We start from the raw sequence: 144,179 nt of genomic DNA, 5'->3' as shown, positions 1-144,179 counted from the left end.
CACAGCATGGTGAACGTATTATTGCAGACAAGATAGACACAAAGTCCACATCGAACTCAGCAGCACAAGTTTATGTGCTAACTAGCTCTGCAGATGAGGAGGAGATTGTGAAAATGTATGATGAGATAAAAGAAAGTACTCAGGTAGTTAAGGGAGATGAAAATTTAATAGTCATGGGGGACTGAAATTCGACAGTAGGAAAAGGAAGAGAAGGAAAAGTAATAGATGAATATGGACTGGGGGAAAGAAATGAAAGAGGAAGCCACCTGGTAGAATTTTGCACAGATCATAACTTAATCATCGCTAACACTTGGTTTAAGAATCATGAAAGAAGGTTGTAAGTGTGAGAGAGACCTGGAGATAACGGAAGGTGTCAGATTGATTATAAATGGTAAGACAGAGATTTAGGAACCAGGCTTTAAATTGTAAGACATTTCCAGGGGCAGATGTGGACTCTGACCACAATTTATTGGTTATGAACTGTAGATTAAAACTGAAGAAACTCCAAAAAAGGGAGGGATTTAAGGAGTGGGCCCTGGATAAGGTGAAAGAACCAAAGGTTCTAGAGAGTTTCAGAGTGAGCATTAGGGAACAATTGACACGAACAGGTGAAAGGAACACAGTAGAAGAAGAATGTGTAGCTCTGAGAGATGAAATAGTGAAGGCGGCAGACGATCAAGTAGGTAAAAAGATGAGGTCTAGTAGAAATCCTTGGGTAACACAAGTGATATTGAGTTTAACTGATAAAAGGAGTAAATACGGTATAAAAATGCAGTTAATGAAGCAGGTGAAAAGGAATACAAATGTCTCAAAAATGAGATCAACAAGAAGTGCGAAATGGCTAAGTGGAAATAACTAGAGGACAAATGTAAGGAAGTAGAAGCATATGTCACTAGGGCGTAAGATAGATAACTGTCTACAGGAAAATTAAAGACCTTTGGAGAAAAGAGAAGCACCTGAATGAATATCAAGAGTTCAGATGGAAAACCAGTCCTAAGCAGAAAAGGGATAGCAGGAAGATGGAAGGAATATATAGAGGGTCTATACAAGGGTGATGTACGAGGGTATTTCGGAAAGTAAAGATACACAGTACACCAGAGGAACAGAAGAGTTTTGGCGAGCAAGTTGGCAACACTGGAGTTAACCTTGAACCGTTAGCTTTCTCCTCGCAGTCATTCGGCAGTTGAACGTTGCTTCTGGTTGTAGTAGGTTGTGTTTAAAATGGCTGCGCTGATTCAGAATCCCGCCAAATGCGAAGTGCGCTCCATCATACGTTTTCTTCATGCAAAAGGTCAGCGACCAGCAGATATTCACAAAGAAATTGTTTCTGTTTATGGGAACATTATGAATCGACAGAATGCTATGAAATGGTGTCGTCATTTCTCTGAAGGTAGGACTGATGTTCATGAGGAACAAAGAACAGGTCGCCCATCTGTGATCTATGATACCCTTCTTCGGAGAATGAAGGAAGCAATTCATGCGAATAGATGTGTCACATTGAAAGAATTGCATCAGATGATACCGGACATGACAACTCTTTATGACGTTGTGACTGTCAAGTTAGGGTACAGGAAATTGTGTGTGCATTGGGTTCCAAATACTCTTAACGGAAGAACACAAAAAGAAAAGGATGGGCTTTGCACTCGACTTCCTCACACGCTATGCTGAAGCAGGTGATGAGTTCCTTGATCACATTGTGGCAGGTGACGAGACGTGGGTTTATCACCATACACCTGAATCCAAGCAACAATCAATGCAATGGCGCCATTCGAATTCACCAAAAGCCAAGAAATGCAAAATGTTGATTTCAGCAAAAAAAATCGTGGCTTTTGGTTTTTGGAACAGACAAGGCATTCTTCTGTTGGAATTTATGCCGCCTGGAACAACAATTAATGCTTTTCCATATTTCCATACTTTAAAACGTCTTCGAAGGGCAATTCATAACAATCACAAGAGAATGCTGACAAGTGGAGTCCGCTTGCTTCATGACAATGCTCGGCCTCACACAGCACTCGTAACCAAAGCACTACTCAAACAACTGAAATGGGACGTATTGGACCATCCGCCATACAGCCCGGACCTTGCGCCCACCGACTTCCATGTCTTCTGTTACCTGAAGTCACATCTTGGTGGAAAATAATTCCACAACGATGAAGAGATCAAAGATGAAGTTGGAATGTGGTTCCAACAACAGGCGGCTACTTCTATGACTGTGGGATACAAAAGCTTGTGCACCGACTTAACAAATGTTTGGATAACGGGGGTGATTATGTCGAAAAATAACAAGTAATCCAGTTAATAAGATGTAACTGATGTTTTCTAAATAAATGTTCTATTTAAGGATGCAAGCCATTGTATCTTTACTTTTCGAAATGCCCTTGTACTTCAGGGCAACATTATGGAAATGGAAAAGGATGTAGATGGAGATGAGATGAGATGGGAGATATAATACTGTGTGAAGAATTTGATAGAATACTGAAATATCTAAGTCAAAACAAGGCCCCGGGAGTAGACAACATTCCGTTAGAACTACTGATAGCCTTGGGAGAGCCAGCCATGACAAAACTCTTCCACCTGGTGAGCAAGAGAGCAAGATGTATGAGAGAGGAAAAATACCCCCGAACTTCGAGAAGAATATAATATTTCCAAATTCCGAAAAAAGAAGGTGCTGATAGGTGTGAAAATTACTGAACTATCAGCTTAAGAAGTCACTGTTACAAAATACTAACACACATCCTTTACAGAGGAATGGAAAAACTGGTTGAAGCTGACCTTGGGGAAGATCAATTTGGATTCCACAGAAATGTAGTAACATGCAAGGCAATACTGACCTTACGACTTATCTTAGAGGTTAGGTTAGGGAAAGGCAAATGTACATTTCTAGCATTTGTAGACTAAGAGAAAGCTTTTGACAATGTTGACTGCAATACTCTCTTTCAAATTATGAAGGTGGCAGGTGTAAAATACAGGGAACGAAAGGCTACTTACAGTTTGTACAGAAACCAGAAGGCAGTTAGGCACAAAAGGTAAATAGTAGTTGAGAAGAGAGTGAGACAGGGTTGTAGTCTATTCCTGATGTTATTCAATCTGTATATTGCGCAAGCAGTAAAAGAAACAAAAGAAAAATTTGGTGCAGGAATTAAAATCCAGGGAAAAGAAATAAAAACCTTGCAGTTTGCCGATGACATTGTAATTCTGTCAGAGACAGCAAAGGACTTGGAAGAACAGTTGAACAATATGGACAGTGTCTTGAAAGGAGGATACAAGATGAACATCAACAAAAGCAAAATGAGGATAATGGAATGTAGTAGAATTAAATCAGGTGACGCTGAAGAAATTAGATTAGGAAATGAGACACTTTAAGTAGTGGATAAGTTTTGCTATTTCGGCAGCAAAATAACTGATGATAGTAGAAGTAGGAGGATATAAAATTTAGCCTGGTGATGGCAGGGAAAGTGTTTCTGAAGAGAAATTTGTTAACATCGAGTATAGATTTAAAGGTCAGGAAGTCTTTTCTGAAAGTATTTGTATGGAGTGTAGTATGGAAATGAAACATAGACAATAAACAGTTTAAACAAGAAGAGAAAAGAAGCCTTCAAAATGTAGTGCTACAGAAGAATGCTGAAGATTAGATGGGTAGATCACGTAATTAATGAGGAGGTACTGAATATAACTGGGAGAACAGGAATTTGTGGCACAACTTGACTAGGAGGAGGATTCTGAGGCATCAAGGGATCACCAGCTTTGTATTGGTGGAAAGCGTGGAGTGTAAAAATGATAGAGGGAGACAAAGAGATGAATACACTAAGTAGATTCAGAAGGATGTAGGTTGCTGAAGTTACTAGGAGATGAAGAGGCTTGCACAGGACAGAGCTGCATCAAACCAGTCTCTGGACTGAAGACAACAACAACATCATCATCATCATCATCATCATCATCATCATCATCATCATCAACAACAACAACAACAACAACAACAACTGTGGAATACTACTGGTGTGTTATGGGCAATATCAGCAAAATTGTGAAGCCGCTACATTAATTATTAAAGAAAGAAGTGCCTTACACCTGGGGTGTCAAGCAAGAAAACGCTTTTCAGGATTTGGAAGAGGGGATGATCAGTCTGCCTATACTACAGTAGCCAGACTTTGGAAAGGACCTCATAATTACCACGGATGCTGACAATTCAACTATTGGAGTAGTTTAAGTCACGAAAAAATCAGAAGTAACTAACATATCGTATATATCTTGGGGATGCTGAACAAGCCAGAAAGAGGGTACAGTGGGACTGATAGGGAGATGTTGGGCAATGAAATATTTTAGATGACATGTATTTGGAAGAAAGTTCCTGATATATACTGATCATAAACCTATAACATGGGTTGGTATAATATCAGATCAGTCATCTAAATTGATGAAATTTAGGTTTAAGTTGGAGGAACATGACAATCAGCTTGCATACAAGAGTGGCAAATGAAATCTAGTTGCCAACACATTCTCACAAGCGAGAAAGGTCAGGATGGCTGGCTTGTGTATGATCAGCAGATGACAGTAGCCTAGGTCAAGACACAGCATAAACTGAAGTCATGACACAGGTCAGGGACCCACCAGCAGGCAACGACTGTGGGGCTTTTGGCACATGCAAGCAGGCAGCAGGCAGCAGGCAGCAGGTGTGGCTGACAGGGACACAGAACACAAAACAGTTGATTTTAGAACAGGAAAAGATACTACTCAGGAAGGCGAAAAATGTATCAAGGATATAGAAAGGGATAATCAGAAACAAGAGATGGCTGAGTCGGGAAAGGCGGAAGAAATAAGTGTGACTGAAAAAGCCGCAATATTAAAAGTTTCACAATTCTGCCACTGGAGGACATCAAGGCACAGGAAGAACCTATGAGCAAGTAAAAAAGTACTGAGTATGGAAAGGTGTGAAGAAAGATATAGAAGAATATATCCGGATATGCAAAAGTTGTCAAAAGAATAAACTCGCTAGGAAACACAAAAAGATAGATGCCTCTGGAGATCACAAAAATGCTTGAGCACATTTTTGAAAGATGTGACATTGACATAGTAGGTCCATTCAACCATACGGACAAAGGAACAAGTATATCCTTACATTTCAGGATGCCCTGATGAAGTTTATGGTAGCTGAATCCATTGAAGGAAAGATGCTGACACAGTAGTGAGGGTGCTAGTTGAGAACATTATACTGAGGTATGGAATACCATCAATATTGTTAAAAGACATGAGTAAGACTACGAAAAGGGTATGTAAATTATTGCATATTGAGAACATACATACAACAAGTTAGCATCTTCAAACAAACAGACTGTTAGAGAGGTCACATCAAACATTAATGGAGATGTTGCAACACTATGTAAATAGAACACAAACAAATTGGGACACTTGGGTTACATTTGTGGTTTTTGTGTGTAATACAACACTGCATAGCATGACAGGTTATATGCCACATGAACTATTCTTTTGAGGAACATGTAACATTTCATGGATGTTTCCAAAAGATTCAGCTGCAGTGAGGTATAATTTTGATGAGTGCATGTAAGAAATGCACAGAAGTGCAAGAACATGGAAAGCACAGTGTAAGATAAAAAAACAAGGACTATTATGATAGGAACCAGAATCTGAAGGAATTCCATAGAAGGGATACGGTTCTGTTGTTTCATGAGAGCTTATGACAAGGCAGGTCACTAAGTTAGATACATAGTAGCGAGGTCAGTACTCAGTGATATGAACAAAGGAGCCCAATGTTGTACTCTGTCTGAAATGAAATAAATATCTCACAGGTAATGCAAACAGACTGAAGGAACTGCTCTAATTCCAGATGTCGGTGTCATACTGCTTCATCAGTGTTATCCTAGTGTTCATTGAGGTTAAGCACACCAGACAAGAACTGTACACACAAGTAATGAAGTACTGTACTATGACAATGAGGATTGAGCGATGATTTACACCATAATGTGGAAAATTGTGAGTTACTTTAATTTAATAGAACTGAGAGAGAAATTTGAGCACTCTGCGGTTCTTGCCATATGAGCAATTGGATATTGTAAAAACAGGTTGGTGTTACAGAATGTGAGCATAACAGTGCGGAACTTGTGTTAAAATGGCATGCAGGAAAAATAGAAAAGTCACTTGGGTAATTGGCATGGCATGAATCCTGTATAAAGAAACGAGGAATCTTACACTTCATAGGCGAGGTCGGTAAGATTCTGTTTGGAACACTATATGAAGATGATGCCATGTACTACAAGGTGAAGACAGATATTTTAGGAGGGGGCACAGAAACAGCTGCTGCAACTTTCAAAGGAGCAAGTGACAATAGTCACAGCAGCTCGTCAAACAGTAAGCTCCATAGGAAAGAATGAAGAATTTATAATGCGTGGAATGAAGCAATTAAGCTGGCATATAGTAGAATTTGAGAACAGTACTGACAAACATTGCCGAGAACCGTACTTTTGATCACCACCCAACTAACAGCTGATAAAACTGAGAGGCATTTTCAATGAGCTAGAATGAGAATTTGATATGCTAATATCAATAATTCTCAACACTCAGAAAGGTATTCTGGAGCCACACCTGATCAATCTGGGTCAGATCATAAAGTATCTACAACTCATAAAAGCTAACATCAAAGACAAAAGGTTTCCTGTTGACCTTACAGTATAGAGACATACCAATTAATCAGAATCATTGATCTGGGTGTTTTCATTGCTGGAGACATCATAAGTTGTGTATTAAATGCCCCATTAGTGGAGAATGATGTGTATAATGTCTACAAAATACTACCTTTACTGTTTGAAGTGAACAGAACAAGACATTTATTTACATATATTGTCCCAGAGAAAGAGGTGTGCTAATTCATGAAGCGAAACATCAGTATACAAAGTTAAATAACAAGCAATTCCAGTGTAAGATGGTAGATCAGAGCCTCAGAATATGTAAGTAGATATTTATACTTTTGTTCACATGTTGTTGTGGTCTTCAGTCCTGAGACTGGTTTGATGCAGCTCTCCTTGCTACTCTATCCTGGGCAAGCTTCTTCATCTCCCAGTACCTACTGCAGCCTACATCCTTCTGAATCTGCTTAGTGTATTCATCTCTTGGTCTCCCTCTACGATTTTTACCCTCCACGCTGCCCTCCAGTACTAAATTGGTGATCCCTTGATGCCTCAGAACATGTCCTAAAAACCGATCCCTTCTTCTGGTCAAGTTGTGCCACAAACTCCTCTTCTCCCCAATTCTGTTCAATACCTCCTCATTAGTTATGTGATCTACCCATCTAACCTTCAGCATTCTTCTGTAGCACCACATTTCGAAAGCTTCTATTCTCTTCTCGTCTAAACTATTTATCAGCCATGTTTCACTTCCATACGTGGCTACACTCCATACAAATACTTTCAGAAATGAATTCCTGACACTTAAATCTATACTCGATGTTAACAAATTTCTCTTCTTCAGAAACGCTTTCCTTGCCATTGCCAGTCTACATTTTATATCCTCTCTACTTTGACCTGCAGTGAACGACCATTGCAGGTAGCAAGAGGAGAACCGCACCGGAAATGACCGCGGAGAAGCCCTCGGATGTTGGCACGACAGGTACATATAGTCTGCGGCTGCGAGCTCGGCTCCAGTTTACCACCGGCAATGGAGGGAGAAGCTTTGACAATGCCAGCCACTCGTGCTGGTGAAACGTCAGAAAATCATTAGATGAACGTCGGCTGAAGAACCCGAGACACAAGCCAATAGACAGTTTGTCAACAAGTAGCCACGAAAGCCTTAACAATTTCGTATTACATTCTTCTTGAAGTCTGAGGGGATTTCACCTGTCTCATACATCTTGCTCACCAGATGGTAGGGTTTTGTCAGGACTGACTCTCCCAAGGCTGTCAGTAGTTCTAATGGGATGTTGTCTACTCCTGGGGCCTTGTTTCGACTTAGGTCTTTCAGTGCTCTGTCAAACTCTTCACGCAGTATCATATCTCCCATTTCATCTTCATCTACATCCTCTTCCATTTTCATAATATTGTTCTCAAGAACATCGCCCCTATATAGACCCTCTATATACTCCTTCCACTTTTCTGCTTTCCCTTCTTTGCTTAGAACTGGGATTCCATTTGAGCTCTTGATATTCATACAAGTGGTTCTCTTTTCTCCAAAGGTCTCTCTAATTTTCCTGTAGGGAGTATCTATCTTACCCCTTGTGAGATAAGCCTCTACATCCTTACATTTGTCCTCTAGGCATTCCTGCTTAGCCATTTTGCACCTCCTGTCAATCTCATTTTTGAGACGTTTGTATTCCTTTTTGCCTGCTTCACTTATGCATTTTTGTATTTTATCCTTTCATCAATTAAATTTAGTATCTCTTTTGTTACCCAAGGATTTCTACTAGCCCTCGTCTTTTTACCTACTTGATCCTCTGCTGCCTTCACTACTTCATCTCTCAAAGCTACCCATTCTTCTCCTACTGTATTCCCCCCCCCCCCCCCCATTTCTGTCAATTGTTCCCTTATGCTCTCTCTGAAACTCTGTACAACCTCTGGTTCTTTCAGTTTATCCAGGTCCCATCTCCTTAAATTCCCACCTTTTTGCAGTTTCTTCACTTTTAATCTACAGTTCATAACCAATAGATTGTGGTCAGAGTCCACGTCTGCCCCTGGAAATGTCTTACAACATAAAATCTGGTTCCTAAATCTCTGGCTTACCATTATATAATCTATCTGAAACCTGTCAGTATCTCCAGGGATCTTTCATGTACACAACCTTCTTTCATGATTCTTGAACCAAGTGTTAGCTATAATTAAGTTATGCTCTGTGCAAAATTCTACCATGCGGCTTCCTCTTGCACTTCTTAGCCCCAATCCATATTCACCTACTACATTTCCTTCTCTTCCTTTTCTACTGTTGAATTCTAGTCACCCATGACTATTAAATTTTCATCTCCCTTCACTACCTGAATAATTTCTTTTATCTCATCATACATTTCATCAATTTCTTCATCATCTGGAGAGCTAGTTGGCATATAAACTTGTACTACTGTAGTAGGCGTGGGCTTCATATCTATCTTGGCCACAATAATGCGTTCACTATGCTCTTTGTAGTAGCTTACCTGCACTACTATTTTTTTTATTCATTATTAAACCTACTCCTGCTTTACCCCTATCTGATTTTGTATTTATAGCCCTGTATTTGCCTGACCAAAACTCTTGTTCCTCCTGCCACCGAACTTCACTAATTCCCACTAGAACTAACTTTAACCTATCCATTTCCCTTTTTAAATTTTCTAACCTACCTGCCCAATTAAGGGATCTGACATTCCACGCTCCAATCCGTAGAACGCCAGTTTTCTTTCTCCTGATAACGACATCCTCTTGAGTAGTCCCCGCCCAGAGATCCAAATGGGGGACTATTTTACCTCCGGAATATTTTACCCAAGAGGACGCCATCATCATTTAATCATACAGTAAAGCTGCATGCCCTCGGGAAAAATTATGGCTGTAGTTTCCCCTTGCTTTCAGCCATTTGCAGTACCAGCACAGCAAGGCCGTTTTGGTTAGTGTTACAAGGCCAGGTCAGTCAATCATCCAGACTGCTGCCCCTGCAACTACTGAAAAGGCTGCTGCCCCTCTTCAGGAACTACACGTTTGTCTGGCCTCTCAACAGATACCCCTCCGTTGTGGTTGCACCTAGGGTCGGCTATCTGTATCATTGAGGCACGCAAGCCTCCCCACCAATGGCAAGGTCCATGGTTCATGTGGGGGTTGTTCATATATGATCATGAGAAGTGTGAGGCTCAAATGCTGCGACCAGTGCAAGAAATTCCAAAGGATTGTGTGTAGAAGTTAATAGAGTTAAACAAAAGGATGTGGACACCATCAGATAATAATAATAATAATAATGACAATAATAATAATAATAATAATAATAATGATAATAATAAAAATAAGCAGAAACAGACACATACAAGAGGATACCACAAATGCCTGAAGTGATAATTTTGCAACATGAAGTCACCCAAGCAATTAATTCTACCCACAATTGGAAAGCCCCTGGAAAAGATAAAATACCAAATTTATGGCTAAAGAAGTTCACCTCAACACATTCACATCTAACTAAATTATTTAACAGTTACATTGCAGACCCACACACATTCCCTGATACACTTACACATGGAATAACTTATTTGAAACCTAAAGATCAAGCAGACACAGCAAACCCAACTAAATATCGCCCCATAACATGCCTACCAACAATATACAAAATATTAACCTCCGTCATTACACAAAAATTAATGACACATACAACACAGAACAAAATTATAAATGAAGAACAAAAAGGCTGTTGCAAAGGAGCACGAGGATGTAAAGAGCAACTGATAATAGATGCAGAGGTGACATATCAAGCTAAAACTAAACAAAGGTCGCTACACTACGCATACACTGATTACCAAAAAGCTTTTGATAGTGTACTCCACTCATGGTTACTACAAATATTGGAAATATACAAGGTAGATCCTAAATTGATACAGTTCCTAAACATAGTAACGAAAAATTGGAAAACTACACTTAATATCCAAACAAATTCAAATAATATCACATCACAGCCAATACAGATTCAGCGTGGAATATACCAAGGAGACTCATTAAATCCTTTCTGGTTCTGCCTTGCTCTGAACCCACTATCCAACATGCTAAAGAATACAAATTATGGATACAATATTACTGGAACATACCCACACAAAATCACACATTTGCTATACACGGATGATCTAAAACTACTGGCAGCAACAAATCAACAACTCAACCAATTACTACAGATGACAGAAGTATTCACCAATGATATAAATATGGCTTTTGGAACAGACAAATGTATGAAAAATAGCATAGTCAAGGGAAAACACACTAAACAGGAAGATTACATATTGAACAACCACAGCGACTGCATAGAAGTGATGGAAAAAACAGATGCCTATAAATATCTAGGATACAGACAAAAAATAGGAATAAATAATACAAATATTAAAGAAGAACTAAAAGAAAAATATAGACAAAAACTAACAAAAATACTGAAAACAGAATTGACAGCAAGAAACAAGACAAAAGCTATAAATACTTATGCTATACCAATATTGACCTATTCATTTGGTGTAGTGAAATGGAGTAACACAGACCTAGAAGCACTCAATACACTTACATGATCACAATGCCACAAATATAGAATACATCACATACATTCAGCAACAGAAAGATTCACATTAAGCAGAAAGGAAGGAGGAAGGTGATTTGTCGACATAAAAAACCTACATTATGAACACGTAGATGATTTAAGAAAATTCTTTCTAGAACGAGCAGAAACTAGCAAAATACACAAAGCAATCACTCATATGAATACATCAGCTACACCACTGCAATTTCATAACCCCTTCTACAACCCTTTAGATCACATAACATCAACAGATACGAAGAAAGTAAATTGGAAAAAGAAAACACTACATGGCAAGCACACGTATCATCTAACACAGCCACACATCAATCAAGACGCATCCAACGTATGGCTAAGAAAAAGCAATATATACAGTGAGATGGAAGGATTCATGATTGCAATACAGGATCAAACAATAAACACCAGATATTACAGCAAGCATATTATTAAAGATCCCAATACCACAACAGATAAAAGCAGACTTTGCAAACAACAAACAGAAACAGTAGATCACATCACAAGCGGATGTACAACACTAGCAAATACAGAATACCCCAGAAGACATGACAATGTAGCAAAAATAATAAATCAACAGCTTGCCATACAACATAAACTAATAAAACAACACATTCCCACATACAAGTACGCACCACAAAATGTGCTGGAGAATGATGAATACAAATTATACTGGAACAGAACCATTATAACAGATAAAACAACACCACATAACAAACCTGACACCATACTCACCAATAAAAAGAAGAAATTAACACAACTAATCAAAATATTCATACCCAATACAACAAATATACAGAAGAAAACAGGAGAAAAAATTGAAAAATACATCCAACTGGCTGAGGAAGTCAAGGACATGTGGCATCAGGATAAAGTTGACATTGTACCAATCATACTATCAACTACAGGAGTCATACCACACAATATCCACCAGTACATCAACGCAAAACGGCTACATCGAAACATATATATATATACAACTACAGAAATCTGTAATTATTGATACATGTTCAATTACCCGAAAGTTCCTAAATGCAACATAACATATACCGCACAGTTAAAAGGAAGTGACGCTTGATCAAGGTCCACGTCACTTTCCATTTTTAACCAGACATAACGTCTGAGAAAGGAAAGAAATAATAATAATAATAATAAGTAATACTGAATAATAAGTTTGTTGCCACGGTAGACAAAGGCATTATCGTCATCTATCATGACAGAAGTCCCACAGATATCAAGCTCAGAGGCACAAGGAAGATAAAATTTTTACGTAAATGTCATGGGTATATGGCTAAGATAGCAATATAGTCTGAACATATAATACAAACTAATGTCCCCAACTAGTTACATTGCACCAAACTTAAGCCATGGAAACAGATTGCTGTATAGTGAATAATGAGAGGAAGACTATAAGTGAATTTAAGTTGGAACTGCCAATACAACCTGCAATTAGGCTGATAGATGACCTAACAACTTGTGATGGATATTATTTTGGTTTACCCATAAAGCATACGTCATTTAATAAGTACTGGAACATTTAGCAGGGCAAAGATGTAAAATAAACTTGATCACACCAAAAGCCGAGAAATATGAAACGAAAAATGAACATATTTCTCTATTCTTGTGTTTCTTTAAGCTAATGTTACATTTTTTACTCTTCAGTTATCTGTCTTTTCCTGTCTGTGATTCTGGGTGTAAGTGTTGCCTGTGTGAGCTATGTGTACTTGTGTAAAAGTTTTCTTTAACAATATAACTTCTGGAAAGGTAGGCAGTTTCTTTCATTTCTAAATTATTCATCCTAAAAATGATACCTGGAAGGTCAGCGCCTGCAGTCTTTGAGTACATTGGTGACCTCAATTGTGATTGTATCATATTACATTCTTTATCGCAACAAAAGAAGAGGTAAATATCATTCTGCTAAAAGGAGGATTAATATATTAATCAGTTACACTGTTTTGGTGGTAATTGTAGCGATAGACTGTGGAGGTGTGAACTTAAGACGGTGAACTGTTCCTGATAAGAGTATCCACCAACCACGCACCTCATAATAATCTACATTATTTGTACCTCCAGTCACAAGTGTAACTGGTGACAATGTAAAGGGTTGTCCCAGGTATAGATATTTGAAGTAATTAAAATATATAAAACATGTTGTAAAATTTTTCCATTGTATTATTTTTTGTTTTCTTTGGAGCATGAAATGCGTAATATTGCCAAGAGAAAGAGTGGAACGATCACAAAAGGAGGATATGCACGGATGGAGGATAAAATTTACATGTAACCTACCAGAGAAAGAAATTGTGAAACCCATTGAGAAGGTAGGAAAATTTAACTTACAGCTTGCATGGCTGTGCTTGGCAGCACCTCACTCATATTTGATAGTAGTAGTAGTAGTAGTAGAATCATCTCTCCCCTCCCATCCTAAAAACTGGAGCATTTTAAATTGTGGTAAAACAGTACATTTATTGAAAATGATTTTTTAGCTGGGAATCTTGAATGAGTCTAAATGCAGCAACAATGAGTTGCAGCATACCAAGTTTTCTCAGAGTAATTAAGAAAAGGACATTTACTTTAAAAGTCTGCAATTAGTAAATCATGAGGACAGAAAAGGATACAGCAAATAAAACAATTGCTGACAATTTGGTAATTAATGTACAAGCACAAAACATCACCACAACTAGCATAACGACAAATCACGGTGAGAGTGAAAATATCGGTGAGTCAGACAACAACCGCGGGTATTATTTAAGCCCAACTATGATTGAGAATAACAATGTTGTGATTAATGACACAGCTTTACTTATGGTAGACAAAATAAATTGAGGAATATCACCGGTGTATTGAATCATATTTTTCTTTCTTTTCTTTTCTTATATATAAGCAAAATGTAAACTGAATGAGCTATAAACCAAAGGCACCACCAAAAGTAAATTAACAAGCTGCTTTGTGGCAAGGATAATGTTTTGCTACATCATTAAATATCTTTTTGAAACAAAGTAAGAAATACGCTCTTCAATTTATTAATTCATGTATATTCATCCTATTGTTTCGGGAAGTGGTAGCGTATGGATGTACGTTTGCATCCGTTGTACCAGCATTGTTAAAAATGTGTATTTTAACCATTCATTAAAATTATTATAAAAAGTAATTAAAAAAGGAATATTTATTGGCATGGTTATAAGTTCAACTCCTATCTGTCCATCATTTCACTTGCTGCCGAGATCCTGCATCAAGAGGTTCGGTGGAGACAAAAATAATTAACGCCATACCTGGAGGAGCGTTCCTGCATTGACGTTGTCACACTCAAGACTAAACACAATGGAATTATTGTGAAGGTAATGACTCAGACTTGAGAGGCACCTATTGAACTTGATTTACTTATACTAAAAATATTGTGCTTCGTGTGTTTAAGAACTTATAGACAGATTGACAATTTCAGTGGTTATGGTGATTATTTGGTACCACACACTGCTGAAAGCAGTAGTGCGTAAAGCAACTTATGTTTATTGACCTTGAATGCAATGATGTTCTAGGTCTGTTGATATTGGTGTCAGTTAAAAAGTTCACCCAAGATTGTGCACAGATTCATAAATTACCTTCAAAATTTTCTCAACTATTCTTTCCAATCAATTTTTCCAATTATTCAAACAATTATTAGTCCATTTCCACATACCTATTGAATGGTGACTGATTAAAGGATGGCACTGAGCAAAATATGAACAGACCTTTCAATTGTTAAGATAAAAATTTTGAGATATATGATTCATGTTACTGTTACAAGGAACTAATGAAACTTTCATTGTATTTGTTACATGTCCATGAGATTAGGTATGATAAAACCATTGAAGTAGCAAATTAAAATTAAATTCTGCCCACAAATGAGATGAGCCAGGAATACTGATTTCAGCGGTAAAGGCAGGAAGCTGCTATGCTTTATGTTTATATTGACCCACTTGGCGCCATCCCTCTGGCAGCAGATAACCTCTTTTCCTTCCAATTAATATGCTTTATGGAAAATGCATTTCTACAGAAAAGACAAAAATTCGTACAAAGACATCGTTAAAGTGCAAGATAAGTAATTTAAATTTTATAAGACTGTGTCACATAATAACCAGGTTCATTTGTGAAAATCCAGCTAAACTTACTTTAATTGAAAAGTATCGATACAGACAAAATTTCATTTTTGAAAAACGAAATTCATAATTTTGTTACAAATTATTCACAATGAAGTCAAAGGAAATCAATGAAGTCAAAGGAAATGGCCACTGTTGGAAATTCATTACAAAATGCAATATGCCAAGATGTTGGAAATCCGTTCTTGGCAACAGCTGAAGATAACGTGCCAACTCGCGAACTGGCTGATGGCAACCTAAACAATGAGGTTGGCGTCCCGCTGTCAATAAATGATGACACTGGTACTATCACTAATCATGATGTCATTTTTATGATGCTCAATGAGACAATTTCTCAGTTCTCACCGGGAACTTTTTTTTTCAAATAAAGAAACTGAAGCAGGTCACAGCTGGATGTGTTGGACTGCCCAAAGAAAAAAAAAAGAACACCTGATGAGCTACAGCCTGCACTAGCATTTGCAAAGCCTATTGAATAAACAGAGATGTAGAAAAATGAGAGTGTGTCTATGCTACAACTATGACTATCTACAAAATACACAAATTTTTATGCACATTTGTTACTTATGTAAACATTCTTTTATGCTCATTGTGTATTGATGATACAACTCTGTAAACCACAGCACATGAAATGGTTATCCTTTACTTTTATCTCATCATACAGTGTGTAAACTGTTCTCTTATATTTTCCTGATGTTTTGTGAACTGCTGTGTCATACCCTTAAGCTGTTGTGTTTCCTGAAATTCCTGTTGTTTTGTAAACTGTTGTGTTGTTTGTTGCATGAGTTGTGTCCAATTTTGTGTCCACCAGTATTTACATTGTTTTTACAAACGGTTTCCTGTTCTTGTGTTTGTGATGTCATAAGCAAGTAATCACAGGAATTTTCACCCAAGGTGAAGTGTTATATTTAGAGTATCGGCATCTCCAGATACATAAAAGTAAAATTCTTCCTTCTTACAACCACGCATATTATCATTTACACATTTGACAAAGCAAAAATACAGACAAAAGTTTTCATTAACAACTAACAACATAAATTCTGGAATGTGACTTTTCAGCAGCTTAAATCTACTATTATTATACATATACAGGGTGTTACAAAAAGGTACGGCCAAACTTTCAGGAAACATTCCTCACACACAAATAAAGAAAAGATGTTATGTGGACATGTGTCCGGAAACGCTTAATTTCCATGTTAGAGCTCATTTTAGTTTCGTCAGTGTGTACTTGTTGGAGCATATTCATCAATTCGAAAAGAATCAAAGAAGTAAACAATAGTCACTACAATATAACATTCATACAATAATAGATTCTGTTTTCATGTATGGCATGCTTTGACATACATTTCATTTCAATTTACAATGACTTCATGTTGGATAGTGGGTTCAGAGCAAGGCAGAACCAGAAAGGACTTAACGAGTCTCCTTGGTATATTCCACGCTTAATCTGTATTGGCTGTGATGTGATATTATTTGAATTTGTTTGTATACTAAGTGTGGTTTTCCAATTTTTCATTACTATGTTTAGGATTATCAAACCTCAAAAAGGGAAATAAGATCAACCATTGTGCACTTCCGTGTGACGTCAGTGCACAGTGGGAGGCAAGTGTATTGACTCATATTATTTTTCTTTCATTTCTTTTCTTATATATAAGCTATATGTAAACTGAAATGAGCTGTAAACCAAAGACGCTGCCAAAAGTAAATTAACGAGATTTTTTGTGGCAATGATAATGGTTTGGTACATCATTAAATATCTGTATGAAACAAAGTAAGGAATGAGCTCTTCAAATTATTAACTCATGTAACTTCACCCTTTTGTTTCGGGAAGTGGTAGCATATGAATGTATGCTTGGATCCAAAAAATGGCTCTGAGCACTATGGGACTTCTGAGGTCATCAGTCCCCTAGAACTAAGCACTACTTAAACCTAACTAACCTAAGGACATCACAAACATCCATGCCCGAGGCAGGATTCGAACCCTCGACCGTAGCGCTCACGCGGTTCCAGACTGTAGCGCCTAGAACCGCTCGGCCACCTCGGCTGGCACTTGGATCCATCGTATCAGCATTGTTAAAAATGTTTATTTTAACTGTTCATTAAAAGTATTATAAAAAATTATAACAAAAGTAATATTTATTCATAAAACAAAGATGATGTGACTTACCAAACGAAAGCGCTGGCAGGTCGATAGACACACAAACAAACAAAAACATACACACAAAATTCAAGCTTTCGCAACAAACTGTTGCCTCATCAGGAAAGAGGGAAGGAGAGGGAAAGACGAAAGGATGTGGGTTTTAAGGGAGAGGGTAAGGAGTCATTCCAATCCCGGGAGCGGAAAGACTTATCTTAGGGGGAAAAAAGGACAGGTATTCACTCGCGCACACACACACACACATATCCATCCACACATATACAGACACAAGCAAACATACTTAAATATGTCTGCTTAAAACCCACATCCTTTCGTCTTTCCCTCTCCTTCCCTCTTTCCTGATGAGGCAACAGTTCGTTGCGAAAGCTTGAATTTTGTGTGTATGTTTGTGTTTGTTTGTGTGTCTATCGACCTGCCAGCGCTTTCGTTTGGTAAATCACATCATCATTGTTTTTAAATATATTTTTCCCACGTGCAATATTTCCCTCTATTATAGTAATATTTATTCACACGGTTATAAGTTCAACTCCTATCTGTTCACCATTTCACTCATTACTGAGATCTTGCTTCAAGAGGTTCAGTGCAGACAAGAATAATTAACGCCGTACCTGGAGGAGCGTTCCTGTAGTCACATTCAAGACTAAACACAATTGAACTATTGTGAAGGTAATGACTCAGACTTAATAGGCACCTATTGAACTTGGTTTACTTATACTAAAAATATTGTGATCCATGTGTTTAAGAACATATAGACAGATCTACAATTTCAATGGTTGCGGTTGTTATTTGGTACTGCACACAACTGGAAGAAGCAAGTGTATACAAATTATGTTTATTGATCTTGAATGCAATGATATTCTAGGTCTGTTGATATTGGTGTCAGTTAAAAGTTCACCCAAGATCATGCACAGATTCATAAATTACCTTCAAAATTTTCTCAACTATTCTTTCCGATCAATTTTTCCAATTATTCAAGCAATAATTAATCCACGGATTTGCCACCGGATCATGTTGTACAAATTCCACAATATTTCCTTGGAGCAACTGTTCGACATCTTCAGGTGGTTCAATCTGACTGGTGGTACCTGCACATCAACACCCCATTTCTAGAACACACGTGCAAAGAATGTGCAGGTTCGGAAATTACACATGTGCAATGATTTGCAGCTACTTGGTGCCATACTCAAACACTCTCTGCCAAAAATCGCAGAGCGGCTCTCAAGAGCATGCGCTGAACACTGTGTTTACTAACAGTGAGGCCAGGTATTACTCACTAAAAACCATACTAGACAAATGTTATAATGGGTCTATTATTGAAAAATCTTGATTTTCGTGTTGTGATTTAACAGCAGCCAGTGCAGGGTTCCAGGCTAGGCTCAGTTGAAATCCTGCATCCCTGTTGATGAGATTATCAGGCCCAAGTGAGTTCAGTCTGTCGAGCAGAATGAAGATATGAAGACACCCACCACATTGGCCTTTTTGCCATATTTTGGTGCCATGTCGTCAAGAATTGGAAGAATCCTCAGAAGATTTGTCATAAGTGTGTTTTTCAGCCACCTGCGAAACTGAGAAACATGTTGGTTTCAGTTAATGATGATATTGGCCTGAGGAAACGTGGAGTGTACAAGATTCCTGGTGAATGTGGGGTAGCATATATAGGCCAGACATGTCGCAGAGTACAAGAACGCTGCAATGAACATCAGTGTCATACACGTCTTCATCAACCAGAAAAGTCGGGAATTGCGAAACACTGTCTGAATACAGGACATTGCATGGTTTATGAAAAGATGCAAATTTTATCCCTGGCATCATCTTTCTGGGATTATGTCATTAAGGAACCAATTCATATCCATACAGCCGATAACCTCACGAACAGGGAAGCAGGATTTCAACGGAGCGCAGCCTGGCACTCTGCATTTGCTGCTATTAAATCATGACGCAAAAATCAAGATTTTTTTGATAACAGATCCATTCATAACATTGGTCTAGTAAGGTTTTTAGTGGCCACACTGTTAGTAAATACAGAGTACAGTGCATGCGTAGGAGGGGGCCGCTCTACGATTTTCAGCAGAGGGTGTTTGAGTATGGCACCATCTAACTGCAAATCATTACGCATGCATGATTTCCACACCTGCACATTTTTTGCATACATGTTCTAGAAATGGGGCATCGATGTGCAGATACCGTCAGTTGTACCTTGCCACCAGCAAGGTTGAGCCACCTGAAGATGTCGGAAAGTTGCTCCAAGGAAATATTGTGGAATTTGCACAACGTGATATGGCAGCAGACCCATGAAGACTATTTACAACATATCTACCAGGTAAGCTTGAAGAGTCACGATTATTAATCCATTTCCACATACCTATTCACCGAGAAGCATTTATTCATGAGAGGCTAGTGTAAAGCACAGTAGTCCAGATTACAGTAGATCTAAAATTTATGCATCAAGTGAAACAGATCTGAATGTAATCAGATACGACTCAGTAGGTGTTCACAATGATGCCCCAACATTGATACAAACTATGTAAGGGACAATGAAAACTCTTAATGATTTTAAGAAAGAACAAACACAAAATTTTAATGAACAAACACAAAAGTTTAAAGATCTAACTCAAAAACTTAATAATTTAATACAAAAAGTTGAAGATTTTTCAAAACAACAACACAAACACTTAATGATTTTAGGAATCATGCGACACAAAAATTTGAGGAACTTTCAAATGAACAGATGCACAAATCTGATGACCTAAGTAAAAGGTTATGTACTGGCCTGTAAGTTGTCTGAAAAGGGAAAAGAACTAAAAGTGGAGCTATTCACAGATCTGTCTTAGGAAATACATGATTAGGTAAAAAGGTGTTGGATGTTGACAAGGCACAAAAGGAAATGGCAGGTGGGCTGAAAAAAATGTTCAAATGTGTGTGAAATCTTATGGGACTTAATTGCTGAGGTCATCAGTCCCTAAGCTTCCACACTACCTAACCTAAATTATCCTAAGGACAAACACACACATCCATGCCCGAGGGAGGACTCGAACCTCCGCCGGGGCCAGCTGCACAGCCCATGAGTGGGCTGAAAAACGTGAGCGACACACAGATTAAAATGCAAGGGACTCAATCAGAAATTAATAAAAGTGTAAAACTATTACCGAGTTGCAAACTGTATGTAAAGATTTGTCTGAGGAAATGCAGGAACTTTCTGTGGAAATGGATAATTTAAAATTTAACAGTAAGTTTGTAAGGAAAACCCAAGAAACAATTGATACAGACGTAAAGAACTTAACAGAGAATAGTGCAAGAGCATAAGACTTATGTAGAAGGGTTTGAAGAGGTAGTCAAGGTAAAGGAAAATGAAGTAATTGCCAGGATTGAATCATGTTTAATGGCAGCAGAAGGAAAATTGTCGAACAGTTTAACTAGTGGCACTAATATCACAAAGGAGCCACTAATCACTAGCAATCAGGTCCAGTCTGGCAGAATAGTGAGTTGCAATACATATCCACCATTTACCACTAGTCCATCAGGTGGAGAAGAAGGGGAGTACAAAATACAACAGACACTGCCAATGTCAATACCAGTTGCACCAGCATACAAAGAGTATACTTGTATCCAGCCGAACAATGCAACAGCAGCAGCAGATGGCACATCCTGTCAGTCTACCGTATTCTTCTAGCTGACGAAGTGTTACTACAGCACAGGCAGTTTATCACACAAATGGACTGAGGCACGGAAGGTCAGGTTCGCCATGGGGTACACCCAAGGCAATGCTTTATTATGGGCAACTGATATGGCTGAGCAGTGCCAACTTATGAACAGTTTGAGAGTGCCTTCTTGGACATTCTGGACTACAGCAGCCCAAGAGAGGCTACGGCAAGAGGTATTTAACCCAGCAGCATTCAACAGTAAATATTGGGGACTACAGAAGTATTTTGAAAAATACCTAAACAAAACAAGATATTGGACAAATCCAATCTCTCACGCAGATGTACTAAAAGTTATCAAAAGTCGCTTACCAGCACAAATCAAGGAAAAATTAATCAAAATGCCTAAGAACGATGTAGAATACTTTTATCCATTCTGAATTTGAGTGACCTGGCTTTTTAACAATAATCACACTAGAGGTAATTATGGTAACCAAGAAAACCAAACACAAACAAGTTTTTTTTTTTTTTTTTAAGGAAACCACAACCCTAATTACAATGGACCAACATATACCAAACAGAGATGTTTTGGACAACATATTCCAAATGTAACCCAAGTGGGAAGTAATAACCAATATAATAATTGGCAAGGGCTGGTCTTTGGTAGATGGCCAGGAAGCTCTCTTCCTGGTAGTTACAACCAGCGGAACAACAATTACGTACAAGGTGGAGGTGGAGATCAAAGAGATTAATTCACGGGTGTTGCAAGATACAAATTGGTGAAGTCAAGACCACACTGTGCACACAGTGGAGCTAACCCAAAGGAATGAAGAGATTACGACGACACCCATGCCCCCCCCCCCCCCCCCCCCCAATTAGAAAAACTAAAACAGGCCACAGTAAGCCAACATTCGCCCCCATGTTAGAAAATCAGACATTTTCCCCCCTCTCAGAACAAAAAACAACTCAAGCGTATCTGGGCTTAGCGTCTTTCTTTAGGACATTTATTCCTGAGCAGTTACTGAATAGCAACGCTCTGTTGAACTTGTTATGGAAGAATAACCTGTGGATATGGACCAAGCAATGTCAAACCAACTATTAAAACATAAAAGAAGCTCCACTCAGTGCAAGTATATTGCATCACCAATTCACATCACAAGAGTTTTGTTTAACTACTGATGCATCTTTGCGTGGTCTGGCGGCATGCCTATGCCAAATCACCAAAACAGATGGACAACAATCACCCATGATAATTAGTTCTGCAGGCAGAACTCTTACTGAATGTGAGGCAATCATATTCAGTAACGGAGCTCAAACCACTCTCTATAGTGCAGCTTTTCTCTTGACATGCAGATTTCTGCACTGAAGAATAGCCAGTTGGTGTCTTTACTGGCAAGAATTCAGTTTTGGGGTAGTGTACATCAAAGGTAAACAAAATATAATTGCTGATGCCTTGTCGAGGCTACCTCAAGGGTTAAACGAATGTTTAGAATTCACTGAACAGAAGTGCAAACTCCGCATCCTACTTATGTGAGACCAAACACTCCAACAATATTGTGTAAAAATGTACAATTGCAATTGCAAGAAGACCCTTGGTGGAAGAAGGTAGGACTAAAACTGTCTGAAGAAAATGGTGATAACAACTTAAAATTTATTTATAGTATTTACAAAGGTATACTGCTTCAGTGACATTCACCTAATTGAGAACAGTGGTGCCTATGTTTATGTGAAAAGTTTGTAGATGAGTTCATTCTTCACACTCACAACATATAGGGTCACTGTGGTGTTCCTAAATGCATCGATAAGATAAACACATACTGCTACTTCCCAAACATGCGACACCAAATTCTCCAAGTAATTCAAAAAAGTATTACTGTACTTATCAGAAGTCAAAACACTCTGACAAATCAAAATTAATTGAACTGCACCCCCAAATGTTCCCATAAAATCTTTAGGTTCAGTATCATTCGATGCTGCTGGTCCTTATCCAAAAAGAACAGGGGGTGTTAAGAACGTAATTGCCTTATACGATTTTTTTCTAGGTATGTTAAGTTTATGCAGTGCTGGTTCTATTATTATAAGAATTACACATGACTCTCTCCTAAGAGTAGGGAAGTCGCAGATAATGTTAGCTGATAATGCATCGTACTTCACAGGTAACAAGTGGAAGGAGTTCGTGACCACAAATAAAATAAAACACAATCTGATATCACAGTTCCACCCTGAAGCAAGCCCCATAGAAAAGGTGTTTAAGGAATTAAACAGATTTATACATTGATACACACCACAGAAACAAACAAAATGGATCGAGTTCATCTTGTCATTTCAGCAAATCACTAATAACTTGCCATATACTTCAACAGGCCATATAATTCAACAGATTTTACACCAACTGGATTAACTCTTTTAGGGTGGGTGGTACAATGGGTGTACCAACATTCCCCCCTTGCTTAAGTGCATGGTGGTGCAAGAAACATATGACTTAACTGGAAAGTCCTGACTCACCCAGCATGGAGATAAGTTTATCAAACCACCCTTAGTACGTTATGTGATAGTTGCCACTACGACCAACAGGGGTCAGAAGTAGCATTGCTCCATATAATCTTTCTGTGGCAGACGTTATTGTCTGTGCAGTGTTGCTGGTTTTCCCCACTGCAACTGAGTGTGTAATTGTTTTCGTGTTATGTGGCATATTCCTGATGCAGGTTTTTATGACAGGTGAGATGATGACTTATACTCATCCAGAATCACCACTGACTTCAGGGATATTAGAAAGATTGTCTTCTACAGAAGATGACTCTTTCATAAATAACTCAGAGTTCAATTTTTGCCATAATATTGTATGGAAGGATAAATGAACTTCATTTGAGCCATTATTTTCAATTTCAGTCTGTAATGAATCGCTGTAGGGAAGTATTAAAAGATGTGACAATGGCAGTACTCCATTCTCAAATACTTCGAAATCAGTATTCATTAGATGAAGATGCAGATTGTATGGATGATGACATAAATTAAAAGCCATCTGCATAACAAAGCAGGGTGTGAAGAGTTATGATAAGTTGTACAAATTACGAAAATTTTTGTCTATGGTGAGTGATAATTTAAGAAGTACCTATCATCGACGTGGATGTTTTTTGTACCAGGTACCTCTCAGCTTAGGAAGAAACAAGTCTGGCTCCCAAGAATACAACACTGCTTGAAGTGTTACACATGGCTGGTTTCTCTTTTTATGCAAGAATAAATCTTGCATCCAATACTGGCACATAACTTGAGGAGTGGTGGGACACACACTGTAGCAGTACTGTTTCGAAAAACTGTTCTGAAGAACAAGATTAGGTCACACTGTAAAATTCCATATAGGACAAGAAGTTTGCCAAATATGGAAAACTAAACTGCAAATGGAAACTCTTATATACGGGCTCATTTGTAATTACACAAGCACCCATCCAAGATCATATAGACTAGCATACCCTGTAAGTGGAAAGGAAAAGACAAAAGTCTTTGTCCACACAAGGTTCTAAAGGAATTTTTATGGTGAATGGGTCTGACAAAAGGTTACAACAACTCATGAAGTTGTTATGCTTAAGAGTAGTGAAAATATTTCACTATAAATTATGAAAGATGTTCACTTAGTTTTAGGATAAGTTTATCTCATTATTTATATGTTTGAAAATAGAAATAAGGAAAGTCAGTAGTTATTTAAGATTTTGTTCGCTAACAAAAAGATGATGTGAAAATCAGTCCTAAGCTGAATATGATCATCGTGATGTGAATTCACAACTAAAATACATACACCACTCAACCACAAATTGATAAATGTGGTGGGGACAAATAAATGATGTAGCATTGTCACAAAACGCACTGCGCAAGCACAATAGAAATTTGCATCACAGGACAGTGACCACGGGGCATGCACGAAGCAAAAACAATTCCAACACACTGATTAACATGGCAGACACTCATCTAATATTAATATTTGTACACCAAGTAGAATATACCCAAAAGATTTTGAATATAAATTGATTACTAAAATAAACACAGTGGTCTACACTACAAGAATAAAATTAATATAAGGATATACTTACAAGGAAGGAAAGAAAATGAACTAACTGCAGGAAGATGTCAACACATTAGGTTACTATTTATAATATATACACAAAAATCTACATTATGGCTATATACAAAGTAAAATAAGCACTATGGTATAGGATATCTGTATATATGAAGGAATGAATAATTCTTGGGATATGCTCAAATTCCGAAAGCTATGAGATGGGTAATGAAACTGTACCTGCCCTAGGAAAGTACCTGTTAGTTTCATGGCACGAATATGGAAGAGATGGAAAACGTAATTCGAAGTCATAGACATGCTGTTAACATTTGTCCTCTCACAAAAAAAGGATTGAATTCTGAGAATCAGTTAGAAAAATAATGAACTAAAAACATTTGCATACTAAATGAAAATAAGTGTGATACAAGTGTGAATGATGTGTTGGCTGGCCTTGGAGCAACTACATACCTAGTAGGGAATGATGCAAGGCCATATTCCAGTAATGAAAAGAAAGAGAATTTAGGTAGTTGACATCAAAAGAAATGGACCACACCATGATATGAGTAATTATTTATATAAAAATATGTGTATAAATGTGATAATGTGAATGTTATGAGTGAATATAAAGAAGTTATAGTGCATAAAATGTTGCGAAGTAAAGTCTAGGTCCTATACTACCACAGGATAAAAATAAGGGTTCGGACCATGCCTTGAAGAATGCAAGATACGAATGCTGAATACAAGTGTTCAAGACACAATTACTTCTGATGTTGATGTCTTACCACGAACATTTCTCTTCACACAATCACTGTAGCAAGGTACCCCCACAGAGAAAAGTATAAATTAAGTACACTGAAGCACAAACATTACAGGTACATTTAAGCAAATGATATTAATAAACATGTGTGACACAATGATGTTAGAATTTTACCTATAGTGATGCAAATACTGAGTAAATAGTCTGTTGCAAAATACAAAGAAGCATTCAAAGAGAATTTGCTCAGTTATTGTGAGATGTGTAAATGATGGATTTTGGCATGAGATGATAAGTGCTTCTTTCCATTCCTTATCATAGCTCCCTGTAGATTTATAGACCACCGCCTGGTAGAATTGAGAGATGCATTGCTAAACATAGTTATGCCTCCTTGTAACTGAAACACAGTAGTGAAGTTCTCTATTTCTTTCATTAACAATCTGGAATTACAAACTCTTGAGTTAAATGAGTTGATAGTAGTAGTTCATGCATATCATCAAATTGCATATATGTATATTGTTTTTTCAGTCCTAACATGTAATATGTCTTGCCAATTACTCATCTAAACAAAGATTACATAATGAGTTAAAATTTAAAGGGAGTACTGGCCCATCTTAAAAGTTGCAAACATAAATGATTTATTAATGATGGAAATAGGAAATAACTTGTCACTGAAATGCTGCCTTATGAATTTTGACGATGAAAACGACTTCTTAAGTGTTATTTACTTGTATTAAAATATTTTTTTGATAACATAAAAAATGATGTGACAAATTCACGTCCAAACTTTTATATAAGTGCTGTGTTTATGGCTTGCATGTCAGCTAATATTAAAATGACATATAGAACAAATTTATGTCATGCTTTAATTTCTTTATGTAATTCATGTACAATTTTACACATTTGTACAAATACTTGTAGGGAAAATTTTATCTGAAAAGGGTGTTTAACATAAGTGAAATGAAAAGCAACTTCAAGAAAAACTGTCCACATATCGTATATTTAGCCAATGTCAAATAAGGAATACATGCTCATGTGAAGCAGCAATCAAACTAGTGGCTGTCTACAATGAAGAAAACATTTTAAGTACCCTCTGTAGTGGCATCAGATGCTGAAATTTACTACGAAGAAGGAATTAAAGGAAGTAATTTATGGACATACCTGGAATATGGTGAGCCCTCGACGTGGTGTCGATGATACGGGAGGGCCTTTTGAACACTTAAATATGTGATAGATGACTTGGTCTATATAACAGTGGTTGGAACTATAGGACTTCATCTTCACGGAATCAAACTTTTTAACCAAACACTCATCAATGTGCACTTATCCTACAGAGCTACCATCTGGACACTATAACAAACAATGCGTGGAGATATGGCTGCACAAACTATGGGTGGCAGTTATTACACAATGATGGAGCAAAGGACTCTAATTCAAACATGCCTTTTGTCGAGTCATGGGCTCTAATAAACTGAACCTTTGTAAATTTCATTTAAATTAATAGTAATATAAAGAAAACTGTCATGTGCAGAGGATAAATAAGATAACAACTTCACCACAAATAAGGGGATTTCATACCCAGTCACACCAAAAAGTAGTTTTAGTGGTACATTCATATAAAATTTGATTATTTATGTTACATAAGCTTGTAAAAAGTACCACTACTGTATGCTACCATCCAGTTATCATGGACACTGCCAGTATACTGCAGGGGGCACAGTTGCGATAGATCTTACTTTGGTTTACCCATAAAGCATATGTCACTTAATAAATATCAGAACACTGTGTGAGGCAAAAACAGAAATGCACAAAAGGAAAGATGAACATATACCTCTATTCTTATGTTTAAGCTGGTATTAAATTTTTCAGTCTTTGACTATCTATCTCTTCCTGTCCCTTATTCTGGGTGGACATGTTGCGGGTGTGAGCTGTGTATATTTGTGTAAAAGCTTTTTACAACATGTCTTCTGGAATGGGAGGCAGTTTCTTTCATTTCTAAATTATTCATCCTGAAAATGATACCAGGAAGCACAGCACCTGTAATCTTTGAGTATATCAGTGACCTCAGTTGTGATTGTAACATACGTATTCTTTATCACAGCAATAGAAGATGTTCCCATTTTTTCCCAAAAAAGAAGAGGTTCATATCATTCTGTTAAAAGGAGAATTAATATATTAATCAATTAGACTGTTTCATTGGTAATCATAATAATAGACTGTGGAAGAGCAAAATCAGATGCATGAATTGTTCCTGGTGAATGTATCCGCCAGCCACACACCTTGAAATAATCTATATTATTTGCACCTCCTTACATCGTCAGCACTTAAATAACCAATATAAGCTGCAGGACATAAGTTGGATGAGCTATAAAGTGAGACTGAATGCCAGGAGAGAAGTGCCTTCAGCCACTTCTCGTTAAGTCATTTCTCTTTCTGGAGTTTCATGGGGTTGGTGTAGTAATTCGAGTAATATTAGGTTGTCTATGGAGCTATTGTAAATGCTGTTGAGGCTGTTTTAAATTTGTGCACAAAACAATGGGTAATGATTGTTGTATAAAAATGTCTGCTAAAAACAGTATTGTAAATCAGTGCCCAGAGAGGGATATAGTCAGGTATCATCCTCAAGAAGCACATCTAGAGACAGTTAAGAGATAATTTCTGACAGATCTCTAGTGCCTGGTAGATACATTAGAAATGGTGTTTATCAAGGTGTTAAGACAAAAACAAATGCTGAAGAAGGATAATACTGGTAGAAAGTGTGAAAAACTAGTACTAAAATTGTAATTATGTTACAAAGTGTACAGCAGTGTATCAAGTGTAATTCACTGTAAAGTTGATTGTAAAATAGTATCCTACCAGAAAAGAGAATTGATAGGATAATAAGTAATGTCTCATATTGTAAAATAAAATGTACCTTTAGTCCAGGTATTAGGACATGTAACAATAATATTAATTGTGAAATGTAGAAATGTACATGTTCCTCTTACAGGAAAAGATGATTTATATGTATTTCTGTTGTGGAAAGTTTTAAGGAAGTTGTGTGCATCTTTTGGACATTATTGTAAAGCAAATGTGTATGTTTCTCCATTAACAGAACAAAACCTGTGAGAAATCTTCTCTAAAAATTTGTGGTCACTGAGGACAGCACCTACAAATTTTCCCCCAAATGGAGGGAAGTACTGCATATTTAGAAAAAGCAATGAACAGAAGTCAGAAAGAATAAGTTTTTCCAGAAAGTACATGGAGCACAAAGGCGACGCCACTGGAAGGACAGTGGCTTGGGTGTTGGCTGACAATCTTATGTGGATGGTTCAAATGGCTCTGAGCACTATGGGACTTAACATCTGAGGTCATCAGTCCCTTAGAGCTAATTAATTTAACTAACCTAAGGACATCACACACATCCACGCCCGAGGCAGGATTCGAACCTGCAACCGTAGCAGTCGCGCGGTTCTGGACTGAAGCGCCGAGAACTGCTCGGCCACCGCGGCCGGTAATCTTATGTAGACTCATGATGTATCCCGACCTCATGTGGAGAACCCACAAGGTATGGGTGGGGACCACATATGGTCGCATATGAGGCACCAAAGGGCAGTGGCCGGAAGTGCCAACGTGGAAGGGGCAATGCAGACTGCTGCCCAGATAAAAGGTGGGGGCAGCAAAGGGAATTCAGGACAGACAGTAATCCAGGAGGGACATCTACGTAGGTCAGGCCTGGAGCATTGACTTGTAGTATTCACTCTGGCTATGTTCATGCTCATACTTAGCTGCATACCTCCCTCCACGGGATTTTGCAATCAGGAGTAGCATGCAAGTCATTATCCAGCTCTTGCTCACATGAGCAACTGAAGATTCTCATTATTCATGTCTTGTATTTGTTCGATTATTTCCCGACCAAGTTCCATAACTTTTTCAAACATCCAGTCAGCCATCTTCACATTAGCTGACTGGAAGGACCTTTTCCATTCTCCAGCATCATATAAAGAAAATGAAGCACCCAGAAGGTATGTGATATTTCTCAGTGACTACAAAATCAAGTCAAATGCAGAAAGAACCTGACAGTATGAGTCCACTTATCAGAATGATGTTGCATGCCCTCTAGCCTGGAAGCATGCACCGATTCAGTCTGAAAAGGTGTCATAAAGCTGCTGTATGCTCTCTTGATACAAGCTAGACCACAACTGTTCTAAATGAACCTTATTATCCTGAATAATGGCACCGGGGCGGAACTAATACCCAAACTAACCAAGCATATGTACTATCAGGGGCAGATCTGGGAATCTCAGGGGTCACAGGATCACCTCAACATCACACAGATAGTTCTTAGACACACATGCCATGTGTGAATGAACAATGTCCTGTTGAAAAAGGCACTATGACACCGTTGCATGAGTGGTAACTCACAAGGATGCAGGCTGTCCATGACATACCACTGTGCCATCAGAGTTCCCTGCTCTGACCTAAAGTCAATCCCGATGGCTTCCACACCATGATGACAGGACTAGTACCATGATGCCTCTCCAACTCATTGGAAGAAAGGACCTCTCCCCAGGTCATCATCAAATCACAGATGGTGGTCACCCGGCAGTGAGGAACTGCTATTCATCGATGATCACAATGCAAGACCATTCATTTGCAGTCCATGCTTCCTGGTCATGGCACAACTCAAAATGCAGTGTCTTGTTGTGGTGTTAACAGCAACCAATGCTTGGGATGGTGATCCCCTACTACAGTGTCTACCAGTCTATGAGTAATAGTATGGAATGATACAGAATGTTGCAGGGAGTCAGTTATTTGTTCTTGAATGGGAGGTGAAGGGGTTATGATATGCCTGGTGCACACTTCAGCAATCCTTCCTTGTGATGGTAGATGTAGTCAACCAGAACCTTGATGATGATTAAGCCTGCCCTCACATTCCCTTGCAGTCCAACATCTGGCCTCTGTCACATCTGAATGCCCCACACATCTGGATACTGTATGGTTCAACTAGCTGGCTGAATTGAGACCCCACAATGAGGCACATTTCAAACTCTGTCAAGTGCTAATAAAGCTCTATCACATGAGTACATAGCATCTACATGTCATTCACTGTCATCACTCAACATGACGCTGTTTCTGCCCTTTATGTACCCTACCAGGCCTGGTGACAACACTAAATATGAACAACACTAATGCTCTCAGCGGCCATTCTGCCAGTCAGAGAGAATTACAACTCCAGTTATTTATATACCTGCCGATGGTGTATGAAGTTTCAGTGCCATTCTTCCATATTTTCTGGGTGCTTCACTTCCTTCTCAGAGAGAGAGAGAGAGAGAGAGAGAGAGAGAGAGAGACTGTGTAATATCTGTCAATACTGTAGTAATGTGTTCTGTAGTGAAGTAAGGCAATTTCACAGGAAGTTATCAATCTCTTTTCTCAGCGAGGCTAAGTGTCTCATGGTCTCAAGGACCCTTTGAAAAACTGAATAGTTGGTGAATGTAGCCAGAGTACAAGTGTCCTCATACATCGTGTGATTCCATACTCTCAACTCTGGTTAGAGTCAAGGCAGTGAGTACACCTAAAAACATAATCATAACACCCGAAGAAGAAGACTGGGTCAGTTGTGGAAATAATTCAGCTGAATATCTGTAAGCACACCATTAAGCAATCATTTTTATTTGCTTCTGCATTTTTCCACTTTACCATTTTAATGTCTTGCTTCGGTTCAATGGTACTCGGTTCCTGTCTTGTTCAGTTACAAGTCTATGGGCTTTTCTATTGTGTAGTATTCTCCCATTTGGTTTATTCTAGGATGTTCTTAGCATCTGTTTGGTTTACATGTTTTATTGCGTTTATGAAGCTCTGGTGACTGTTCTGTTCACTGAAATTACAAAGCATTTGTTGCATGCAGCACTAGACTGTCATACACAAATAGTATTTTGCACTTAGTCACTCATACAAGCACTGAGGCCAGGATATACACATTATGGTGTTAGGGTAGGACTCACCATTTAAATAAAAACAAACTTTTGTTCACCTTTTTTGGTTTTGTAATGTCATTGAATCATAGTAAGCTGCTGTCAATTGCCATCCAGCATGCTGGAAGTGAGCACACTGTTCTGTTTTCTGGGCATAACTTACTTTATTGCAGGACATACTGCGTGTGAGATTAGGAGTGAGGCAGTGCTGCCTAAATTTAGTACAGCTGAAAGATCTGGATAACTGTTGCTATTGGTTCTATTCATTTCTAATTTCCCACTACATTTGTACACTGCAGTTTTCTCTTATATGCAGTGTTTAATTAAAGTAGGTACTACAAACCATTTGTATAGCTTGCTCAAAAACTGTTGTTATGAAAGACATAGAACAACGTGTTGGAACAAGTAAAACACAAAATCACAGTTTGCAGATTGACACTTCACAAATTACATGGAAGCGTAACAACACACACAGTTAGGAAATAGGTGAAATGAACGCAGCAAGAAAGAATAACACTCGATTAAAAGATGATATACTATATTTAAAAATAAACTTTTGTTAACACTATCAAAAAGTTACTGACCTATGCACAAATAAGTACACTACAATCCAAAATATGACTGTTTTACATGGTGCTGTTTGATATTGGTTTACCACAGTCTGACATTAAGTCACCATTTAACAAATAAGTATTATACACAATGAAAATATCACAAGATGAAGATCAGTGGTACTTTTATATGAGATAAATACATTGGCACTGTGAACAATACTAAAAGCATGTTTAAACTATTTTAAAATAATGTGCTCATATAACTTTTTAAAATATAAGAGTCACAATAAGCAACAGCAGATGAGTCATTCTATGAAAAATATGGCTTCATAGCAAATCCAGTATATACATTTGAAAGTCAGCTTCACACATTACCAAATACCAGCAACTAGTTACAAATGTATAAAGTAGTGACTTTTAAACATCAAAAATGTGTCACTGTGCCCATTCCAAGTTGTACTTAAATACAACTGCTGAAACCTATTACATGAAATTTGGCAGTTGTGCATGGTAAAAATGCCTAATAGTGTTAAAGAGGGATAATAAAGGTGTTGGGTGGTGATGTTTTGCCACTTAAATAATTCTACACTTTGGTCAAGCCTTCAAAAGTATACTTGTAGTAATTTTAGAGATGTAAATCTACGGAAGTAACAAAGGGAGATAATAGATCAATTGGAGCTCAGTGATTTTTTGACATTGGGTCATTACAGGTGACATGCAGTGGGATCACTTGGTCTGTACATGCTCAAGTAACCATAGCTGTTATGAAACAGTGCTTAAAATACACATTATCTGCTTATATCAGTACTTCTTTGTCTATGCTGTTCAAAATTTAAAAAGATGATTAATGATTTATTGAATAATTAAAATCATTGGAAACTGGACATACACAGAAATCTGAACTACAGAATCATCAGTACCACAGAGACAAAATGTATCACTTAACTTGTCACCCATGAAGGCCATAATTATTTTTGATTATTTTGACACATGAGAGCTGTTACAAGTTTGAGTGGTGTTCTGTTTAAGATGTCATCCCGTCAATACCCACAAACACAAATAATTTCTGCATCACAAACTGTGCCTTATACTTTGAATTCAACATGTTCTATATAAACCAAGGGCCTCCACACCATGAGTTTAAGGAACAATGTGTTTGAATTCCTAAGGGACCAAACTGCTGAGGTCATCGGTCGCTATTTAAGCAACAAGTAATGCATCTAATCTGCTGAAGAAACAATAAGCACTGGTGGGCACCAAAAAATATTACACAATAATACTTGCAGCCCACTCAGCAATCCTGTCAACAATCTCCTACAGCAGCAGTGGTGTTGATGGTAAATAATACAGAATAATTTTTCTAAAGTTATAGCTAACAGTTTCATCAGAAAATGTCACATCTTAGGTGCCATGATTAATGCAACAGTCTTTTTAAAATAAGTTTAAGAGATAAGGGATCAGTTTTTGATTGTGCTTAACTGGTATCCAGAACAATAACTGCCATATTTAAACAAAATAGCAACCTGTGAAATACCCCAAAGTGTACCCATCAACAAAATCTTAAGACGAATTGGAAAACTACTATGAATGAAACATTACCATCAAATGTCATTTTAAAGTTTGAAGCCTGTAATGCAAAATGCAGGACCAGTATAAACTTGATAAACCAACTGCAAATTAATAGCCACCATATTGGGAAGGAGGTGACGATATATTGCAGTTTTGTTGTAAATAATTTTCCTTCAATGTGAAGCACATGAAATAACATAATGTTCACATGAATTTATAGGATCTTGTTTGCTGAATAAAATGATTTTTTTATAGACAGTATGGGGCGGGGCAACTTTGGACTGCCAAATGGCTTCATTAACTGTTAATCAAAAAAATACATTAATTGTATGTGTAATGAAAAAAATGTACATTTTATGTAAGAGACAACAAGTAAAACCAATAATAATACTGTAAAAAGAAAGAAATGACATCAAATAAAAATACAGCAGGTGTATCACAGCCAATGCCTGAAAGGAAAATCATCATTGCAGTTTGAGAATATAGAAATGGTACACTTACGGACAACTTACCTCCTAAAAATTTTGAGGCTTTGATTGGCAATGACAGAATGTGTCGTTTACTATTCTGAAGAAGATTCTAAAATGGTGAACCTCCACTGGCACCTCTACACCAAGCTTTAAGAAAAACTAATAAGATTTGAGTATTGAACTGGATATAAACTTCAGCATTATCTGACCATAACAAGAATGGCAAATGTCGCTTTTTACACTGTACTGGGTTTCCCTTTTGATTTTTCACTAGTAACATTGAATGTTTCTAATGATTATACATTCAACTACCAATAAAGTTGAAAGTTGGTGACAAACAGCTAGGCTTTACAGCATGCTGCCAAGTATTATTAGTTTAAGCTGTGGCATGTATTATAGGTCTTCTTCCATCACTCTGTTCACATATCTGACTACTTATCTTTAAGTACACAATTTGCCTACATAAGTTTCAAGGAGACACTTCCTTTGAACAAATCTTATAATACAGAACAACAAATATAGTTTTAAATGTTTAACATTAACTAAAAGTGCTTAATACTATTTGTGGCACAGATCAAGACAACAGAATATGTACTTCACATACATCAATCCATTGATTTAAAAAAAAAAAAAAAAATCATCTATTGGTGCTAGTATAACTGATAATTACTCATATTAGGAGTGAGCATTTTTCATAGTGTCTTACATGCAAAAAGAAAAAAATGCAGATGTGATGTTGGGACTGTGTTAGAAAAGAAAAAATGAAGACTACAACAGAAACATGTTCTCTTATGGGATTGCATTATTTCAACTTTAGTTGTTTCTCTTCACTTTTTGTTAATGAGGTGCATCTAGATTAGAACATTAGTGACAAGCCAAGACTAAGACATACCAGTACTCAAAAGAAGATATTTGTCTTCTGTTACTCTTGCCTGTTTCCCTACTCCTCCAGACTATACATATGATGAGAAACGTTTATGGCAAAGTTAGTCCTCATCTCCACAGCAGACAATTTGTATCAATGCATGAGATCCATTTGTATATTATAAGAATGGCTGTTAATGAGAATTTTGAGAGTTTCTGCTGTAGTTTGGTGCAAAATCATTATATGTCAATGGATCACACAAACTGCTGCCAAATCCTTTGTGAAACAAATACAGCTTACAGTGTCTACAAACTGATAAGACAGTGAGCAAACTGACTGACTTAACTATAATTTATCACTAATAGGCAATTTGGAATAATTTATTTGTTCATATTATTGTCACTCAAATGAAAACATAACACTTGAAAAGTGTACACAGAAATAATTCAACTTCCTTCACGATGCATCCACATTATTGAAGCAGTCTAGTAATTTGATGAAAGTAAAATCATTGCTTTGGATATTGCTACATCACTCATATTTCAGTCTACACCAGAAGTTCAGAGAGACTAGCCATGTTGATTTTTTCATCTTTTACAGCAGATGCAATAAATATATACTGACTTTGGGAAAATAGTAAAATTCTACATAACATTGTTAGCTAGACCATGTAAGACTGATTTATCCCTGACACATCAGTAGTGTGAGTAGCTGTCACAGTGAAACACTAACAGTGAACATTCTTGCTGTATCTTTAACTACAAATTCTTGTTTGTAACTGTAATTTAATAATGAATATATACTTCATACACACTTTCTCAATTACTAATTTTACTGTGTTGACATTTCTCAATGTTTTCACTGATGCAGAACTAAAGAACAAATAATATGGTGACAACACAGTATGGTGATGTATGAGAAGTACATGGAACACATTTAGGAACATTTTACTTCTGCTTCGAGACCATACCTTACTTGTTTATTTATTTTCTATCACTTGAACCAACAGCTGGTAAAACAACAATACAACCAAAAAATAATGAGATGCTATCACAGACAACTTACTTTGATTGAAGTTTATGCATCTTCTCATACAATATTACAGTGGTAAGTATTATAGATAATTTCTCACAGCAGTAAAGGAAGGGCAAACTTATCATCCTGTGTATGTAACAAAAAGTGATATATTAGACAGTAACCAGTAAAATGCAAATGGTCAATCTGTCGTTAGAACCTTATTCTGAAGCCTTTGTTTGTTCAACAAACATTTACACAATTAAAAACATAACACAATAACTAGAACTGTGGTATCTAGGTAAAAGGTGCTGAGTACTTACAACAACATGAAGGCACAAATAAAATTGCCTCAAAAAGTGTTAATTACAAATTGTGTGACCAGTTACACCTTTTTCCTTTGTGTATTTACAGGCTAATACTTACATGTAAGATGGTAACAAGTTTTCAGGTATGATTTGGATACTTCCAAATGCAAATAGTCTCACTCTAAAATATTTTTAAAAATATGCAGTATATGCTGCAAACAACAATAAATAAATAATAAATTAAGTTATTATGTACATCTTTTTTATATCAGTAAATCTCATCTGTGGTCTTTCAGCCACCTAGTCTGCTAAATGTGCCTGCACATATTGCACAAAAGAATATATGCAAACAATCAAATTCATTCCAGCAAACACAGATGGCACTACAATTGACTATTCCTCCTAAGTGAGGTATGATATTCGGAACTGTAGTGTAATGAGGCACATGTGACTATCTATGCCTTTCCCACTGCTCCCAATATTCTCTGGTTTGCATCTCAGACAGTCGAGAAACTGTGCGTTCAAAGGCAAATACTTCTTCCTCACCAGTGAATATGTTAGCAGAAGCATTTTCCTAAAAAGAAATGAATAAAAAACACATTCAACATAAGTATAACTCATGTTTAGTTACAATTGAGGCACACTGGAATTGTACATGAAAGAAATCCTACTTTATTATTTGTCTTTCCAAACATTTGGCATGACTATTCACATGCATTATATCCTGATCTGCACTTTCTCTATACAGCAAAAAATTGTTTTCCCTTATACTAATGCGTATTTTTTAATGAGGATATGAGGCATATCCACACACATTCACACATTTTAGATACAACAACAAGACACTGTAGAAAACGGTGACTAGAATATTTAAATACACTGTTCCTCCCCCCGCCCCCCTCCTCCCATGACATACAAAAAGAGGGAGAATTAATTAACTACAGAACTGGTTGTGTGGGTTTACTGCAAGTACTATGAAGTAATTAGAAAATACTTACAATCATGTTTGAAAGGACAGACACTGTTGAAAATCCTCAGCTGTACAAAATATTTTTGTAATTAATTTGCTGATGATAAACATCTGTTATATTAGGCATAGATCTATTACCCAACAGAGATGAAAATTTGTGTTGGACTGGGACTCGAATCCAGATTTTCTGTGTATTGCGAGCAATCAGCTTAACTTCTTTGGACCGACCCAACCTTCCATATCTAATACTGCCTATGTGCTTATTTTGTAGTCCACTAAATTCATCAGCTATAGCTCGTAACATTACTAGTATTCTCATGACAGGGACAATGAGGAATGGACACCAATGCCACTACTGGGTAGCTGATCTATACCTAATGTAGACGATGTCAATGAACTTGCAGCTGCGGATCGACAACAGTGTCTGTTCTTTCAGACATGCATTAAGTATTATAAAGCCTAGGTGGGCACATGGCAATAACAACATTGGTCTGTATTTCTCATTGTCTCATTCTCCCTGTTGTGGAAATCCAAGAAATGCTGCAAGCATTAGGTGATGAATTTAGTGGACTATGATATAAGGATGTAGACTGTGTGACATGTGATTTGGCTGGTCTGGGGGGTGTGCACAGAGAGCCAAAAAAGTCAAGGTGACCACTCACAATAAGCAAGAAATCCGAATTTGAATGCTGGTCAGGCACAAATTTTCATGTCACTATTGGTTAATAGATCTATCCCTAATAAAGCATCAAGTAATTTACAGTCAGTAAAATAATTTTGAATACAATTAGAAAATGTCAACACTGCATTGCAACAGATTCATAAATCTTTTGTAAAATTTTTGACTTGCAAGATGCAGCATTATTTGTAAATGACAATGTATGTCTTTCCACACGTTTTCAAAGGGGGGAAAAATGATATGGACCTCTAAAAGGTGATTCTGTATTTTGCTTGTAAGTTTGCTTTGTTCTTCTGAAATTCAATATTCCTTCTCTCTCATTCTTTGATGACAAGAAACCATTGTCTTTTATTATTTTTTATTTATTTATTTTAGTGACAACATTGAAAATCTATAGCTCAGTGAAATATACTTGTAGGTGGTGAATATGAATGAAACAAGAATTGTAAGAGATGATATAACCAAGCATTGTCCATGTGTCTGTACTTGTTTACAAGGATATATTACATTTACACAAGTATACAATGACCCTGAATACAAGATGACCCCTCTTTTTTTTAGGAGGGTTCTTGAGAAAAAAAATCCATTAACTTAAAATTAGCGTTGTATTGTCCAGATGAAGCAGTTGTGAACTTTGAACATGTAGAGCCAAGCTGTAATTTGCACCAGTTAATGATTGCTACTATTTACACATCTCATAGCACTGACAATACAAGCAAACTCAATGACAACAATATGTTGTTCTCTGCCCCCCCCCCCCCCCCAATGCAAGATATTATGCTCTGTTCTCCCTACTAAGAAATCCTCAGCCCAGTCACAAATTTAGTCAGGCACTTACATTTTATAGTTTCATTAATAAGTATTGATGTTATCCTAGGTAAAAAAAAGTTTTTAGAAGTCAAGAAATATTGCATCCACCTGTTTGCCTCCTATATCCACATAAACATGATTAGCCCAACTGCAGTATAGATGCAGACTTTTAAGCAGTTATTCCTCCAGTGCTCCATACAGAAATTGATGGGAAGAAACCCTGAGACATTTTATTACAGGAAGTACCATCTGCCATATGGTTCAAAGTGGTTCAATGAGTCTGGACGTAGATGAAGATCTATGGCTTTCAGTATGTCACATGAGTAAAGCTGAGTCTTACATGACCTACGTTTTTGAAATCCTTGCTCGTTGACATGGAGGAGATCATTTTTTTCAAGATTCCACATCATGTTTTAGTTCAATATATGTTCCAGTATTCTGCAACAGGCAGATGTAACAGATATTAGACAGAACTTCTGGCGATTACTTATGCTGCCTTTCTCGTAGAGAGGTGAGACTTGCGATTTTTCCATTCCACTGTGCACAGATATCTACTTTGTAATATGGTTGACTGAAAGGCTAAGTCAACTGTTAAAGTCCGTATACAGTCTGGTAGAGATCCCATACTGTTCTGAAGCCTTGTTCAAATCAGAGTTTTCAGATGTTTTTCAACATTACTGACAGTACACCATCTGTACAGCAGTGCAAGAAGTAGATTGGGAAAGTACTCCTGCATCTTTCTTTGTAAAGAAATATTTAAAAATAGAGTTCAATATTTCTGACAGTGCTCAGTTAACCCTCAGTTTCAGTTGTGTGTTATCTGCAAGTATTGTATGTGGGTGCTAATGCTGCTCCCTTAAAATATGACCAGAGAGCTCTTTTGGTAAGAGAAAACAATTGGTTGAACATCAAAGAGAAGCTGTGCATGTCACAAATATAGTGCTGCTTGACTAATGGACATCTGGCTGTCTGAGAGGTAACAGGAGAGATTTATTTTCCAGTTCTCTCGGAATATATAGGTACAGGTCGTTTAGGGTTTTCATGGGAATTTTTATACCACTGTTCCTGCAAAATAGTGGCAACTTCAGTTAATGATGATTGTGGTGGTGGAAAGCAATCACACACCCTTCTCTCCAAAGTAAACCACAAACGCTAAATAATATTGAGACCTAGTGATTATGAAGGCCAGGGGAGCTGCAGAAATTCATCCTTATGCTAACAAAAGCAACACTGCATAAAGCGATCCTGGTGACCAGGGATCCTGCCACCTTGGACAGCATCAGCACTAGAGAACACAAAATGTATAGTTGGATGGACTTGATCAGCCAAAACGGTCATGTAATCGTTGGCAGTAATATGATCTGCAGAAGTACCCATGTGGCCCATAGAATACCACGATACAGCTGCCCAAATCATCACTGAACCCCATCATGTTTTACTCTTGAACTGTAAACTCAGTCAGAAGTTGAAAACAGTGTGAAATAACAGTCACCTGAGCAAATGATATTCCTCTATTGCTCCATAGTCTGGGTTTTACAACTTCAGCATCACGTTTTCCAGTTACAGACAACTGCATCACACTGATGAGTGGTTTTGTACTTAAAGACTGTCCTGCAATTCCCTGCTTATGAAGGCGTCTCTGTGTTGTTTTGGTGCTGATGAGGATTTGCAAGTTCCACATTCAGTTTTGCAGTGACTTTTTCAGCTGTTATCCCCTTTATTTTTCCCCAGAATCCTCTTCAATGACTATTCATTGCAATCACTCAATACACTCTTTTGTCCACATTGTGACTTAGTGGACTATGTTTTTCCATTTTTCCTGTGCATGGTATAAATCATCAATATGGTGCCTCTTGAAACACCACATATTTTGGTTACCATGGTCCAGGCATCCATCATCATCCAACAATACACAGGGGTTCGAATTTACTTAGCTTTAACATAATGCACTCAACTACACAGAACACTGCTCTGACCACAACTGACCCTTGCAACGTGTCAAGAGCATCCCATAGGTGCTCTTCATGTTAACCTACAACAGCAAAACCTGCTGACTTGGCTAGCATCTGCATTTTTGTTTAAGCATGCATTTCTTGTGGTGTTTCCATATTTTTGTCCGAAACCTGTAGGTAACATTATTATGCTAATCATCTTAGTTATGGGGCAGGTGAAGTCTAAGCATACCAAAGTAACACAATAAGAAATCCTTTTGGAGTATTATAATGTATGTCAGTCTATTGTTAAAATTAAGTAAGTTTCTTGACCGTACAAAAAGTCATGCAATGTGAGAACGTGTAATCTGCTACAATACACAACAAAAATAAAAAAATGTTCCTTGAATTATTTTTTTTGGAATATCAGGGTATGCTTTTTTGTGTAGTTAGATTTAATATCATGAAAGGAATTGCTAAACAGTGTAGAGAGAGGGAGTAGTGATAGTGGGGGTTGCCAGTCAGGAGTTATAACTGCCTACAACAACAACAACCTGGCACCTTTTGAGGCGTCCGTTGGTACTGAAACCATACAAGTGACAGCATTACAGGCTCTACGTCATGACAACAAATGCAAATGTGTGGCATTTTCTGATGAGCTGCAGAATGCTATTGACAATAACAACACATTCGCATAATGCATTATGCTTAGTGATGAAGCGACTTTCCCGTGGTGAAAGTAAACAAACAGAGTTGAATTTGCGGCATACAGAACCCACCTGCATACACTGAACATTTAAGAGATTTACCGAAAATCAGTGTGTTTGTGTGGTATTCCACTCATCTGTTTAAGGCCCATTCTTCTCCGATGGTCACAGTTAACAGTCCGCAATATCTTCTTATATTACAAAACTGGTTGTTTCCAAGGATGAACGAGGACAACTTCCTTTTTGGACAAGATGGGGCACCCCCTCACTGGAGTCACCAAGTGTGTAAATATCTGAATGAGACTCTACTGACCCATTTGATTGGTTGCCAAACAGCTGGCAAATTAGCACTTCTTAGCTAGCCTCCATGGTCACCAGATTTGACGCCCTACGACTTCTTCATGTGGGGCTTCATTAACAACATTTATGCAATAAGACTACCGCACAACCTAGAAGAACTGAAGAACTGCCTTAACGTCAGTGATGACACACATACCTATCCGCATACAATAGGAATCCGAGTATCAGTGTCATATGGGTTGTGTCACTGGTGGAGGATAAATGGAAGATCTGTACTCGACACTTGAGAGATAGGTAAATGTGTGCCCCAAGTTTCATAGTTGTCTGTCTTACAGAGTGTTTGTTTGTTTGTGTGTGTGTGTGTGTGTGTGTGTGTGTGTGTGTGTGTGTGTGAGAGAGAGAGAGAGAGAGAGAGAGAGAGAGAGAGAGAGAGCATGCGAAAAATTTGCAGTACCACTTTCTGCATTTACTACAACTTAAAAATAAAGATTGAACCTTCCATCATTACACTTGGCAAGAGTTTATTTAAGGCAACAAGTTTTCATTACACATTTCAGCGAAGCACAGTATTAAGTCTGAGCCAGTTTTGATCTGGGACATATAAAACAAGAGCTCAGTCACCATTTTTCATCACAATGGGTACAATGAACAATAGACTGTATTTTGTGTGCATTTCAATCTGTACATGTGAATGATCACATGAGCCCCACTGAAATAGATGACATTAAACGATTGGTCATCTCAAACCTGTATGTACGTCTCCACATCTACTCTACATGACACTGTACAGTGCACGGCAGAGAGTACTACATACTATCACCGATTTTCTGTTCTGTTCCACTCGAGTATTGAGTGAAAAAAAAAAAAAAAAAAAAAAAAAAAAAAAAAAAAAAAAAAAAAAAAAAAAAAGAGAACATGTACATGCCTCTGTACATTCTCTAATCTCTCTTATCATATTCTCATAGTCCCTGCAAAAGATATACATTGATGGCAGTATAATAGTCAAACAATCTTCTTTGAATACAGGTTCTCTAAATCTAACCAAAAGGTGTTAGGAAAAGTATATAGTCTTCATTCCACGGATTCTCATTTAAGCTCCCTGCGCATTTCAGTTACACTTTTGTTTGGACAATACCAACCTGTTATCATCTTAGCAGCATACCTCAGAATTCGTTTGATGTCTATAATAATGACTACTTGATAAGGGCTCCAACTACTGGAACAATGCTCTACAAGGAGATGCACTAGTGTCTTGTGTGTTATTTCCTTTGCATTTTCTTAGCGCCCTTGCAACATGATTGTCCTATTTTATATTGTTTCTTAGTGTTAACTCTAAATATTTGTAAGTTGTAATACATTCAAGATATTTGCCACTATTTAGATATTGTTGGGTTCTCTCTCCTTGCATTTAACCACACTTAACACTTTTGCTGCCATGCAGGCTTATGCGACTGTTGTCTTTCCAGGCAAAAAAATTTGCCTGTAATCATGTACTGAATATGTTCTAATGTTATGAAGTGCACCCCAAATGTATGAAAGCTCAAAATGCTTCAAAAGAGGGCTTAAACTGCGAGGTAGCTGGTGTCCTCATAGCCCAGAAATGTAACCAGCTTCACAGAGGTTATTATTGCGAGCCGTGAGGACACTGGCTACCTCGCTTTCTTACAGGGCGTGATACAGAAACAGGGTGTAAATTATAAGAAAATGCATCCAATTGGCTGTTAGTTATTAGGTGTATGTGATAACCAGTACACAAAAATAGGAACAAAAATAGTTTTTCTTACAATTTGTGTGTTTTTGAAAAACAGGAAATGCAAACAAATTCATGACTTTCCTTACAGATTGTGGTTGTTTTTGTTACAAGTTTCTGTGCTTCTTTTATCTCTTGAAATCTTCAAGTAGCAACTACTACACATCTTTCAGATTTTTCTATTTCGCTTGTCTCTCTGTATGCTCTCTACTATGGTATGGCTCCTGAAACTTATAGAAAGTTGATTGGGAGTTGGTGTATCGATGTTGTTCTCTAAGAGGCTCATGGTTATTTCCTCCCTAAAATTCTTTATAGGAATATTTGTCTTGGTAAATATTTTGTACAAAAAGTGAGCATTTAGTACTGCTGTGTTCAACATAATTTCAAATGCCACTTTATAGTACTATCTTATTGTTTTCCTCAGTGGTGAAAATTAACTTGACATCTGTCCTGACACACTGATTCCATGCACTGCCGCATTATAATCCAAAATGGCAGCAGGCTTTAATATTTCCTCACGGGTTTTTCTTGCTTTTCTTCCCAGTGGTTCGCATTTTGATGCCATGCTTCGTAGTGAGAGACATCACAATTCTTTTATCTCGCCATTTTGCTACTACAATTCCATCAGACTCTCTTCCAATGAGTTTGCGTTTTCTTATTTGTGACGTTGTGATGGTGGGGGGCAAATGCTTACTATTTTATCTCAGAGTACCTACAATGTTGTTATTTCTATCCAGCAAATGCCTAGCTAATGACATGCTTGTGTAATAACTCTCAGTAACAACAGTGCATCCCTTATCTATTTATTTTGCAATTAAGTCTAAAACTACTTTTTCTGCAAGATTTTTACTGACATTGTACAGCCATCCTGAGTAAAGAATCATTCTCAGCATATACCCAATTTGGTTACAAAGTTTGAATATCTTGATTCCATACCTATGGGTCTTGCTGGGATGAAATAAAAGTCATCCGCGAAAGGGCATCATTGACTCATCCACTGCTAGTATCTCTCCCAGTTCATATTGCAAGCAAAATTTACTCTGCATAGTATCAAGGAGTTTTCAGATCTTGAATATACAATCACTTTTACCAACAGTTGTGCTGTCCTCAAAATGGACGAACCTCAACAGCAGTTGAAATCAGTTACAGGACATAGTTCTAGCGACTGGGTTGTCCCTGTAAAGAACACTTGTACACCCTGTAAAGAACACTCGTTAATGTGTGGGTAGTGAAGTTGCCCCATGGAACTTGTGCATCTCATCAGTGTTTGTCTCCTTCCAAGTTGTAGCCCTTGCTTTACTGTGGGTCTGAGCAGTAGACAAGAACTGTACAGCATTTCTGCTTGTTTCAGTAATAATATAGTCACCGATGATAGTTCTGAAGACTTGTATAGGTTTCAGATCTTTCCGATTCTTGGGGTAATGTGGGTCTTTAGATTCAAAGGTTTCCATACTTTTGAACTGGTCACTTTGGACCCGTTTTCATTTTCACTTCCTTCTAGAAATTGAGGAGAAATAGATAGTGTAATGGATGGCTCATTACTTTCTTCCAGTTCCTTGTCACTTTCATTCTCAGGCACCAATTGTTGCTTGGGTGAGGATGTTTCATTGAGTGCGTTGTCTTCATTGTCACTCAAATCACAAACATTAGATAACTCACCATAATGAGCATTGAGAATTTTTAACAGCTCTTCCTCTGTCAAGATATCAGACTTATCTTTCCATCTCTATTTACCAGTAGAGGGACCAGGGCTTGTATCTCCACCACACTTCGTCCGTGGCCTACCATTAGGCTGTGCCATTTACTGTACAACAGAAAGCAAAGTAATAGAGTCAAAATGTTTTTGGTGTTAAGCAAGTGATTACAGAAAAAGTCATAATGTGCCAAATAGCTACCTAAGATATTCTTCAGTTTCTTATTCCAACACTTACAATCACTCTACCACATGGTTACGTAAGACTATTTCTGAACAATTAAAACTAAACTAGGAAAACAACGTATGAAAACAATATCACGTGAAGGGCATGGTTTCACAAATAAATTAATCTGCGATCTAGCAGCCACTGCACATGCTATTACAATGTTACTCCCTTAAGACCATAGAAAAGGCAGTTGTGGGTTTCCTGCAGGGCCAGCCTGTCCCAGAATTGATTGAATGCATCTGCAGCTGAGAGAGCCGATGACCTTGTGGTCTGTGAGAAACCCACTTCTGAGGCTACCAGCGCCCTCATGGCAGCAAAACTGTTAATGGAAGCTGCCACGCTTTGCCAACTGCAGATTTTATCCAAGTATTTCTGCATTTCCTTGTAATTATCCAAAAACAATTCTTTCCACCAGACAACAGCTATATCAGTGAATAATCTTTTATTGACTCTGATCCTATAAGAGAAACCACTTTATCTATATACAGAAGATTAGAAGCTCCATCACGCTTTTGTGGGCCACGTCCAATATTACTTTCGTTTCTGTACAACTTTTACATAACATACTGGGTCCTTTTGTCTGATATTCATCAAGCCAATTGTATCACTCCGAAAACACTCTGTAAAACTATATAATGGTTAGTACTCGACGATGTGGTACAGTGTGAAAAGCACTTGGAAAACTAGGAAGACAGAATCTACCCATTCACCTGAATTTGTCTGAAAGATGCCGTGAGTGTGTAAAGCAAGTGCATTTTTCTTTCTTTTTGTTTTTTTCCTGCATCAGTGCTGATTATTTGAGGGTAGCTTGTTTTTCTCCAGAAACATCATAATGTTTGAGCTCAGAATATGTGCAAGTGTTTCATTCAAGGTTTGTGAGATCTTTAAAAATCACTTAATTTTAATTTTCTGTTTGCCAATTTTCATTGCCAGTACCTGCCTGTGTTCTTTTGATGACAGTTTGGGTGTCAGACTGTGGAAATCAAAGGATGCTGAACATCACTACAAATGTAAATAGTCTTCACAGGCCGCCAGATCACGTTGTGAAAATTCCACAATATTTCCACGAGCAACTGTCCGACATCTTCAGGTGGTTCGACCTTGCTGGTGGCTACTGAAGAGTCATATCACTACAAATGTTTACACAAATCTGACCTGATATGTTTGCCTGGGCATGTATGCCTCTGCAGTTGAATTGGAGCTTGCGGATGATGAAACTGAACAGGTGTATTTACAAGTACTTTAGCAGGTGATCACAGCAAATACTTACTTAAACAGGCACAGTGTATGTGTAAGTTTTTCAGGTAAATCACAGTTACGTACTTATCTAAAAAAATGGGATACTATTACAAAGCCAAAAAAGTGCATACAAGGTTTATTGAACTTTATCACAGCAAGATCTGTTTGCAGAAAGTTAATCACAAAGGTCATCATAAAGAACACAAGAAAAAAGCAGCACCCTCCAAACTAGTAGAAAAATGACAAAAATTGGCATATTCAAAATGAATGCACAAATGTATTGTTGGTGTTTCTGGTGATGTACAGGTGCTCAAGCGCACTGACAAATGCAGGTACTAGTGCTGACACTAGCAACCTCAGATTGCGTAGAAGTGTTGTCTGTCTAAGTAAGCTTTTTAAGGACTGAAACAAAAGATGTAGTGAATGTGGGAGGCTGCATGAAATTGTAGATCTTCCTGACCTCACCATAAGGGATGTTTTAATTTCCTGTATCTTCCTTTCTTCAAGAAAGACACTTCAGTCCCTGCTCCAGACAGAGTGATCTCCAGAGCAATTTATACACTTCAAAGGAAAGGAGCAACCAAATCTGTCACGAGCAGCCATGCCACATGTGGCTTCACCCTTACATTAAGGTGGTGTGCCCACAGCACTGGCATCAAAACAGCACACTGGTTTGGGGACATAGGGCCACAGACATAGGAAAAGGAAACTTGCCTTGATATGCTCTAAAGTTTTGTGCTGTTGAAGGTAAGGATGAAGGAGTCAGATTTTATCAGATCCTCATTCATCCTTTTCAATATTCTTTGCACATTAATGATCCCTTCTTGAGCACACTCATCTTTCAATTCCTATTTGGGAATGTCGACTGGAGCTCTACATGACACAACATCTTTGCTGTAACACAAGGTGTTGTGGAGCTCTGTTACTGTGGCATATTCCCCAGGGCATTTAGCTTTCCAGAGGTTTGTCTCTTCTTGGGTACTAGCAGTTTCAACCAACACTGTTCCATTACACAACTATTTGACTGATTTCAATGTACCTGTGATGCGCTGTAAACCCTTTTCAATATAAGAAGCTGAAACCTTCTTAAAGCTGTCCTCCTTGTGTTTGACCATCAAGAATACATTCTGACCAGCAGCATGCATTCTGTTACTAATGAATGAAGCACTCTGTGTAAGTCCCGAGGTTGATCACTAACAACTGTTCCCTTTCAACACCTATGTTTCTCAGTGTTGCGCAACACATCTTGAGACTGAGCTTTTTTTTAAAGAGGTCACACATCTGGACAGTCAAGACAAGATCCCCAGTCACTGGGACACACAACGTTCTACCACTGCATCCCATTGTGGTCGCTGAAGCATGCACGGCACTTATGGTGACTGACAGAACTGCCGGTGCTTACAGCTCAGGAACTCCTGGACTGCCAAGCCCACACCCAGCAAACAAATGCTGAGCCTCTGATGGTGCACAAATGTAGTAAATAGAAACTGCTGCCAAACAAAGAAACTGTAGTTTCCAAAATAAAAATTATTAGAAACAATTACCAAACAGAACCAAAACAAGTGAAGGGATCCTGGAAATCAGGAGGCAGTTCACTTGAAATACACAAAAAACAGACATGGCACTTCAGGCTGTTGAGTTTCTTGGATGATTCAGATGTTTCACAGGACTCATAATATTGTATGTATGTTGTTATGATAATAATGACAATGCTGTAGACTTCACTATGTGTTATTAACTTGAAGGGCTTCACACACTGTCAATCTTTCTGCTATACTTGAAATTTAATGTGACTTCTTATCAACACTAGTCAGTCCTAGGGCTGCTTTATAGATTTGCTGAATGAATCACCTTCAGTTCACAAGAACCAAAGGCAAACCATTTCTATAAGAACTGTAACTAGCAAAGCACTGAAATGTTCAATCCAGCCTTCCCATCTTCTGCTTTAGCTTTCTTTTGTTTTAAAATGTTAATATGAATTGTGATGTTACAAACACTATGAATTCAAGTCAATAACACAGTTCATGTATGTATACAAAAGTATCTAATAATATTACAAAATTATGATTTTGGACATTTTAAACTTACTGATCCAACTTGTATGTTGAGATCATCCATCAGTGCACGATTCTCATCCAACATCTGATCAACGGACTGCTCAGTCAAGAACAATTGTCGATGAGGTACATCTGAAGAAACCACTACACGCACCTGAAACACATTAGAAATAATAAATTTAACTTTTTTTTAACAACTATGCTAAGATACAATGGTTGCAAGGTACAGTTTACAAATAAAGAGTATTTGCAGCTGTGAATATTTAAGTAACTCCTGTCACATATTTACGCTGCATGTGTGCAGAAATTCCTGCAACTGAGTAAGGAGTCAATTGAGTTGTTGAATAAGGCTCAACTGTATCAACAGAATGTAATGCAAACCATTACATCATATTATCTTACCTACAGGACAATATTATGAAAAAGCAAATTATATATAAAGGAGTAGAATTTGACAAGCTTCTGCCCATGTACAGGGCTGCTCATACATGGGGAACTATCCTTCTAAAACAAAAACAGGTGGATAAATAGAAATTTAAAGTCAATGATGAATGAAAAATTGTGTGGGGCTGTGTTACCAACATGGTAACCATTTTGGAAGATCCATCTCGTAATTTTCAAATGGAAAGAGGACCAGGTGATTTAAAAGTTGTTGGCGTTACCACAAGCCATACATACTGAGATTGCTGTGATAACACGAGAGAGAAGCACTCATTTTTGCAGAGGATTTCAACCAACCCCAGAGAGATCACCCATTACCCCAAGTGTCGTGGTGAAACTTCTCTCGAAATTACATGAAACTGGTGGTGGTTATTGGGATGTTTAAGGGGGACTAAACAGCGAAGGTCATCAGTCCCCCATTCCAAAAACAGGTGAGACATAAATTCACGAAGCAGGTAAAACCCCAAGGGGAAGGAGACTCCCCCCAGGCCCTAAAAGAACACAAATGCGGCAACGAACACTACAGACACGAAGAGTACAGATGAACACCAGACAGAAAGAAACAGAAGAAAGGAAGAAGGCCGGAGACTGGTTGACTGACCATGAGAGCAAAAAAAGGGAAAGGGTCAACCATCCGACGACACACCAAAACAGCAACAAACATTGAGAGACGCGAGGACAAAAGACACAGAAAGGGAAAGGTACAGGACTTCCCTAAATGGAACCATAAAAAGGACTACCACGGATAAAATTTAAAACGTCATCAGCCATGGAGGCATCGTCACATAAAATCAAAGGCAAAGTGCCCGGGAGATGAAAAGACTGCCGGAGGGTGCGCAGTCAGGGACACTCCAACAAAATGTAGGCGACCGTCAGCCGGGACCCACACCGACACAGGGGGAGATCCTCCTGACGCAAAAGATGACCATGCGTCAGGTAGGTATGGCCGATGCGCAGCCGACACAGGATGACAGAGTCCCTGCGAGAAGCCCGCAGGGAGGAGCGCCACACATCGGTCGTCTCCTTGACAGCCCGCAGTTTATTCGGGGATGTCATGCCACGCCACTCAGCAGTCCACATCCCAAGTACCTTACGGCGCAACACCAGCTGCTGATCGCGAGCCGTGAGGCCGATCTCCAAAGCTGGGGCGTCGATCGCCCCTTTGGCCAGCCTGTCAACACGTTCGTTCCCCGGGATGCCAACGTGACCTGGCGTCCAAACAAAGACCACCGAACGACCAGAACGGGTAATGGCGGAAACAGACTCCTGAATAGAGGACACCAGAGGAGAAGAGGTGTAGCAGCGGACGATGGCCTGGAGGCTGCTCAGGGAGTCACTGCAGATGACGATGGACGTACCTGAGCAGAAACGCATATGCTCAAGAGCGCGCAATATGGCCACCAGCTCTACAGTAAAAACACTGCAGCCAGCCGGCAAGGAGCACTGCTCAACATGGGCAGCGTGAGCAAAAGCGTAGGCAGTGCGACCATCAACCAGGGAACCATCAGTGTAGACAGTCTCACAGCCCGAAAATGAGGCGAGGAGCGCAAGAAAACGGCGACGGAGGGCCACAGGCGGAACCGAGTCCTTGGGTCCCTGTGCCAAGTCCAGACGAACGGACGGCCGGGGCAAACACCAGGGAGGCGTAGGTGCACGGACACGGAAAGGAGGCAGAAGAGGGAATGACCCCAGTTCCGACAGCAGGGACTGGACGCGGACAGCTATGGAAAGCCCAGACCTAGGTCGCCGTTCGGGCAGATGGAGGGACCATGGCAGGGAATAGCAGGCGACGATTGGGATGGCCCGGCGAGCAATGCACGTGGACAGCATAGTCGGCGAGCAGGCGATGGCGGCGAATCCGCAGTGGGGGTACCCCGGCCTCCACCAGCAGACTATCCACGGGGCTCATACGAAAAGCACCAGTTGCAAGCCGTACCCCACAGTGGTGTATGGGGTCTAACAACTTCAACACTGAGGGTGATGCAGACCCACAGGCCAGGCTCCCATAATCAAGCCTGGACTGCACAAGGGCTCTGTATAATCGCAACAGCGTGCAGCGATCCGCACCCCAAGATGTGTGGCTCAGGCAGCGGAGTGCGTTGAGGTGCCGCCAGCACTTTTGCTTCAGCTGAGTAATATGAGGAACCCATGTGAGCCGGGCATCAAAGACGACTCCTAAGAAGCGGCAAGTGTCCACCACTTCAAGCAGGTGGCCGTCGAGGTAAAGTTCAGGATGAGGGTGGACCGTCCGACGCCTGCAGAAGTGCATAACTCGAGTCTTGGCTGCAGAGAACCGAAAACCACGAGTCAGAGCCCATGATGCCGCCTTGCAAACGGCTACTTGCAGCCTGCGTTCGGCGACTCCCGTAGTCGTGGAGCTAAATGAGATGCAGAAGTCGTTGGCATACAAAGAAGAAGACACCGACGACCCCACGGTTGCAGCCAGACCATTAATGGCCACTAGAAATAAGGAGACGCTCAACACCGAGCCCTGCGGGACCCCATTTTCCTGTATATAAGATGAACTAGAGGCGGCACCCACTTGCACCCAGAAAGAGCGGCGCAATAAAAAGGTTTGAAGAAAAGCCGGAAACTGACCACGAAGACCCCACTCACGCAACGTAGCAAGGATGTGATGCCTCCATTTGGTGTCATACGCCTTCCGCAGATCAAAAAAGACAGCAACGAGATGCTGATGTCGGGCAAAGGCCGTACGGATAGCAGATTCTAGCCGCACCAAATTGTCCGCTGCAGACCAGCCCCGACGGAAGCCACCCTGGGATGGAGCGAGGAGACCGCGCGACTCAAGGACCCAACACAAACGCCGCCCAACCATACGTTCAAGCAATTTGCACAAAACGTTGGTGAGGGTACATGAAACTGACAGTCACGGAAATACAGAAAGCTTGAAGATAAAAAACACCTAAGAAGGGAGCAACATCAACTGCTGCTCTAGCATCATTCTATAAGGGGCCACAGTGCAGTAATCACATCATCTTGCAGAAAACCGGGATCAGCTGCACATCAGTCATGAAATTCTGACCATGTAATGCACACCCTTACAAAACGAAAATATTATAACATTTCACTAAGGGTGTTCGTGATTGGCAGCTGTTTGCAGAATGAGCGACACACAAGCTGGATGAAAACATTCATTGCCTCTACAGTATACTCTTTGCAGATAAAGCTAATCTCTATGTGTACAGAGAGATAAATAAACAGATTCACATATACTGGTCAAATGTCAGTCCTCAATGGATGCATCCACCAAAGCTAGTTGCACATCAAAAGTGATTTTTTGGGGTGAACTACAGGGCACTTATATTATAGAGGCCTTCTTCATTCAGGCTATACTAACAGCAGCTCATTATTTGTAGTTGTTAAAGATGTGCTACCATTGTTGCTGTCTGAGGATGAGACATTTTCAACTCACTTTCAGCAAGATGGTGCCCAACCTCTTTACACGCGGGTTGAATGGGTATACACAGATACCCATTTTTCCCAGAGATGGATAGGTTATAGAAGACCTGTGGAGTGGTTGCTACATTCCACAGATGTAAGTGATTAGATTTCTATCTGTGGTGACATTTGTCAGCAATCGTGTATGCAGTGGAAATCAGAAATCTTGTACATCTCAAGGAGCTGACTGTTGGTGTTTGCACTTGTGCTTGTACCATTATTGGCATTAAGTCCATGAGGAATGGGTGGCATTCATTTGAAGCTGTGTGAAAGTAGTAAAGTACTTAAATAGCACTTGGTATCTGTAGTTCTAAGTGACTGTTTTCATTGAAAAATATCAGTGTTGTCAAGTAAATACACACATTAAAAAAAGATTAGCATCGTCCCGGTTCACAGAACTCCTGAAGATGGACGTTGATTGTGGGTATTGTATCACAAACACAGTCCTTTGACTTTTCAGAGATGTCACTAAACCCACCAAAGATGCAAACAACCATGCATGAGCAGCGCCTATTAGACGGAGGGGGTCCAACAGCCAATAACTTCCAGTCATTCCACCAAGAGCTACTATTGAAGTGGATGACCGCTACCTATGGATTATGGCTCAGAGGAATCCTGACAGCAACACCACCATGTTGAATAATAAATACTTTTTGTGCAGCTACAGGACATTGTGTTATGAGTCAAACTGTGTGCAATAGGCTGCATGATACGCAATTGCACTCCTGACATCCATGGCGAGGTCCATCTTCGCAATCACAACACCATGCAGCGCGGTACAGATTGGCCCAACAACATGCCGAATGGGCCGCTCAGGATTGGCATAACATTCTCTTCACCGATGAGCATTGCATATTCTTTCAACCACACAATCATCGGAGATGTGTTTGGAGGCACCTGGTCAGGCTGAATGCCTTAGACACGCACATTGTCCAGTGAGTGCAGCAAGGTGGAGGTTCCCTGTTGTTTTGGGGTGGCATTATGTGGGGCTGAAGTACGCCGCTGCTAGCCATGGAAGGCGCTGTAATGGCTGTATGATACGTAAATGGCATCCTCTGACTGATAGTGCAACCATATCGGCAGCATACTGATAGGCATTCGTTTTCATGGAAGACAATTCGTCAATTCGTGCCCCTATCATGCACATCTTGTGAATGACTTCCTTCAGAATAACAACATCGCTCGACTAGAGTGGCCAGCATGTTCTCCAGACATGAACCCTATCAAACATGCCTGGGATAGACTGAAAAGAGATGTTTATGGATGACGTGACCCACCAACCACTCTGAGGCATCTACGCCGAATCACATGTGAGGAGTGGGACAATATGGACCAACAGTGCCTTGATGAACTTACGAATAGTATGCCACAACGAATACTGGTATGCATCAATGCAAGAGGACATGCTACTGGGTATTAGAGGTACTGGTGTGTACAGCAATTTGGACCACTACCTCTGAAGGTCTCCCTGTATGGTGGTACAACATGCCATGTGTGGTTTATATGAGCAATAAAAAGGGCAGAAATGATGTTTTGTTGATCTCTATTCCAATTTTTTGTACAGGTTACGGCACTCTCAGAACCGAGGTGACGCAAAACATTTTTTGACGTGTGTATTAGGCTTCAAACAGGAGACAAACTATTTAGCACAAATAAGGAGGCAACAACTTTTCCAAAGTAGTAGGTGCCTTTCTAATTTACTTGATTAAATTTAGTTGCCATAAACATGAATAGTGTCAAGCAATATAGTACAAATTTTTCTTAATACAATATGTGTATTAAATTTCTATGAACTGCTTGTCTTGTGTTAATATTTACCTTGACTCTTTCCACATTCCTTAAGGTTCTTTTCCTTTTTTTTGGATGCACAGAACATAATGGGCAAATGAAAGACTAACTTAATTTATGCAGTTGTTGATCTTAGTACCTGACAGCAATACGAAGTAAAACATGTCAATGCATTTGCTTTTAAGGAATTCAATTACTTAATTAACTTTTGTCAGTTCTGGTTTAAGTAACATAGCATATTTTTACAAACTAAGCATTAAACAAAGGTTTGATTTACAACATTAAATACAAGACAATTTAGAAATTAAAACCTATTTTCAATTAAATTCCTAACATGTCCATTTTCAATTAAATTTCAAACATGCCAATTTTCAAACAGGTTTTGTTAAAATGCTAACAGAATAAGTGACAAGTAATTCAGAAATGATTCTTTCCATATTACGGTATATTGATAATTTTTACTTATGGACCGTCTGACAGCAACTGAATAAAACACAATTTTAGTGCCAGTCAGACGGTCCATAAGTAAAAATTATCAATATACCGTAATATTACACGCAACTGAGGAAGACAGGACTACAAAAGTTGAAGATGTCAATACAGCTATGTCAAGCATTCCCTGTCAACGTGTACAACAGGTTCAAGAAAATACATCTGAGACTCCATAAGACGATACAGCATATAAAATTCAACAGAACATGCAAAAAGAACGATTTAATTCCAAGTTACATTAATGTAAAGGTTAAAAACAGTTCTACAGTGGCACAAAAGTCGAAATCATTTGCAGAACGATATTGGTTACTACATGAAATTAAGATGCTCTATTCGAAAAAACAGCACCTAAACATGATGCTCTATGAGACTCATCTAGAATTGGCAAAAAACGTAGGAAATGCCGCAGTTTTCATGGCACTAGTAGAAAAAACTGAGATCAACACATACATAGCAATGAAACATTTACAAAACAAACATAAACACAAGATAATGAAACTAACAGTAAAAAAGACCCAAAAATACATTTACATTTTAAATGTGAAACCACATGAACACCAACACACATTCCATCCACGCTTAGTTAACCTAACAGAGACAGAACTACACGAAAACGAAAAAATGCTCTTGGAAAAAGGTTTGAAACACTGCACCAATAGCAAAGTGAACAATCAATACATAGAAAATCTCATAGTAGAAACCGAACACATCCTTACATGTGAAGAACAACAAAATAATTGTGAAATAAACAAAGGACTGACAAGAGAACTAGTAAAAGAAGAAATAAAAGGCATAATAAAACAAACAAACAGACAGACACACAATAAGAACAACCAAACAGAAGCAGCTACTATGAAAAGGTTAAAACAAAAGTTAACAAACAACAACGTATTAATAACAAGAGCAGACAAGGGAAATGTAACAGTACTCATGGATAAAGAGCAATAAATCACAAAAACCAAGGAATACATAAACACCAACGCAATACAAAAACTGAAGTCAGATCCAACTACACGATTCCAGGCAAATGTGAAACGAACACTGAAAAACATTGAACACACACTCACAGACAAACAGAAATACTACTTAACACAGAAAAACCCACAAGCACCAACACTCCACAGTCCACCGAAAGTACATAAAGACGGAATGCCAATGAGACCTGTTATCAACTTCAAGAAAGCCCCAACATACCGCATAGCCAAACACCTCCAAAAGTTAGTTACAAAACACTATAAAGTAGAAAACAACAGAACAGTGATAAACACAGGAAACCTAATAGAAAACATACAGAACATACAGGTACCACACACAGCATCACTGTTTTCATTCGATATAGAAAATATGTATACCTCCATCCCTATCACAGAAACAATAGAAATCATAGAACAAAATCTCTCATCCCACAGCAACCTCAACACAGACGCAATAAAAGAAATAACAGATAGGCTCAGACTGACAACTGAACTAAACTACTTTCAGTTTGAGGAAGAATATTATCTACAAACTGATGGACTGCCCATGGGATCCCCAATATCAGGAACACTAGCAAACATTTTCATCAGTCACCTTGAAAATCAGATATTTGATAAGATAACCACAAATGAAAGTTTCAAAATCATATATTGGTACAGATACGTGGATGACATTATTTGTCTGGTAGACGAGCCAAGTGAAAAAATAGATGAACTCCATTCAGAAACAAACAAAGCTCATAAGAACATAAAATTCACACTCGAAAAAGAACAAGAAAATCAAATAAATTTTCTTGACATTACAATTAAAAAAGAAAATGGAAAACATACATTTAACATCTTTAGAAAACCAACAGCCATGGACACAATAATACATTCCACATCCAACCACCCCCACAGCCAGAAACTTGCAGCACTAAGACACATGTTACATAGATTACACAGAATCCCACTCAGCAAGAGAAACTATGAACAAGAAATGAACACGATCATACAAATAGCTAGGAACAACGGGTATGACACATATGTGGTACACAAGCTCAATCAAAAAATAAAAACACAAATAAAAAACAAACACAACATTTCCACAATACAAAAGAACTCACAAGCAGAAAACTTACAAACACACTCAACAAACACACACAATGACAACACCACACAGAAAAGAACCAGATGGTACACCATGACCTACACACACAAACTAACACACAGATTTGCAAACATCCTAAAGAGACAGGGCTTCAAAATAGCATACAAGCCTGGGCAAACCCTTCAATCACACCTAAGCCAGCCAGCTACCAAGAGGGACAAATTCCAACAATCAGGAATATATAAACTTGAATGTCAAAGTTGTGATGCAGTATACATAGGCATGACATGCAGGAATTTTGAAACAAGATACAAAGAACATATCAGATGTTGGAAGTATGAAACAAACCATTCCACATTTGCAGAGCATTTAAAACACTACAACCATCATCCTACAAACATGGAACAAGAAATGAAAATAATGAGAATAAGCAACCATGACAAACATCTTATACAAATGCAAGAAAACTTCCACATCCAGAAAGCCATAGCAGAAAACAAACATGTGATAAATGAACAAACACACATCAGCACAGGCTCCCTACTACACTTAATAAAGGAAATGATAACATAAAAAAAAATTAAAAAAAATAAATATATATAACACCAAAATACAGACACACACACACACACACACACACACACACACACACACACACACACACATACAGCCCTCCCCCCCCCCCCCCCCAAAAAAAAAAAAAAAAATAATAATAAAATTACATAACACCAAAATACAGACAGACACACACACACAGCACAAAAAAATATATATCACACCAAAACACACACACACACACACACACACATACACAGGACAAAAACAAAAATAAATAAATAAATACAATAAAATAAAATAAAATTAATACCACACCAAAAAACACTCATACACACACACACACACACACACACACACGCACACACAAACGCATACATGAACAGACCACAGATACTTCAATAGTTACACTCATAAGTTTGGCAGTAATATTCGATCTTTGGCAAAAACATTTAACAGTCGGCAACAGAAACCAAAACATTGCATTAAAACAAGCGTTCAGTGCATAGTGCTGTGGAATGTGGAAAAAACAGCAAATTGGCACTCGTAGGAAGAAGAACAACACCAAAAATGCAACAGGAGCGTAATATGTAAGAAACTGTCTCCGCAACCTGTAAGTACAGTTCAAAACATTACTACTTAATAGGAAATACCAACCACCAGAACTGTTTATAACCTATAGGCACAGTGACAAAAATGTAAATAAAATATCTAACATACGTACATATTCCAGGCCACTGATGATGCCTTGCACAAAATAAAGGCGAAACGCGTATGGCACTAAAATTGTGTTTTATTCAGTTGGTGTCAGACGGTCCATAAGTAAAAATTATCAATATACCGTAATATTACACGCAACTGAGGAAGACAGGACCACAAAAGTTGAAGATTCTTTCCATCTTTAGGTAGGTTACAGTTATTTGATCAATGTTTTCAACTCCAGTCAAGTGGGTCCAAAGAAGAATCAATGGTTTCTAGTGAAGTTGTAGCACCAGATGAAACAGTTGCATAATCGTCCAGATGTACAATTTTACATTAAATTTTTTAGCTCACTTGTGCACTTGAATTTGCGCTTGAAATATGTGCCATTCTTTGTAGAACTTGTATGATATGTTACTAAAATATTCCAAAACTGCCAACATTTTACCTTTGGCTTAAAAATTGTACAAATGTGAAAACAGGACTGAGGAAGGACAGAATCCAGGGATTTATAACGCAACTACTGTCCAAATATGTATGTCATTGTATGATGTAGGCCACATGCACTTAAGCACAAAACTGACTTTAGCTCTAAGTGCATGAGTACCACAACCTTTTTCTTTTGACTGCTACAAAACATAGTTGTCAAAATATTTGACTGTAAAATTCTTTTTTTCATGATTTGATTTCCTGTCTTGAGTCCTGATTACCACAGTTTATCTTATGCACTACCTGTTTCAGGAGATAGTTTCAGTATCCAAGTGCCTTTTTTTTATTAAATTGTGATAACTTAAATATGATCTTTGTTCTGTGTGTTAACATCTATATTGTTCTGGAAATTTCCTCTAATGCAAATTTATAATTATTTACACTTCTTGTTTTACTGATCCAGTGTCTGTAAGAAAAGAAGAAAAAATTTCTACACTTTTGCCCTATAATGATGCAGTCAGTTGGACATAGCAATTATCATATTTAATTCAGCATAATGTAGTAAATACTCAAAATGAGAATTATTTTCTCAAATGCAAGCTAAATTAAACAAAGTCCTGATCACTAATAGCAAATCTTTTTGTGTTAAAATGCACCATCATTACATTCTGTCACTTATCAAATCATCATAATGTGTACTCATTACTGTCTCATTTCATTATGATCAACAGCTTTTAATATTGGTCACAATGTGGAAAACAACTGCACATTAAGCTGCAAGAGACAGCAAATATAACTGGTTGCACCTTCTTTGTGCAGAGTAGTGAAAATAATGTCTTCTTGTATGATGAAGCTAAAGATTCTTCTGAACTGAAAATGTATTGTGTCATCATTCAATGATTTGGAAACATGCTACTAACAATGAAAAAGAGAGATAGCTTCTCATCATAAAGACGACACACTGGGTTGCAGACAGGCACAACAAAGAGACTGTTACACATTAAGCTTCCGCACAAAGACTTCATCAGAAAAGAAAAACGTAAAAAGGTAACCCCCCCCCCCCCCTCTCTCTCCCCCTCTCTCTCTCTCTCTCTCTCTCTCTCTCTCTCTCTCTCTAAACAAGTTTACATGGTGCAGTGTCGGGAGGGAGGGACGGAGGGAGGGAGGGAGGGACAGGAAGGGGGGGGGGGGGGGAGCTGAAAGAAGAGGAGTAGAGAAGAGGAAACGATTGGCAAGTGCATTGGTAGAGAGCAGTGCACAGTGAGAATGAGGGGGCATGATTTGGGAGGAAGTGATAGAGCACAGGGTGGAAACAGTTGGGTGGAGGATGCGGCGACAGTAAGTTACCATAGGTTGAGGCTGAGATGATTTCAGGAGCAGAGAATGTGTTGTAAGGATAACTCCCACACACACAGTTCAGAAAGCTGGTGGAGGAGGAGGGGATACAAATGGCCTGGGTTGTGAAGCAGCCATTGAAATCAAGTATGTTATGTCCAGTTGTATGTTGTGAAACAGGATGGTCCACTTTGCTCTTGACTGCAGTTTGGCACTGGCCATTCATCCTGGATGATAGCTCATTAGTAGTTAAACCAATTTAAAAAACTGAGCAAAGATTACAGCACAGCTGATAATCGAAATAACTGCTTTCACATGTGGCCCAGCCTCTGAAGGGATAAGATACGCCTGAGGCAGAACAGGAATAGGAAGTGCTGTGTGGGTGGATTGGGCAGGTCTTGCACCCGGGTCTTCCATGTGGACATGATCCTGTGGCAAGTGACTAGGACTTGGAGTGGCATAGGGATAGACTAGGATCTTGTGGAGGATGGGCGAGTGATGGAACACCACTTTAGGAGGGACGGGAGGCATCTTGGGTGGGATGTCCTTCATCACAGGGCATGAAGATAGATAATCAAAGCCCTGAAGAAGGATGTGCTTCAATTTTTCTAGTTCAGGGAAGTACTGGGTTATGAGGAGAGGCTCCTTTGTATCTGGTTCTTGATGGTGGTGGGAGGAATTGGGGTGTCTGGGAACATGGCATAAGAAATCTGGGGGATAGTATCTATCTATGAAGGTCTCTATGATAATTTCAACGTACTGGACAAAGGAGCTACCATCATTGCAAATACACTGTTCTCTGGTGGCTAGACAGTACGGGAGGGATTTTCTAGTATGAGAGGGATGGTAACTGTTGAACTGCAAGTACTGTTGGTAGTTGGTGGGTTTAATGAGAACAGAGGTGTGGCTGGAGCCAACAGAGAGGTGATCAACATCCAGGGAGGCGGCACACTGTGTTGTGAAGGACTAAGTGATGTGGGTGGGAGAGAAGGTGGTTGGTGAGGTTGTGAAGGGATGAGGATAGGGTGTCCTGGTCCTGCATCCAGATCGCGAAGAAACTGTCAATGAACCTGAACCACCTCAGAGGTTTGGGGTATTGGGAGGCTCAGATGGTTTCTTCTAGATGGCCCATAAACAGGTTGGCATAGGAGAAGGCCATATGGGTGCCCATGGCTGTGCCTCAGGTTTGTTTGTATACCTTCCCCTCAAAGGAGAAGCAGTTGTGTATTAGGATGTAGCTAGTAAAGTATAAGGAATAAGGCCTTGGGTTTGGAGTCTTATGGATGTTGGGAGAAGTGGTGTTCAATAGTGGCAAGACCATGGGCATGAGGGATGTTGGAATATAGGAAAGTGACAACAGTGACAAGTAGGGATCCTCGGGGTAAAGAAGTGGGAGAGTTGGTGAAGCAAGTGGTTGGTATCTTTGAACTGGGAGGCTAGATTCTGGGCAATGGGTTGGAAGTGTTGGTCAATGAGGGATGAAATTCTTTCAGTGGGAACACAATAACCATTTATAATGGGGCATACAGGATTGTTGGTCTGTGGATTTTGGAGAGCAGGCTGGGTGTGCAGGATGTGATGAGGCGAGGAAGGAAATGGATTAGGGGAGAGGTTCTTGGAAGGGACTACAGTTTTAAGCAAGGATTGGAGATTATTTTAGAATCCTGAGATGGAATCAATCTGGCAGAGTTTATAGACGGAGGTGTCACATAATTGGCAGAGGCTTTCTGCCAGATAGTCACTGTAATTCATAACAACAGTGGTGGAACCTTAGTTAGCAGGTAAGTGGAAGTGTTTTGAGGCTGTATATAGCTGTCCTTTCTTCTGCTGAAAGGTTAGAGTTCTTGGGATGGAATCTGGGTAAGGCGGGCGAGACCAAACAGAAGGTAAAGAATTCCCAGAAGATGACTAGGCATAGGTTAATCAGGTGGATGGGGAGAGATCCACAGCTGAATGGTGGTATGAGCTAGGGTTCAGTGTTGGGATTAAGTTGGATTTGGTTGGAAGGATCAGTGGCGAAGAAGTGTCTCTCCAGTGCAGGGATCAAGAGGAGGAGAGCAGGTCTTTAACAAATTCAGCATGGTTAAATTTTGGTTTAGGGCTGAATAGGATGAGGAGGAACAATGTGGTTCCCTTCCGCACCCAATCTCCACAACATCCTAGTGTATCCCTATGACACTCCCAATCCCAACCACTTGCTACAGGGGTTATGTCCCTGTGGAAAGGCTAGGTGCAAGACTGCCAAATCCACCCCCAAAGCACTTCCTATTCCAGTCCTGTCACAGGCTTATAGGCCAGACCACCTGTGAAAGCAGCCATGTCATACAACAGTTCTGCTGCTATCATTCCTCAAGCATTTTATATTTGTATGGCCATCAACCAGCTGTCAACTGGGATGAATGACCACTGTTGAACTGTGTTCAAGAGCAAAATGGGATATCCCATTGCACAACATGCAGCTGATCATACCATGCTTAATTTCAATGGCCGCTTCAGAAGCCGGGCCATCTGGATGCTTCCCTCCACCACCAGCTTTTCTGAACTGCACAAATAGAGTTATCCTTACAACAAATTCTCCACTCTTGAAATCGTCCCGGCTTCAACCTGCATTAACTCACTGTCCATGCACCCTCCACCCCTCGGTTTCCACCTCCTCTGTCTTACCACATCCACTGGCCTCATGTCCCCTCATGCTCATTGTGCACTGCTCTCTGCCAATGCACCCACCAATCCTTTTCCCCCTTCTCTGCTCCTCCTCTTTCTGCTCTCTTTTTTTCCTTTCCCTCCCTCCCCCACAACCTCATGATGCTGCACCAGGTAGACTTGTCTGACACCTCCAGTTCTTGCACACTTCACCAGGCAAAGTTTCAGTCTGGCCTGAGCAGCCAGAGATAGTGGTCATGTGTGTGTAAGATTTGCTTGCTTATGTGATTGTTTTCGGATGAAGGTTTTGCCCAAAAGCTTACATTATAACAGACTTTTAATTGAGCCTGTCTGCAACTCAACGTGTCATCTTTGGGATGAGTAGCAATCTACCCTTTCTATAACTGTTGATATTCCAACCTGGACTTTTCAATGTCTGAAACATGCTACTAAATTAGTTTCATTCTATGAGAATATTAAACATTCACAAAGGTGGAAACATCTTGCAAGAGAAGTTGCAATACTGAGGATGAATAATGACCACATTGAATGTCTGAATGGATCAGTAAAAGAAAAATTGACAGTTCTTCTGGGTTATAAAATAGATGGAAATGTAAAGTTATTGCCATTAATTATTACAAAGTTTACAGGTAGATGTTTTAAGAGCAAGCAAATATTGTGTACTTTGACTACAATAGCATTACTTGGATCATGAACAATTCTTATCAGTCCCCCCCCCCCCCCCCCCCAGAAAACAAAGGACAGTAGTTAAGGATTTTGCCATAGTATCTCATCACCATGTCCATCCTGTATCATTCACCGAATAAAACAATATCTGAATGAAAAATTTTACTATTTTTGGAAATATTCCTTAAATCAAACATCAGATGGGGACATTGCATGTGACTTAAAAATGTAGATCTGGTGAATTCCTGTTGAGCTGTACAAGAGTTTCCATACTTGTGATTAGAGTGTATTTGTATGACCTAAAAAAAGTTCCATTTCCAATTCCGAATCACTCCTTCAGCATAACTGAAGTAAGCAGCTATTTAAGGAGAAACTATTTGGGTCTCTAGCATTGAACAGATGGACTTACAATGAAATGCCATTGTCTGCATCAAAAATCTCGTAAAAGGATGGGTAGTGAATAAGGTGAACTGTATATAGTGGTATACAGCCAGTTATACTTAAACCTGCCGAATGCCACATACATAATTCCACAAAATTACAGGAATGCAACCATATCAAATAAGTCACATCTCCTGACATCTTTGGCTAAGAAGCATCATCCACCTACTGCACCTAAGACTGACAGTGTAGCTTTCTCATCCACCTAATAAAAATGTCACCCACACTATTTTGCATATTGATACACACCACGACGTCACATAAATGGGCAGTGGAGGAGTATAGTACTGCCACACCTTCTATGATGGGCATTGTGTCACATTCTGATTTATAAGCACTGTGCATTAATGAAAGGGGTACTGTACCACTGTCTTTGAGAGCTGCCTGTTTCAGGTGCCAGAATTCTCATTTTAACATCTAACTACTAGGGCGGGGTTTGAGCAGCCCACACAAGACTTTTTTTATATAATTCGTAATGTTGGCGCACTACAGATCCACCAATTTAGGGATTCTCAGTGGGCTGCAGAGGCTTATGACAGGTAGACGTGTGCCGCGCTCTTGCAACAGTAAGTACCTGTTTTACATTACTGGGGTTTCTGTAGACCCCAAGTGTGCTTTTCTGTAGCATTTACTTACAACATGCTAATACAGTAATTTGCTTATATTCTAGTATATTTATAACAATGACTCACTTTATCTCTGATGAGGATATTTTATGACTGTTAGATGAAGGCACTGACTCAGAAAGTGAAAATAACACAAAAGAAGAAGAAGAAGAAGAAGAAGAAGAAGGACTTGACATTAGTGATCATGATTCAATACACAGATAAGACCTTTCTGGATCAGAGATCGAGAAAAGTGAAGAGGAAGAAGAAGAAAGCCTAAGGAACTATTTTTATGGTAAGAACAGATACAAATGGAGTAAATCTGCCCCACATTCATCTTGTATACTACAGCACAATACTATGTGAAAGAGATTGAAATGATCTGCTGTTTGTAACAGTAAAATGTCGCCAGTAGAGAGTTGGAAACTTTTATTTACTGGTGATGTGATTGGGACTAGCATCCACTACACCAACAAAAAACTTGAGGACAAATAATAAACTCCATTATTACAGCCATACTATGCTAAAAACAGTGACTGCTGTGAGTTGAGAACTTACCTTCGATTGCTTGTGTTTATTTCAATATTCAAGTCAAACCACAAAGATATTAGATTGCTAATGGCAACTGATTTTACTGGTAGAGATATTTTTCGAGGTGTAATGGGAATAAAAAGAATTTTATTCATTTATTTCAATGTAACATTTGATGACATCAGTACATGCAAAGAAAGAAAATCTACAGATAACACTGGCCTCGATAAAAGAAATTTTTGAAACTTTTAATAGCAACTGTGGTGTGAACTATCCTTGTTCAGAATATTTATGTTTTGATGAAATGTTGGTAAAATTTTGAGGAAGATGCTCATTCAGAATGTTTATCAAAAGTAAACTTGGAAACTATGGCCTGGAAATGCATTGTATTTGTAATGCGAAGACTCATTACTTGTATAATGCATTCATATACTCTGGAAAACCATTTACCCACAGAAATACCCTTTTCGCAGTGCCAACACAGGATGTGCTAAAGCTTGCAGAGTAGTTTTATGGAACTAATAGAAATATAACTGGAGATAGTTTGTTTATATCTGTTGAGTTAGTAAATGAATAAGTGAACCAAAGACTAACATACGTATGCACTGTATGAAAAAACAAACAGGAAATTCTTCATGAGTTTTTGCCTAATAAAAGAGAACGCACTGAATTAAAACATCTTTTGGATCTGTATGAGACAAGACCTTGGTGTCATTCATTCCAAAGAAGTATAAAAGAGCAGTTTTCTATGCATCACAATGTGTCTACAAATCAAAAATTGAAGAAACCTGTAATTACATAATTTTACAGTAACACTAAAGGAGTAGTTGACATTTTAGATTTGAAATCCTCAAATTATACTTGTTAATGTAGAACAAGAAATGGCCGAACACAATTTTTGCTGCTATACTGAATATTTCTCTTGCTAACAGATGTTCTTTGGGTCAGTTCTAATCCAAATAAAAATCAGTAATAGATACATGTTTGCAGCACATTAGAAAATAACCCAAATTTGGCCAAAGATATACAAGATATAACGTGCAACTTGGCTCGCAGAGAACAAACTTTATCAACGCCTAATGCAGATGAGCCCGGTACTAGTAATTCTCAGAAGTGAATGTGTTACATTTGCCTGAGGTTGAAAGATAAAAAGAGCTCTCCAATACGTAAAACTTGAAAATAATTTATTTTGTAAGCCTCACACAAAGACAATCAATTATTGTTTGTCCTGTGAACCCAAAGAAAATGAATGATTTTGTAGGCTCTTAATAATGTACTGTCATTTTTTCCATACTAATAGTATTTTTGTTTTACAATTTTAATTTCATTTTATGTTCCTATCTTGCTAAAAAGAAAAAAACCCCAAAGATTTTAATTACAAGTTAATTATGGAGTTGATTTTTATGTCATTTTATCTCAGCAAGAAAATAAAAAACTGGAAACAAGCTTTTGTAAATGATCTAAAATTTCTGTTAAGACTGGTTACTGTAAGCACAATAAACACTTTAAATATGTTACATTTTATTACGTAAATATATAAATACATAAGTTAATTCCAATTATTATTTATAAACATACCTAAACTCTGTTGGGGTACTTCTAGATCCTAAATGCAAGAGTATGTTACTAAAAACAGCACCTGCATTTAAAACGTTAAGTAAGTTAAAATCACTGCCACAATTAAGTAAATTGTTCACCAGTCAAATTTTTATGGCTTCCTTCATCACCGGGTCCTTTAAGTATCATGAAGACATTATAATCCTCACGTTTTCATAGCCCATGGAGTGGCCAGTCTCTATGTGGTGCTCAGCCACTGCTTATTTGCAACATGTGTAGCAGTGATGCTCCAAGCAACATTAGTGAATGGTTCTCACGTCATCTGCACATCAAACAAAAATCTGTACTGGTAGGTGATCTAGTATATGCCTGCATTATACAGTTTTAGGTCAATCTTTACAAAGCCAATGAGAGTGGCTGGGCAAAAGATAATCTTCACTTTCTACTTAGAAAATTTCTGATCTACTCCAGAAGAAATATCCCCTACTTACAGAACAGCCATGGATTTGAACCTTTCCTCTCCAACCTCTTGGTTCCCAGGGCATTCACCTTTGGTCTGAACTGCAGAGTCTTCCATTTTTGTGGAGTACACTCCCATTATCTCCAAATGCTATTTTTAATTGTTCAAAATATTGAAAAAGGTGGTTGTCTGTAATGGTACACACTATGTGGACAATTGTATTGACGACACCAGCTGGAAAAATGGAAATGTGGACAATTGTATTGACGACACCAGCTGGAAAAATGGAAATGATCATATAGTGTCAGTGGTTGGGAGTTCCCAGTCAAGTAGTTTGGCCACCAAGTGGAAGTCGTATTGACTGCGATGCCACATTGGGCGACTTGCGAGTTGACAATGGGGATGAAATGATGATGAAGACAGAACAACACCCAGTCCCTGAGGGGAGAAAATCTCCCACCCCAGCCAGGAATCGAACCCGGGCCCCTGTGCGAGGCATTCCAACGTGCTGACCATTCAGCTAATGGGGCAGACAAGACACCAACTGTCTGTGATGGATGGTAATAAACTGTCTGCCTGCAGGTATAAAATTGAGTGTTTTGGCTTGTGGTATGTTTAGTTACACAGAGCACTGCATTCTTGAGGCAAAGCTGTGTAAGTGGCACTCATTTCCTATCACATGCTTTTTAATGGCTTGGCTTCAGTTAGCCAGCAGTTCCCCCACTTGTCCTCATGTGGGCAAGTAGTTGCTGAATATGATCCAACAGGTGAGTACCCCTTCCACATGGCAAGGAAACATGGCAGTTAGCTGTGTCTCAATGGAGCAGAAGGTGCGGTGATGAAGAAAGGAAGCGTATAGCACCTTTACTGCAACTTTGTAGCAAATGCGAATATGTGCACAGATGAGTGAGATACCCATGGCCTTAACACGCCACACAGGCAGCTGTGTTATTAGGCACAGAAGTCGTATGCAATTACTTCCATCAACCTACTCTCTCTCACACAAGCTCGGTGAAGATTGGGCAGATTGACTATACATTTGTAACACTGAAGAGTAAATGTCCCAAATGTGCTGTCAGTTTTCTGACACACTAAAACAGTCAAAAAAGGGAGGTTTCATTCTTTTCCATCTGAATGTGAACTGATATTTTAATGGATGTAATTAAGATGGTAAAAGAATTCATGAAGTTCATCCTCACAATGGGGCCACGCCACAAATTTATCATCCACATACCTCAAAAAAATATCAGTATAAATTTTAAAAGTCCAGCGCCTTTTCCTCAAGGTCCTTGATAAACAAACTCGCCAACAAAGTCGAATAATGAATATTCTGAGGTAAGGACATGCTAAAATAAAGTTATAATCTGCGTACCAAAATGTTTTGCACATTATATTTTCCAATGAATGATTAAGACTCTATGAGGAAGACTTTCGTAACAATGATATGACATCAAAATTGACCAATCAGTCTGAACTGTTGAGCCTGAGAGTCTTCAGTCTGTTAATAAATTCAGTTCAATTCCATATGTGGTGAGGGCACTTCTGAACAACAGATGTCTACAACAAGGCTAAGAGCTTGGCAATGAAATATTTCAGAGACTCAGTCAGTATTGCTTGCTTTTGAGCAAGGGCACATCCTTCTTGCACAACATTAGCAAACCATATAACCTCAGTGCAGCTGCATCATGAATTTTTAATATATTCACTACTTCTTGATGGAATGAGGAAGCATTCAAGAGAAAAGACATCTTGAGACTACGTGGTTAGTGGGGTACTTACTTATCAATCTTGTTAGATGTGCAATCATCCAGCAGACTTTTCATTTTAGCATCACAGATGTCATGCGGTATTAAAACAGTCTTTGTATGGGAGATCAACCCAACATCCATCTGCTACAGCCTGACAAGTCAGCGATTGCTGGACAGCACACTATATGGCAGTGGGCAGTATACCATGAAAATGTCAAGATTTTAACATCCACATCATCCTTCTGAAAGTTGATGATTAAGAAAGCCTTCAAAATATCTCTGACTAATGAATTACCAAATTGCAATGGTGGTTCTAAGTAAGGTGAAATGTGAATCCAGCACTTGAAACAGTGCGCTCCCAAAGACAGCAGTATAATGGCCATGTTGTTAACATCCAGTATTTGCAAATCAGAACCTGTGACATGTTCTCTGCTATAGATAGTATGCCAGTGATATCCATCTCAGCTGCTGAAGGGAAATTTCTGCAGCTGTGGTGGTCTGTACCTACATGTTCAAGAGTGCAAGTTGTTTGTTTATTAGACAAGTGGAAGGGCTGCAACAACAGTCCTACATCTCTAAATATGGCTCCATGGTTCCAAGCTGAAATATCACCAGAAGAACACTTACTGGATATGACTGCAAGAACTTAATTTCATAGAACAAGCATGAAAACATGAAGATTCTCACATAAGTAATTGTTTGCAGCGTGCGAAAAATAAAAAACAGAAATGTCCATTACAAAACAGAAAAATCAATTCTCTTATCATACAGATCACCTGTAGATATTCTTTCCACTGTAAAGCTTTTAAAGCAGACACAGCAAATGAACAAGACATACATCAATGTTATAAAAATTCTAATTTATAAAAGGCTCAGAAAGTGATGTACATGAATTAGCAACCAACACAATTGATCAGCTACACAGAATTGCTAATAATAAAAATCTCTTCACTGAGCTTCCACTATTTTACATGTACATAACCATTGTTCCTGGGTAAGCGTCCATGAGGTCACATGAATACAAAGCTAGCAGTACCAGGTAAACATCATCTACTTGACATAACTGAAGCAACAAAAGTTGTTCATGTAAGAGCTTTCCTCTTACATTTAAATTGTATTCACACATCTAGGTACACTCCGCAGTTCACAATCAGACATACACATAGCATACACCATTCTATCTGTAGTTTAATTAATTAATGTCTACACAGCTAGCAATCTATCGGGGGAAAGAGTAACAACCAAACAACATTGAAGGTCAGTAGTCACAAAGTTTTCATTATCGCCCTGAAAAAATAAAGTGGCATAGTTATTTTTCTTTGTTTGCAGGTATATGTATCCAATCCTTGGCACATGTGGAAATCCTTGCATAAGGTTACCATAGCAAGCCGCTAGAGGAGCCAAAGAAAAATGTTGCATCTCACTGGTAAAGTGAAGTTTCATAAAGTAATTCGCTTTCTGTGTTTGAAGAGGAACAATGTTGGAACAATCAACGCTGAGTTGGTGAAATGTATGGTGACAATGCGTCACTGTATGACACAATGGTTAAGTGGCATAGGCATTTTCAGTGTGGTCAGACAAGTCTGAATGTTGAATAATAAACTGGTAGATCACTTCTCTGTGTAGAACTGTGAATTATAAGAGAAGTGGAGTTCCTCAGGCTTGAAGGGCAGAGTATCACATTTGAGGCAATAGTGAAAAAAGTGGAAGTCCATCATAGATCATTTTTCAGTGCCTCACTCAACATTTAAAAAATAACAAACACTGAATCTCTGACTGTTTTCACCTATTCCAGAAGTTCAGGAAACCAAGGAAGCAGCAGGAATGTTGTACATTTGTTTTTGAAGAGGGTCTGTCTTAAGCAAAACTCAATTTTTCATTTTCTTTTAATGTTTTTCGCAGAAGATTCATCATCATCAGTTGGTTTTTTATTATTTTTCTATAACACAGGAAAAATGCTCTTTTCTACTTGTACACACACAAATTTGTGTTTTGAAGACAGTATTTACATGTTTAAAAACAAAAAGTTTTGTATATATACTTTGATACAATATGCTGTGGTTTTCCTGGATTTTTATGTTGTCTTGTTTCATAGTTAGTCATGTAAAACCTACTGTTGAACAGTTATAAATTTTACAACTTGCAATGTTATGGTTATGCCTGCCATTAACTAATTTTATGTGGAAGATGGTGTGTGTGTGTGTGTGTGTGTGTGTGTGTGTGTGTGTGTGTGTGTGTTTGCAGTGTGATTCACTTACTTTTTCTGGTTTACCCATTATCTTCACTGTGAAGGCCTGTACTAAGTAACTTCCAAAGTAACTGTTTACAAAGTACAGAAACAAGATAACCACAGCAATCCCAGTTGTACTGCCATACAACTGCAGTTTAGATTTCTTTGTCAGTGTGATTACTATTGACCTAACAGTAACCATGAATAAACACACAAAGTCTGTACTGCAAATAAACTTCACTCTATCACAGAAAAAGAAGACCAAATGCTCAGTTAATAATACAACTTCCCTCTGCTGGTTTGTGTCACATATTAACTTTGACTGCAGTATATGCTGCAGTTTTATGGCCACATGATTTTTGATTGCTCATCTGATTCCCTGCTTACTACTAGAGTCCTACTGACATCCAGTGCAACATACAATTCGAAAAAAGACTTGCAAGAGAATAAGTGAATAATGTGAACACTTAAGTAAAAAAAAGTTGATTTACATTCTGTGATACACTGTGGTTTCCCTTTCAAGCAACAAATTAGCAAAATGGTTCAAATGGCTCTGAGCACTATGGGACTCAACATATGAGGTCATAAGTCCCCTAGAACTTAGAACTACTTAAACCTAACTAACCTAAGGACATCACACACACCCATGCCCGAGGCAGGATTCGAACCTGCGACCGCAGCAGTCCCGCGGTTCCGGACTGCAGCGCCAGAACCGCATGGCCACCGCGGCCGGCAACAAATTAGCAGGAATGCAATAAATTTTATAGATATCACATTTCCTGCTTGGTAGATATGAATGTTCTCATCCAGATTTGCAGAAACATTAAAGCTATTCAGGAATCAAATTCCTAAAAATTGCATTTTCAGCTTATTCCTGTAGTGCAACTCTTTGGAATAGAAAGGTAATGGAAAGCACTGTAGTCCCTACACCAATAGATATTTGTAAACAAATATTAAACTGTTACTAGCACAATCCTAACCCCACAAAAATACCGACCACTTGCCACACACAGTTTGTAAAGTCATAAAACTAGTTACATATTCTTACTGAAATGTAAACTGTGAGAGACACATTTCTTTGAAATCACCTCCACCTGAAATGACCTTGTGCCAGAATACTTTACCCTGTTGTCATACAACGTGTCTATCAAGGTTATGAATCGGCGCGCAGGAGACTTCTGCTTGAGAGTCAGCTGGGGGACGTCACGGATCAGAACAGTATGGAAGACACGGGAAATCTGCAAGTAATCACTCGCACCCAGAGGCTGTAAGGCAAAAACACACAGCAGTAAAAGTATGGTTCTCAGCATACAACATTGTTTATTTTAAGTAACAAAAAGTAACAGCAATTACTCAAACAAAATATCAGGAACCACTCAACCATTGTTCTACTGCTCCATATTTGTCATCCACAACCACACCCACAAGAGCACACGTGGGTGGGAGGGAGGGAGGGAGGGAGGGCGTGGAGAGAGAGAGAGAGAGAGAGAGAGAGATTGATTTTATTTACTCTCCCAATTCTACAGGGGTTGAGCAACTCTCTTGGACTGATTTCATATGGTTAACATGGAGAAGGTCATTGCTCCTCCTGAGGAAAAACTGCTTCTCTCAGTCACCTAACAACAGCATTAGCATGTAGCTCCATAAGTGAGTGACTATGCACTCTGAAGACAAACTTAAACTTGAGCTTATTTAGTGCACAATTCTTCCTCTATACAGAATGAGATTGTCCTCTCTAATATTTCTTTATAACTGTTATTGTCTGCACCATGTACTAATGTGGTCTGTAAGTGCAATGTCTGAACTTGGGCAACAGTCATTCAAAGCTTGGCTTTCTTTGAGAAAATAAAGGCTACAAGTTGTGAAGTTACAAGCTTATGGACATTTTTATTTCATTTTATCATTTATTATACTTATTAACTAGGAACAATCTTTAAATTCATGAAAAACTATAAAAAGCTACATAAAAATGGCAGCAATGATTATTTGAAGAGTGTGTGTGTGTGTGTGTGTGTGTGTGTGTGTGTGTGTGTGTGTGTGTGTGTGTGTGTATCAGTCAATGGTGACAGAGTGCAGTGCAGTTCAGTGTACAGTAAACATCACCACAAGATACAAATCAGGACCAACATCCAGGGTCAGAGCTTACACTCTGGCAGAAATACACTGAATAATTACATATGTACTAAATAACCAAGCATCGTGTCAAGCTCAAGCGATTGCTAATGGATGCCTTCTCAAGAGTTTATATGAGGCATAAAAAACAATGTTGTGAGCCAGTTTAAAATTTGAATGTTGTTATGGATGACAAAAGCTCAGAAGTTTGGGTGTGTGGAATGTGACCTATTGATAATAAATTTACAAATACAGACAATTAAAAAATTATGCATAGCTGATTATTTTAAAATTCTCTCAGGATGTATTGTGTTGATGCAATGCAGTTTTTCTGTGAACTAACACACATGGTTTAGATCACTTCACATGTATCCATCATATGAATTTTATAGACTTCCAACATGTGTTGTTATGCAGAAGCCATACAATTTTCTTTGTTTAGCCTTATACAGACCTGTTTCAGATGGATTCCTGCATTAAAGCAATTCCAGTAATATTTCACCTACCACTGTTTTATTCAGAATGACCTTCACTTGATAATTAAGGGAACTGGTCTTCATATTTCTTTCCCTTTTCTTAAATGTCTTTCCACACTGGTACGGCGACTTAACTACTTTGAAGCACCCGCCTGTCAGCTTATACGCATGCCTTCTATTCTGTTACAGTCATTTGAAATCAGACTTTATTTCAGTTTATCTCCAGAATACACCCATAACAACTGGGGCACTAAAAACACTTTTCCTATCCATTTGCTAAAATAACTGAGGACACGGGTTGCAAGTGCTACTCGGAGATTAAGAGGTTGGCACAGGAAAGGAATTCGTAGTGGGCCGCATCAAACCAGTCAGACGACTGGTGCCTGCCCCCCCCCCCCCCCCCCCCCAAGAAAGGGTAATTTACAACATCTAACAAACATGTGTTCTGAAATTTTATCACATATTAGATGACTGAACTCTTCATGTACAACAGGGGTAGTCAACCTATTTTACCTACCACCCACTTCCGTATATCTGTAACTAGCAAAATTTTTTAGCTGCCCACTGGTTCCACAGTAATGGTGATTTATAAAGTATGGAAGTAATTTTTCTTTATAAAATTTATAAAGCAGAGTTACAGCAAGTTAAAGCATATAATAATAATTACTTACCAAATACTTTATGTCAAAATTGTTTGAATACCTAATGACAAGACTTTAAAATCCCTACAGCCTAGCCTATCGCTCACCATAACACCCACAAGTGGGTGATGGGGACCAGGTTGACAACCACTGCTGTACAACTTTATGTTCACCCTCTTATATAGTGTCACAATAGTTTACTAGTCCCCCAGGTTCTGAGAGTAAGCAAATGATGGCTAAGCAAGAGAATGTTAGTATGCAAATGTTTTGACAGAATGAGTGCTTTTTAAATTTGAAATAGGAGACTTTCCTAAAGCTCATTCTGTGCATCATTACGTTTATCTGTTGCTCAACATAATATGGTGGCCCAACCTACTTTTTCTTTGGCTTAAGATTCACCATCATTTCTTCTTATGGCTACAAGACAACTGAAGAAAGTGCAGTAACAACAAAATCAGTTTCCAAAATGATATTTTGATTCTGCAGCAGATTGTGCACTGACGTGAAACTTCAGATTAAGACTGTGTGCCAGACTGAGACCCGAACTTTGGACCTTTGCCTTTCCTGGGCAAGTGCTCTACTGTCTGAGTTACTCAAGCATGACTCATGACCCGTCCTCACAGCTTTAACAAGATCAGTCTTTGCTGGTATTAGATTAGATTTACTTTTATTCCAATTGATCCGTAGTGAGGAGGTCCTCCAGGATGTGGAACATGTCAGAAGAACAACAATACATGACAAATGTTTACAACTAAAACAAATAAGCTAATGTACCATTCCACAGGTCCCAAGTGGAATGATCATCATTTTTTAATGAACACTATATGAAAGAGTCATTTTGCAAATACTAATGCACTGAATTTAAAATAAAAGTTTTTTTATTTGTTTATAAGGTAATAAACATGTAATACAACTACTATAATACTTATTTACAATGAACATATTACTGCACTGAAATGGTGCAGAAGTTATGTTGTACTTGTATACAAATCGGTTGGTTTTACTGAAAAATTCATCAATGGAGTAGAAGGAGTTGGCCACCAATCAATCCTTTAGGCTTCTCTTAAACTGAATTTCATTGGTTGTTAAGCTTTTTATGGCTGCTGACAAGTTATTGAAAATGTGTGTTCCTGAATAATGCACACCTTTTTGTACAAGACTAAGTGACTTTAAATCCTTGTGAAGAATATTCTTATTTCTAGTATTGATTCCATGAATAGAGCTGTTGGTTCGAAAAAGTTATATATTTTTAACGACAAATTTCATTAAGGAATAAATATATTGGGAAGCAGTAGTTAGTATCCCTAGTTCCCTAAACAGGCTTCTGCAGTATGTTCTTGAGTTCACACCACATATAACTATTACTGCACGTTTTTGTGCCCAGAAAACTTTAGCTTGGCTTGATGAATTACCCCAAAAAATAATCCCATATGACATTATGGAATGAAAGTAAGCATAGTACGCCAGCTTTTTCATTTTTATATCCCCTATGTCTGACAAAATTCGCATTGCAAACAGAGATTTGTTAAGACACTTCAGCAAGTCTGTGGTGTGCTCCTCCCATTTGAATTTATTATCAAGCTGTAATCCCAAGAATTTAACACTGTCCACTTCTTCTATCTTCTTGTCATCGTATGTTAGACATATACTCGTGGGACACCCCTTACAAGTTCTGAACTGCATGTAGTGTGTTTTTTCAAAGTTTAGTGACAAAGAATTGGCTAGGAACCAGTGATTAATGTCCACAAATATTTTATTGACTGATCTTTCTAAGACTACACTTGATTTGCTATTTATTGCAATGTTTATATCATCGGCAAACAAAACGTACTTGGCATCTGGTAATGTTACTGATGAAAGGTCATTGATATACACAAGAAAAAGTAAGGTCCCTAAAATGGAACCTTGTGGGACCCCACATGTAATTAGTTCCCAGCTGGATGATGCCTGATAGCTTGATACATGTCTCTTTCCTTATAACACCCTTTGTTTCCTGCCAGAGATATAAGATTTGAACCATTTTGCAGCATTTCCTGTTACACTATAATATTCTAATTTACTTAAAAGGATATTGTGATTTACACAGTCAAATGGCTTTGACAGATCACAAAATATACCAGTTGCCTGCAATTTTTTGTCTAATGAATTAAGCACATTTTCACTGTAAGTGTAGATAACCTTCTCAATATCAGAACCTTTTAGAAATCCAAACTGTGAATCTAACAGTATGTTATTTGAGATAAGATGGTTATAAAGCCGACTGACATTACTGTTTCAAAAATTTTTGAGAATGCTGGCAACAGTGAAATTGGACAGAAATTTGATGCTATTTCTTTATCTCCCTTCTTAAACAGTGGCTTAACTTCAGCATATTTCAGCCATTCAGGGAATATTCCACTGATAAACGACTGGTTACACAGATAGCTTAATATGTTACTTAGCTCAGAATCACATTCTTTAATTAACTTTGTTGATATTCCATCATACCCACTAGATGATTTTGATTTTAAAGATTTTATGATGGACATTATTTCTGTTGGGGTAGTGAGGGTCAAATTCATATTATGGAAGTTACTTGAAATGTCTGGTCTGAGGTATTCCATAGCAGCATCTACCGAACCTGACAACCCCATCTTTTCAGTAACAGTTATAAAATGTTTGTTAAGAAGTTCTGCAACACTATACACATCTGTCACCAATGTATCATTTACTCTTTATGTTATTTGTTCCTCTTCATGTCTCGTTCTACCGGTCTGCTCCTTCACTATATCCCATATTGTCTTTATTTTGTTATCTGATATGACTATCTTTTCCCTGTAATATATTTGCTTTGACATCCGTATTATAGTCTTTAATATTTTGCAGTATTTCTTATAATGTGCTATAGCATCAACATTGGAAATGTTTCGGATTGACAGATACAGTTTTCTTTTTGTTTTACAAGATACCCCTATTCCTCGAGTAATCCATGGCTTCTTTGTAGACTTTGCTCTAACCTTGGTATGTTTTGGGGGAAAGCAGTGTTCGAATAAGGTAAGCACTTTATTAGCAAAAATGTTATATTTTTCATTCATGCCATGAGCACTGTAAACATCAGTCCAGTGAATGTCTCTGAGGAGTGTCCTAAAACAATCAATTTTTGGCGTACTGATTACCCTCTTGAGCTCAGATTTAACAGATTTTATATCCTGTTCAGTATTAACATTTAACAGAAGGAACTGCATGTCATGGTCTGAGAGGCCATTGACTATTGGTTTTGTAATATAATTTTGTTCATTGGACTTTTCTATAAAGATATTATCAATGGCTGATTGTGAGCAAGTGGCTATCCTAGTGGGGAACTTTACAGTGGGAATTAAGTTGAATGACAGTGTTACTAACTCAAATAAGTTCTTATTGGGCGAGTCTTTAAGGAAATCTACATTGAAATCACCAGCAACCACTATTTCTTTGTTTTTTGTTGTTAAATGGGTCAGTACAGCTTCAAGGTGGTTTACAAACAGATTAAAGTTACCTGCAGGTGCTCGATATACACTTAATATTATGAAAGATTTTTTGTGAACTTCTAATTCTGTTGCACATGCTTCCATATGCTGTTCTAGGCAAAATTTATGAATGTCTATGTTCTTAAATTTATGACAGTTCCTGATGAATGTGGAAACTCCTCCTTTCTCCATTTCTGATCTACAAAAGTGAGATGCTAACCTAAACCCTGTAACTCTTAAAAGTTCTATACCAGTGGTCACATGATGTTCAGAGAGGCAGATTATGTCAGCTGGGTTTGAAGACTCCAATTCATCTATGCAGATAGTTAATTCATTAATTTTATTTCTCAGTCCTCGAATATTTTGATGCAATAAAGATAGCTGACATTTCACATTGACTGAGTTAAAATTGGGTAGAGTTAAAATATCTGCTGACTGTTGAAAATTCATAACCAATGGCTGTTTATGCTGATGTAATAAGATGGAATTATGTTTTTTGATTTCTTTCTGAAACTGAAGGTTTGTCTCAGATCTAACCTCTCTTAAAATTTGCTTTCTTTCTGTCCTCCCTACCATAAAAAAGGGTCTTTTCTGAACCCTATAACCACTGGTATTTTACCACTCATGACAGTGCCTCCCCCCTTTAACTTTCCTGCTATTTCCCCAGCCAATTTACCCTTCCCCTTCCTGTTGAGGTGAAGGCCATGCCTAGTATAATCCTACCTAGTGAGAGAATCAACAGGAACCACACCAATGTGTGACCCTGCACCCGAGATGAGCAGCCGTTCCAGCTCCAAATTAACTCTCTTGACACAAGAGTTCAAATGAGGTCGGTCATGGCGCCCAAGAACAGATACAAACTCAACACTAGTATGCCTCGATGCTGATGCAATCTTCGCCAGGTCACACTCTATACTGTACCTAGGATCTCTGTCAATACTGTTACCTGCCCCACCCACTAACCACGGTGACTTCCTTAGTGAAATCTTTGCAAAGTGATCCTAAATCCTCTGTCACCTGCTCCAGATCAGCACTAGGTTTAAAAAAATTGGTGACCTGGTATTCTGATCCTAGTTCATCCTGCAAAAGTTGGCCAACACCTCTTCCATGGGAACTACCTAACAACAACACTTTCTTTCTCTTTACTGATTTCCCTACATTCTTACTTTTCAATTTGCTGCTGAAAGTTTGTTGTGCCCTGTCTACACCTGCAACTGCTTGAGGCTCACCAGCTTCTAACTGAAGCAACAGGTCAAATCTATTTTCCACATTCACCATGAAGCTGTCAGACAAAGTTCTAGGCCTGTTCCTCCTGTTGCCTGTTGCCACTTCCCACCTCTCTTTACCCTTCTCCCTCCCTAACCTGTCAAGATCTCCCCTGGCATTGTCTAACTCAGCCTGAAGGGCGGCAATTTTCCCCTCCTGTTCTAGTATCTTCCTATCTCTACTACAAATCCTACAAAACCACTGATGAGTCTCATTTACTTCCCCTATTCCCACGCCACTTCAGTCACCCACATGGAAAAAACTACAGCACCCATCACACCAAAGCTCCGACCTAACAATTCTACGGCGAGTCAAGCACTTTTCACTCATGATAAACGTAATAGTTTATTAAGAATAAGTCAGTTAAATTACAGATAAACACGAAAGTATGGTTACACAAATTTGGCCTATACGCAACTGTGTGTAAACAAAAACAAAAGTGCAAAGTTTCTGAAACAACAACTTAAGCTTTACGCTACTTTCCGGAAATGCTAGTTAAATAATGAAGAGGTACGCTAAGTTAAATTGCTGGAGAGAGCAAGGAACAACGAAACAAAATTCTATAGATTTGCTGCAGCAGAACGTATACAGAAAATACGACTGTACGGTCTTTTCGCGTTTTCTGCTATATTACGCAAAGAAAAATGAAACCTTTAATGGTACACTTAAAAGGCACACTAATACACCTATTTACCATGTAATCAGTACTAATCTATATGTTTTATAATCTAAAATGACTTATCTTTACGAGAACACCAAAACTTGCGCTAGTCGCCTGGCTGCAGGGCTGCCAAGTATGTAGTTTAGAATCTGATGATCAAGAATAGCTGTTTTCAAGGCAAATAAGAGTGATATCGATACAATACACTGTGACTTAGAATGAGGGAAAAAAATAATAGCATCTTCTTGTGGTCTAGAGAGTTGACTAATGACACCTAGAGTTCCAGTTCTCTCTATTTGTGACTAGAGATCTTCCTCAAATAAGATTTAAAAACAAACAAAAATGAATAATGCTTCCAGAAGGCATCATAGTCTATAACTGCATGCCAATTCAGACACTTGCTATATAAAAAAACCGTAACTACTGAAAAAGAATGTAGCTACTTACAGTCTATAAAATAAAACATGAGGGCTATTCAGAAAGTAAGTTCCATTAATTTACATATTTAAAAAGGAAAAAGTACACTGAAAGGTTCTTTATTATATACAATTTAAAGCTACAACTCTCCAGCTATTTTTCTACATAACTAACTCCTACAATAAGGAACTTGTTGTATCAAGGAACGAGTTTTTCAGTGCCCTCATTGTAGAATTCTGCCACCTGTGAGCTAAGCCATGCTTTGACACTGTCCTTTACTTATTGTCACTTTTAAATTGCTGCAGTCTTAGCCTTGTTATTAGCTTCTGATAAAAGTCAAAAATCATTGGATGACAAAACAGGTTTTTTTTTTTTATGGAGGATGATCAAAAAATTCACAGATGAAACTATTAAATGATTTGCATGCTTATGGCAGTATCTGGCCCCAGATTACCAAGCACAAAAATGGTGACAGAATTCAACATCCTGCTCTTTTGATCTGTATGGCTCTTCTGAGATTTTTTTTCTGGGTTTCGTAGTTAATTTTGGAGTTTGTTACAGAGACTCCTTTCATAAAATCAATGAGTACTCCCTTTCTGTTAAGAAAAAAAAAAGAAAAAAAGAAAGGAAAAAAGTTTACATGGGGAGCTAGTGTGGCCTCACTTCATAGACTGGGTTTTTGTCTAAATTTTGACATACACAACCCAACTTTAAGCAACCGTCACAATTTGATAGAGGAATTTATCTCTTTCTGCATCATACAGCATCAGAAATGTTAACACAGCACCCAAAGTCTGTTTCATACTCATTGGGCAGAAGCTTGGAACCCCATCACCAGCTTATACAACACTGTCCACCATATCTAAAGGACAGCGATAATTATGAATCAACAAGTTTTTTTCTAATTCTGCCATAATGGTTGCAATGCATTCATTTGTAACGGATGGTTTGTACACTTCTTTCTTCACAATGGGCATTCATTCAAACTTTTCAAAATAAATAGCATAATTTTCTTACAGCACTATCATGCATCACATTCTCTCTGTATACTGCACAAAGTTCATCATGAATGTCTACAGCTTTCATGCACACAGATCGGTTACAGTAAATAATTCACAGATGGCAGGATTTTCAATAATAGCAGCCATTTTCGTTCATAGTTATGGCACAAACAACTGATCAACAATGTTTCTGCAGCACTGCCAGACCTGTACTAAGCCAGATGACACAGTAATGCTGAAACCACTTTGCTACCTCGACACCTCCATACACTAGACAGCACTAGAACTTACTGTCCGAACAGCCCTCATAATTATGTTTGTCATGTAGTCTTACTCGATCACACAATTCGCTGAATGTGCAGTCAATCACTTGTCCACAAGTTTTGCTGAATGTCACATTTCGACCCAGTATTGTAAGTGTTCGTGGACGAATTATATCATTTTCTTGTGAACATAGTAGTTTGAAGATAATATCCAGCTGTTTGTTTGCATCACACTCAGTTTTCCTGGAATGAAGAATATCAGTTGCTGAATAGAGATTACAATACAGTCCATGTTAATGAGAACAGTGTTGTGCACATGCAAGATAAAAATACAGGAAAATCTTCTTGGAAAACAGAAAGCCAGTCTACCTGTTTTTAATCATCATGCATTTTGTCTGTGGACATTATCCAAAATTGAAATTCAGAATGCAATTTTCACTACAGTAGAGTGTGAACTGATATTAAACTTCCTGGCAGATTAGAACTGTGTACCAGACCAAGAATCAAACTCAGGACCTTTGCCTTTTGCAGGCTAGTGCTCTTGCTGATGAAAGGCAAAGGTACTGAATTTGCGTCTTGGTCACAGTTTTAATCTGCCAGGAAGTTTCAACATAAAATTACTTAGCATTAGATTATTTCTACACAAATAATAATAATAATAATAATAATAATAATAATAATAATAATAATTTCATGTGGCTCAGTGGCTGGGGTATACATCTTCCAATTTGATGTCACTTCAGTGACTTGTGTGCCCCAAATCTACCCCAGTTATCCAACCGGTGAAAGGAGACCTACAGTTTAAAATGGAATTCCTGGTGACACGTCACATTGCTGAACGCATCGCACTCTTATTTTTGAAAATGTTATCCCCTACAGTTGGCTCATATCCATTATTAACTGTAACAGTTTTAATCAAATTAACCCCAGCTTCAAGATGTTTGCCAACTAACAGGGTAGAAACAGCTCCATGGATGGAAAAATGAAAAAGGCTATTTTGTGAGAATGAGGGTGTGTTGAACAGGACAGCACTATTTGATCAATGTAGGTTTCTCTGCGAAAAATACTGAAAGAAATTTTGTTGCCAACGACTGCTAATGTTAAATCTAAATAATTTAATTGATGGAATCCCGTCCTTTTTGTTCGTCAATAACTGCATGCAAGTACTGATTTCTTATAAATCTGTTCAGAATAGAAACTGTTTATTCCCTAGTGTTTCTCTATGTTAATGATTATTTACGATCTGTTTAGATACTTGTGGATTTTCTGATGATACCAATAATTGCTGTTGAAACCTGGTTGTTTGTTTTATACCTAACATATTCTTGTATGGCTGTTGTATCACAGCCATGTTTAAAACTGAGAGAGAAAAATGTGTTGCATTTAGGTGCTCCAAAACTAGAGAAAAATGTATTACATGTAGATGGCCCAAACCTACCTCATCCAATCTCACTGAATGGAAGGACATATGCCAAAGATGGAAATTACTTTCACTGGCCACATCCTCTGTGTCTTACTTTCGGCTACTCTTCCTTTCAATGGCACAATACTTTCTGATTCAACTAGATGACAGGCAGTAAGGAACAGGCATGCCATTTGACGCTGTGTCCCATACAAGCCCCCACATTTCTTCATCAGATGTTTCATTTCCCCTAATTCCAATGTGTTTTGGTGGCCAGTAAACCGACACAGTCTTTTCTGCACTTTGTGGCAGAGGAAGTGTCAGCTAGGCACATCTGCTGAAGCAAATGTTGGAAGGCACAAAAGGAACTGGAACAAATGACAAACAATCTCTCTTGATCATACATAATATAATCAGAGGCCTTAAGGTCACACACAGCTTTGTGTTTAAGGATCATTAAGTGAAATGGGCCCAGTAGTTAGCTATGTGTGAACTGCAAATGTTCTCACAACAAATGACCATTAAAATGTCATTCCATGAATGGACAAGCAACAATAGTGTGCCCTTTAGGTACTTGTAATAGAAAACAAAATTTGAATGATACTGGGCCCACAAAGAGCTGACAACACATTTATTTGTATGAAATGAATGGTAATAGGATTGCTCCTAAATGTTCTTGGGGCCAGCTTGGTTCCTTTATGGTGAACTGTATCCAATACTTAGAGGTATTAGTCCAGTTAATTAGAGGTACACTTCACATTGCACAAATGAAAATATGAGGGTGGTTTGAAAAGTTCTTGGAACAGAACAGAAAAAAGTTTTTTTATATTTCAACGTAGTCTCCTTGTAGATTAATGCACTTGGTCCAGCGATGTTGCGGTACCTTGAGCCCATCTCAAAAATGAGTTTCCTCCAGGGCTGCAAAATAGTTGTCAACTCTGGCTATCAATTCTCCATTTGAAGTGAATCTTCGTCCACCAAGAAAAATTTTCAGTTTTGGGAAGAAATAAAAGTCTGACGGACCCATATCAGGTGAATAAGGTAGGGGTGTGTCAACAATTGATACCTTAGTACATGTAATTTTGCCATGGCGATGGCACATGTGTGCAGGTGCGTATTGTCTTGATGGAAGATGGCTTTCTTCCCTCCTAAACCTGCCCTTTTTTTACATGTCTTTTGTTGCAATTGGTCCAGGAGGTTAGCATAGTATTCTCCAGTAATTGTTTGGCCAGTGGGGAGATAATCTAGAAACAGAATCCCCTTCGCATCCTAGAACACTGATGCCATGATCTTCCCTGCCAAAGGAATTGTTTTTGCTTCCTTTGGTGGTGGAGAACCAGTACTGCTTTGACTGCTGTTTAGTCTCTCGGGTACAGTAGTGCACCCAAGTTTCATCTGCGGTCACAAACCGGTGCAAAAAATCTTGTTCGTTTCTCATTAAAATGGGCCAAACATTCTTCCGATATGTCCATTCTCATACGCTTTTGATCCAGCATCAAGAGTTGCCGCTCCCATCTTGCAGATAATTCTACACCTGAAATGTGATATACCCTTCCAGATGACATCTGGCAAGCATGAGCAATTTCACGCACTTTCAATCGGTGATCCTCCATGACCATTTTGTGCACTTTTGCAATGATTTCTCGAGTAGCAACACATCTTGGCTGACCATTGCGCGGATCACCATCTAAGCTCTCCCTACCAAATTTAAATTCATTTTTCCACTTTGCAATGGCTGAATATGAAGGAGTGGAGTCCCCCAATGAATTCTGGAAATCAGTATAAATGTCCTTTGCTTTCATATTTCCTTTACAAAGTACTTAATCACTGCTCAAATCTTGATTTTTTCCAACTTCGCAAATCACTACGCAGGAACAACAGAGCCATGTCACTGCCACAGCTCTCTTCCAAGAGCACTGATGTGGCATGTGTTTACAGGCAACAGTCCAATGAATATCGTGTGAACTATCGTTGCACTTGCGCTGATCTCTCATGGTGATTCCGAGAACTTTTCAAATCACCCTTGTAATTATAGACTGCTATTCCAATACCAATACACAACCTTGCCACCACTAGGTAATGTTGGCTCATCTACATGCAGCAAGAGTTTGGCAGGAAATTGTTGGATTATATTGGATGTATATGTAATAAATTGTTAATTGTAACAACAACCACTGTCTGTACTCTACTTCACATTATGTCTTGAGTTATGAACTTTTAGTTGTTATCTGCCCTGTCCACCCATAATCAAGCAGACATAACAACAAGACTATAAAAGATGAATACACCAGATCTACAAGCTTCTCATGCCCCAAGGCTGATCCACTTAAATGCTGATTGATTTAAGGGACTGTGCTTCAAGGCCCTTTTGGCAAGATTTTAACAGACAGTGACATAAAACCATACTGAATTTTTAAAATGGTCCATATCATTCACATTTGCTAGGGGGGGGGGGGGAGGGGGGGGGGGGGGGGAGGGGGGGGGGGGATTTACAGACACAAGTAATATAAAATATTTATTGGTTACTAGCTTCAACTCTCCCTTTTACCCTTTCCTTCAGGCTTCTAGTTATTTGCTACAGTTTCATTGCTTTGAGACTGCAAGGGAAGGAAACAGATGAAATAATACACAAAAGATTCTATACTGGTACTGTAATAATGATGAAAATAACATTTAAGATCATAAAAATCATATCTTGAGGCAGACTGTTCTCCAATTCAAATCAATACTGCACAACTTAATTGCTTAGCATCTAAGATACGAGGGCTATCCACAAAGTACATTACGTTTTGGAATTAAAAATAAATAAAGTATTGGAAATTTTTTTTATTATATACAGATGAAAGCCACACTTAAATACTACTTTTCTACATAGTTGCCATTTAAATTAAGGCACTTATCGTAGCGATGGACGAGTTTGGAAATTCCTTTGTCGTAAAATTCGGCCGCCTGCGCCTTCAACCACATAATGACTGTCTTTTGGGACAGAAAAGGTGTGATTTTTGTGGATTTCCTGGAAAGAGGCACTACAATAAACTCTCAAAGGTATTGCCAAACTCTGCACAACCTCAGAAGAGCAATACAAAACAAGCGCAGGGGAAAGTTGGGCTCAAAGATCTTTCTGATTCACGACAACGCCCGGGCCCACACGGCAAATGCCACTCGTAAAGTTCTCGAATCTTTTAAGTGGGAGTTGTTTCCTCATCTGCCGTACAGTCCCGACCTGGCACCAAGAGACTTCCACTTATTCCCAGCAATGAAGAACTGCTTGGCTATGCAACGTTTTGATGACGACGCACAGCTTCAAGAAGAGGTAACCACGTGGTTGAAGGTGCAGGCAGCCGAATTTTACGATGAAGGAATTTCCAAGCTCGTCCATCGCTACGATAAGTGCCTTAATTTAAATGGCAACTATGTAGAAAAGTAGTATTTAAGTGTGGTTTTCATCTGTATATAATACAAAAGTTTTCCAATACTTTATTTATTTTTAATTCCAAAACGTAATGTACTTTGTGGATAGCGCTCGTACAAACGGTCAGCCAGCTGATGATGATGATGACATCGTCATCGATGATTATGCATTTAGCAACACTAAACAGATAAAACATTAAGAACTTATACAATAGTTACATTACATTATTAATTAATAATAATCATGAACCCCCCCTCCCCCTCTCAATTAGAAGCATAGGCTGCAGTCCATGCAACACACAATATTTTAAAATTTTTCATCACACTCATCATCAACGAAAATTGTGGGTATGTCCTCTCTTATCTCTTGTTAAAAACTGAACAGATTTATCCATAAGCCACAAGCATTACATACTGGGAGCTCCTCTCAGCAGAGTATCATCTCATGATATAATGGACAGTGCCCTTTTCAGAGACATGTGAAGGTAGCTTTATCATGCCAGAGTGGATGGATGGTATAAATTATACCACGGAAACAGCACTTCGCCCCCCCCCCCCCCCACCCCCAAAAAAAATTCCTTGACTCAACTGCAACCTGACAGCCTGTAAGGTGTAAGGAGAAGGAAGAAAGATGAGGGTTTAATGTACCACTGGCAATGAAGTCATTAGAGATGCAGCACAAGCTCAAGATGTAGTAAGAAAGTGACAGTCTCCTTTTCCTTGGAACTATTCCAGCGTTTAACTTCAGCAATTCAGAGACACCATGAAAAACCAGATTCAGATGATAGTATAGGAATTTGAATACAGAGTCTCTTGAATGTGGCTCCAGAGACCTTATCACTGCACTACCTCACTCAGTAATACAGACTGCAAAGAAATGGCATCTCATACTTGACATCTACATGTTCATTTCCCTAAAATCCCATGTACCACCAAACGGGGTGATGCTGGACACTGGGGTGAATTCTGACAGTATGGTTTATTTGCTCTTTGCTACTGCATAGAAAAAAAGAGTTACTTATTTTAACATCCGTGTGCCAATTATTTTAAGCGCAAGATTGCATTTATCACTTTTCACAACTTTTATTTTGCATCAATTGTTTCCCTAGGTGAATAATTGACGAACAGTCTCAGTGTTAAAAATCCATGCATTATTGTAAAGTGGAAACTTTCTATTGTTGCGCCAAGTGGGAAGTTATTGTAACAGTAATTGTCGACGCGCTCGGTAGCTAACAGCATTGAGACAATTTCTGTACATGTTTGTCGAGTTTCTCGTGCAAGGTTATAAAATAATGAGAAGTTATTGTAACAGTAATTGTCAACACGCTCAGTAGCTAACAGCATTGAGACAATTTCTGTAGAAGTTTGTAGAGTTTCTCGTGCAAGGTTATAAAATAATGACGGTTTTTGTAAAACTGTGTACTGTGTGGGGTGATTTCGGACAATGCCAAGAACGTATAAGAGCAGGAAAGGTGCTACAGTATGGTGCAATCATGACCCAGAACTTTTAGATAAAGCTGTTTGTGATATACAGATTGGTAAATTATCGTACAGAAAAGCATGCGATTTTTATGGTATACCTAAATCAACCGTACAAAATGAAGTGCAGGAAGCACATCTGAAAAAAATGGGAGGACAGCCAGTGCCAAAAAAAGAAGAAGAATAAATCTTAAAGCAAGGTATCTTGAGGGCTGCACATTGGGGATTTCCCTTCACTAAATTGGATATTAGATATTTAGTTAAAGGCTACCTTGATAAATCTAGCCAAAAAGAGAAGAAATTTCGTAATATCTTGCCAGGAGAAGAATGGGTGCATTTATTCCTCAAACGACAGTCAGAAGATCTTTCCATTCCCTTAAGTGAAAAGATTAAATGAGCTCGTGCAGAAGTGAACAAAGAGACTGTTTATTTAAATTCTTGAAAAATAAAAACTTATCTGTAATATATAAAATTCATTATACCATTCCATATCACTTATTTGTAACAAAGAGCTCCCTTAAAATGTGTAAAATGTCACTGAAATCAAATAAAAAGCACGCAGAATTTTTTTTAAAAAGAAGGCAGTAACTGGCTGAATTTGCCCTCTATATACTGTAACTTTGGACAGAGATTTAAAAAACACATGTGTCCAAAATCACCCCAATATGGGGTGACTTTGGACACTTTATTTAACTGCCTCATATAAATATACCTACACATACACTTTCTGGTTCGGGGATATTTTATTTGTTACACATATACCCTACCACTTCCATAACAATCAATTTAATCTCACAATATATACGAAAGTTATAATCAAAATAATGAAAAAACCATTCAAAATCACCCCGTTTGACGGTACCTGAATACACAAAAGGCTGACACATGCTTCTCCTCCTGCTGCAGGAGTAGAACATAATTTTGTTCATTTTGGACTATCTTCTCTGTTGGACATGCTATCAGTTTTAATGCTTGTAGAATACTGAGGGAATCTGAGTACATGAGAAATATATCCACTTATGAAACACCGTCTGCATTAGTGCCCTTACAAACACATAGTTCACGAGTAAATACAATAAATGCTTTGGGAAAGGGAGTTATGAACTATAAGAAACGGAAATGAACAAAGAAGTATAAAATATGCAGTTCCTAAGAACAAAGGTACACACTACCCAGTAGGACAAGGAATGCTGGCATCAGAGGAGGACTGGGTGTGAAAAGCTTAAATGAGAAGATGTAGGCATAAAGGAACACTAGAAAGTCTGTGTCTCAACTGAAGATGGCAGAATTTTTTTCTTTTGCCTTTCTCCCATATCTTATGTGGGGTCAACAAGGTTAAAAACAGAGAGTTAATTTAAGTGATGGCTGGATGCCATTTCTGTTCGCACTTCATTACCACCTCCCCCCCCCCCCCCCCCCCCCCTGCGAGAGGAATACATGTATCCAAACTGTCTGTCTGTAGTATAAAGAATGATTGCAAATCATGTAACTGAGGTGAGAATTGTGGACCAGTCCACTATTCATCTAGGTGAATGTGGGAAACCACCTAGAAAACATATCCAAGCAGGCCGGTACGTCAGCCCTCGTCATTAATCTCCTGGGCAGATTCTATCCGGGGCCAGTGCACCTGCTCTAATGCCATAAGCGTCATATTAACATGCGTGGCTATATGAGTGGGTAATGGAAGGCAACAGACGACCAAAATTAATGATGAATTATTACCCAGTGGGCAGGAGATATTTAGGATGACCAAGGAGAATGTGGAAAGATCAATAATTTCAACCAAGAGAGCATAACAGGCAAATACTTAATGCAAGCAAAAAGGAGGAACAGGAGGATGACGACGAGGAGGAGGAGGAATAGAAGGAAAGTGAGGAGAAGAAATGGGAAGTTATAATTTGAAAACTTGGTCAGAGAAAAGTATTGGACAGGCAAGGATGTAGTCTCAATTTGAGTTGTAAATATGTACTTTGATAAAATCAAGAAGGTTATTTATAGTACAAAAAATTTAATTAAAACTACATCTGGAGCAAATTATTTATTTATATAATCAGTTTTAAAAAATTCTGGACCTCTTGATTTTACTTCAAATCTTGAACTAAATATCAATACTTTCCACATCTATTTCTAAAAGTACCCTTATGTCTTTATTATGTGCCACATCTACTTCTTTAAAATAAGAAAGTGGGGTGGGCAGATGGATCATACATCCACAGTACAGCTGGGATCATACAAAAATGCAATAAAACTGTAGCTGATCCCAAAATCACAGATAACACATTTTCAAATATCAGGTTCTTGCCATTAGGTTCCTTATATACTTTGACTCCTTCGAAATCCCTGTAGGTTATGTTGTGGATGTGATCTACCGAACACCATGAATGAACAAATGCCAGTCAAGTTTTCAAAAAGCCTAGAACCAAAAAATCACATGGACTTTTAAATTTCTTTTAAAATACACTCCTGGAAATTGAAATAAGAACACCGTGAATTCATTGTCCCAGGAAGGGGAAACTTTATTGACACATTCCTGGGGTCAGATACATCACATGATCACACTGACAGAACCACAGGCACATAGACACAGGCAACAGAGCATGCACAATGTCGGCACTAGTACAGTGTATATCCACCTTTCGCAGCAATGCAGGCTGCTATTCTCCCATGGAGACGATCGTAGAGATGCTGGATGTAGTCCTGTGGAACGGCTTGCCATGCCATTTCCACCTGGCGCCTCAGTTGGACCAGCGTTCGTGCTGGACGTGCAGACCGCGTGAGACGACGCTTCATCCAGTCCCAAACATGCTCAATGGGGGACAGATCCGGAGATCTTGCTGGCCAGGGTAGTTGACTTACACCTTCTAGAGCACGTTGGGTGGCACGGGATACATGCGGACGTGCATTGTCCTGTTGGAACAGCAGTTCCCTTGCCGGTCTAGGAATGGTAGAACGATGGGTTCGATGACGGTTTGGATGTACCGTGCACTATTCAGTGTCCCCTCGACGATCACCAGTGGTGTACGGCCAGTGTAGGAGATCGTTCCCCACACCATGATGCCGGGTGTTGGCCCTGTGTGCCTCGGTCGTATGCAGTCCTGATTGTGGCGCTCACCTGCACGGCGCCAAACACGCATACGACCATCATTGGCACCAAGGCAGAAGCGACTCTCATCGCTGAAGACGACACGTCTCCATTCGTCCCTCCATTCAGGCCTGTCGCGACACCCCTGGAGGCGGGCTGCACGATGTTGGGGCGTGAGCGGAAGACGGCCTAACGGTCTGCGGGACCGTAGCCCAGCTTCATGGAGACGGTTGCGAATGCTCCTCGCCGATACCCCAGGAGCAACAGTGTCCCTAATTTGCTGGGAAGTGGCGGTGCGGTCCCCTACGGCACTGCGTAGGATCCTACGGTCTTGGCGTGCATCCGTGCGTCGCTGCGGTCCGGTCCCAGGTCGACGGGCACGTGCACCTTCGGCCGACCACTGGCGACAACATCGATGTACTGTGGAGACCTCACGCCCCACGTGTTGAGCAATTCGGCAGTACGTCCACCCGGCCTCCCGCATGCCCACTATACGCCCTCGCTCAAAGTCCGTCAACTGCACATACGGTTCACGTCCACGCTGTCACGGCATGCTACCAGTGTTAAAGACTGCGATGGAGCTCCGTATGCCACGGCAAACTGGCTGACACTGACGGCGGCGGTGCACAAATGCTGCGCAGCTAGCGCCATTCGACGGCCAACACCGCGGTTCCTGGTGTGTCCGCTGTGCCGTGCGTGTGATCATTGCCTGTACAGCCCTCTCGCAGTGTCCGGAGCAAGTATGGTGGGTTTGACACACCGGTGTCAATGTGTTCTTTTTTCCATTTCCAGGAGTGTAGTTTTATCACATTCTCAATTAAATAAAATTTTCTCAATTAAATAAAATTAAAAGCAATACATGAATGATTAAAAAAACAGATTTTTGGTAGAAAATTTGAAATAGTCATTCTTCAATTGTCTTAACTATAAGTTACAATTGATGTGTAGCTGCTGGGAGGCTGGAATAAGAGCAAGAAATTGAAAGGTTGTATGCAAATAAAAGCACTGGACAGGTCTTCTTACCACAGGTGTAATGCTATTTCTAGCTAGAGTAAATAGTGTAACAATTAAAACATTATGTTGAAGTACATGGTTATCTTACTTAATACTAGAATCACGGAAGCAGTATACATTTACACTGGGCAGTATGGCCACTGTCACTTGGAAAGAGAAACATTAAAATTCGTAGAGTTGCTAGTTCCTGATGAGTGACTGTAAATGAAACAACACTTAACACTTTCCAGATGAGTGACATAGCTCCTAAATTTTGTGGATTTACTCCAAAAATACTATTGATGTAGGAGCTATGATGGTCATTTCTCAGCTCTGTAAATGTATCTCAACATTTGTTTTACATCTGTGATGTTCATACTACCAAGGAAAAACAATACAGGTGGCAGCACCTATCACAAATAAAAGATACATTACTCGCCTTGCAGCACGCCGATTCATCTAGTTTCCACGCACAGCACTTCACAAGGTCACGTGCACAGCAATGGACCTCAATTGTTGTCTGTGTTGTCAGCTTCAAACTTTGTGTTTGTTTTCTAGATGGCCTTACATGATGATAAGAGTTTTTGTTGAACAATAGTAATTCTGAGATTGATGAACTAATTTCTGAGTTTCAAAAGCAGAGATGGTAAGCTATTTTTTTTTTTGTAATTGTATATATTGCCCACTGTACACCAGGAAGCTAATTTTTATGATTTATGCTGTAAAAGAAGATGGCATTTCTGATGAAGAGTGAGCAAGCCTTCATGATAAAGGTGCTGACAATGATGCTGCATCACAGATTCCCCCATTTCAATCTATCAAATTTCTACTTTTGATTGTGCACTTGACAAATGATGACATTACCGCTCCACAGCTTCCAGTTTTTGAAGAATCAGGTAGAATTCAAATTCAAACTGACCAGAACTCTTCTGTGTTTGATCATTTTACCTACACTTTTGACAAAAACAGCTGAAGATGGAAAAATGAGGCACACACCACTATGCTAGAACAACTATTGACAAGCTAATGCAACAGGGACCTCAAGCTGTACACAGTTTGCAGTAAGTGGAGTACTGTGAAACTCTGTGAACTGCGTAAGAAGCTTTTTGGTGTGGTTTTACATATGTGCCTTGTCATAAAACTGAAACTAACCAACTATTGGTCTACAAACTCCGTACTGCAGACCTCCTTTGCAGGAGGATTTTTTTGTTTGTTTATTCATTTATTTATTTTCCTATCCTACAAACATTACATCTCACAGATAATGCAAGTTTTATTTCAAAAAATCGAGAAGGGCATGGTCCTTCACAAGGTGAGACCTATCTTTGATATATTCCTGACAAAAAGTGAACGAGCATATAAACCAGGAGAAAAATCTTACTGTAGAGGAACGAGTCTGCCATTTTCATGGAAAACTTCATTTCAAGATCTACATGAAAAAGGAGCCTAAAAAATATGGCACACAATTTTTTGTTATGTCATGTGCAAGTGAAAGTAGAAACATTTTGAAATTTGAAATATATTCTGTTAGTCACGTAAACCTTAATAACAGCATTTTGCATCCAGTAAACACATTGTGTGAAAGTTTCTATTGTAAATGCCACTCCGTACACATGAACGATTTTTACATTAGCCCTGTAATACTTCATCAGTTTTGGAGACACAAAACCAAGACAGTGGATACAGCAATAAAAAAAATAGAAAAGGGCTAGCTAAAGATCTAATACCACAGAGACTGACACTAAGGATGTATTTATTTTGATAGCAAAACAAGAAAAGCATCTAATGTCAATGGTGGAACAAAATTACGAATCATAGAGAAGATGCACCCTGACTGTGCATGGATTACAATAAAAATAAGGCTGGTGTGAAACACAGCAACCAACTAATGGGCTACTACTTTTTTTATATGAAACAAAGAAAGTGGTAGAAGGAGGTTTTCTTTTTTTGTCTCCTCTTCATCATGATGGTCATAAATTCGTATAGTCTACACAAATAGTTGAACCCTACTAATAAATAGTTTGTTGAGCTCATTGCTGAACTGGCAGACATTTTGGTTAACAAAGGTGGCCTGGTTGAACAAACTTTCACCCAAAACAGTTTATTTGTAAATAGACTCAGTAGAACGTAATTTGCTAAGCTAATTCCAACTTCAGAGAAGTCAAAATGTCCTCAGAGAAGATGTAAAGTTTGTGCAGAAAGAAGCAAAGCAAGATGTGGCAAAGTGGCGGGTAGTATTGTAAAGAATGTGATGTATGACTTTGTTTTCCAGAATGCTTCAAAATGTTTCACACTAAAGCAAATGTAACTAACCAATTTTAAATATAGAAAACCAACTTTTCAAACAGTTCTATTTTTAGTATCAACAAATTTTAATCTTATCTCCATTTAGGTAATTAAAACGAAAAAAAATATTTTTGTTATTGTGAAAATAACACATTTTCATTTCCGTACAAAAAAAAATTGTCATAGATGCAAGTTTATGTTTATTTGCAAGATATTATAGGAAAAAGATCTTTCAACAGCAATAAAGTTATTTAAATTCTGTGCAATACAACCTGCTATAGAGAATTCAGGAAAACTGTGAAAATATGCAGTATCAGCCAGTTGAATAACACCCTTGGCAGCCAGACCTCGAAGTGTTCAACATATATGCTTTGATATCATGGAACAGAAGTCACTAAGGTTCCAGACAGAAAAGTTTGCTTTGGTATTAGAAGTCTGGATTTGTTTCACTGACAATTTAGGTAAAAGAGCCCTTATGGTGTACATCAATCTTTTGCTGCATGCTGCAGTTGGTAACTGCACAAAGAATTATGGGAAATGAACATGACAAATGATGAGTCACGCATCAATAGCCAATAAGATAGCTCACTTGTAATGTTTTATGCTGCATAAATAAATTTTATGTCGACGTATGAAATATTTGTGAGAAAGGCAGGGAATGCCATCACCAGCAAAAACGGCAAAATGTTTTATGGTTTGTAAATGTTATAACTCCTCATTTCTACTGTAGCAATTTAAAACATGTTCTTCATTACAATCCTAATCACAATCTCAGGAATCTTGACATAATTATAATAAAAAACGAAATATTTGTAAGATACAATGTTTTAAATGTTTCAATTGCAGCAATTTAAACTTGTTCTTGGCTACTGCCCTTGCCACAATTTCAGAGGTATTGACATTTTCAGAAGCAAACATGATTGTGAATGTCAAAAAAGTAACATAAGAACTTGTAATGCCATGGAATATGTAAGCCAATGAAAAGAGATTGACATACATTGTAATCATACAGACACCAAAAAAAGGTTTGCATCACCTCAGTTCCGAGAGGTCTGGAACGTGTACAGAAAACTGGAATTGAGATCAACATAAACATCATTTCCACCATTTTTATTGCTCATAAAAACCACACATTGCGTGTTGTACCACCATAGAGGAAGACCTTCAGAGGTGGTGGTCCCGACTGCTGTACACACTGGTACCTCTAATAACCAGTAGCATGTCCCCATGCATTGATGCACGCCTGTATTTGTTGTGGCATACTATCCATGATTGGTGGGTTATGTAGTCCATAAACAGCCCTTTTCAATCTCTCCCAGGCATGTTCGATAGGGTTCATGTCTGGAAAACATGCTGGCCACGCCTGTCGAGCGATGTCGTTATCCTGAAGGAAGTCGTTCACAAGATGTGCACGATGGGAGCGCGAATTGTCACCCATGAAAATGAATGCCTATCAGTATGCTGCCAATATGGTTGCACTATCGGTTGGAGGATGGCATTCACGTATCGTACAGCCGTTACAGTGCCTTCCATGGCCACTGGTGGCATTCTTCAGCCTCACATAATGCCGTCCCAAAGCATAAAGGAACCTCCACCTTGTTGGAAAGTGTGTCTAAGGCATTCAGCCAGACCACATTGCTCCAAATACGTCTCCGATTATTGTCGGATTGAAGGCATATGCAACACTCATTGGTGAAGAGAACACGATGTCAATCTTGAGTGGTCCATTCGGCATGCTGTTGGGCCCATCTGAACCTCGCTGCACGATGTGGTGGTTGCAAAGATGGACCTCGCCATGGACGTCAGGAGTGAAGCTGGGCACCATGCAGCCTATTGCGCACAATTCGAGTCATAACACGACATCCTGTGGTTGCACTAAAAGCATTATTCAACATGGTTGCATTGCTGTCAGGGTTCCTCTGAGCCGTAATCCATAGCTAGCGGTCATCCACTTCAGTAGTAGCCCTTGGGTGGCCTGTCTCTCTCTGTATCTCCTCCATGTCCGAACAACATCGCCTTGGTTCACCTGAGACGCCTGGACACTTCCCTTGTAGAGAGCCCTTCCTGGCACAAAGTAACAATGCAGACGTGATCAAACCACAGTATTGACCATCTAGGGATGGTTGAACTATAGACAACACGAGCCATGTACCTCTTCCTGGTGGAATGACTGGAACTGATCAGCTGTTGGACCCCTCCATCTAATAGGCGCTGCTCATGCAGGGTTGTTTACATCTTTGGGTGGGTTTAGTGACATCTCTGAACAGTCAAAGGGACTTTGTCTGTGATACAATATCCATAGTCAACGTCTATTTTCAGGAGTTCTGGGAGCCAGGGTGATGCAAAACTTCTTTTGATGTGTGTATCTAGGGTACTGAAGTGTATATCAGAAGTGCATCTACTAATGTAAATCATAAATATTAGCATACAGTGCACTGAAAATTATGTTGTAGGAAAATGACATGAAATATGGGATCGCAGAAGTGAACTGGTGTTGTTGACTGATTAGACATGATGGCAGAACCAATGAGAAAATAGTGTTTGTCAGCACATCAAGTGCATGAAATTACATGGCGACATAATCAAGTAACGACGTGCAGAATAATTTAATGTAAAACACTGTTCCATAAAATTTAAACTGTAATCTTAGGTTCCAGGCTAACACTACCTTGGACGGAATGTTATGGAAATACCCCACAAAGTTTTTGAAACTGTCGTAAATGTGAGAGCTGAGACTGAACACCGAGACACTCATTCCAACACTACCTACATTTTGGGCTACAATACAGATCATCAGTCGGTCGGCAAGGTCAGTTTCTCTGGGGTCACATTCGTTGGCTGCATCCACTCAAAAGCAAACTATAACCTACCTAGATCTCGGTTATACCACCAATCAGTTTGCCACTGCATACACTTTCCTTCTGTATTACTTCACATGTATACCAAAATAGGTGCTTCTACGGCAATTAGTCTGACATACTACTTTGTAAATAACCAACTAGAGCATTACTTCAACCCCCAATTAGCAGTGTCAACTTTCCTTTAATACTAATATTTAAGTTTAGCTTAAAAAACTGTTATTGTAAAGAAAATAGTAACTGAAAAAAACAATAAAGAACACTAATTAAAATTTTATACTGTATTGTAAGCTAGGGTAGTAAAAGTTGATTCAGATTCGTCACTGCGATCGTTCAATCAGGCACAGAACTTACAGAGGAATGGTGGTGTTCGCCAGACCCCATGTCCAACCAAAACTAGCTAATTTCTCTTATGTGCTTGCCATTTGCCACAATCCAGGAGGCTCATTTGGCTTATCAAAAGTCATAGATGCAGTGAACATTACAAATACCAATGAGAAGAGCAGGAACTCCATTAGGGAAAGATTTTTTAGGAGGGATAACCAATATCTTTTTTTGTTGTTGTGGTCTTCAGTCCTGAGACTGGTTTGATGCAGCTCTCCATGCTACTCTATCCTGGGCAAGCTTCTTCATCTCCCAGTACCTACTGCAGCCTACATCCTTCTGAATCTGCTTAGTGTATTCATCTCTTGGTCTCCCTCTACGATTTTTACCCTCCACGCTGCCCTCCAATACTAAATTGGTGATTCCTCGATGTCTCAGAACATGTCCTACCAACCAATCCCTTCTTCTAGTCAAGTTGTGCCACAAGCTCCTCTCCTCCCCAATTTTATTCAATACCTCCTCATTAGTTATGTGATCTACCCACCTAATCTTCAGCATTCTTCTGTAGCACCACATTTCGAAAGCTTCTATTCTCTTCTTGTTTAAACTATTTATCATCCACGTTTCACTTCCATAAATGGCTACACTCCATACATATACTTTTTAAATCTATATTCGATGTTTCCTTGCCATTGCCAGTCTACATTTTATATCCTCTCTACTTTGACCATCATCAGTTATTTTGCTCCCCAAATAGCAAAACTCCTTTACTACTTTAAGTGTCTCATTTCCTAATCTAATTCCCTCAGCATCACCCGACTTAATTCGACTACATTCCATTATCCTCGTTTTGCTTTTGTTGATGTTCATCTTATACCCTCCTTTCAAGACACTGTCCATTCCGTTCAACTGCTCTTCCAAGTCCTTTGCTGTCTCTGGCAGAATTACAATGTCATCGGCGAACATCAGAGAACAGGATCATCAGGTGAATAACAGAAAAACTGTGGAATAGTAAGTGCATCTTGCTCACCAGATGGTAGAGTTTTGTCAGGACTGGCTCTCCCAAGGCTGTCAGTAGTTCTAATGGAATGTTGTCTACTCCGGGGGCCTTGTTTCGACTCAGGTCTTTCAGTGCTCTGTCAAACTCTTCATGCAGTATCATATCTACCATTTCATCTTCATCCACATCCTCTTCCATTTCCATAATATTGTCCTCAAGTAAATCGTCCTTGTATAGACCCTCTTTTTATAATACTCAAAATAGAGAGAAGAATCATCAGAACGTGCATCAACAGATCGTACCAGAGAGATGGACACTGGAGAGTAGCTACAAATGAAACAGTCTACAAGGAAATAGAACCGGTAATGAGTACAATCAGGAAGAAACGCATTTCATTTTTCGCACATCTGATCAGAACATCAGAGAACAGGATCAGGTGAATAATAGAAAAATTGTGGAATAGTAAGTGCAACATTACGTGGATTACAGAAATCGAGGAAGATATGGTTTGAGCTACAGATTACACTGGAAAACATAAGATATAAAACTGACAAAATCAGGAAACTCACAGACAAACAAACCAGACTGCAAACGAGAATCAATAGGCAGACAATAGGAAGGGTGATTTCCGATTAAGAAAGATGGATGAGATCCGAGAGAATGAAGAAGTACTGGGCTGACAGGAAACTGAAAAATTCTTTATATAAAGTTGGTTAGAGTGGTCCAATGAAGGTCATAAAATGTAAATAATAATAATAATAATAATAATAATAATAATAATAATAATAATAATAATCAAAATATTTGCGGAAAAAAGGACTGTATTTCAAATCAAGGTCCCACATACCACCCTGTTACGCCCTCAACCACAGGTTGGTTAGAAGTAGCTTGTCACGAATGTCTGTCCTTGGCCTTTCTCTTGACAGTATGAGTGGTGCAGCTGGTATTCTCCATGATCTGGTTGATGTACTCTAGTCTCTTGTGTTCTTCACTTCTACTGTCATTTCAGTGATACTATTAATGATACCATCATGCCCCAGCAGATGGCTGCCCCTTGTGAGAGAGATGGCTTCTCTTCCTACATTCTGTGGAGCACTTCTTCATTTGATGCCTTCCCTACCAATGAAATCTTGAGGATTCTGCATTAGTTCCACGCCTCAACCTATCACTTTGTGTCCACGTTTCGCTTCTGTACAGCACCACACTTTCCTGAGATATTTGTGAAAGTCTTTTACTAAGTTGATGAAGGCAATATGCATGTCTTGAGCCTTTGTTAGTCTTTTTTCAAGAGTTAATTGTAAGCTGAGTATTGCTTCTAATGTGCCTAAATCTACACACATGGCCAGCTATTCACGTGTCACAGACACCATATCAATGAAATGAGACCAAAGTGGTTAAGTGTGACAGGTAACTTGTGCAAGTGCTCTCAGAGAATCAATAATACTGATGATGATAGGTGGAAACTCACTATAAAGATGATCGCTGAGCCACAAACACGCACGTAGAAAAGAGAATCATACTCACATAATTAAATTTTTGGCCATAGCCTTTGTCAGAAAACGAGAGCACACATAGATTCATACAGTCACTCAGAAAACTCATCCACACAACTTCTGTCTCCGGTTGCTGCGTCAACAATCTCCGAGAATCAAACCCAAACAAAACCACTCCTCAAGCCTCACTGAAATCTCATCAGCAGCTGAAGGCTAGTGGCAAAAAATGGTGGCAGCACTGACTGCAAGCAGAGGGGAATAGTAGGAAGGGGAGAAGAAGTAAGAATGAGGGAGTAGGGAAGTGGCACACGTACTCAGTTGCACCCAGCCAGTGACGACATACGACATCTCAGTAAACAAACCATTTCATTTACTGGGGCAAAAAACGAGATTTTCCCTGTGTTTTTTTCAAATTTCCCTGATTTTTCCCTCATTTTCCTGACACATTTGATATTCCCTGATTTCCAGATCTTGTGGTAACCCTGATGGAATCATCCAGGTATTTGTGTTAAGTGTTTTAGGGTAACCACGGGTTCACCAGATACGAATTTGAAGGGCCACCCACCTTCATAGCAGTCCTGAACATTAAAAATGTGCCACCTCAATCCATAATTTTCAACAAGATGTAAGAAAATATTTATACACAAAGAACATAAAACATGTAGTTCTACTGTACAACATTTAGCCCCCCCCCCCCCCTTCCACAACCCGTTTTGTAAATATGAAGTGTTTCTATTATGTTGCTGCGTAAGTCTGTAATGTTTTTATTTTGCATGTCGGCAGTCCAGTTTCTATGAGTTTATTTACCAAGTGTCATTTCTATTTGTAATTCACTGCTGCTATTTGATTTCACATATTATCATTTGGAGACAGTGAGTGGAGCTGTTGGTGATAGAAAATTTTGAACATTTCAGGCATGTTCTGCTGTTTGAGTTCAATAGAGGGGTGACAGCAATTGAGGCAGCCAGAAACATTTGTGCCATGTATAGGGATAATGCCACTGGACAGAGTAGGCAAGAAAATGGTTTTATCATTTTCAGGAAGATTGTTTAGACTCTCCACATTCAGGAAGACCTTCGGGATTTGGTGAAGGTTGTGTAAATGCACTAATTTACAATGATCCACGTCACTGTACTTGAGAACAGGCAAATGTAATGAACTGTGATCATTCCACTATCATGCAAAATAGCATGCAATGGGGAAGGTTTCAAAATCAGCTGTATGGAAATCGCATGCTCCAAGCCAAAATCACAAAAATCAGCAGCTAACAATATGTGCATCTCTTCCTGCTCATCATCAGCTGGCTTGTGAACAACACAAATCATCCCTACCCTGTACCCTTACTGATGATGAAAAATGGTGTCTTCATGTTAACATAAGGAAAAGAGAGGAGTGGTTGAGCCCAAACAAAGCAGCAACTACCTGCACAAAGGCTTGTATGCATCCACAAAAGATAATGTTATGCATCTGCTGGGTTAGTGACTGTGTGGTGTGCTATGAATTGCTTCTCTGTGGTGTAGCAATCAATGCTGACATTTATTGACAACACCTGAGAAGTCTTACAGATGCAATCCAAGAACAACAACCAGGAAGGCTGCATGAAGCAGTACTACTCCACGATAAAGTCTGCCCACATTTTGCCAGACTGAAAAAAACACCCTTTGCAGGAGTTGGGTTGGAAAGTCATTCAGCACCCAATTTTTTCACCTGATCTTGCGTCCACCCCTGTTAGCTGAGTGGTCAGCTCGACGGGATGTCATACCTAACAGCCCGGGTTCAATTCCCGGCTGGGTCGAGATTTTCTCCACTCAGGGACTGGATGTTGTGCTGTCCTTATCATCATCATTTCATTCCCATTGACACGCAAGTTGCCAGAAGTGGCGTCAACTCGAAAGACTCGCACCAGGTGAACAGTCTACCCGACGGGAGGCCCTAGCCACACAGTATTTCCAATTACCTGATCTTGTGACCTCCAATTTTCATTTTTCCTGCACTCAATCAAACAACCTTCAAGGAACTACCTTTCCATATGAAAATGCACTCTGAACATAGCTTGACAAGTTCTTCGTCTCAAAACCACGTGATCTCTACAGTCAAGGAATTGAAAAGTTACCACAGCATTCGAAGACTGTTGTAAATGGTGAAGAAGAAGACGTTAATTGTAAATAGTGAAGAAGAAGACGTTAATGATAACAAAAGTATCTGTTATGTGTATGTGTTGTGTTTATTAAACTTATGGAAAAGGGCTATGAACTTGTGCACCAACCTAATACAAAGCAGTGGTACAAGAATCAAGTAACATGACCTATGAATGTACACTGACAAGCCAAAACACAATGACAACTTAATTAATAGTGTGGTCCATTTTTGGAACACAACACAGCAGCAATTCTATATGGCACAGATTTGACAAGTGCTTTATTGGTTTTGATAGGAATGTGGCATCAGATGCCTACAGGCAGGTCACACAATTCCCTTAAATTATGAACCAATGGTTTGCAGGCACTTAGCTGTCATATGGTAGTGTCCCAGAGTTGTTCCACCAGGTTCAGATTGGACAAATTTGATGGCCAAGACTATCTATTTGAGTTCACTATCATGTTCCTCAAACCACTGTAGTGTTATTATTAGCCTAATAATTTTTTAAACATGGTTATGGAATGGGAGTTTTCACACTTACACAAAGTATGTTTTTTCTTTGTCAGCAATTGATTTCAGACGATAGTCCACTCCAGAATCAAGATTTGCTATTTCACAGCGTTCTTTCAGTACACCAATGAAGGGTACAAAATTCGATCTCTGAAGACCATTCTTGTAGAGATCATCAGGAGCTCTGTTACTTGTTGCAACAACCACTACACCATTGTTGAAAAGTTCTACAAACAGCCGCTTGAGTATCATTGCATCACCTACATCAGTAACCTGAAAATGTAATGACAGAGTTACACCAACAAATACAGATTACTTAAATAAAAGTAAGCGAAAAATATAAGTAATTTCAAAAAAAAAGATAACACTGATTTTAATTTTTCATACTGGAGGCTGTAAACAAATATGTGATCCCTTCCTCCCAACACCAGTTTCTCTGTGTTACGAAAATCATCCTAGCCTCAATTTCCACTAGACCCCTTCCCCAGGACACTAACTTCACTTATCCTGCAGCCCCATCTTCGTCCTCACAGTCTCCCCCTCTGCTGTTCTAGCTGCCCCCCACCCCCAACTAACTACTCAAAGTCTTTGTGCATTACGCAAAACTCTACCTGCATATTTTTATCCAATGCATCCTGTTGCCCTTCCATCCCAGCCACATTTCCCCAATCCAATGCATCCTGTTACCCTTCCTTCCCAACAGTCATGCACATTTCCCCAATACTCCCATCTGTTCCCCATATCCTCTGCTCCCTCACCCACTCCAACAATACTCTCCCCCCCCCCCCCACCACCTCCACCACAAAAATCCTGCCTGGCACGTCTAGCTGCAGTGCCAGCACAATGAAATCAGACGACGCCATGAAATCAGCAGCCATAATGTTGCCCATATAGGTGTACGTGTGTGTGTGTGTGTGTGTGTGTGTGTGTGTGTGTGTGCGTGCGTGTGTGTGTTTTCTATAAGCTTTGAAAAACGATTCATTCTAAACCTAGGGAAGTTCTCAATATTATTTATCTGGCTTTTGAACAACGAGTACCTCTACTATTTAGTGAGTTGTTACCTTTACTCCTTAAATTATTTATATATAATTAGTTAATACCCAGAATAGGCGAACACTGAACCATTTTTCTTACTGCATAGATCTCAAGCACAAATGTGGAATGGGTACAGTGATAATTAGATTATACCTTTTCATTATGTTGCTGAAGCTGGAATTTATGAGATCAGGGAATAAGGATTTTGTAAACTATGTACTGACTCATTCAACGACCAAGTCGCTTTGACTTGCATGGTCCCATGGAACCTGATAAAATAAATAAATAAAAATAGAGAGCCTTACTTAGCCAGCTGTTATTCACAATTTCAAGTTTCTGTGAAACTAAACATGCACAGGTAACTGTACTAAATTTTTAATATGCTAGAAACTGCACACAATTTGTGTAAATAATACAGAACTATCATTTTAATATTAATGAAATTTAAAACATTTTAACAATTTTATAGGTGTGATCAATATTTCTTACAGGTGTGTATCATGGTGTGCTTTAATGTTAAAAGTTCTGAGACCATAGGTTCCTAAAAAGAGTCAAGCAGTATACTGCTTCCATCTAAAAGTATATCTTGAAAGAAGACCATCAACACAAAAGTAGAAAAGTCCAAGCCCACACAAAGACTTACCAGCAGCCATTCTACAATAGACAAGAAAGCGCGAGGGGGGGGGGGGGGGGGGGGAGTGACAAAGGTGCACAAAGTACCTTCTACCACACACCATAAGATGATTTGTGGAGGTAGATGTAGACGTGTGATAATCCCACATATAATGAATATGTTTGGTGCTTCTAAATTTGCATGCAACAACATAAATGAATTGAGGTACACATCTTAAAGTAGGTGATTTGAAAGCCAATTTAAGTAACCAAAAACACTAAATCAGATACCCATAATTATTGTTGTTGTGGTCTTCAGTCCAGAGACTGGTTTGATGCAGTTCCCCATGCTACTCTATCCTGTACAAACCGCTTCATCTCTGAATAACTGCTGCAACCTACATCCTTCTGAATCTGCAAAGTGCATTCATCTCTTTGTCTCCCTCTACAATTTTTACCATCCACGCTTCCCCCCAGAACTAAATTGGTGATCCCTTGATGCCTCAGAACATGTCCTATCAACCAATCCCTTCTTGTAGTCAAGTTGTGCCACAAATTCCTCTTCTCTTGAATTCTGTTCAGTGCCTCTTCATTAGCTACATGATCTACCCATTGTTCTGTAGCACCACATTTCAAAAGCTTCTATTCTCTTCTTGTATAAGCTGCTTATCATCCATGTTTCACTTACGTACATGGCTACACTCCATATAAATATTTTCAGAAAAAAACTTCCTGACAATTAAATCTATACTCGATGTTAAAAAATTTCTCTTCTTCAGAAATGTTTTCCTTGCCATAGCCAGTCTACATTTTATATTCTCTCTACTTCGACCATCATCAGTTATTTTGCTCCCCAAATAGCAAAACTCATTTACTACTTTAAGTGTCTCATTGTCTGATCTAATCTAATACCCTCTGCATCACCTGATTTAATTCCAATACATTCCATTATCGCTGTTTTGCTTTTGTTGATGCTCATCTTATAATCTCCTTTCAAGACAACGTCCATTCCGTTCAGCTGTTCTTCCATGTCCTTTGCTGTCTCTGACAGAATTACAATGTCGTCGGCAAACCTCAAAGTTTTTATTTCTTGTCCATAGATTTTAATTCCTACTCCAAATTTTTCTTTTGTTCCCTTTAATGCTTGCTCAATATACAGATTGAATAACATCGGGGATAGGCAACAAACCGGTCTCACTCCCTTCCCAACCACTGCTTCCCTTTCATGTCCCTCGACTCTTTATGACTGGCATCTGGTTTCTGTACAAATTGTAAATGGTCTTTCGCTTTCGCAGGCTGAGAATAGGCAAACCTATGTTTCTAGCATTTGTAGACTTAGAGAAAGCTTTTACCAATGTAGACTGGAATATTCTCTTTCAAATTCTGAAGGTGGCAGGGGTAAAATACAGGGAGAAAAACACTATTAACAATTTGTACAGAAACCAGATGGCAGTTATAAGAGTCGAGGGGCATGAAAGGGAAGCAGTGGTTGGGAAGGGAGTGAGAAAGGGTTGTAGCCTATCCCCGATGTTATTCAATCTGTATATTGAGCAAGCAGTAAAGGAAACAAAAGAAAAGTTTGGAGTAGGAATTAAAATACATGGAGAAGAAATAAAAGCTTTGTGGTTCGCCGATGACATTATAAATTTTGTCAGAGACAGCAAAGGACCAGGTAAAACAGTTGAAAGGAATGGACAGTCTCTTAAAATGGGAATGTAAGATAAACATCAACAAAAGCAAAATGAGGATAATGGAATATAGTTTAATTAAATCCGGTGATGCTGAGGGTATTAGATTAGGAAATGAGACACTTAAAGTAGTAAAGGAGTTTTGCTATTTGGGGAGCAAAATAACTGATGATGGTCGAAGTAGGGAGGATATAAAATGTAGACTGGCAATGGCAAGGAAAGGATTTCTGAAGAGGAGAAATTTTTTAACATTGAGTATAGATTTAAATGTCAGGAAGTCGTTTCTGAAAGTATTTGTATGGAGTGTAGCCATGTATGGAAGTGAAACATGGATGGTAAATAGTTTGGACAAGAACAGAATAGAAGCTTTCGAAATGTGGTGCTACAGAAGAATGCTGAAGATTAGATGGGTAGATCACATCAGTAAAACGGAGGTACTGAATAGAATTGGGGAGAAGAGAAATTTGTGGCACAACTTGACTAGAAGAAGGGATTGGTTGATAGGACATGTTCTGAGGCATCAAGGGATCACCAATTTAGTGTTGGTGGGCAGCATGGAGGGTAAAAATCGTAGAGGGAGACCAAGAGATGAATACACCAAGCAGATTCAGAAGGATGTAGGTTGCAGTAGGTACTGGGAGATGAAGAAGCTTGCACAGGATAGAGTAGCATGGAGAGCTGCATCAAACCAGTCTCAGGACTGAAGACCACAACAACGACAACAACAACAACAACACAAGATTAAAATAGTACACAATTAGTAACCTGGTAGGAAAATAGTAAGCAATGCTTTTGTTTTGATTTGCCATAGGCGTTTGTTTTGTATACAATGGTGTGTACAATTTGTTTGGAGTTATTGATGGTATAGAACCTGTTCCTCATACTAGTGGGAGTTCATTGTGTTGCCTCCCCTTCCTGTTAGGAATGTTAAAAGAGGGAAATGTCAGCTTTCACATTTCAATTAATAAAGTTACTTTGATGAGCCTATGTAATGACAAATTTGAATATTTTTTGAAAAAACATTGACTCGTTGGATGAAAAGATGAAATGTGTTACGCATAGAAATTCAATTGCTCCATCATTTGAGTCCAAAACTAAGATTGGGTATGTGTTTATGTTATCTTGCCAATACAATTGCGTGTGGTATTTTTATAGCTTTTCATAAGTGATACGGGTAATTTCGTTACCTCAAAATTCTTTGCCAATGTCCTCACAGTATATTTGTGTTATTCACTACAGAGTGTGTGGTTTATATGTAATTAGATGGGTGTCAGTAAGAAGCTTGCGATTGATTGATTTTCTTGTTGTATGGGGATTTGTAGTGCTGTAAGTAGTAATGGGAGAAAGCAGGAAGGGGAGGGGGTACTGTAGTAGAAGTAAACAAATCTTGTTTCATAAAATTAAGTATCATAAAAATGGGTTTTGGCACTTTTGTTTCATGTACGGGATGATATTAAAGGTTATTGAGAAAAGAGTTGCTGCCACTCTATTAGACATCATTAAAACAAAAATATAGAGGACAGGAGTATTATTTACTATGATTGGTGAGTCATATATGTGGGTCGGGTATTTAAATTAAGAACATTCTGTTGTTAACACTCTTGGTGAGTTCAAGAATTTCAAAATGGGGTATGCACAAGCATTACAGAGGGTCTGTTATTAAGGGAGCAGTTGGAATGGGAAGGCATCATAAGGTACTTTATAAATGTATTTGGACGAGTAGGTGTGGCATAAGAGTATCTCTGTGTATAAATGTGTTTTGAATCATTTTTTAATGCTATGTCTTTTGTCTATGTGCTTTCGGTTGGCGGTGGTATGGGGATGACAGTGCATGATTACGTTGGGGAGGGAGAAGAGACTGGCAGTTATTTTGTGTTTTTATTGTATTTTATTTTGTTCTGGGTTTTCCTCATTTTCATTTTACTTTTTAGAAATATTTTAGAAACAGCTGCCAACTTCTTCTTCTTCTTCTTTTTTGGGGGGGAGGGGTGCGGTGGGGGGGGGGGGGAGGGAGGTGGGGCAGGGTCTCCCATTCTGCATATTATTCCTTAGGCAAGCGCTACATTTTTTAGTTGTAAGTAAAATTAATTTGATAATTTTAAACTCAGTATTGTCACTTAGTTTCTGGTTGTCTCATGGTTTTAGTGATAGTAAATATTTGCAAAGTACACTGCATCATACACTGTGTTTGTAGAAATGGTGATACATTTAGTGGAGGTTTGGTTAAATTGTGTTGTTTACTGGACTTACATAGGTCATGTGGAGATGATGATACATTGAAGAGACAGTCGCTTATATTGTGTAGTATGTACAGTAGATGTACCGATCCACATAACACTGTCTAAACTTATGAATAGGTCCAGATGGAAGAAAAGGTGGGAGTAGGAGCTGTGAGCTGTGGTCGGGCCTCCTGCTGATTTTGTTCAAACTAGTGTCATAAACTGACGGAAACGGTGCCTCTTTCTGAAAATGTGCATACCGACATGAGGTGACTGATCTGTAGCAAAACCAGAGATCTAGGTTAAGTTGGAATGTTACACATTGATTGTCATGGAATGTTTTTAACTTTTGTATTAATTTAAGTTTCTGATTCTTAATTGTTTCTTTCAGAAACTACTGAATTTGTGTTTTAAGTGGTTGGTGAATGGTAGTGGTGTATTTGTTACAGCAGACAAGAAATTAAAATCCACTGAGACAGAAATTTATGCTGCCCACGAGATTATTGGGATTGGACACAGTATCAAGGCAGGCAAAAAATAGAAATTGGAACATTTTGTCAACCATCGTACTCACTTTCTGATGCAACTGAGAACTTTAGAATATTCCTCAGGTCACTACAATAAATGTTCGCCAATCATACTGTCATCATTGGAAAAGACTGATCGTTCAACTGGGAAAATTACAGTTTTGTAAGTGGTGATCAGAATAAACATCATGAAAAATGTAACTAACTGCCTTCTCTGAATACTACCACCTGCTACACATCTGCTAAGTAGCAAGTTGTGCATTTAGCTCTTTCTGCGCTTTCTTAGTAGTGCTGGGATGGACAGAATGTGTGCATGCTGTGTACGGATGTAGGAGGAGCTGGCCACAGTTCGCGATAAGCTGAAGGCATTTTTGGGTATGGTCAGTAGCATTCTGGCTGTTGCCTCAGGGTGCAGTGGTGATGGAATATCTGGCACTTGCATGGGACACATCACGTATTGCTTGTTTCACCTACAGGCTCTGCTGCTGAGGCACCTTCCAGTGGGCCCAATACAGGGGATCTGCCCTCACTACAGTGTGAGTGGCAGGTGGTTACTTGACACATCTGTGAGGTAGACGGCCAACGTGGAGATGGCCGCCTGGCCTGGCCCATCCATGGTGTGAGTGGACAAGTGGCTGCTTATTCAGCAGGGTTTGAGCAGGCATACTGGGAGGGAGGGGGATTTGCTCATTATCAGGAGCTCCAATGTTAAGCACATTATGGAGTGTCCCAGGCCACAAAGATAGCTAATGTGCACTCGGTATGTCTGCGGAGGGCACTGACTGTGGCTACTGCCCATGTAGGGTGCAGTTGTGGCTCTGGCTTGGGTTCTGAGGCCATCCTCAGTTCATACAGGCAGATGGCGGAAGCAGTGAAGGCTGCTGGTCACACGTGTTGGGTGCAAGTACAACTTGCAATTTGCAGCACTGTTCCCAGAGTCAGTCAGGATACTTTGGTTAGGAGCCAAATGGAGGATCTCAAACAAACGCTTTGTCAACTATGTGATGATGTTGGCAGCAGATTTCTGGGGCTGCATTATCGAGTGTTGAGTTGTAGGATTCCACTTGATAGGGTAGGAGTGCACTACACAAAGTGAAAAGCTACTGGAGTAGCAGACTACTTGAGGAATGCCCATGGGGATTTTTTACATTATGAGGTAGTTTGAGGTACTCTGATGAACACTCAATAGTTGACACACAGATAGCAAAATCAGACCATGTTCACAGAAAAGACATTTTAACTGTCAAAATTTAATCAGTAAATTGTCAAAGTATTTGTAACAGCATTCCAGTATTTACTGCCCTCAGGGAAAAATGTCACTCTCAAATTATTCTGGGGGCTGAGAGCTGCCTGAAACCTGAAGTAGAAAGCTCTGAAATATTTAGTGTTCGTGGAATGTATATTGGAGACACTGATTAGACAACACAGGATGGGGAGTGTTCACTGCAGCTGATAAAAACTTTGTCTCCAATGAGGTCAATTTTGAGAGTGACTTCTAAGATATCTGGTGGCTGAGGTGTGACATGTCATTTCAGGGGAAATGATAGGTCATATCTATGTCCCTCCACATGGGGAAATGTGATCATGAAGTAAAGTTAAAGTTGCATTTTACAAATAAGACAAGAAAAGCCCACTGTGTGGGAATGGTATGCTATTATGTCAGACTTGTGGGTTTCATGGGTGCAGAATGATGAACAGGAAGGTACAACACGCTGAAGGGAGGCTGCCTACTTTCAGAAGGTGCAGCCCAAAGATGTGCTATGGCCCTGGAATATCAGCCATGAATAGTAACAAGAAGTTATAAAACAGTGGAATTTATATTATTGAGTTATTCTCAATTAATTTTATACCAGAAAGTGAGATCTTGTCTTGTGAAATAAGATATACTTAGGTGAGGAACAAGATATAGCTATGTAATGAACAGAGTATGCCTGTATAAAGAGAAGAGAAAATATATGGATAGTTAATTGGAGAATGGCTTTCATAATTTAGTCGAGAAGAGGGGCAGCAGCCTTTTCAGTAGTTGCAGGGGCTACAGTCTGGATGATTGACTGATCTGGCCTTGTAACACTAACCAAAACAGCCTTGCTGTGCTGGTACTGCGAACGGTTGAAAGCAAGGGGAAACTACAGCCGTAATTTTTCCCAAGGGCATGCAGCTCTACTGCATGGTTAATGATGATGGCGTCCTCTTGGGTAAAATATTCCGGAGGTAAAATAGTCCCCCATTTGGATCTCCGGATCTCAAGAGGACGCCGTTATCAGGAGAAAGAAAACTGGCGTTCTACGGATCGGAGCGTGGAATGTCAAATCCCTTAATTGGGCAGGTAGGTTAGAAAATTTAAAAAGGGAAATGGAGAGGTTAAAGTTAGATATAGTGGGAATTAGTGAAGTTCGGTGGCAGGAGGAAAGAGACTTTTGGTCAGGCGAATACAGGGTTATAAATACAAAGTCAAATAGGGGTAATGCAGGAGTAGGTTTAATAATGAATAAAAAAATAGGAATGCGGGTAAGCTACTACAAACAGCATAGTGAACGTATTATTGTGGCCAAGATAGACACCAAGCCCCCGCCTACTACAGTAGTACAAGTTTATATGCCAACTAGCTCTGCAGATGACGAAGAAATTGAAGAAATGTATGATGAAATAAAAGAAATTATTCAGGTAGTGAAGGGAGACGAAAATTTAATAGTCATGGGTGACTGGAACTCGGTAGTAGGAAAAGGGAGAGAAGGAAACGTAGTAGGTGAATATGGATTGGTGGTAAGAAATGAAAGAGGAAGCCACCTGGTAGAATTTTGCAGAGCACAACTTAATCATAGCTAACACTTAGTTCCAGAATCATAAAAGAAGGTTGTATACATGGAAGAAGCAGGAACTTACTGGCAGGTTTCAGATAGATTACATAATGGTACGACAGAGATTTAGGAACCAGGATTTAAATTGTAAGACATTTCCAGGGGCAGATGTGAATTCTGACCACAATCTATTGGTTATGAACTGTAGATTAAAACTGAAGAAACTGCAAAAAGGTGGGCATTTGAGGAGATGGGACCTGGATAAACTGGCTAAACCAGAAGTTGTACAGGGTTTCAGGGAGAGCATAAGGGAACAATTGACAGGAATGGGGGAAAGAAATACAGTAGAAGAAGAATGGGTAGCTTTGAGGGATGAAGTAGTGAAGGCAGCAGAGGATCAAGTAGGCAAAAAGACAAGGGCTAGTAGAAATCCTTGAGTAACAGAAGAAATATTGAATTTAATTGATGAAAGGAGAAAATACAAAAATGCAGTAAATGAAGCATGCAAAAAGGAATACAAACGTCTCAAAAATGAGATCGACAGGAAGTGCAAAATGGCTAAGCAGGGATGGCTAGAGGACAAATGTAAGGATGTAGAGGCTTATCTCACTAGGGGTAAGATAGATACTGCCTACAGGAAAATTAGAGACCTTTGGAGATAAGAGAACCACTTGCATGAACATCAAGAGCTCAGATGGAAACCCAGTTCTAAGCAAAGAAGGGAAAGCAGAAAGGTGGAAGGAGTATATAGAGGGTCTATACAAGGGCGATGTGCTTGAGGACAATATTATGGAAATGGAAGAGGATGCAGATGAAGATGAAATGGGAGATATGATACTGCGTGAAGAGTTTGACAGAGCACTGAAAGACCTGAGTCGAAACAAGGCCCCAGGAGTAGATAAGATTCCATTAGAACTACTGACAGCCTTGGGAGAGCCAGTCCTGACAAAACTCTACAATCTGATGAGCAAAATGTATGAGACAGGCGAAATACCCTCAGACTTCAAGAAGAATATAATAATTCCAATCCCAAAGAAAGCAGGTATTGGCAGATGTGAAAATTACCAAACTATCAGTTTAATAAGTCACGGCTGCAAAATACTAACGCGAATTCATTACAGACGAATGGAAAAACTAGTAGAAGCCGACCTCGGGGAAGATCAGTTTGGATTCCGTAGAAATATTGGAACACGTGAGGCAATACTGACCCTACGACTTATCTTGGAAGCTAGATTAAGGAAAGGCAAACCTACGTTTCTAGCATTTGTAGACTTAGAGAAAGCTTTTGACAATGTTGACTGGAATACTCTCTTTCAGATTCTGAAGGTGGCAGGGGTAAAATACAGGGAACGAAAGGCAATTTAAAATTTGTACAGAAACCAGATAGCAGTTATAAGAGTCGAGGGGCATGAAAGGGAAGCAGTGGTTGGGAAGGGAGTGAGACAGGGTTGTAGCCTCTACCCGATGTTATTCAATCTGTATATTGAGCAAGCAGTGAAGGAAACAAAAGAAAAATTCGGAGTTGGTATCAAAATCCATGGAGAAGAAATAAAAACCTTGAGGTTCGCCGATGACATTGTAATTCTGTCAGAGACAGCAAAGGACTTGGAAGAGCAGTTGAACGGAATGGATAGTGTCTTGAAAGGAGGATATAAGATGAACATCAACAAAAGCAAAACGAGGATAATGGAATGTAGTCGAATTAAGTCGGGAGATGCTGAGGGTATTAGATTAGGCAATGAGACACTTAAAGTAGTAAAGGAGTTTTGCTATTTGGGGAGCAAAATAACTGATGATGGTCGAAGTAGAGAGGATATAAAATGTAGACTGGCAATGGCAAGGAAAGCGTTTCTGAAGAGAAATTTGTTAACATCGAGTATAAATTTAAGTGTCAGGAAGTCGTTTCTGGTTGTATTTGTATGGAGTGTAGCCATGTATGGAAGTGAAACATGGATGGTAAACAGTTTGGACAAGAAGAGAATAGAAGTTTTCGAAATGCGGTGCTACAGAAGAATGCTGAAGATTAGATGGGTGGATCACATAACTAATGAGGAGGTATTGAATAGGATTGGTGAGAAGAGAAGTTTGTGGCACAACTTGACTAGAAGAAGGGATCGATTGGTAGGACATGTTCTGAGGCATCAAGGGATCACCAATTTAGCATTGGAGGGCAGCGTGGAGGGTAAAAATCGTAGAGGGAGACCAAGAGATGAATACACCAAGCAGATTCAGAAGGATGTAGGTTGCAATAGGTACTGGGAGATGAAGAAGCTTGCACAGGATAGAGTAGCATGGAGAGCTGCGTCAAACCAGTCTCAGGACTGAAGACCACAAGAACAACAACAATTTAGCTGTCTGCAGAAGTCCATCAACAAAGGAGGTGGCTTACAAAACACTCATTCGACCTATACTTGAGTATTGCTCATCAGTGTGGGATCCGTACCAGATCGGGTTGATGGGGTAGATAGAGAAGATCCAAAGAAGAGCGGCGCATTTCGTCACAGGGTTATTTGGTAACCGTGATAGCATTAAGGAGATGTTTAGCAAACTCAAGTGGCAGACTCTGCAAGAGAGGCGCTCTGCATTGCGGTGTAGCTTGCTCGCCAGGTTTCGAGAGGGTGCATTTCTGGATGAAGTATCGAATGTATTGCTTCCCCCTACTTATACCTACCGAGGAGATCACGAATGTAAAATTAGAGAGATTTCAGCGCGCATGGAGGCTTTCAGACAGTCGTTCTTCCCACGAACCATATGCGACTGGAACAGAAAAGGGAGGTAATGACAGTGGCACGTAAAGTGCCCTCCGCCACACACCGTTGGGTGGCTTGCGGAGTATAAATGTAGATGTAGATGTAGAAGATAAAGCCTTTTCCTTTTAGCTTCAGAGTGTGGCCTAAGCTACCAGGAGATAAAGTTTGATTTTTTATATACTTCCATTACGGAACATAGGCAAGAAGACTAGACTTACACCACACCAGAAATTACACAGGAAAAGTTCATCTTGGCAACTCAGTAAAGGACCACAACAAGGCCATGAGAAAAAGAGGGAAATCATATTAAGAAGAAGATTTTTATGATAATTTTACAACAATTTGCATGAGAGATACGCTGGTGTCCATGACCACATGGAATAACAGCGTCAATAAGGTGCAACATAAAAGCTGTTAAATTATGCTGCCAATTTCTGAAGTCAGACAACATTGGTAATCGAGCACTTAACAATTTTCTTTTACTGCCATTTCAAATTACAACTATCAAGAACTTAACAGTCTATGAGTTCAAAAAGAGAGATGACAGCAGTGCATACACCCTTAGATTTTGCCATGGGGTGATCAACTGTGCAGCTATGCCACAACTAGCCACCACTACAGCATCAAGGGCATATTCAACTACACACATCAAGATATCATCATGCCAACAGAGCAGCAGATGACGTAGTCACATATGTCAATCCAGTGAGCTGTACCAGCAACAAGTTATTTATTTTTGTTTGTTTATTTATTTTTTTCTTTGGTGGCTTTGTGTCGTGCATGATCAGCAGGGTGTGATTTTTTGATACAGGTATTTTATTTTCTGACTGGTTATCACTTACCAACTTTGTCCTAGCACATAACTTTTGTTAAAGTTACTGAATGTCTATTACAACAAGTGATACGGCAGATGCCACTTTGGAGTGGTTCAAGGACTGTATGGAGGAATCAACTAAGCAACTTAATGAGTTGAAAGATAATTTACAGGCTGTTAAAGGTAGTACTCAAGCATAGTTGAATGAAGTACAAACAACCCTATCTAGCCCATCAGAGGTGTTACAAACCTAGATGTGATTTAGGACGGAATGAGGTAAATGAGAAGCTGAGAAAAGTACTCCAAAATTTCGAATAATTTAAAGGGTCATCATAACAAAAAGTTTTGGAGAGTGTACAGACAAATCTCAGACAAGCAAGGCAGATTAGATGTATTACTACGAAACAAGACGATGATAGTAAGCACCAATCCAGAACCTAATTTGGTTACTTGGAGGATTGAAAAAATGTGTTGGTTGAACAAAGACTTTGAGAAAAAGTTGAATATTTGATCAGTTCAATTCATCCATCTTGGCTGGCAAAGATTGCATGGAAGGGGAGTTACTGAAGCCTTGCGGAAAACCTGCAAAAATGAAAGCAGATTTAAGTCAAAAGACATTTAATGAAAGTGGTGTGCTGTCAGTAGAAGTGATACAGGAGATACAAACACGTAGTGGAATAAATCTGTGGAAATAATTTGCAAAATTCAGAACTGATGGGGGCAACCATCCCACTTACTTACTGACAGAGTTCTCCCGAACATTACCGAAGTGCTGAAATGATTATAGAAAAACAGATTTTGCATTTGGTTATTGAAAGGGGACACCACTGAGTGAGGAACTGCACACTCAGAGGAATTCTCTACTTGGGATGATTTTAAAGAGCAATTTAAAAAGAAATATTGGTTGGCTATCACACAAGAAAAATAAACACTTGAGTTACAAATTGCCGATGCTGCAGTTCCAACAGATTTCAACCATAACAAGTGCAAAATATGTTCAAAAAGAGTTATACAAGGTATTCTGTGTATTAACTGTAATTGCTGGTACCATGAAAAATGCATCAAAATTAACCTGAAATACTTTAACAGTGAAGATCAGTGGACATGGCACCAATGCATCATACTAGCTACAGAATCCAAAGTAAACAATACTCTAAAAATGCAGGATCACATAATTACATTGTTGAAACAAGAAATAATGGTCCTCAGCCTCAAGCATAAAGCCTACTGGTGAAGTATCATGAACTATTAGTGAAGTGTAATGATCTTGAACTGGCAATAACCAATAAACCCACGTACAATGAACTCATTATCCGCATCCCAAATATAAATATCGGTAACAAAAACTGGTGTTTGACAGGTAAGCATACTATGAGAAATAGTCAAGACGTAAATTGTGCTCAGAATGCAATGCTCAGATATCGTGTGTTGTCTAGCACCAAGTGTGATTGTAGCCCTGTGCAATCTGCATGTAAACAAACTGTCACGGAAAACAAAGCTAATGTGAGGGAAGGCCTACGTGAAATGGATGCAGAAAGTGATTTTAGAATTGTAACTTCTGATAACCATCTGGTGCAAGATGCTAGCAAGGTAAATTTACAGTCTTACGTTGCACAAGATCTTACACAAAAATTAACCCAAAGTGAACAAACTGCCATAAAGTGTATGAGTAATCCACCAGAGAATAATTTCTAAGGCACCAATATATGTGCAGGACAAAAACGAAAGAAATTCCAGAATGTTACATAGCAAGAAAATCTCAGAAAAAATGAAAGTACTAATATTAAGTGACAGTCATGGAAGAGACTGTGCTCAAATACTGCAAGACAAACTAGCTAGGGCCCTCATACCATGTAAAAAGCATAGTAAAACCTGGCGATCCCCTAAAAGAGGTGGTAAGAAATGAGGAAAATTTGACAAGAAGCTTCAGTATGCGTGATACTTTGATTGTAATGAGGGGTTCTAACAACATAGACAAACCTCTTGATCTGATGATGAAACATGTGGTAGAACCAATGGAACCAATACTCGCCCTAAGTCACAAAATGAATATCATTTCCATCCTACACCCAGGAGATATGATGTTCATAATTTAAATAGTAAAATTAATACCAAAAACCTCCACCTGATACAAGTACTGAATTTAGCAAAACATGCATACAAAAAAAGAATTGCTGTGAACTTTGAAATATAGAGACAAGCCAGAAACCGCTGCACAACACATGGTTTCCACCTAAACAAATGTGGCAAGAAGATTATCTGCAATAAACTGGCCTTCCTGACAACTATGGGAGACAATATGAAACCAAAAGTAAGAAACCATAAACAGATGCTTATAAGCAATTGGATCAAGACAATCAAGATGGGAAATAAAAAAGATTAATAGTGGCCATACTGTGCAAACTACACTAGACAAATGGGTCACAAAGTCGCAGAGACTAAACACAAACCCCTTGACCACTCAAAAAGGTCAGGAACCTGAAAGGATCAATAATGTGATGGTGAACATTATCGAGACATCCCTCCAAAACGACAATGTGATGCCTCAGCAGTGTGAAGTGCATGTGGATACTTTTCAGGACCACCTAGAAGATGAGTTGGCTGCCAAGGACGACAAACAGAACCAGCACAACTGCTCAGAAGCCAACATATCTGGAATACAGCATAATCTATAATAAAGGCCAGTGACACAGTAAATGTGACTTTGAGCCCCCTGAGTAAACCCTACTCAGACCTGAAAATCTATTATCACAATGTCCAATCCTTGAGCAACAAAAGTGGTGACTTAAGCATTTTGCTGACCAGTGAACTCAGTGGTATCTCAGTAGTATGCCTAGCAGAGCACTGGCTCTGCACTGATGAAGTTAAGTTAATCTCACTACCACATTTCAAATTGTGTGAACACTACTCCAGATCAAATGATGGACATGGTGGGGTTGCCATCTTCATAAAACAACACATTGAATATAGCCCACTTCGTACCCTAAAGGAATAGGAACAGACAAGATCTTTGAATGTGCAGCCATAAAGCTTATAGATCTAAATCTAATTGTAGCTAAAATTTACCGTCCCCCATCGAGTAGTATTAATGATTTTCTGTTACAAATAGACTTGTTTCTATCCAAAATAAGTCAGTGCAAACAGGATGTGATTATATGTGGTGACTTTAATATAGACTTTCTCACCCACAACAGAAACAGGGAGACATTGATTGACATTGCAAAAACTTATACTCTGCATGGCCTTGTAAATGAGCCCATTAGGATAACACCCACATCCAAGACAGCTCTAGATCAAATTTTTGCAAATAGAAATAAACTTAACCCAACTCTAGAAGAATACAATTCAGGATTCAGTGACCACCAAGCTGTCATTCTAAAGGTCGATGTTAGCAAAGATACCTCAAACCCAGTCCCACCTAAAACTTTAGGAAGGGTTTTCACTCAAGATAACTTGAACAAGCTAAATGCCCTCCTTAGTAAAGAAAAGTGGACAGAGATGTACACAGCCAATGATGTCAACATGAAATTCAACATATTTCTTGACAAAATGATCCACCACTTTGAAGAGGCTTTTCCACAAAAACCAGTAAGAATAAATAATAATATGAGAAACAAGACTTGGATTACACCAGCTATAAAAATCTCTTGCAAACATAAAAGAATACTCCACATGTTATGAAACAAAGTAGTGACTCCCCCCCAACTAACAGAATACTATAAAAACTACACATGTATCCTAAGAAGAGTGATAAGACAAGCAAAAAGGATGCAAAATGATGAGTACATTGACAAATCCAGTAATAAAGTAAAAGCAATGTGGAATATCATAAAACGGGAAAGAGGGGATATGAAAGCTACACACACGAAGGTAGAAATCAAACTCAACAATGAATCTATATCTAATCCCGAAGTTGTGGTGAGCTCTTTCAACAATTTCTTTACGAGCATAGTTGAAAAATTGGTCAAAAATATCACACATGTGCAGAATCAATTTTCATTACCAGTCACTGAAAACGATGTTGCAAAAGCCCTCAGAGTGTTAAAAAATTCGTACTCAGCTGGAATTGATGGTATCCCAGCAGCTGTAATCAAAAATTGTGTACACACAATTGCTGAAGCATTAACTCACCTCTGTGACTGTTCTTTCCAGGCAGGTACTTTCCCTGAAGCTCTGAAACTTTCTAAAGTAATTCCTGTCTTCTAAAAAAGGTGATAATAAAGACATGAATAACTACAAGCCTATCTCAATCTCATCCTGCTTTTCTAAAGTTTTTGAAAAAATAATGTACAGAAAACTGATGGACATCATTGGAAAAAAAAAAAAAAAGATTTACTAAGTTTAGCTCAACATGGGTTCAGAAGCAACAAATCTACTGAATCTGCAGTATATGATTGCATAAATATGCTATTAGATCTGTTAGATAAAAAACAACCCATAACAGGCATATTTCTGGATTTGTCAAAGGCTTTTGACACTGTTGACCACAAAATATTGCTGGAAAAAAATAGAACACTATGGTATCAGAGGAACTGCAAACAATTGGACTGGATCATTCCTAACCAGTCGAATGCAGAGTGTCAGCATGAAATCCTATCAAGTAATACAACTGTAAAGCAAGGTGTACCACAGGGCTCAGTACTGTAACCTCTACTTTTCCTCCTGTATATTAATGGCTTGAGCCAGAATGTAGATGCACACAAAACAATAATATCTGGTGATGACACAACTGTACTCCTCAAAGGGGAGAATACAGAGGCTGTGCAAAAAGCTGTGAACTTGGTCACTGAACAACTCATCAACTGGGCTAAAATCAACAGATTAACTAGCAACACCAAAAAGACAGCTTCCATGAGCTTTCACACAACACAAAATGCAAATTCCTCTCAGTCACTTGTCACTGTAAATAATCAGCCAATAGATACTGACACTGTTTTCAAATTCCTGGGTCTGTGGGGTCAAGATAACATGAAATGGAATACACATACAGGGAAGGAAAATGCCAGAATTAGTACTGGCAGTTATGCATTGAGTGTACTGAAATCATGTGCTAGCCTGAAAACATTAATCAGCACATACTACACTTACATACAAGCGCACCTAAAATATAGAGTGATATTCGGAGGAAATTCTCCAACTGCCCTGGGCACATTCAAAATCCAGAAGAGAGCAATGAGGATTATTACTGGGAGCAAACCCAGAGACTTCTGCAAACCCATCTTCAGAAAGTTGGAAATCCTTACACTGCCTTTCCTATACATTCTCAAGACTCTTAAAATTTTTCAGAAACCACATAGTACCAACTGACTTCAAAGTCATAAAAAACAATGAAATACATAAACACAACACCAGGAAAAACTCGAATCTGCATGTTTTACACACAAACAGTCAACTGTGTAAAAAGGGAGCTTTCCACATGGGCCTCCAACTTTTCAACAATCTTCCCACTAGTATTAAGTCCATCGAAGACAACATAAAATTTAGCAAAGCTGTGAAGTCATATTTGTTGTGTCACTGTTTTTACTCTATAAATGAATACTTAGAACAGCAATCTTACTATATGTTTTAAACTGAAAACATTGAGCAATTGGAGTGAAGTAAACTTAACCAAGCTTTGCAATATAATACATTAGGATACTATATGTTAATATATGTTAACAATGTTAACTGATATTTTCCGACATCTGCAACACACTGTGTACCATCAGATCACATGGAATGAATAAATAAATAAATAAATAAGTTACTTGATCCAAAATATTATAATAATAGTTGGGGTTCCTACAACAAATATGTGGTGTGTCACCTCACAAAGGCTAAATATTTAGACAGTCAAATACACAAAGGGCGTTTAGTTAACATACTGGTGAGCTGATTACCTTATCATGTATGTAAAGAAGTCTGGTAGAGGTGGACAAATGCTTCAATTTACTGACATCTATCAAAAGTTTACGTAACCTAAGCAAAGAAAGAACAAATTATTCCCAAGAGGACAATCATGCAGAGGGGCAAAGAAAGAATAAATTATTCCCAAGAGGACAACATGCAGAGGGGAATGATGAAAGGAATCACTATCCTTCAAGATTTCAAAGGAGGAATGAAAGCAAACTCTGTAAAGTAAAAAGACAAAATAACAGTAGGAGAAATAACCGAATCAATGAGCAATCTCTGACATTCCCTTCCAACAAAGTAAATGGTACAGGGACTTATGCATCAGTGATCAGTCCAATTTGAACCAGGGGTCGGAAAACAAAAATCATTCCAGGATCTGGGCCGATCATCAGGGTGATGCAATAGCACAAGGTCCTCAAGTAAAAAAAAGTAGTAGCTCTTACACATACAGTTTCCTCACATGACTGGCTACTGGAAGAGGAAAAGAAGGAACAAATAAAGCTTATAGCTGTGGGAATTTTTTTTGAAACTGATGTAGATATTCACCTGGATGTGGGTAGTGAGATATCCATAATTTCTCAGGAATTTATGTCCAGCATTTGAAATAAGTGGAAATGCCCAATACTACCTGTAACTGGTGTTCACGAGACAAGGATAACAGGAGGTAAAGGGAAACCTGTAAAAGAGACAATACCTATAGCAATTTATGACTCCATTTTTTATCACATCTTATTAGCTGTCCCAAATTTAAATCTAAATATATTGCTAGGGCTACACTGATTATTGCAACGAAGTGTCCCTCAATTTTAATACTAATGGGATATCTTGGAATAGTGGAACTATTACTTATAAGGTACCATACAAGAATAATCCAACTGTATTTAACCAAGATATATTTAGTAGCAACAGCAAAAGCAGTAACAGTAGATAATACTTTGGACACAATGGCTGAAATAGATGAGAGTATGCAGCTGAAGTTTTACGAATAACGTACATAAATGGAAGAACAGAAACAGGAATTATAAAATGTTTAACTCAAGCAAAGGAAATTTTCTCTGACAAACCCAGAGTGACTGGAAATTATGTTTGTAGGATTAAAACAAAAGACAATAGGTCACTATGTTGTAAACTATATGCTACTCCAGTGAGTCTATGTACAGAAGTATAGGAAGAAATACCAAGACGGTAGACAATGGGATCACTGAACAAGGTGTAACTGTGTATTTGTGACTAATAGTAAAAACAATCTACTGGTGGTGTGCACTTGGTATTGGTTGCTTGAAAATTAAAATAATACATAGAGACCAAATGGGACAAACCAGTAGGTATAGAGGTAACTCACAAGAAATTCATTGGAAAATCTTTATTAAAATATTTTACCTGGCCTGAGACTGAAAACATACCTTTGATGACATACAAAAGTGTGTAGAGGACAATTAAAGAATCAATCTGAAATTAGGGTGAGAGAAGATAATGAAAAATCAGTTGCACCTAGTTTCAACATAGGTGACTTAGTGCTACTAAAAGCATAGCACAATAGTTCAAATTTGAAAAAAGAATTTTTTTTTTCATCACTATGACAGACCTTATAAAATAGTTGACATTCCTCACCCTAAAGAAGTATTTCTGGCCAACGGAGAGGAAAAGGGGTTATATGATAACAAGATACACAAACTAATGCACCATTTCATATTTTGTCTTCTCTGCATTGGTTCTTCCCGTTTTACTGTCCTACCTTCTATCTTTAAATGTTCCTTCTGCTATTCCGTGATAGTTCCACATTAATGAAGCATCTGATAAGGAATGATGCAACTGGCTGCAAATGCACACAGGTTAAATGTACATAATTATGAAAAAATGGATTCTTACCAGAAGGTGATTTGTATAAATTTTTTTAATTGGGATTTTCATCAGTATGGTTTGTGACAGTACAGTCTGGCATCCTATTTATACAACGAAGAGCCGAAGAAAATGGTACACCTGCCTAATATCGTGTAGGGCCCCCATCAGCACACAGAAGTGCCACAACACGGCATGGCATGGACTCGACTAATATCTGACAGTAGTGCTGGAGGGAATTGACACCTTGAATCCTGCAGGATGTCCATAAATCCATAAGAGTATGAGGGGGTGGAGATCTCTTCTGAACAGGATGTTGCAAGGCATCGCAGATATGCTCAATAATGTTCATGTCTGGAGAGTTTGGTGGCCAGTGGAAGTGTTTATACTCAGAAGAGTGTTCCTGAAGCCACTCTGTAGCATACTGGACATATGGGGTGTCACATTGTCTTGCTGGAATTGCCCAAGTCCATAGATGCAGGTGATCAGACAGGATGCTTACTTATGTGTCACTTGTCAGAGTCGTATCTAGACATATCAGGGGTCCCATATCACTCCAACTGTACACACCCCACACCATTACAGAGCCAACCAACAGTTTCCAGTTATCAACAGTCCAATGTCGATGCTGATGGGCCAAGGCGAGGCGTAAAGCTTTGTGTTGTGCAGCCATCAAGGGAAGGTGATCTTGAAGTTAAGTCATTGTTCAGGAAATGACACACTGTTTGTGCACGTCATGGATTTCATGGGCAGAGCATATTGGCTAAACAGAATGATGGACGAGAAAGTACCACTTGCTGAAGAGGAGCTACCTACTCTCAGAACATGCAGCCCAAAGATGTGCTATGACCATGGAATGAATAATCCATTAGAAGGTATAAAAATAGTGTAAATTATATTACTCTGTTATTCATAAGTAATTGTATAGCAGACACCGAGATCTTCTCTTGGGAAATAAGGTATACCTAAGTATGGAGAAAATGACCCACTGTGGTTTAATAGCAAAATTCAGATAATGCTGAGGAAGCAAAGACTGTTGCACTCTCATTTCAAAAGAGAATATGTAAATGATGATGGGCAAAAGTTAGAAGAGAATCATGTTTCAATAAAAAGATCGATGCATGAAGCATACAACAACAACTACTACCGCCATACCTTAGCAAAGGATCAAGTTGGGAAACCAAGAAAATTCTGGCCCTATGTAAAATCACTACGTGGGTCTAAGGCTTCAATCCAATCATTCGACCAATCTTGTGTTGCAATAGGAGGTAGTAAAAGGACAACTGAGGTTTTGAATTCTGCATTTATGGATCATACAAACATGCTGTGATTTGACCACTGCACACATTCCCATATGGAGGACATAGTAATATGCATCAATGGAACAGAGAATTAGTTGCCAGGTCCAAATGGAATCCCAATCAGTTTTACATAGAGTACTCAACGGCACTGAGCTCTTACTTAGGTTGCATTTATCATGAATCTCTCACCCAATGTGAAGTCCCAAGCAACTGTAATAACGTGCAGGTGACCTCTACATATAAGAACAGTAAAAGAACAGACCCCCTATATCACAGGCCAATACCCTTAACATCGATTTGCAGCAGAATTCTTAAACATATACTAAGTTCAAATACAATAAATTTCCTTGAGACAAAAAAGCTTCTGTCCATGAATCAGCAGGGTTTTAGAAAGCATTACTTATTCAAAACTCAGCTTGCCCTTTTCTTACACAGTATCCTGTGAACTACAGAGGAAGGGCAACAGGCAGATTCCATATTTCTAGATTTCCAGAAAGCAATTGACATGATGCCCCATTGCAGACTGTTAAAGAAGGTATGAGCACATGGAATAGGTTCACAGATATGTGAGTGGCTTGAAGACTTCATAAGTTATAGAACTCAGTATGTCATCCTCAGCAGTGAGTGTTCATTAGAGACAAGGGTAACATCAGGAGTGCCACAGGGAAATGCAATAGGACCGCTATCATTCTCTGTGTACATAAATGATTTGGCGGATACGGTGGGCAGCAATCTGTGGCTGTTTGCTGGTGATGCTGTGGTGTATGGTAAAGTGACACAGTTGAGTGACTGTAGGAGGATACAAGATGACTTTGACAAAATTTCTAGTTGGTGTCATCAATGGCAGCGAGATCTAAATTTAGAAAAATGTAAGTTAATACAGAAGAGTAGAAAAAACAAACATGTAACATTTGGATACAATGTTAGTAGTGTCCTGCTTGACACAGTCATGTCATTTGAATACATGGGTGTAACGTTGCAACTGATATGAAATGGAACAAGCATGTCAGGATTGTGTTATGGAAGGCGAGTTGTCAACTTTGGGTTTTTGAGAGAATTTTGGGAAAGTGTGGTTCATCTGTAAAGGAGACCACACATAGGACATTAGTGTGATCTATTTTTAAGCGCTGCTTGAGTGTTATGGATCCCCACCTGGTCAGATTAAAGGAAGACAACGAAGCAACTCAGAGGCAGGTTGTTGGATTTGCTACCGGTAGGTTCAATCAGCACACACATATTAGAGACATGCTTCGGGAACTTAAATCAGAATCTCTCAAGGGAAGGCGACGTTCTTTTTGAGGAAAATTTAGAGCAACATTTGAAGCTGACAGTGGAATGACCCTACCGTCACCAACGTACATTTTGTGTAGGGACCACAAAGAAAGATAAGAGAAATTAGGGCTCGTACGGAGGCATACAGAAAGCCATTGTTACCTCAATCTAGTTACAAGTGGAATAGGAAAGGAAATGACTAGTAATGGTTCAACATACCCTCTCCCATGCACAGTACGGTGGCTTGCGAACTATGTATGTAGATGTATATGTACCTAGAGCAGGTAGTTCAGGAGCCCACTCATGGTGGAAATATATTAGAACTAATGGCAACAAATATGTCCAAGCTCTTTCAGAATGCCCGTTTTGAAACTGGTCTCAGTGACCGGAAAGCAATTATACCTACACTGACAACTAGAGTACGAAAGGCAGCTAAATTAAATAACTCTGCCCGAAAAGGCCTTGAAAGACTCTAACGGTATGACCGACTGCTGTGTCATCCTCAGCCTACAGGCATCACTGTATGCGGATGTAGAGGGGCATGCAGTCTCTGCTGCTCTCCCAGCCATTGTCAGTTTTCGTGACCGGAGCTGCGAATCAAGTAGCTCCTCAATTTGCCTCACAAGGGCTGCGTGCACCCGCTTGCCAACAGCACTTGGCAGACCAAACAGTCACACATCCAAGTGCTACCCAGTCCTGACAGCACTTAACTTCGGTGATCTGATGGGAACTGGTGTTACCATTGCGGCAAGCCTGTTGGCAGCTTGTAATGTCCCACTAGTTAGTGAGTAGTTAAGAAATGGTTTAATACCTGTGAATACCTTGCCTTCGGTGTCCCTCAATGACTGCATACATGAGCTAAAATATGCTTTTTCAATAAATACAAGATACCATAATGGATTTCACTACAATGATATAGGCCACAACTCAAGTAAAGTAGGTATGTAAATTTATTCACTTCAAAACCTGTATCCTTATGAGCTCATGATCAATCTTCGGTGTTACTACTACAGCTAACCGATGGTAGCACATACTACACTGGTGATATTCTGATAGAAATGCATGTGTGAGGTCCATTGCATTGTTCAACACTAATACTCAACAAAGTACGAATATAAAGTCACATACCATTCTGCCTTTTGCGATATTAAATCAAACTTTGTAACACTCCAAAATAATCTGTCACTGCACTGTTCTAATATGCTGCTTTAGACAATGTCCAACACAAAAGTTGCTCTACTGTAAATCCAAACCTGAATCATGCACCAAGAACTTATCTCAACTGTACACACAGATCTGTCACCACCCAAACAATACTTGAGGCCGAGTATTTATACTCTTCCTACAATGTACTACTGGTTATAATAATGCAAAACATAATTTATAATATGAAATAGTTTAACAACATTATCAAACACTCTACAATATTCCCTACTTTGCTAGAACAAATTTAAGACACTTCCTAAACACACAAAAATCACATTAATATTGAAACTGCAAAAATAAGCAATCTAACAATGCTAAATGATCACTTATCTATATTTTGTTAATTACGTTCAAGATTTAATTCCTATCATTTACAGATGAAGAGAATGAAATATATTATTCTTTTATCTAAACATTTTCCATATATTAATTTCCTGACTCTGATTTTGATTGTTTATGATACAAAGGGTATTGTAACTACTATTGTTTGATATTGCTATTATTCTTTTAAAAGCCTTTTTCCTATTATCGAAAAGTAATTGAATTTAATTATAGCTGGAGATATAAGAGTACTGATCTAGTAATACCTAAAGCAGGGGTGGTAACCATAAGCCTTTAATGTTACAAGCTAAATTAAATACACATATTTAAATCTTTAATAAGTTAGATTTAAAGAAGCAATCATGTCATATCTCAAAGAGGAACTCAAAGTACTCATATTTACCTCCCACCAGGAGCATGTAGAAGAACTGCAGCTGAAGTTTTTAAAAAAAATAGTGTAATAGATATGTACCTAGTTAATGGTGGGAAGGACCCTCCACAGTATAGTCATCTTAAGGAAATTAATAAGGAAATAGTGACTTAATATGTGTAACACAAAGCCTATGGCTATAGACGAGACACAGAATGACACATTTGGCTGTCAAGAGCGCAACATATGAATCGTTCAATGAGCACCACGGCAGAACCTTACCAAAATACCTCACACAAAACACTGAGAAATTCTGGTCATACATAAAAGCCATCAGTGACATCAGAGGTAAAAAGAGTCCAACTGGTTATGGATGTCACAGGAAATGAAACTGGGGGGGGGGGGGGGGGGGGGGGGGAGGGGAGTATAAAAAGTTGAGATGATAACCTTCAGTCTTAGAAGTTATTTTACTAAGAAAACAACAGAAGCAGCACCCAACTTACTTCTCGTACATCATCATAGACGAGTGGTATGTGTGGGGTCAGCTAAAGCATCCAATTCCACCCGTCTGCTTTGACCCATGACGTAATGGTATTGCGGTGTTTGATGTCACTACAGCAAGGAGTTTTCAAGTTGGTTGTGTTTGTAGATGTTGTGTTGTTGTATTTGATTGTGCCCTCCGATGGTGGACGTGGACATGCTGAGTTTAACATGCGGTAGTATTGATTTCATTTGGGTTTTGGTTGTCGTGCTAACGTGGTTTTTGACTTTAGGTAGTTGGTGCTGTAATGTGGTTTGTAGAAGTGTTTTAAGTAAGTTATTAAGGTGGTTGTTGTAGTTTTTTGGTTTTTTTTGTTAAGTCTGATTAGTTTGGTGTTTGTTGTGTAAAAATAAGTCTAATTTTTTATTGCTTTTTTGTTGGGTATGGATATGACAGTGCAGTTCACGCGAGTGTATCATAGTACGTGTGTGTGTGTGTGTGTGTGTGTGTGTGTGTGTGTGTGTGTGTGTGTGTGTGTGTGTGGACAGCATAGGTGGTACTAGCAGAGGCTTTTGTTGGCAAGTCATTTTTGTTTTGGTTTTATTCTATTTGTGATTTTCTGCGTGTTGTATATTTATGGTAGGTCTGTTGTGTTTTAATTGATCTAGTGAATGTGGGGTATTTGATTTTTTGACTCATTGAGATTTGGTTCCACTTTTTGGAGTTGAAGGCGCTGGGTTTTGGGTATCAATAGTGGCGGTTGAGCTATATAGGTCAAGGTAAATGTCCAATTCCACTTTTAGGAGCTGAAGGTGTTGGCTTTTTGGTATCGATAGCTGCAGTTGAGTTATATAGCTCAAGGGAAATGCCAATTGCTGTAGTTTTGTTGGCGTAGTGAAATGTTGTAGTTAAAAAATTTTTATACCATTTATTTTGGTATGCTGTGGTGCTTTTTTTCTTGTTGCATACCTAGCTTGTCCGCATCTTAACCCCCAATTTTCCATGGTTGTCCTGTTAGTTTCATTTTATTTCTGGATGAGATGTTATTATGTCATTTTCAATTCTGGGCCATGTGTTAGTGTGTGTAGGTAGTGATGTCATTGTCATCATTTCGTATGCGCTCGAATAGCCATTTCCGCCATATTGATGGTGTCGTGTCATGGTAGACGCATAGAATCAGATGCTTCTGTAATGTCTTGTGTATGGCACTGCAATTCAATTTAAAATCATTACAATTAACCAAGGCCTGATACTATCCCAGTCATATTCTACACAGAATTAGCAGCTGAGTTATCTTCCATTTTAACCCTAATTTACTATACAGGCCCTCAACAAAAAACTGGCTCCACTGAATTGAAAAAAAGCACGCATCGCATCTGTGGGGACATAGAACCACTGGCTCCACCTCCCAGTAATATCGCTGCCCTACCACAGCAAGAACAACTGTATCTTTGCCATATCAGTCCTCCATAGTACGCGCTCTATGCTACACAATCATGTATACGCTGAGAGAATAAAAGTATTCATAGTAAATGATGGGAGTGTGAGTGATTATTTACCATCATAATTACCACATCCATTCCCCACTACCTATAGAGGGGACTCTGTTATTTTCTTTTCAACCGTGCCGCAAAATACCAAGTTATACTCGCACTGACACACTGCCGATCACAATGGGATACAAACTCCATGCCACAAAGAATATGCCCCACAATGGTGCTTCATCACCTGGCATCACAACAGATGATTTATTTGTGCGTCTATTCTGTGTTCTTCCTGGTTCCCAGATGATGTAACCAGTGCAACTGTGGTTCTCGAGCAGTCGACAGTGTTCCCATTATTTTAACAACTGCTGAACCAGGGCATTATTACCTCTTGCCAAATGGATGAACACACTAAATCGCAGATCAAGTATGATGTTATCAGTGAAGATGGTGAGACGGAGCCTGCAACTCCCTTAATTAACTGTGCTACTTCAACAGTGACCATACACGGTGAACAATGGCTGCCTGCCGCTGTCCCCACCTCCCCACTAGCCAGTGCTACTAATATACTGATCAGTGACAGTGTTAATGAACTACATCGCTCTCATTTTCATTATAATGACTCAGCACATACTGACATTCCATGTGCAACATACCACATTACGGACACCCTCCAGAGTACTGCAATTGTTGACAAACAACCGCCGCCATATACGACTGCCTTCACTGCAGAGAACAGATATTTACGGGTTATTGCAGACAAATCCATCCTACAAGCAACCTTCTTGTGCTAGACCATGTTCTTCCACAGCCTACGCCTGAACTTTATGTTCTGTGCAATACTGTACATCACACGTTATTGCCGCGCCGCAACCCACGTCACGTCATCGTGACAACGTCACATCGACAACAGCTGCACCGTGCTCTGGGCCACGCTTGCCACGTGACATCACTCAACAAGCAGGCACAACATGTCTACCTGCTACCACGCAGGGTTTTCACACCTTGCGACCACAGCATATCAAAACAGCATGCCTGAACGCAACTACGACCCACACACCATGGGAACACAAGGAGTCCCTACAACAGCCGCCGCGTTGGGTGACCTACACCAATGTGCCATCCATCACGACTGCCACCCATCCACCGTGCCATGTTTGTCGGTAACCCGCTATGATTCTGTCCTCCACAAAGCCGACGCACCAGATGGGACACCATCACCGCATCCCGTGATAATCAGTCACGGCACCTGCATCACCAACACACCTACCACAACTACTGCAGTGCGACGCCAGCTGCCACGTCTGTCAGTGCCACCAGACAGTGTTCACGAATCTGCACGATTATGACAACCCCAAACTGGCCCCGGCCCCTCGCCATCAGGCAGATTACCACCAGCCACACACCAAGTTACAACTGCCACTGCTACAAGTTGATTCTCCTCAAGTATGGTGCGCACTCTGCAAGTGCATGATGCAGTCAGCCGGGATCACAGACAACTACGACACATTTTTGGCACTTTTGAACCACCTCCACAACTAATACCGATCTTCAAAGTTACCTGCTATTGCACACACCAACCACTGACAGATACGAGACAGCAAAGATACTCATCCTACAGCACCTGTTGCGTTCACCTGAACAACAACTCCACCTAGCGATCACTGAGACGTCACTGGGCCATGATATCCCGTGAGCACTACGGCGCAGGTAACACCTCCGAATCAATACAAACTTCTTACCAGCTCATGTTCTCTGGTCACTATGGCTTCTCAAGCTGCCTGAAAAAGTACAGACGCCCATGCTAATGCGTGAGGACAAACCACCGGAAACCTGGTTACACCTTGCTGACTGGATGCTTGCCCTCATGCATCATCATGCCTTGATGAACACTCGCATCGGCTCTGGCACGGATGTTAACACCGGTTGCATACACAGTCAGCTCGGGCCAGCCTGCACACCAGCCATGCTCACGGAGACCACCGCGCAGAACTCAGTGCGCAGTGTCAGGCCAATCTGTAGTTGCCCAAGCTGCTCCGACTTCAGCCAAGCCCTTCCATGCTGCACCCACAGTAGCCTCGCAAGACTCCACTGCAGTGAGGCACCAACAATCAGATACCACGAAGAACTCAGGTACTGCATTTGTAATGGAATGTAAACAACCACCTGCTACATTCACGCCCAGCTATCAACCCATGCCTAACCGTCACAACAACTCATCTGGCCAGGACGCTGTGCATACTCGGCCACACCGACCCTCCTGGTTCCACACCCACTTCAATGCCAATGTGCGCAGCTGTCATCTATCCCACAGCTAGCCAAACTAGTAGAGTGGCCTGACACAGGTGCACCAGGCTGCTGCGCCAGGCTGCTCCCCTGTTTCAAGTCACCTCGCTATGAAACGTGACAACACTCATTATAGCCTGCATCTATATTCCAACAGCGCGTGGTTCTTCGTCTACAATGACCATCTCAGAGAGTACTTCCCAGTTGACACAGGCGCCGACGTTAGCACACTGCCGCCTCAGCTATACAACTGCCATATGCTATACAATTACGCACTGTGAACAATTCAGTGATTCCCATGATAGGCACAGCCTCTATCACAGTCAGCTGACAATTACACCCTCGTCCATGGACATTTTTCGTGGCCGACACTGTAGAGCCAGAAATGGGTGAAGATTTTTTGAGGCATTATAATCTTCTGCCAGATCTGGGTAGGCCATTACTACTACATTGTGACAGCCACACACCAATCAGTGGAGTAAACAGTGACCACCTACCGACGGACGAGACTCCACCAACCCCACCTCCTACTTCTGAAACAGTACTGGACCTCACGCTTAAGTGTCAGGCATTGTTTGAGGAGCTTAAATCCATAACTGGTGTGTATACTGACCTCTGCCACACCATTCCAGCTCACGAGCAGCTAAATAAAACCTCTGCAACTACTGCTCCGAGCTCACAACACAACTGTACATCATACAGCAACAGCTGTTGTCACACCAGGAATGAGAGCCACGTGTCCGAGACACAGCCAGGCCTTCAGAACCAGAGGTGCCTCTTACTTCTGGTGACAACACTCCCGCGAGTGTGCATGCAAAAACAGTGATACTGCTATCATGAGTCAATCAAATGTAAACAGTGATATTGCCTCCACGACTGGATAGTGTGCCTCCCATTGCTAGTCCACATCAGCCCCATAAAAAGATGAACACCGTACACAATGGAACTGTACACAGAATTGATACTATACCCGGTCCAACACCGGTCCCACCGCATCACAAACTAAAGGTGGCCAAGGACCTGTTATGCGAGCGCACCATCAAGCTATCAGACAGTGCGTGGGCCTCTCCGATTACTATGAGAATGAAAAAAGATAAAATGTCTCAACTGTGCGGGGACTATAGACATTTGAATGCATGCACCATCATTGATAGTTACCCAAGCCCAATATTCAGGACTTCTCCCACGGACTGGCTGGTGCAACCATCTTTAGTGTGTTTGACTGCAAAAGAGCTTATTTGCAGATCCCAGTGTCCACGGAAGACATCCCAAAGACAGCAATAATTACACCATTTGGCTTATTTGAATTCATCTTTACGCCCTTTGGATAAAAGAACACAGCCCAGACTTGGCTATGGTTAATGACGACTTATTTTTTACCAAGCCCTTTTGCTATTTTTACATGGATGATGTAATTATCATCTCACAAACACCTCCAAGCAGTATTCGACAAACTAGCAGAATATGGTGTTGTAGTCAATGAGGACAAATGCCAACTCTGGCAAAAATGTGTTACATCCATAGGCCACCTTGTTGATGCTTTGGGCATCTGCCCCACCCCAGAGAAGGTAGACCAAATCCATAACCTACCACTCCCGACGGACTATCAAGAGTTACACTGTTTTTTAGGAGGTAATTAAATTTTACCGACAACATCCACCCCACACTACAGAAACACTTCTACTACTCACAGAGTCACTCAGCGGCAAGAACACGTCAGGCAAATGTAAGCTCACTTGGACTCCTGATATGCCAGCAGATTTCAAGAACATCAAAACTGAGCTCGCTTAGACCATTACCGTGGCACTCCCATCGCTGGATGCCCATATGGTCATAATGGCCAATGCCAACAACCAGGCAATTGGGACGGTGCTACAACAGGAAGTCATCAATGCAACCAAACCACTATGGTTTTTCTCACAGAAACTTACTGACTCCCAGCAAATGTGGTCAACTTTCAACCATGACTTTTAGGTTCAGTACTTTCGAGATGACATCCAGGGCTTACTACCTACACAGACCATCGCCCTCTGGCGGATGCCAGCCAAAATCTCCCCTCAACAATTCTGCCATGTGGACTTGATTTCACAATATACTATGGACACCCACTATGTACGGGGAGCAGAAAACTTGGTGGCTGACTACCTCTCACAACTCACCACCACATCAGCACACCTTGTCTTAGACCAACTAGCAGAGGCCTTAAAACCCTGTTGTCTGTACACACAACGGGTCTCCAGCTCAAGCAGTGCACCATCACATGCCCAGCCAAACTAGTTTGGTGCAACGTATCCCATAGTAGGTAACGACCAGTCGTCCCACAGAACTTCAGGAAGACCGTTTTCAACCTCCTCCACAGCTTGCGTCAACCTAGAGTATGCCTGACATTGAAACTCGTAACAGAACATTTTGTTTGGAGTAATATTAAACAGGACTGTGTGGACAATAGCCTGCATCCAATGCCAACAGGCCTAGACAGGATCTAATGCCCAACTGCCCACCAGGAAATTCCCCATCCTGAAGGGCCATTTCCAACCTGACAACATAGACCTGGTGGGGCCATTCACAGATTCAAACAGGTACAACTACATCTTGTCATCCATAGACAGGCCACAGCTCTGACTGATATCTCGGCCAATAGCGTCGCCCGAGCTTTCATCACACTTTGGATTACATGCACTGGCTGCCCAAAGTCCCTTACAACTAACAAGGGCTGGCAGTTCAAGTCTGACCCCGTGGACTTCAACCTGCCGGACCTAGTGAAACATGTCAGGAACCACACCTGCCACGTCCGCATCCCACCAACACCCACAACGCCAAACCGACAACCTCTGTGCACAAGGACCTCCAATCTTGTACATATGTCATGCTCAGGACTGATGTCATCAAACTCGCCCTCCACCCTGTGTACAGTGGCCCGTAAAAGGTGTTGAAATGAGGGCCAAACAATTTTGATATCTTTCAAATTGGAAAAATGACAACAGTGTCACTGAACCGCCTAAAGCCAACATGGACTTCAGAGGACACACCCAGTGTTTGCCCTCCACTGGCCCCAGCTCCAGGCCCCTGAAGCCAATTTACAGTCGGCCTATATCTGCAAGACTAGCTACCAGAAGACATTTCTGTAACACCACAGGACTCACTACTCGTGGTTATGGCCAAATTTGACAACAGACAGTTAGGCTATGGCATGTTCTCGAGGTCATGCTCGTTCCGCCTACAAGTGACACAGCAGGTCTGAAATTCACTCTTTCTTTGAATGATTACCTGTTTCTGTCAGCCCTGGAGCACTTCATAACAATGACTGACAGCCTGCATACTGCTGCCAGCAGACTGACAGCCTTACCAACACCACACAACACAGCACTAGCCACCAACACCTCAACGGACACTGCCACCACCCCTTTGGCTCCACCACTGACATCATCTGTTTGCTGCCCTTTACAGCCGCCCAGGCACCTGGCAGTCTAAGATATGTTGGCCCTTGCCATTGCCAGTAGGACAATACTCACAACGTAAATGTGTCACCATGCTCCACACTTGTTGGGAGCTAGCCCCAGTGGGGACATAGAGCCACTGGCCCCCCCCTCCCCCCCCCCCCCCTTGCTCCAATAATACAATAATATAGCTGCCCTACCGCAGAAAGAACAACTGTATCTTTACCAGACCAATTCTCTGTAGTATGCTCTCTATGCTACATGCATTGTGTGTACATTGTAAGAATAAAAGTATTCATAACAAGTAACAGGACTGTGAGTGATAATTTATGGTTGTAATTACCATGCCCGCTCCCCACTACCTACACATCTATCCACAAGAATGGTAACAAAAGTGAGCCACAAAATTACCATCCTCTCCCCCTGACATTCACCTGTTGACATATTGTAGATCATATTCTGAGCTCAAACATATAGAGGTATCTCTACAAAATGACTCTCTCTATGCCGACCAGCTATATCTCCAGAAACACCATGCCATTCAGTCATAACTCCAAAAACATGAATCATGCGAAACTCAACCTGTGCTTTTCTCGTGACATCCTAAGAGTCATGGATCAAGGCATTCAGGACGATGCAATATTTGTGTCTCAGAACTACACCTGCTTATTACCAAAAGTACAGCTGTATGGGGTATCAAGCAAACTTTGGATTGAGGGGTTCTTGGAAAGGAGGGCATAATATGTTACCTTAGATGGAGAATGATCAGCATATGGAAAAGGAACACCAGGTGTTCCCAGGGAAGTTGTGACCTTCGCTGTTCATGTAGTATTGACCCGTCAGAAATATTAATAGCAACCTCAGACTTTCCACAGATGAAGCAGTTAGCTGTTATAAGTACTGTCTGATAAAATCAGTACAAATATTCACTTAAATCTTTATTACATTTCCAAATGGTTTAAAGACTGGCAACTTGCTTTTAATGTTCAGTTGGTAAAATTATGCATTTCTATACATGAAAAAAGAAATGTAGTATCCTATGAGTAATATGTAAATTACCAAAGATTGGAATTAGTCAGCTTGGGTGCAATAATTTGTAGGAATAAGAAGTGGAGGGGTCACATAGGCTCAGTCACCTGTGAGACAGATTGGAGACTGGTTGATTAGCACAACACTGGGAAAATGAAGTCAATCTACAAACGAGACTGCTTACAAATCCCATGTGTTCCCCTGCCTATCTCAGAGCAATGTTCGGTGTGTGGGACCCAAATTAAACATTACTGGTGGAGGATACTAAATGTACATAAAGCAGGGTGACATGAATGGTCCAATCTGTTTGAATCATGAGACAGCATCATGGAAATATTGAAAAATCTGGAATATAGGTGCAAATCATCCTGCAAAATCTTCTTATAAAATTTCCATGACCAGTATTTAGAGAAGTATCTAGAGAAATTCTTCAGCCCCCAAAGTATCACACCCACAGAGACAGTTAAGGTAAATTTAGACTAATTACAGGATGCACAGAGGCATTTAAGCAGTCGGTTCTACCCACGCTGCATAAGCAACTGGAATGTGAGGAAAACTTAAAACATATGGTACCATGCTATATACCATCTGTCATGTATTTCAAAGAGGCTTGCAGAGTAAGTATGATGAATTTCCGTGCAATAAAAGGCAAAATTGTGTTTCAAAAAGATAACGTTTCTGAATACCTGCCTATTTATATTCACAGATTCACTGTGTGCACAAGAAAAAAAAAACAACATAAACAATGGCTTTAACTTCTTGCTGGTGTACTGCAATCTAATATGCTGGCATGCTTCCTATGGCAGCGCCAACAGTTGTCTCCACTACACTACTGACTTACCTGAAACTCGTCAAAGCATAACAACCAGGCTTTGTTACTTAGGTCTCTAGCAACAGGGGCAATAGGATCAAATGGCTGTGGTTTTGTGGTATCGTATGACTTCACCACTGTCTTCTTGACTTCGTGAATTCTTGCATGAACGTCTAACATAAATGCATTGAAGTGAACACGTCTTTTATCTTCTGTCTGGAATGTATAGGGAATATGGGGATATGTCATACTTGTATAAAGCGATACATCTGAAAACAAAGATAGCATAAGTTGGGGCTTCTTACCTTACAACATTCGTAAAACATGTCCATAAGCATAGTTTTTCCTCCACCAACTGCTCCATGAATGTAGAGACCTTTAGGAATTTTTCTCTTGGCTCCTTTAAAGAATCTACTGAAGATGCCACTTTCGGGTGGACTATAGCTTTCAATGTCGTTATAAACTTTCTGCAGCTTTTCAACAACTTTTCTTTGATATTCATCATGAATTAGTTCGCCACTTTTAACCTTTTCATCCAATGTTGCAAGTGGTCCAAATTGAAAACCATTTTGAAGTTCTGATTTCACGGTAAGTTTAGAATTGGGGCGTGATGTATTTATGAGGCGGACTTTCAAATATTTACAATCATCTAAATAAGGGAACTTTGTATATGGTTTGAAAGAAATCATACACCTCGCGATTGTCATTTTTCATAGTTGATTGTCTTCAAAAGGATATTACAAGTATATGCCAAACTCACAATTAAACTTACTGTAATGTAATTATTTAACGTAACGTTATAGTCATAACCTAGAAACATAATCCATACACTTCACGATCCTCGCCATTTTGCGCTCCTCCTACCAAAGTTCATACTTCATAGTTCTTTGACACCTTCTGTAATAAGGTTTCATATTTTTATTTTCATTTACTGTCTTGTTAAGAAGTTGTCCACTTGCTTCAATGTATGAATAAAAGACTAGCATCGAAGTATCTCATGTCGTAATTTTTTGCTACAGGCAGCAATCAAGGTGCGATGATGGGCACCCGCAAATCGTATCTTCACTTGTGCTATATGAACGTGGACGAAGAAACTAGCAAGAGAAATGGGAATAGAATCCCGCCGGCAGCTGTGACCGAGCGGTTCTAGACGCTTCAGTCCGGAACCGCGCTGCTGCTACGGTCGCAGGTTCGAATCCTGCCTCGGGCATGGATGTGTGTGATGTCCTTGGGTTAGTTAGGTTTAAGCAGTTCAAAGTCTAGGGGACTGATGACCTCACATGTTAAATCCCACAGTGCTTAGAGCCATTTGAACCTTTTGAATAGAATCAGGCTCGGATATAACCCTTAACTGACGACATGCCGATCTTGTAGCACTAACGTTGAGGCGCAGTCTGTGAGACCGCTGTATGGAATGTGTTGTACAAGCATCAATATGACGTGTTATTTAATTTTACATTTATAACTACTTCAAACAAATGCAAAACAACTAGAAGAAATACTAATTTGTTTATAAAACATATTTTTTGCCACCTTTCCTTGTCTTGTTTCATGAAATGTATTTCGAACATAAGCTGAGCAGAAGAGACACAATATTATCAAAATAACCAATAAAATTTGTTCATAGTACAAATCATTCTTTGGAACAGTGAACTATAAGACAATCTGAGTAATTTAATACATACTTTAGAATTTTTTATCATTTAGTAGAAAAAACTGCAAGAGCACAACATCAGCATCAGTTTTTGAATTGAAATGTAGCTCATTGTACACAATAAGGTTTTTTGCACGTGTCACGGGTATAAGCCGCTTTTCTCTTCAATTTTGGTGGGCAGAGGTAGCATGTTCGTCTGTTTTTGCCTCCTTCTTCAAGGACTGGTGTTTGTTGTTCGGGTGCGTGGGGTCCAAGAACTCGGGTGACTGTCGCTCTTTGTTCCTGTGGCAATCTGTTGTTTACAGCGCGTCGTTGCATCTGAGGTAACACTAACGCACATGTTAACATTTTTAGAAATATTCCACTTTCTGTTGGGTTGGTGAATTGAGTGCTGCTCAGTACATACTCATTTACACCACTCAAATCTACAATTCAGCAGAAAATTGCCACTAGGGGTGGTCTGAAAGACCGCAGTCAACATTTAATTAATTCTAACTCGGCTATCTAGGGAACAGCTGGTTCACTCACAACTATGTGATTCAGAAACTACTGAAAGGGCGGGGGGAAACTGAGTGCGGGAAAGTGCTACAATTAACCTTAGCAGTTAAAGGTTAACGCAATGGAAAGTAAACCTTCGGTTACATTCATGGTGCTGCGTAGACTCTTTTATTATTACTATATTCCAGTGCCTATGTTTTTTATAAGTACGACGCAATATAGCATCGCACTACTCCGTTGTTGTGACGCATGAATGACGACTTATGAAAGTTTGAGTCTGGTCATAAGTCATGCATGGATAGCCAAAGTGTTAATGCGCCGCTTCTGGGCTATAGGGAAGACGAGTCTGCCGGATCATAGCATCCTCGCGGATTAATGACGAAGGCTGAAGAGCTGGCCAGCCTGGAAATGTTTAAAAAGTAACAAATAAAAAAGCGGTTAAAGCGGACAACACGCGCAAAGCGGGAAATCGACGTTCGGGTCCCGGTCCGGCAGAAATTTTCAGTGGCGTGATTCAATTATACAGCAACTGCGAATTCATTTCACGTCTCTTTTATTATTGATGTTGTTTGTAAATGTCAAATACATGGAAGATACCGTAAAGGTTTCTCTTGCTCAGTTACTATCATGCGATGTAATTAACCACTGTATGTTGTGTCAAATAAAAGTATGGTGATCCCAAATTCCTGAAATCACGCGCTGGAACGACCGCATCTTTCACAGGGACAGCTGAATCTGGCCTTGGAGCCATAAAACTTACCTTAAACCTACCGCGAAAACCGCACCATATTATGTAGGTTTACCAAGACAAACGCTTAAACAGATATGTCCATCCCTTCACCACAGATACCAACATCTGGGGCCAAAGGTCCATCCACTGGCATTACATCCATTGCCGTCAGGTCACACAGTGTCCCCTGGAAGCGCTGCAAATGTAAGAAGTGAGACTGTGGCCCTCTAAATGTTGCACTCAACCATGCATCGCACTGCAATTACCGGTACTAAAATCATTAGGTCACCATTGAGAATATCAGCTTGTATCAGAGAAAAACTGAAGCTGCAGCCAAGCAGCGTCAGTTACCCTGTGACAATAGAAACGTCACTGGAAAAGTAGCAGCTAATTTCAAAACGTGTAGCCATTGACTGTTTACCACCACAGTCTAGGACTCTAGCACTGTACATACAGAGGGTGCAAGTTACATTTTAGTTTTAATTTAATATTGAATTCTAGCATACATACCTTTTAGCCATGAAAAACTAGAAGCATGACGAACATAGCAAAATAATATTTAACCTTCATTATACAAACATTTATTATTGAATTCTAGCATACATACCTTTTAGCCATGAAAAACTAAAAGTATGACAAACATAGCCAAATAATATTTGACCTTCATTATACAAACATTTGGGGTATATATTCGTAAATTTATCTTCAGAATGAAAATGTTAAACTACTAGATGTAAATGACAGCTAATCACTTGTTTATATTAAAGCAGTTAATTAAGTTTGTGAATTAAGTTCAGTGAGCACCATTCCTCTTAGATTTTATGCTATAAACCTGTCTATGGCGCCATGTACACCCTTGATTGTATCTACAAGAACTGGGATAGTGTAAAGTGGCGGCCAGTGACCAAGTCTCAAGAGCCCCATTGACTCTGGATTTCTCATAACGCCAGCAATTGAACAGCATGTGATTTACATCAGAAGCTGCTAAATCATCACATTGACAGTGGGGTGTCAAGTTACTTTTTGTGTGCTTTCTAGATTCTTTGATTACTGATGTCGCCTCTGGACTTCGGAGAAATGAATCATAGATTTTCCCATAGAGTAGAAATATTTCTACTCTCTAGATTTTCCCTGTGATCTCATTTCACAGGACTTCCTGTAATCGTGACGTGATGTCGCAATATAGACGACCATAGGAACAGCTATTGACTTTTGCTAGTGTTAGACACAGGTACTGTCAGCACCATCTTATCTCTAGGTGGTGTTGGTGCCGTGTAATTTGAAACACTCGCATCTCTTTGTCCTCAGCTCCGCTGTTTTCATTTCGTCATGAGTGAGTTTGAGAAAAAGAGTGTATTACTGGTCGGATATAACACCCAATTTTGTAGCTTTGGTACAACCAAGAAAGAAACTGAAGCTCTATTCATGAGACTGAAGTGCAGTGGAAATTCGTTTTCAATAGGGAGCAGCGTTCATCCGCAAAATTCCTCTGTTTCTACAAGCAGTAAGTAAAAAAGGTACCCTGAGGGTTCCACAGAGGAGTGACGGATCCCAGTGAACCCCTACGTGGGAGACCAATTGCTTCATAAATTGTACATGTCTGGGCAAACGCACAAATCCATAAAGTTTTTCTTTTGCATGTTTGTACTCTGGGGGATGCTACGGGTTTTTTTACAGAATGTCATTTCCTATTGTAGTTCACTGTTGATATCTGAATTCATATATTTACATTTTGTCATTTGGAGATAGTGACTCGAGCTGAGGACACTAGGAAATGGAGTGCCAAGTGGAGAAATCTGAACACTTCCCACATATTCTGCTGTTTCAGTTCAACAGAGGGGTGACAGTAGCAGAGGCAGCCCAAAATATTTGCGCATGCATGGGGATATTAACACTGGACAGAGCACAGGGGTCAGCTGTAGAAAGGGTGTGACCCATTGGCTTTGACCAATGATGCTGTATTTTACTCATAGATATTAATATCTTTATTTTCGAGCCTTAGATAAGAAGTCAGTTATCATCTATGGCTAAGTGTCATCATTGTAAATCGAAGCGTTTTTTTTTTTTTTAAGACAATGCTAGATACAGTGTAATATTTTTGTCACTTGTATTAATTTAAATCTATTGTTTGTTCCAATTCATTTGGTATTTATTTCCACTCTTAGTGAGTTTACAATAATTTGGAAGAACTGCTTTTCATTTGGACAACTTTTATTTTTTGATTTTCGTTTGTAGATGCAAATGTATCTATTCCTATGGATATGGAAGACTTAAAGCAGGCTTTGGGTGTAGATGTGATGTGAACCATTCGGTTTTTGGAATTATATGGTCTTATTGCTAATTATTTTCGATATCGTGAGTGCGGCGATTATATGCACCTGATAAGTGTGTCAGCGCATTGTACACATGATTTACTCGTATGGAGGTGTACCAAAGATTGAGTATGGCATTCAATTCGACGAGGAGCATGGTTTGCAAAATCGGAGCTGGCCTTGAGGTATATAATAAAAATTACATGCTGTTGGTGTTTGAGGTATCTTGTGTGGTTGTGTGTACATGAATGTCATGTGAGTGAACATACCATTCTAGACTGGTAATCTTTTTGTAGGGAAGTATGTGGGGAATGCATAGTAAATTAGCTTACTACGCCTATTTTCACTCATTGCTTTCATATGGCATCATATTTGGGGGGAATTCATCACTGAGGAATAAAGTATTTATTGCGCAAAAGCGTGTAATCAGAATAATAGCTGGAGTCCACCCAAGATCATCCTGCAGACATTTATTTAAGGATCTAGGGATATTCACAGTAGCTTCTCAGTATATATACTCTCTTATAAAATTGGTTATTAACAACCAAACCCAATTCAAAAGTAATAGCAGTGTGCGTAACTACAATACTAGGAGAAAGGATGATCTTCACTATTCATGATTAAATCTAACTTTGGCACAGAAAGGGGTGAATTATACTGGCACTAAAGTCTTTGGTCACTTACCAAATAGTATCAAAAGTCTGACAGATAACCAACAAGTATTTAAGAAGAAATTAAAAGTATTTCTGAATGACAACTCCTTCTACTCCATAGAGGAATTTTTAGATATAAATTAAGGAAAAAAAACACAAAAAATAAAGTTGTTATATTAACTTAAGTATGTTGTTAAATTAACCTAATTATGTCATGTATTGGAAAATTCGACTCGTTCCACATCATTACGAAATATCGTATTCATGATCCATGGAACTAGTATTAATCTAATCTAATCTAGGGGACCTTTGGGGGGGGGGGGCGGATATTATCATCGAAATTGATGGGTTTGCTTTTGACAAAATCAAACATGAAAGGGGGGAACCTGTGGTGGGATTATGGATTTTGAGGGCTGTAATTTCAGTAACAAATTGTGACAATGTGGTTTTTAAACTGGTTTCTAATATAACGGAGAAAGTGTTGGTGAAATTAATTGAAGATCATGTGGCCAAGAGTTCTGTTGTTAGTTCAGAAGGGTTTTCTGCCTACAGGGTTTTGGGCAATAGGGGTTTTCAGCACCTTGTTGTGAATCATAACATTAAATTCTGAAGTTCAGCTACTGGGGATTGTACCATTAGCATAGGAGGTCATTGTTCAGCCATCAATTCTGTTCTAGGGAAGGGGAAAGGACGCATTTCCAAGCCACACAGCCATTTAGATGAATATTCTTGGAAGCATGACGTGTGCCCAATACTTATTGCCCATTGAAGTGTTTCCTTAAATGTGTTGGGCAACTGTATTCTCCAAAACTTGTTAACTAATTTTATGTTGGGATGAGGAGTGAAAAATAATAATTGAGGAAAAAGGTGCACTTGGTTTGGCTGGTTAAGGTAGTGATTTGCAGTTTTTGGCGCTAGTGCGCCATTCTTCATTTTCTTATGTTAGGTAAAGTTTTTTTGGTGGCTATCGTTGTTATTATTTTAGCTCATTTTGTTGATGTAAACTTCTGGGTTTGTATTTCTGTATGTATGTGTGTAAGTGCATTTATTGTGATGTTGTGTTTCTTGTGTATTTGTATGTGTGCATGTGGTTTTTGTTGATGTCTCTCAAAGCCAGCTTTAGTTTTCTCTGGAGGAGTTTGTGTATTGTAAGTTTAGGATCTTATTTTTAAGTTGTACTGAATTTGTCTTTTTCCATGTATTTCTTTGTCATATTATATTGTTCTCCATTGTGTCTGAATTCGTCAACTGCAGTTTGGAATACAAATTTTACAGTTGTTGCTTTTTTCGCCTCCATTAGCAATAGTATTTCTAAGATATTTTTCAAAAAAAATGGTTCAAATGGCTCTGAGCACTGTGGGACTTAACATCTATGGTCATCAGTCCCCTAGAACTTAGAACTACTTAAACCTAACTAACCTAAGGACAGCACACAACACCCAGCCATCACGAGGCAGAGAAAATCCCTGACCCCGCCGGGAATCGAACCCGGGAACCCGGGCGTGGGAAGCGAGAACGCTACCGCACGACCACGAGATGCGGGCGATATTTTTCAGTCCATACTAGTACTACCGAAGGCGAAAAGACCGACATACGAAAAATTTGTATCCCGTAGTTCAGTTGACTTAT

At 39.2% G+C, this 144,179-nt stretch overlaps 1 protein-coding gene across 1 annotated transcript; it reads right to left on the bottom strand.

Moving 5' to 3' along the window:
• Nucleotides 1–32,444: 32,444 nt before the first annotated feature.
• On the bottom strand, nt 32,445–137,557 carry LOC124544674 (putative ATPase N2B). The gene is made up of 7 exons (XM_047123297.1): nt 137,009–137,557; nt 136,734–136,919; nt 102,563–102,804; nt 81,626–81,797; nt 72,357–72,497; nt 49,100–49,222; nt 32,445–37,277 (listed from the first exon to the last, which is right to left on the bottom strand). The coding sequence occupies exons 1-7, from the start codon at nt 137,408–137,410 to the stop codon at nt 37,155–37,157; spliced, it is 1,389 nt and encodes a 462-aa protein (XP_046979253.1). The 5' UTR covers nt 137,411–137,557; the 3' UTR covers nt 32,445–37,154.
• Between the last annotated feature and the right edge of the window lie 6,622 nt (nt 137,558–144,179).

Source organism: Schistocerca americana, chromosome 8 (assembly GCF_021461395.2).
Source record: "Schistocerca americana isolate TAMUIC-IGC-003095 chromosome 8, iqSchAmer2.1, whole genome shotgun sequence".
NCBI classification, from domain to species: Eukaryota; Metazoa; Arthropoda; class Insecta; order Orthoptera; family Acrididae; genus Schistocerca; species Schistocerca americana.
This window is presented reverse-complemented; position numbering and strand designations above follow the sequence as displayed.

Coding starts and splice junctions, on each gene's coding strand:
- LOC124544674 (XM_047123297.1), bottom strand. CDS start 137,410: ATGACAATCGCGAGGTGTATGATTTCTTTCAAACCATATACAAAGTTC. Junction 102,805..136,733: donor TATGCTTTGACGAGTTTCAG/GTAAGTCAGTAG, acceptor TTACATTTTCAG/GTTACTGATGTAGGTGATGC. Junction 72,498..81,625: donor TCAGCGAATTGTGTGATCGA/GTAAGACTACAT, acceptor TTTGCCTTACAG/CCTCTGGGTGCGAGTGATTA.